Here is a 136,846-nt window from a genome sequence, read left to right as displayed (position 1 = left end):
GCCGCGCTACCCAATGCGGTTATCTCAGTGCGGTGTCAAGAACTCGATCTCTTTTTTTCTCTCCAGGTGACAGGCACAGACGAGAGATAAGATTGGAAAAGAATCCCACTCCACTGAGTAAATAAATAATCAATACTCATCTAAATGTAAATGAGAAAGTAGCCCCCTTTGATAGGAGGGTTTTTATCAACCAACCAATTTTCTACAGACACTCACTGGGCCTCAACCAAATCACCATCATTCAGCTCCCATGTAATGGATAAGAAAGGGGCTGGGGGGGGTGCATGGGTTTGGGGGAGGAAGGGTCATCTCGGATCACTTCAACAGCACCCAATCACCAAGTACTGTACGCATGTGCAACATTTCTTTGATCTGTTAAAAAATACACACTATTTGCTGCCACTCATCATTAGGACAGCAAATAATCGCATATTTACATGGAAACCTTTTAGAAAAGCTACATTCAGTTGTAAAGTTGCTTACACGTTATTTCTGCAAGGCGGGTTCTCATAGTTGAAATAACAACCAGAATTATTTGTACACGACAAAGCAAATGTGGCAAAATAGCAAATGCACTGAACAATTTATAGCTTACAGATTTCTTACAGAAATCTAAATGACAGGAACAGGTGAGTGCCGTATTGGGCCGAAACCAAGCCTTATCTCAATGTATGATACTTGCCAAGGTGGATGATGACACCAGTATCACTTTACGATCAGGAACTACAAATTACAAATAATAAGAATGGACAACTACCATTAATTTGATACAAACATTATTTTGGCATGTCAAAGGTCCTACTGTAAAATGATCTGGTCTTAATTTTATTTGATGTATCAAAAGTACTAGTGGTATGGATATTTGGTATCGGTGACTTCTCAAGTATTCGGTGCTGGTATCAGTCTGGAAAAAAAAAAAGCGGTATTGAACCTCCATATGATTTATTATGATGGAGTTCTCGACTTGAGGTTTTCTGGTTGCTTTTATTTTCTTATTGTTGTTCATTGTTCAAAATTGATCTTATTTTGCCTGATGCACAATTTCACTTTTTAATATGCATGATTTTTGTTTATTGTATTAAAACGGTGTATTAAATTACGGTCATTTGAGGATTCTGTCAGTTGCAAGAGATTTGCTACCGTTCAAACTTCACACTTGACCGTAATGTAAATTTGCCATTTTAAGACAAAAGCAATTATAAGGTTTGTTTTGTTGGAACAGAAGCAAAAAAAAATAAATAAAAAAAATAAGAGCACATCCAAGCAGAAATCCAATATTTCTTTTTCTCGTGTTCTGGTTTTACCATTTTTTGATAGCTCTGCACTTTCCTAACCATTTTTGATGTTGTATATCAGACAAGATTAGCATTTTATTGTCATCAAAATGCACCGCTCGGACTTGAAATTGATCCAATGGAAGCCCTCAAATACTATTTTCCTCATCCTCATTGCATTAGCTTTTATTTCATAACTCATCGATGTCAATAATGGAAAGCATTATATAGCAGTATGCTCAATAACAGAATTTTCCTGCTTGAAATGCATGCAGTATTGATTTCCAGTTTTCTGGGTCCATAAGGGCAAAAAGCGAGGCGGGGGCCGCTTTTGCTCGACTCACTCAGCAACACACAGACTCAAAATGATTAGTATTAAATATTTCCAGTATTATAACTTGTTGAATAATCAAAATAAGAACTTACTACCACCAGAAATTGCAAAAACTTTCAAATACAACGATGTGAGCCCAAGTGGAACGTTTCTCAACATTTCGAGGTAGGCTTGAATTGTATTTTAATATCTCAGTGAAAAAATTTGTCACGCACACGAGCCGTTTATTCACAAAGTCAATTTTCTGGGGAATCAAATGCTGATTGTTTTGCATTACTGGTGGTTTGCACTCTACCAGGCGGTCTTTCCTGGCGCACAAGGGGGCAAAAATGAAGTCAGGCGACAGCTGGATTGCAACATCTGCATCGTGTACCACGCAAGGCTGCAGGTGATTCTGCAGTCTGCGGCCAAGTTGTGCTTGATTTTTACACTGCTGAATCGGAGTGACAGAACAAAGCATCGTCTTCCATTTCTCTCCCCCGGATCCCTCCAAGCGAGCCTCGCATGTCCCGTGGGAAACAAAGCCATCCAGCTAATATGCCATAAGCTGACAGCCCTCGTCTGAAATGTGTGTTAAGGAGCCAGCGTTGGAGACATTCGGACGCAATTCCTTCACACAATCAAACCTCTTTGGACCTGCAAGATGCCCGCTTGCTCTGTTTGCACAATTGCAATTGGGAGCATATGGAAAAGAAAAACACATTCCCCTTTCAACGTGCAATTTATACTTGTAAAGATAAACTTCTTAAGTCACACTAATGCTGCAGCAACAACCGGAAAAACTTCTCACAGATATGCATGCAATTTAGCAAGCACATGAAATTATGAAATTGCTCCCGGTTCTTCAAGCTCGGTTGTAAATCGGCTCAAGGAGAATTTGCAGGCTGTTCTTCTAAACCGTTTCAAATCAAACAGTGCTGCAAGGGTGAGGATACTTGAAATAGGGGCAATGGAATGCTAATGTTACACCACCAGCTGCTTCTGCTGAAATCCACTGCATTCATATTTCTTAAACACGTTGCCTCAGCCTCACTCAATTTTAGTCCTTGATTAGACTTGACACAACATTTTGTGGAAAATTAACTCCAACATTTCAAACTAAACAAATTGCATGGCTACATTCATTCAGTAATCCTCTCCTTTAACTTATCATATCAATCATATTATTTATAACAAATATTTATATGTATATATATATATTCAGGGTAGAACACAGTTATACAGTTCTTGTATAAGTTAAATTAAAAGTGAAAGAATAAACCCATGAAGCATTCTCACAAAATGATCCTGAATTATTATTACTGTTATCAAGTGTATTATTCAATCATTTATTAATCAGAAATATATCTTTGTCTATCTGTCAATTAAGCTCACACATCTATGCCAGCGATACGGAGTGATAGAGAGGAAAATTAAATGCTCTTGCATTGTCAGTTAGTCACGTGTGCAAGTCTCGAGTCTTCAAAGTTTCAAGCAAGTCCCAAGTAACTATGTTAAAAAAAAAAAAAAAAAAAAGTCACCATATCAGCACAAAAAAGAACATTTATATATCTAACAATTAAATGAACACACAAATTTACACACAAATTCATTTTTTAAATGTTTTTGAAAATCTTATACTGAATGCAATACAGTCATTTTGAACACTAATTGCATGAGTATTTAAAGTCACCACTGTCTCTAATGTCTTGGCACTGTGATGATAAATATTGACAGTATAGTGTAATCATTACACTCCTAAAAAGAGGTCAAGTTAAATAAATCTTGTATGATCGGCGCATCGGCTGACAAACTTGCACTTTCCATCGAGTTGTAATTTCTCAAAACGAGATCTCTGATCCATAAAAGCAACGAATAAGAAATCCGTTTGATGCACGCACGGACCCTCGTCTGCTGTTGTCGGGTTTGTTATGCAATGAATGAAAGTCATTGGGAACAGGTACATTATCTGGTGCCATTTGCCAGTCTCGTTAGATTCCTGTTGGGTGGAACAAATGTTCGCACAAACGCATCTTGGCTAATTTGACAGTTCAAACTGGTCAAAATGGAGGCCACGTGCCTCACTGTGATGGGTCCACTGTCAACAAATATATACTGTGACAATATTTATTTTTGATTTTCTCACCATTATCATGATTGGTATTGGAGTAATTAAAAGTTACAGTACTTTAATATTATGATACTTGGATTATTTGTATTATATTACTAACTACATTTTTTTTTACAGTTACCTAGTAGCTGTATCAGAAAAAAGAAAAGATGTTCTACAACATAGGGATGGCCCAAGCTATTAGGATTAGCAAAACCCTGAAATTGCATCCGAAGCCAGTGACGATAATGCAAGTTTGTTTTGATAGTTTTCGGTTTCATTATTTTACATTCACGTGAAAGTAGATACGTGAAATGTATAAGATTATTATGAACACAGTCCACAATTGAGTTGAGTATAAACTTCCAAGTAGACCCACATGATTATTGTATTCTCTGCTACGGTGTTGCTCTTATGTTCCCATTGGGATACTGAGACAATATACAATACAGTATATTTTTACATTTAATACTCATTGGTTATTTGTTTTTTTGTGCAGCCCTAAAATCCAGGTAAGTGTTCTCCTGGTGTGAATTGCAGACCTTGTGTTGAACATTGATGCACTGCCTCCATTACCGCCCTGCCTCCTTTCCAGGAGTCGACGCTATTGTTTATGACACTGACACATGCAGTAATGGGTATTTCACTTCTGCTCCCGTACTGAGTGCTGAACATGGAAACATAGATAAATATGGTGCATACCCACAACATCAGTAAATTTCTATTTCATCTACACAAATATTCAAGTGATGACAAGGAAGCTGGTAACGTCATGTCGGCACGCAGAAACTGAAAATATCATCACATTGTTTTAGAACAAGTAATTGAACTCTAAAATAGTGAATAAGTAACAAGGAACATACCTTATTTATCTTTGCCAAAGCAAACTCCGATCACCTTATAGCAAACTATGATATTGCATTTCCTGTATAAGAACGCACATTTTTTTGTGTGTGTGTGCTGTTAGATTGCCAGGGCAAATAAATAAACATATAATTTCTCCAGGTACAGCAGCCTCCTCCCACAATCCAAAATGCATATATGGTGAACATATTTTGATTTCCAAAAAACAGAACACTCTGACCTCACGATACTTAGATGATACTCCAAATTTACTCAACGATGTCATACATTAGAACTACTTTGAAGTATGCCTCCTCCGGATTGGTTGTATAAAAAAAAAAAAAAAAAAAAAAAACATAACTGTCTTTTGAAATCTTACTTTGCAAATAAATAAATAATGACCAGATGTTCTAAGGCCAACAATGTTTGCCTCTAGATCTACTTTTCAAGCAGATTTTTTTTTTTTTTAAGAGAGAGGAGTGGTGGGTGGGACGGTGTATGATGGTGTATTCATCCGCTATTGCTATAACTCAAGGATCAAACCCACACCGCAAACACATCACCAGTTTTGGAGCGCAGGGCGATCCCAGTGAGCAAATATTCTGGGCCACCATCATAGCTCGGCATCTTCTTTGAACACTCCGGAAGTGAGGTTTAATGGAGAAATAGCTGATCTATATTTTCTTGGAAAAAAACAAAACAAAAACAAACTTTTTAAATATACAGCAACAATTACACAAATGTTCCTTGACTTGAAGAAACAAACGTTTCTGTTGTGAACGTGCTCAGCAAAATGTAAAGCAAAGTGGACAAGAATTCCACCATCGCAATTATACCGTTTAAAGTTAATGTCGACCTCTGAAGCAACGGTTCTCCTCTTTATTTATTTATTTATTTAATCATTTTTAAAGTGACAGTAGAATTTTTTTTACATTTTTTTAATTTATTTTTTTAAATCAAGCCTGCTCAATTGGAGATTTGTTCTAAAAAGTTAGGCTGTAGTGTATGCCAGGGAGCTGTAAGTAAATACATCAAATCCTTATTATTGCTACTTTAAAATGGGGGTGGGGAGAACAAATCCGGTTGTTAAAAGTATGTCCGCTGCAGTCAGACTTTTTTAATATCTGTTATTTCGGGGACTTGAAAGTTTGGAGAATTAAAGGAAGAAAAAGCTTTGGGAAGAAAAAAAAAAAATGGGCATGGAAGCGTCTCTAAAGGAAAATTATCAAACATTTAAAGATGCGTCCCTGAGGATGTGAGCAACTTCAGAGATAGTGTACACGTCAGATGAATGCCGCGCTACACTGTGTCCCTGCAGACGGGGGAACATGGCAGCTGTCACTAACAAGGAAAGTCACATGCCACTCTTCTCCTTTATGTTCAAATACAAACACAGACTCTGGTGTATTAGCGCCAGATATTTTCAATTATCTGGTGTCAACCTTTATCTGCTCACATTTACGGCTGTGCAGCTGGAGTGACACTTTCCTTTTTCATATTTCAAGCACTACTGTACTTCAGAGGGGAAGGAGAAGAAGATCACAACAGTTTCATCCAACTTTTATGTCGGTGTTTTAGATTCGGGTAGCCTGGGGCTATATGGCGCACGCTGTTAAATTTTTTAACAACGCTTTTAGCAACACAATGATTGTAAATAAAAACGAAGGCTCCCGGGGAATGTTTGTCTCTGGGAAGACTCGTTTGCCAAACGGCTCGTTCATTTCAAACGCACGGAGGAATTATCAGCGGAGATGAAAGATGGTTCGGCTCGCAGATAAACAGGAATCGAGCGCGTTCTTGCCGTTGACGCTATACGCTTGTTTTAGGGCGTAACTCTGCAGCCCAGCAGGCTTTTACAGCTCATCACTACTCTCCTATTACAGTCAAACAAAAAGGCTTTTTTTCCCCCCTTCCTCTCTATTTACATTGCAAACTTGCATCAACTGGAAGCTTGTGCACATAAAATTACCATAATAGGCGGTACCGAGATGGCTAATGTGCTTCTCTGCAGGGTAACACATGCCGAGACGTACTGAGGTGGAGACGATGGGGGAGAAAACAGAAAGCTCCTCTCCATCTCCTCATTTTTCCAGGCCCTATTTAGTACACGGGTGTGTTGCCACCTCAGGAGCAGCGAGGTTAGCCCGCATCTGGAGAAATGAGTTTGACCCTCTCAAAGGGCGCAGGAAGTTGCCCCCGAAAGCCGCAAACAAAAGCAGCAGTGGCGAGCGGGAACCCAGAGCGCCATTCATCGCGGCTAATGACTTGTTCATTAAGAGTGATGATGGATAAAGACTTCTCACGCTGAGATGAAATCAAGATTTATATTCGTTGTTTCCTCACCCAACTTGCGGGAAGATCATCATCATTTAATTCTATCTCTGCGGCCGGTGATGGGCATCCAGAGAGCGGGCTATCAAACGGTGCAGTCAGCTGGCAAAATCCAAAACGTGCCGTTGGCGCATCTGGAGCTTGCCGTCGCAGCTGAGGGTGAGCAATGGCTGCTGGCGGGTGGCCAAATTACAGGCAGAGACGCTTCAGGACTCCGGCGCCTTCTCCTCATTTAGATCATCATCATTATTTATTTGCTTATTTATTATTTTTTTCCCATTACGTGTGCTGCGTTGCATTTCAACTGCACTTTTTTTTATTTTTCCCTCAGCATCGGCGCATTATCGCGCTGCACTAGACCCTCGACCCACCTCTCTGTAGGTTCTTATCTCGAGCTGGAAATAGGCCCCAAGACACTTCATCAGTGTCCTTCACCCTGCTATCTGCTGCTCCCAACTTTTATTAAAACTTCAGCCTTTATCAGCTCCCGGGTAATTCAGGCATGACAAATTGGGCACCAGATGCCACCTCCATTTGAGGCCGCTGTACATCTCTTGCTCCCCTATCAAGACAATGAGAGGTGGCGGGCTGCCGCATTGTGGGATATTCACCTTTAGCCCATCACATCAGGTTTCCTCAACAAACTTACTATACTTGCATTCTCTTTCCACCAATTAACTAAATACATAAATAAATAAATAAATACATAAATACATCTTCCACCTTGATGGAAAACCCTAGAAAGACAAGTGACTTTTTTATTTTTAATTTTTTTTATTTACATTACTCGCTCTGAACAAATATTTGTGGATGTGCGCTTCCTTGGGACAGTGCAATAACTAAAAAACCAAAATAAATTCTTCAGCAGCTAAAACATATTTATGGGGGCTTGTATTTCCTGGGAAAGCGCAATTAGCTTTTCATGACGCTCTTGAATGCACTCATCTTGATGACACAGACAAGGAGAGCTTGGGCTTGCTTGTATTTACTGCCTGCTGCTCCTGCATGCTTGGAGATGCAACCTAATTTATGATGCATTTAAACAGAGTGAATGTAAAGCAGAGTCATATGCTCTGTTTAATAAAACCATAGGCTATAGAGAAAGAGTCCACGTCAACCATTAGTTCATGTGCACGCACGCATATATATATATATATATATATATATATATATATATATATATATATATATATATATATATATATATATATATATATATATATATGTCAAGCAACTACATTTTTTTTATTGGATTAATCGCATCCTAAAATTGTCATTAATCACAATTAATAGCTTAATTTAAAATACTTTTTATCAACATTTTTTTTCCTGCCAAAGTTAAGAGCACCTGTTATGTGTTAATTGATTTGACATTTAATGTTATAAGGACGTATTCAACATTTTTTGATCCACTGCACACCACTCCTCTTTTTCTAATCAGTTAATTATTTGCATAACTTAAAACAGAAAAAAAGACGCCTATAGTCTGATATGTGCAAATATTCTTAATGTCATACGCAAACATTTATTAAATGTTTTACTTGAATGCATGTAGTTATGTTTACTGGTCAAACACAACCTGTGCTACCTTTAACGAAACCATCCGCTGACAGCTAAAGAGTCATCTCCGGTCAAAATTAATACTGTGATTAATCTGCATTAATACATGACTAATGCGATAATTTTTTGATGATTAATTAATTCATAAATACTTTAACTTTGACAGCACGAATATACTTGTAGATATATATGAGAGAGAGAGAGAGAGAGAGAGAGAGAGAGAGAGAGAGAGAGAGAGAGAGAGAGAGAGAGACTTTGGGTACATCCTGGATTGGTTTCTACTCAGTCGCTATCGTCTTGAATGGTCTTCAGGTGATAGGTAGCGATAGTATTCATGGGAGCTGGTCCCTACCTGGATGAGCGCATCACATGGCTCCTGAGGGGATTCATGGAGGATCCTGCCTGTAAATAAGAATTCATGATGGAGGAGCAGCAGGCGTGAAGCATGAGATTGGAAAGCAAAGATATCATAGTGGGCGGTTGGATCTTAGTGATGTTTAGCAGTACATAACTCCACACATAGACCCTGAATGTGTCAAGAGCTTGTACACACACTCGCACAAGCGCAGCCATGTGTGAGTTTCCACTTACACAAAACCAAGTACATAACGTCTTTAAAATAGCTCGCCGTGATCAAAGTGTGTTCTTGCAAAGCAACGATGCTTCCAAAGCGAGCGATCTTTGCAAGAGAAGAAAGCACGGCGTAGATACAGACGCGTTACGTCAACAGGGTTTTGTTTTCATTCCCGAACTCCCGCTTTTATCTCCGTTTGGTCTTTGTAAGCTCAACATCGCAGTGCTGGCCAAGACGCCAGCTGTGTTTCTGGGTTCAAATGTGTTTTAAGAGCTGCTGCTGCAGGATGCTAATGTGTAGTGCAACCTGCCAACGCACGAGTATCCCGAGGCAAATGGGAGAAGCAGTGGTTAAAAAGCAGGCTTTTCTGGGCCACAGCCAGAGCGTAATCTACCACATAAAGGCACGTTCTAACTGGGGGCTACCCTTTGCAATAATCTCGCCCAAAGAAACCATTTTCAGCAGACCTCCCATTATGTGATGCCAGTGGAATTTGGCAAAGAGAGCCTTGTTTTGTCAATGAACATTTATTATTTAAAAGGAGTTTACATGGCCATATTTAGGAAATTAGCCAACAATAGAGTCATTTGGTAGGTATTTCCCTCAGCCCTTAGGCTTGGGGCTATGGAGCTTAAACAATAGTTGCCAAAACATATACAATTGCAATGCAAATAGTGAAGTCTGTATAACATAATCCAATTATTTGAAAGGCAAATGAATAAGAAGACTATTTTAATGTGTCTGCTATTGTAGTTCGTTGCATTCAGGAGATGTTTAGTTCCAGACAACTTCATGTCACATACATACATACATACATTACATACGTACATTTAGTGATTTGGTTTCTTTAGCCTGTTGCAACCTATTTATTAGCTTAAAAAAAAAAAAAAGCATGTTCATTGATCACACACATCAATACAAAGAACAGCAAACCAACTAGTGAGAAGTAAATGGAGACTGACCTCAGACTACACAGCACATAGGTAGCTACTGATTTGAAAAATATACCAATTCCCCGCTTGGAATGGCTTTCATTTTGGCTATTTGTTATGTCAAATAAGTTTGTTAGCGAAACTGGACTTGGATCCACAAGTCTGTGATGGATAGTGTCCATTAAGCTGGACTCTTACAGACCTTAAAAGTGAAAACATACCTAAAACAAGAGCATCATTAGGAAAATGAGCAAAGACCTGAGCCCAGTGTGTTTGTGAGCAGAGATGAATGATGGCATCACACCTCAGTCCATTATCAGCTCTATTTATACACCAGGACACAGAGGAGCAACACTAGTTAGAGCCTACACTCCAATTAGGTTAGAACTGGACTGGGAGCATTTGCTTCTCAAAGAAATTTTACAATAAAGCCCGCGTCTTAAATCAAACAATTGACATGCAAAAGTTCTTTTTAATTGCTGTTTCATTCGGACGGAGATGAAAGTTTTCTACTTTGAATACGTTTTTCAATTTTTAAAATACATTTCTGTCTTACTCTCTCCCTATCTCTATCGGGCCGATACGGTATTGGTACTCGCGTGGCCCTTTTACGATCACCAACTATCCATCCATTTTCCCGACCGCTTATTCCTCACAAGGGTCGCGGGGGGTGTGGCGCCTATCTCAGCTGGCTCTGGGCAGTAGACGGGGGACACCCTGGACTGGTTGCCAGCCAATCGCAGGGCACACAGAGACCAACAACCATCCACACTCACAAGCACACCTGGGGACAATTCGGAGCGCCCAATGAACCTGCCATGCATGTCTTTGGAATGTGGGAGGAGACCGGAGTACCCGGAGAAGACACACGCGGGCACGGGGAGAACATGCAAACTCCACCCAGGAAGGCTGGAGCCTGGACTCGAACCGGAGTCCTCAGAACTGGGAGGCGGACGTGCTAACCACTCGACCGCCGTGCCGGCTATTGAAATAATTTATAATTTAAATAGATTTATGCACTCACAGCTGTTTGGAATCAATATTTTTGTACATTTTAACAATGAATTAAAGTAAGTTTCCTGTCATTTCTTTTTAGCATATGCAAATCTTTCTTATTTACCAGTAATTATGTGTCTACCTAAATGCATCATACTGAGAGTTATATTTGATATTTTGCCTCTCTCATATACAGTAGTTAAATAAGGTAATAGATCATTTGGAACTGTGTGTTCTACACCGCTGCAAACTGCATTTACGAATGCACAGTTGTACACAACCGCAGTTCCGCTCACCAAAACAGCTGAGTTGATGAAAGCACAATTAATGTACCCATTTATTTTACTGAGCCAAATTCAAGTTTCACCGTGTAAAAAAATTGGGATTGACCATTTTTGCCCATTTCAAGAGCATGACAACATGATTTGATTTGGATCTCATTTGATTGTGATGGTGTGTCACATGATGGGTCCAGTGAATTTTGATGCCTGTGGAGACAAATGTGGGGAAAAATAAACGGAAAAAATCAGTTGCTCTAAACAGCATTACAAGCATTTATAATTAATGGTAATAGGTTAAATTAACTACATGATTTTTGTCTTTTAATGCTGTCAAAACAGCAAAGTGTAATTTTGGGATTTCGCTCGCGAAGGGCTACGTTACAAAACACACCGTTTTGTCTGAATGACAGGTCAGCGAATAGGCCCGGAATTCCCTCTACTCCTCTTCATCACAGGACACAGCGGCCTCACTTGAAGTCGAGCGGAATAAAGGATTGTCTTCTGTATTTTTTCATTAGACTGTCCTTTTGTTACTGAATACATAAATCCATTGTGGCAAGACGCAATATGTATCGTGGCGCTCCACCTGCGGACGTCTCATAATGGCCGCCATGTCCCTGCAGTCAGGGATGATAAGTGAACCCCCCATGAATGTTAATGATAGTGATCATTTTGAAGCAGCCCGCCTCTCTGTCTTTGCTCACAGCCCGGGTGTCACACACAGGGTGGCAAAGTTCAAGGGACGAAAATGAAAACAAACACACAAAGCGACATATAAATCTATGAGAAAGCCGATGCCTGAATGCAAGATGGAGCAGGCGCTAAATGTATGGATGCACCTGAATCAGACCTTGACCAATAAGTCAAATACTTTGGAAGCTGACATTTTCAGTTTGGAGTTTTCAAAAGCACCTTGTATTAGAGTTCATGCCACTCGGCTGCGTTAAAAAAAAAAGTGAACAATTTGAAAAAAAAAAGCATCTTAAAAGCATCTCTTCAAGCTGCATTGAAGCAAACAGTACAAACTGTACTGTAAAATAAATAAAGAAAAAAATGGTCACACTTTCCTATATGTTATTTAGTTAATAGTTAATAACAAAATGGATTTTTGTGCGACTTAATCTTTCCTTTAAATAAGGGTCAAATTCCCGATGATATGACGTCAGGAGTGTTCCATTAGTATGCAATATATACTGTAAATACATTTTGTTATTTTGTGTCATTATCCGCCTTTATGGAAATATGATAATGCACAAGCCAAGCTCTGTTTTTCCATGCAGTAGTAATGCGCTGCACTTATTTAATTATTTTGGCTGGTAAACACTGGGGAGCAGGTGGGTTTGAACAGATGTGGCCATTTACATGACTTCAATAGTCTGGCCTTCATATCTGCTCATTGCTCGTGAACACCTTTGACAACATGCACGCTCGCTGGAGCACACAAAGCCTCCACTCGGCTAATCAAAACTGACAACAGTGAGATCGCAATGACCCCGTTTCTATTTAGCCAAATTGAAGATGAGCCTAAGCATCACCGTAATCTTGAACAGCTCAACCAGGAAACTGGGACAATTTGACTTCCTGTTAAAGCATAAATAACCATCGTGAAATTTGATCACATTTAAAGCCCATCATTGCAACCGTCTGGGCCAATAGCGACATGACCAGCTCGAGAATTGTTGCCAAGTCATCCGCATCCGTCTCTCCACTTGCTATGGGTCCAACTTTGCCAAAGTCCTTGGAACTTGCCAAATTCGGTCATGCCTGCTTAGCTTCCTGGCCTAATTTGGCCAGAAAAGAAAATAAGACACAGATGTATACAAACTTGGTGGTGCCAGTGAAGAGACAGCTAATAGCTTCATCTTGACCTCACGCTCATAGCAGGGCACAGGTGGGGATAATTAGAGCTCCCTCACCGCTCGGTCTGTTCTTTTTCACTCTTGATCAACGGAAGGATGCTGCGAGATGAGCGATGCCCCTCCCAATATCATCATCACCTTCGTGATTGCAACCATACATCTGCTCCTCCACACGCTGCCAACCAGTGGTTTGCGTTAGCAACAATCAACATTTGGAGACACACACCAAGCCAAGCCAAGCGATGTCTCACCGGAAAAAGAGCAGATCATATTTTGTGAGTGACAGCAGTGGAATAAATGCACGGAACCCACAATAGAGGCAGTGAACGGAGAGTTCATCTCTTATGACAGGTTCTTTTTGTTTTTTTGGTAACTAAATAGCTGAAAAGAAACTATGAGGTGTCTCATTCCAGACTTCTGGCACATTTCATTGAAAAAGTATGCTTCCGAACTCCAGATGTTTGCAAGAGCTATGGAAATCGACCTCTTGTCCTCTCCCTGGGAGATGCATGAGCAATTTTTGATGCTTAGCGCAATGCTATCATGCAGCCAGGGTGCTTGAAAAGGCTGCAACGCTCTTTTTCCTCCGTTAGCCTGAGTGACAGCGGAGAGACATGTGTCTTCAGATGAGCGGAGGCGAGTCTCATTACAGCGTATTTGCTTGACATTGAGTGATTCAAGTGTTCCCGGACAATTCAGACACACTGATATAAAACACATTAAATGTCTTTCACAGCACTTTACCTGACACTGTTCATCTGCACTCATCTGTTATCCCTGACGAGGCCGCTTTTGTTGCTGCTTCAGGGCTACAGTGAACACAAAATAAGAAAGTCAAAGAAACGTCCAACTGGAATCAAATATAGGAATTAGAAATTAGACTATTCTTTTGTCCTTATAGTCCGACAGATATTCAACATTTTACATAAGCAAAGAGCAAGTAAGAATTATCAAGACATTAATATGAGTGCAATTTATCTGGATATAGAAGTGGTTCTTAAGATGGAAAACAGGTGCAGCAGGTACAATGAAAACAGGAGAGGCCGCAGAATTGAACCCTGCGGAACACCATACATTCTGTTGTACGTGAATTCATATTGCACATATTTGTCTGACCTCTTTCTTATTTTGCTCGACATAGTGGCAGCCGTGGCTACGGTTGTCCAGTAACCCAAAGGTTGGCTGTTCGATCCCAGCTCTCCCCAAAAGTCATGTGTCATTGCATCCTTGGGCAAGACACTTGACACACATTGCCTCCAGTGTCACACGCACTGGTGTCTGAAAGATGCGAATGTTTGGTGGTGGTCGGAGGGGCCGCAGGCGCACACTGGCAGCCGCGCTTCCGCCAGACTGCAGCTGTGGCTACTTAAGTAGCTTACTGCCACCAGAGTGTGAATGTGTGAGTGAATGAATAATGTATCCATTGTAAAGCGTCTTTGAGTGTCCAGAAAAGTGCTATAGAAATCTGATGCATTATACTTTGTATGAAGAGATTACAATAATAAAGAAATCTCACGACGTACCATCATAACAGTCACAAGTCGACTAATGAGTATAGAATATATTTACTTTGCCCGCGACCCTTGTGAGGAATAAGTGGTCAAGAAAATGGATGGATGGATGTTTAACTTTGTTAAACATTGTGTTGTTCATTGCACAGAACTTTGCTTCATACTTTGTTTTTGTTATTAATGTATGTGTATTAATTCTACTTCAGTAATTGTAAAATGTTATACCTTTATTTTGACTATTCCTCTCTGGCTCATTAGTTTAAAATTTTTAATCTTCGTTATTTGGTAAGTTTTATATATTAAAAAGTAATTGTTAAATTGATTAAAAAAAAATAAAATTGTTAAATTGATTTAAAAAAAGATTTTACTTACATAAACAATGATGGACATTTATTGTTTGGCTCATAAATTTCTGACTGCAATGTCAGTGCCTCACCAGCCATGATCCTCACCACACACCACTGGTGCACAGTGCAAAGCGCTCTCCTTTTTAAAAAGACAAGTTCAAACTCAAATGTGCTCATAAATATGATATGCTAAAATAAGCGATCCTTGTCCATATGCCTTATGTTTGGAGACATCCTCATTAATATATGCAGCAGCCAATGGGACTGCTTTCATCTCATTTGACATGAGCAGATCAAACACCCGTATTGTAATTTAATCGGACACATATGTTTGTTTGACAAGGGAAACTGTCCCCAAAATAATACTTCATGTTTTACACAAAACACACAATAATATTATTGTTACCCTGCAGAGAGAAAAAAAAAATGCTAGTGTATGATGTTGCAACAGCTCACCGCGTGACAGGCAGAGACACAAGTGAACCAAGCAAGCTGAAAGACAGCATTAGGCTCCACCCACTCAATCCATATTCATAGTAGAAAAGGCGACAAGGCGACTATGCTTTATATTATACAATTTAATTCATAAGCAGTACAAAGTGACGGTTAGTCAAAATGGGACTGTTGTTGGGGAAAAAACAAAACAAAACAACAACAAGTCAATACGTGGAATGACCTAATTCAACAGTCCAAAAGTGTCAGACTACAACCCTTCTACTTTCACACCAAGACGCTGGTACTCATTCTTTCTGCAAAGACTTTGAGAATGGAGATATGGTGGAGGTTCTGCTCGGACAGGTGAGTAGAGGTGATGCCAAGCCTCGTGGTCGGTGGGCAGAAGAGAGAGGGCGGCTGTCACATCCTGCTGACTTAGCCGAGACAGATGAGACAATCAGCAAAGTGAGGCCTGGACAGCTCCTCAACACCGCCTGCATCCGACGTTCAGCTTCTCACAACATCTCACAGTGAGCTTCAGCTGCAATGGGGGCTGTTTGGATGGGTGGCCAGCTAATCGCAGCTGACGTCGGGTGAGACGTGGGATACGTCCTGTACAAGGATTCCCCCAGAATTTCTCAGCACAAATTGCACAATTCAAAAGACAGGCTAATGTAACCCACTTCAGAGTATGTACGCCTCACTTCTAGGTTCGTAGGAGCTGAGAGTTTAAGTAATAACGGAGTGACACAGGATTAACATTGCAAAATTTGAACCTTTAGTTTGAACAGCATATGCAACAATTTACAGCACGTGCACAAGAGTAGGCCCAATAACTAAAGCAATCAAATAAAAATAAAATGTCCTTTTCAAAATGTTCCTTGCGGAAATTGTTCCATGTGGATCCAATTTTGTCCAAGTCAAAAGTCATATAATGTCTCCAAAGGTGATCTTGTTGTCGGTCAATACGATTATCACGATCCTACCACAAGCCGCTGGTTAGGAGGTGTGACAATCGTTCCTTGCTCGTGGGTAGCTCGCCATCAAATCGGATCACTGATGCAACTTGTCGGAAGACTGGAGCTTCACCAATCTTTCTGGCATCACAAAAACCTGACCTGTTTAAAGAACAGGCTTATTGTTCAGGATCTAAGGTTTCTAGGTGTTGTACAACATAAAATTCTTTTCAGTAAGGAAAATAAAATAGCATGGTTGCAGGAAGGCGACAACCAATATTTCCCATCAACAATTCAATACTGTCAAAATATAGCATTTTAACCTTTTGTAATTACAATCAATTTAATGATGTAACCACATTTCAATTATGAACTCTCAAATTCCCAAAGGACATATTACCTTTAAGGTAATAAACAACTCACATTCTCAATGTGGAGTATTGTTTTAGCCATTGTAAATAATAGGGGTGTGAATTGCCTAGTACCTGACGATTCGATTCGTATCACGATTCACAGGTCACGATTCGATTCGATACCGATTAATCCCGATACGAATGGTCACGATTCGATACCGATTAATCCCGATACGAATTTATAAGTCGATTGTTGCGATTTTTTTTCATTCACATTTAGAAAATACTAATCAGTAAGCTTGTAGAGTGTAAGATTTATATGAAAATGTATTATTTATTTATCTGAAATTTCAGTCTTATAGAGGTTGTAATCTGTTTCATGTTTGAACAGCATTAAAATAAAAATATTAAGGCTTAATGTGCCGTTCATATAACATTCTTCCATGCTCAAGGTGTGAATCCTAAAAAAAATAAAAATAAATAAAAAATAAAAAATTGATCGATTCTGCCGATTATTGAATCGATTCGAGAATCGCGCGATGTAGTATCGCGATATATCGCCGAATCGATTTTTTTTTAACACCCCTAGTAAATAAAATAATAAAATGAAATTACTTCCTTCTATTGTGAGTAGCTTTAACCTCAAATCACAATGAGGACACAAAAGTGAGTACTTCACTGTCAAAATCTCACAAGTAATTATTTTTGTGAACAATAAATTTCCCTTTTAGGTCATAAAATAAAAATACATCCTCCAGAAACAAAATAAAAGTACAAAAATATATTTAGAAAACCACTAGATTTAGCTCCATTCACTTCGTTGTGTTCTCCACACAGACACACACGTACACAATCACGGAGAACTTTCTAGAGCTAGCTTACCAAGGAAGACGTTTTTCACCCAAAAAGCGTGGCAGTAAAAGGTCTCCTTCTGAATTTCCAAACTTCTAAAATCACATTTAGACGGGTTTACAATCGCGGACTATTCAATGTTAAATACCAAAGAAATTAACTAAGTTTCCATACCGTTTTTCTTGGTTTACATCCAAAATACACGGAAGAAATCAGAAGCCAGTGCTCGTTTGCATTTGCGAAGTTAAGCTTCAGTGAATATTTCAGAACACTACTTCCGGTTTCTTTACAAAATAAACTTCCGGTTCTCAAAATAAAATTGCATACGACTCAAAAATAAAATACATTAAGTGCAAATAATGATTGTAAATTATATAAAGATGATTTGTTAACCCATTTTAGGTGGGTTACACTAGATTTAAAAAAAGTTCAGTGTTGTTAGCCTACCTGATTTAAAATTATTCTCTCCAGACACTGACCTCTCCAGACCAGAATTTGTGGTACATTTTATTTTATTTTTTTTTCAAACAGCCAATAGACAATTTCTTATCGCATAAAAGTTTTGGATCAGGCTGTCCTCGACAATCACATACGCACAACTAGGGGTGCACCAACCACAGTTTTCTGGTTGATCATAATGCCCGGTCATTGCTAATCTGATTTTTTTTTTCATAACCAACAACATAAACCTTTCAGTGTTCCAATGCCGTTTCACTGTTATTTTGATGTTTTCATTGAATATGAAGTAGTTCTCTCAAATAAAAGTGAAAAGCCTGTTCGTCATCTGACAGCTTAAGACAAGCTTAAAGGGATCGTTTGGCTTTTTTAACATGAATCTCAATTTGATCCTCACCTCCCGTGTGTGCGATCAGCACTGACTTACCCCCGACAGCGTTCTGTGACACGCGTTCTGGTTCGGCGTTGGACGAGAGGAAAATAGTCCAGCAAGCTGGCTGGGGTCTCCGAAATCAAGCGTTTTTCTTCTAAAAACTATTTGTTTTCAAAAGCGTGATACATTTCCATCACAATACTCTTTTCTGAATAAAGTCAGACGCCATTACCGCCAGCCACTACTTTTCTGTTCGTTCGTTCGTTCGTTCGTATCAATGCGCGGCGCCCTGTAGAACGCTAACCGACGCACTGCAGCCAGCTAGCTGATACTTCCGCCTGAAGTTGTTTGCCTTTTCGGCGGAAGTATTTATTTCAAATTGATCAAATTGAGATTCATGTTAAAAAAGCCGAACGATCCCTTTAAGATCCGCTAATCATCGGACCAAAAACAATGTTTTGGGTCTCCTCTTGGATATATATAACCACACAGTAGCAGTGGCATAGCTCATGTGGTAGAGTGACAGGTCCCCAAGATGAGTCGTGAGTTTGTTCCTCAAACCTTGAGTGACTTTTTTCTTTCATTTATTTTAGTGTTTAAGTGTAAACTAAAAGTCTAATTGGTCCCACTCTGAATAGAGTAAAATTTATTCTACACAATTTAGCGTGCAGCATAAAAATCAAACTCAGACCCCCAAAAATAAATAAATAAATAAATAAATTGTTCACCAGTGCAGTTATTGTCCAATTATACTTAAATATTGAGGTATACTGAAGATTAACAGTGATCTACCATGAAGAAAAACCCGATTTATTGTATCCTAAAGTTATGAAAAGTTAAAGTTTTGAAACTACAGGAAAACAATGTACTATAGCAGTCATATTTGAAGAAACCATTTCACATGACTTTCTCAAATTCTCAGCTGCCTGTAGAGATGCGTGTGCTAAATTGTACTGACAGCGGGCAGGCTGCCGCCGCACTCGTGTTCCACTTTGTGTTTCTGATTGTAAACAAAGATGCAGTTCCACATCAGAGGAAGACTGTGTGTGTCAGTGGCAGAGATTTTTGGGAGCACATGCAGGACCTTTTTGCAGGTCCATCGAACAGCAAAGTGACATTTGCGAGTCTGGTGACATGCTGTTTAATGTGCTGCACCTAAGCAGCTAATGAGCGACGTAACCGGCACACCGATGTGATGTTCGCTGTGCACTTTTCTCCATTAATGTTTGGTGGCTTGTTAAACAAGCTAAGGTGCAGTACCAAACAGGTGTTCATGTTTGTAAGCCAAGTAAGAGATTTGAGGAAGGCGGAAAGTGCCTGTGGCTCAGTGCAGTCATTCACTTTGCCCTTGAAAAAAGGCATTTCGTTGCATCGCGTGTCTAAAATGTGTATAGCAAGTAGAGCGACAGAGCACAATTTTTGCTGTCGATTTTAGCAATCTTGAAGCTATATGTGAGCAACGTATTTCAAAAATAATGACTGGCAGAAGGTTGGTCATATTTGAGGCGTACCTAATAACGTGTTGACCATGACTACTTTGCGAACGTACAGTAATCCTGCTGCTCATTGATTCGAGCAGAGAATCCCTCTCTCCACTTGGCGTCTATTAACTGTAACAATTTTCTCGAGACCACAGTGTACCCCAGGCCAGCTTCCAACCTCTTCCCTAATTGCATTGATTTTTAGAACAGTAAATCTCACTGTGTCACAGTCTGCTCTCCGAGGGCATGATGTACTGCTGCAGCCTGCGTGGCTGCTCCCAAATTTGCAGGCTGAAAAATTGAAAAAACGGTTTTGGCCTGATTAATGGTTAAATTAATGAATGGCTAAATGTATGCTAATTGTTTAATTGGTTGCCTGATCCATATAAGATCATTTATAAATGAAATGAGTTGATTTACAAAGTATATTGATTAAATGTGACAATGAGTTATATGGCTGACTACCTGATTTGCAATTTTGCCAATTAAATTCACTAAGCTCCTTAAAGTGCAGGTTTTGAAAAGTGTGCGCTACATTAAGTGATTCACAACAGACACAACTCTGTGTTATTTCTGGATCCTGACAGCTAATAACGAAGCATTAATATTAATGTTCACTGTGTGTTTTCATATTTTCTGAAACCAGGCAGAGAATGTCATATGCTTCTGCAAGTCACATTCTTTATGCATATTAGAATGGGGGTAAATTACTAAAACAACACAATTGTAGATTATTATTATTATTATTATTATTATTATTATTATCATATGCAGCACTTGTGACTTTATTCTTGTAATATTATTAGTTAATTTCTCCTTGTTTTTTTTCCCCTTCCCCCTTTTCATTTCAGTATGGTTAATCGGTTTGATTGCATATGCACCAATACATTTTTATTTTTTTTTAATGAGTACTTGTACTTATTTTTCAATACTCACTAATAGCAAATATCAATACGTTGATATTGCCATTATTTGGTGAAAATGTGTTTCATCTTATCAAATATTGTTCAAAAATGCAATCATTAAAATAGCATGTGTGAACAAAATCAAAACAAAACAAATGTTAATTCCCCCTTGTAATCCATTTTATGATACTGTACAAAAGCAAGAACACATTAACTTTCATTTACAATAGTGTCATTATGTAACAGCTAATGTAAATAAATGGTGGCTGCAAGTCAGCATTAATTGCACGACCAAATGTGTGATAAGTAACAATGTAGAAACAAATAAAATGCAACAAAACTGACGCCGAGATGAAAGGAGTTACCTGCAACACAATTTTATCTGGACACAAATAAAATACGGCAAAGAATTACTTTAAAGTGTATACGTCGACAAAAGATAATTTTTTTGAAGTGATCGTTTGCAGTCTGAGCTCATAACAAAGAACAAAAGTTTGGTCATTTGGTCACATCATTGAAAAGAGGTGGCTTGGCGCCTGGGTGGTTCCATGGTGACGTTTTCCAGGCATGAGGAGGCCAAGGGGAAGATCCAGGACACGTTGGAGTCTCTTGGCTGGCCTCGTAGCACCTCGCGGTCCCTGTGGAGGAACTGGATGAAGTGACTGCGGAGTGAGAAGTCTTGGCTTCCCTGCTTAGGTCGCCCCTGTAACCCAAACTTGGATAAGCGGAAGAAATTGAAGGATATTGATTCATAGACCCATCACAATCAGTGTGGCGTTTTTGCCACATGAGTGTGTCATCCACATCATTTTACCGTTTCACCTTCCTTATTAAAACTGCTTTCTTTTCCAGTCTAATTAACTTCCTGAGCACCTCGGGAATGACTTTTACAATCAGAGCTCATCTGGAACAGAATGCAGCTGTTTGGAAACTTTTTTTTTTTTTTTTTTTTTAATAAAATATACAGTGCCCCCAACTTTGCTTTTGACACATATGAAAATATTTAATTGAAAAATGTTTCAAGTGACAGCAAATCTTTTTTTGTATTGCTTAAAAGCCTCATTATCCGTGTAAGCAAATGAGGAGCAAAAGTACCTTCAAAAGGCCATTGTGGCAATAAAGTGGAACGATTGCACAGGTGGCAAACATCCCCTCGTCTTCAGAGAGGAATGCACCTTTGCTAATGTTGGTGGTGTCAGTCCAGAGGTTACACGCGTAGCTCGTGGAGACATTTTCTTGCAGGTTTTTCGACTTCCTTGGAGGTGATGAATTGCAATGGCTCGAGTGCCAGTAGCAATGTCTCCAGAAGTAGCTTATTCTCAGCTGCCAAGCATGATTTATGACGAGGAATGGGAGGTGGAGTTGAGGGGGAGATCTCTGACACCGTTTGCCCTCTTGCACTTTTCCATATCATTTAAGAAGAGTTGGAGGACGGACACTGCAACTGCACACATCTGGGTCGAAGACGTAGCCAAGGCAAGTTTTCTTGCCAAGCAAACCATTTGACAGAAATGGGAAGTAGTCAAAGAATGACATATTTGCATGCTATTTTAAACATTGTTGACTTTTACAATTCTGACTTTTAGAAGTCTTCCATAATTTGGGAAAAGAAAAGAGAGATTTAAAGTCATACTTTATATTGGTAACTTGGTAACTCATCAGTATGGAGACTTTTACCCCTTGTTGGATCAAAATTTTAACCCCAACATGCTGGATCAAATTCTCAACCCAACGCGCTGGGTATTAAAAATCCAGGATTAGCTCGGTCTCTTTCAACCCAACTTGAGTTAGTTTTAAGAGAATAGGTCTGGAACATTTGGCATTTCCATTCATTCATAATTTGTTGTGGTTTGAAAGGTAATAAAATGTGTTCCTGTATAGTGCACTGCAATATTCAACTCATTTGATGTCATTCTACACAAAAAAAAAAAAAAAAAAATCACATCCCCGCCCCAATTAACATTTCTCATACAGTATATTGTGCTGATGTGCTTTTAAGACCTGAAGCCTTCCCAAACATTACTCATGTAATGTAAAATCAATATAAGGTAAATTCATGAAAAACTATATTAGTTTGAACAGTATGCAGCATCAAATTTGGATGTAATAGAACAATTTGAATGAGGAATCTTCGAGTAGTGGCATGTGCCTCCATTAGCAGTTAATGGATTATGTCGAATGGTTACCGGTTGCTCATTAACTATCACTCAAATTAATTAAGCACTCATGGCTTATTCCTATTCTGCTTTTAATTTTACCTTCAAAGGGATGTAATGATTGTAAAGACAAAGCAAAGTACAAATTCTACCGGAATGTTTGTATCAATTGAAAATCATGTATGGCACCAATTTTATGGTGACGCAAATATTGAGCCATAATGTTGCACGCTTAATTGCAATTATTCATGTCACCATGAGATTTTGAATGGTTTGTTTATTGCAATTTTGTAGGAACAATTTAGGGAAAACAAGTCTTTGACTCAATGCAAAAAGCAACATTTAATGAAGGCAAACTAGGATGAGTTTCTGGGATGAGAGTCCTTAACCTCAGTCTCATCTAATATGCAAACATCTTTGGGATCAACTAGAGCAGTCATTGTCAAACGGGCTATTTGACCACACCAATGTTGTTCTGGATGAATGGACCAAAAAAATAAAATCAAACAAAAATAGATATATCGTAAATAGATATCACATTAAATTTATCCATATCATCGCTGCTATGTGGAAAAACACGTCCATTTTTTTTTTAAATAACTTTTTAAAATTTCTACGTTTTGGGGATGTCTGCATTCAGTTTCATCCCAAAAACATAACAATGTAAAAAATGGACATAAGCGTTTTTCCACATAGCAGCGACGATATATTGAATGCGTCAATCCATAGAGCAGTTATGACGATTTCTATTAGCCAAAAGGATTATTGCATTCTAACATGTCCGTACTGTGCGCTGGAAAGTCAACTTTTGTTTTTCTCTCTATTTCCTTTATCCTCTTGGTAAAAAGCGTGCTTTAATGCTTCATGGACTCAATGACTTCAATTTGTACCTGTCAAATTGATTCCCATGCCAGGTTAAGAATAAGAGCTGCAACGGAAGTAACGGAGCATCTGATCAAAATTGAGGTCATAAGGTATTCTTCATTTCGCTGAGTACCGCAGAAGCGCAGCCGCTCGGGACGTCGCGACTCGCTTACATAGGACAGCCGCTGCTAAAACACAGAAAGCGCCACCGTAATTATGACTTGATCCTTCCCGCGCTGAAAGCTCCTGCTGGCGGAAATCAAGTACCCCGAGGCTTACAGCACGCAGCTCAAGGCCTAAGAGGTAATAGCATGAAATATAGATACAGAGGTGACAGATGTTTACATGCCTTGTGAGATGGCATTGAGACACGACACAGTGGTTCCCTCCAATGGAGAGGAACCTGATGAGGAATGGAGGAAGAAGATGGAGTGATAAAGGAGGTGCTTTGCCAGTGTTTGCTGGCAGATCATTAGGGCCCCTCTTTAACTCAACCCCCAGTGACAATCTATTGCTCTCCTCCCCTGTCAGCGAGTCATTATGGTCTGATCATTAGTGACGTCGCCACATGCCCATCATTCAGGTCGCTGCCATATTGGCAGATGAACGGCCTCTGCCCCAGACCCACCCACTCATCTCCGCTCTTCAGACAGGAATCTTCTGTGAGCATCAGAAACACTCGCTCGTTACAGTCAACATATCCGTTCATTAAGATATGACAACATATCACCATTGCTTCTTTAAACTATTGGCGAGTGTGCGGCTTTTACACGTTATCAAACAAACGTGAAAACTGGTATTGCAAATTCTGGGATTGTTGCTAAAGATCAAATATTACTATCTGCGTATGAAGGTACACAAATTGCATAAAATGGAATGTCATGAAATGTATTACAAGAACTGTATTGGAGTGTAGTTCGGCACCAATACAAATGACCAGAGATGCTCGCGTCAATGAATATTGAGCGTCCGTCTTTGGTCAACAGTCAGGAGACTCACTCGTCCATCATCGGAAATCCGTCAATATTTCTAATTGAACCACATTGTAATCGGCAACTCGTCATTCGTCGTTCCTCAGCAAAATTCGTATCCGTCAATATTTCCCTCATTGACAGATTGACGATTTCATTGACGGGCGAAAACTCACTCTAGCAATGATAAGTCCTTCAATTTTTCAAAGTTTCCCGTTCTTCTTCAGTTGTCAACAAAACAGCAGGCCGTCACTGACATCTGATTGACAGACCTTCCGTCAATATTGACAGAATGCTCGCCTCGGCAAAATACGATCACAATAATAAACAAATTGTTCAAGGAAAGTGTCGATCCGAACAGAGCTGCTGTATTTTGGATACGGATGCTAATGTTGCTAATGTTGGCTGGTGAATCTCATAACAGGTGTTCTTCAAATTTGGCGGGCAAAAAAAAGTTGCCTTTTTAATGGAGTGATTAATCATGATTACTCAAAATTCTAAGATGGGATGAATCTGATTTTTAAAAAACAATAATCGTTTGACAGCTTTACTTATGATATATTAATGTTACAATACTATATTGTGTCTGAATGTACTGTTCATACTCACAAGTTCAATGCTGCCAAATGGCAGCTGAGTAAATTTTCATTTGCTGCATCTTGAATTCACAATTTCACATTTAACATTGATTATAATTCAACGGTACATGAGTAGGGAAGCAATAACCCATGCATACTTGGGTACCCTGCCATACCACAAGCAGCATAAGAAGTAATTAGTTTGAACATAATATTCGTGTTATGATTGATTTCATGCAAGGGAACGTCGCGGATCCGCTGAGCTGCTTTGAGATGACGTCGCAACAAGAACAGCAACGAACGCTTGGCTTCTGCTCCGTGACCTGTAAATAATGGATACATCCATTTTCGTGACTACAACACCAAATAATGAAGCAATGCAATTTCTATCAATTACGTTGTTGTTTTTTTGGTTTTGTCTTAATTGTTGACTTCACTTAGTAGAAATCAGCACCAGGCCATTTTTCAATTAAAAGCTCCAGATGTTTTTGGAGGCTTCAGTACACACAGGCAAGTTGTGAGGAATGCTTTATCTGCATTGTAATAATCAGTAGAACATCAGCTCCAGGCTGCATTTGTATACTCATGTTTTATTCCATCCCCCTTTCTAATGCACGGCTTAATGATAGCGAGCGCAGACAATTCCAGACCCCCGCAGCTCGGAATGTATTAGTGCACTGTGTGAAGCTGCAGCCATCAAAGCCTGCATTTCCCCCACCACGACATCACACGCTCATCTCTCTTCTTGCACAATAAAATGATCACGCATAATAACATCACAGATATACTGTACGGAATACAGTGTGTAAGCCCTCCATTTTATGGAACACATTGAAAGTCCACTTATAAGACAAACAGTCAACAAAAAGTTCTTCTTTTGTCTTTCAATACAGAAGAATTTACAAAGGAATATATCAATATTTAATGAAACCTTATTGGCTGTACGCTTCATTGACTTTGGCATACTGGTGATCAGTTGTGTCTTAACTTTACAGCATGAAAACATCAACTAAATAAGTAAACAAGAGATACTGCACAAACTGTATGTACTAACTAGAACAAAAAAAAAAAGGGACAGACAAGGAACAAAACAGGTGACAGGCCCGAAAATGGACCGACCTGTCAGGAAAATCGCAAAATTCCCTATGGCCAATACACTTGTGCTAAAAAAAAAATAAAAAATGAAAATGAATTGTGTTAGCTTAGCGACAATCATGGGATTTATCATTAGGTAAAACACAATAAGAACAATGACTATGTTTACATGGAGTCCATATTTGAATTAAAGTCAAAATTCCAATGTTGGAATCATTCAACATGACAAACCGTTTACATGTGGAAGCGGGCAAACTTACTCCTGCATATGCGGTCATTGTGATCAATTGGAATATCCCAATAGAAACAGCAATGCGCCTCATTACGCAAATTAATTTAACTTTCGATGATCAATCAAAACACATTATATTCATGATATTCGCCACGTTAATGAGGTAGTCGCTTTCTTGCTCGCTGCGAAAAAAGAAAACATGCGTCGTCGTCATGCTGGTGTATTTCTCGTGGGTTAAATGGCAGAAGCACGGACATGTGTACACGCATATACTGTATGTGTGCATGTATACATACTGTGGCATTTTTGACAGAGATAGAAAATAACATGAAAACACCGCAAGGAAACAAAAATCAAACTCAAACACAAAAATTCAATACAGAAAAGAAACCAATGCTTCGTTCTATCAAGGTGCAGTATTCCGATGGTGTTTATATGTACAAATATTTGCGTTAAAAAGTGATCAACCAGGGGCCTTGAACCCCCCCCCCAAAAAGAGCATCTTTGGATGTTTGGTTTATGTCTCCTATTTGAAAGGGTTATTGACTGCATGTCAATGGTTGTAGTCAATGTCAATAGTCAATGAGTTATCTCAAGTTGTCATCAAATGTTAGTTGATCACTTTCACTGTACATTTACATAGACAGACAAAATACATCTGAAAACATCTGACACGCATTACTGTATTATTTGACATCAAATACACATGCCAAGAGCACACGACATAAATATCCCGCTTTTAATAACAAACCATTTTGACATCTACTTGGTGAGGTCACAAGCTCCTTTCTAAAAAAAAACGATGCATCCCCACTCAGCCCACTTAGATCTAACACCTCCAGTCCGCTACACAACAATGATTGTGAAAACTGCCAAGCGTGGAAGAAATATTCTTATTTAGATGACGGCTCTGTGAGCGCCGCAGAAGTCGAAAAATACAATGTGGTGCGGAGTGCGTTGAGATGGACTCCAATGCGGACCGGGCCGCTTTGCAGAAAGGCAATCAGATCGTGTGGAAAGATACTCATCTGCCTGGAGAGGATTTCAACAGCATATTTCTGGGAGAAATGGAAATCAATGCTGACAGCAGCGTGTCAGTGTTGTATATTCACAACATCTGATCTCAATGGAGCGAGTTTGCTTCAAAAATGAAGAGATATTCCAAAGCAAAAGGTCATTGTGTGTGAGTTGCGTCTAAACTTTCAACCCCGTGCAGCTCCCCGCATTAGGAGCCGATTCTCTGCTTTCCTTTGCAATTTGGTGGATAAGGTTGTTTGGCAAATGCTCGACCATATTTCTAAATCCCCAAATAAATACGCCTCTTGTGTTTACTTCCCTTGACATCTATAAATCCGGTGTCAAAACTAACTAGCACGTCACCTCCTGGGGATTCATGAAATATGGCAATACTCCACTAAAGAGATATTTTGGCAGCGACAAAAGCACTCTAGGAGCCGCTATTCCTGCAAATGTAGAATTATTACCCAAGCAGTGAAATGACTTGAGAATTTCCGCATGTAGTGTTAATCAGATTTTCCCACTGGAGCTGTAGTTCATTGTCATTGCTAATGGAGCTTCCTCTGCAGGTTGTTGCTCTTCACTAAATGAGTGTGAAGTCTTATCCCCAAAACATTGACTAATACTGCACTTAATCTTGGAAACTCTCAACTCCCATGAAAAATCCCATCCGGAATGACACTGATGCATCGGAGCTTCCCCGACGATTGCATTCATCACGCGGCTGACAAAATTAATCTGGACAGACTCCAACAAAATTACACCTGAGATCACACTAACCACAACGTCTGAATAATATATAGTATTTAATAATGAGATGAAAACATTTTAACATGTGATTTCATCATGTCCATGTGCAAGATAAAATATTAAACTTGATGAAGCCATTTCTAGAGATGCGGAATGAATAAGTTATATAAAGTAGAAACGTGGAATCAAAATGAATGAGGTGGAATGTTGTGGAAAGGTATGAAATTATATGTGTCAAATGGTATTGAATGATTTGGAATGAAAATAGAATTATCTTGAATAGTAGTTGTGAATATGCATGCATGATATTTAATTACATGAAATTCGGTGGGTGAAGAATATTGGTGAAAAACTGCTATCTGTGAGTGAAACAAAAAAATGTACATTTTTTTGTTTGTGGAAATTATAGGAATGTTGAAAATTGTTCCCAAGCTGAACTGAATCGGCTGACAATTTTGGATGTAGAAATGGACCGAATGGTTGAATGCATCATTGGAAATGAATGGGGAATTTTTTGGGTTAAAAATGTGGAATTATGTGGAAAGCTTTGGCATGGCTGAAAGATATATTTGATTGAGTGGAATGATGAATTGAGTGAGGGTAATGTTTTTAATAGAAGCAATACTGGATTTCTCATAGCAACGATACGAAACTCCGCCTCAACCATACGCCAACTTCTAGAAATGTTGTTGGTTAAAAATGTATTGGGAAAATGTGGAATTTTTGCTGTGTGGGAATTGGTGCTGAAAAATGATCCCAAGTTGAATTGAATGAGCTCAAGAGTTTGTATTTTGAATGGGAGTGGATTATTGAATGACTCATTCAAAATGAATGCAGATATTGGGGGTGGGAAGCACAACATATGGCAGAAAATATATAGAATTATAATATATATATGTATATGGGGAATATGAGAAATAAAATAACTATATGTTATTTGAAATATGTTTGGAGAGGGCAAAATGTAGAAAATTGCTAAGTGCAATCCTCTTCTAAGTGGATCACATGAAAGATGATGAAAACACGTTACATTTAAAAATGTACGGTAAATATTTCATCGAGTCAGTATGAAACTTTGATTTCCGAAAAATATTGCCCTTCCTGTAACTACACTGACACTCCCTGACATATTTACACTTGCTCACAACAGCATAAATACATGGAAATATTCTGCCATATTCTACAACACGTATAATTTGCACTTACGAAGGATTCATAAGCTTGCTGCAATGTTGTTTAAGTAGCTGTGTAAGAAATGTAAATGTTTGTGTTTCCTTTAAATGCTAATGCAGTGAAAAATACCCATCTTTAGTCCTGCCAAGCCAAAACAGACACGCACTATTTATCTTCCAAATGAACTCATTTTTCACCAGTAATTAAAAGACATTGCGATGAGAAGAACATCGAAGAAGGAGAGCAATTGTTTAGGATTTGCGCAGTCGTTCATTTGGCCATGTTGCGAGTTTGGCTTCCGTGTCGTACGAACGCCGTGCAAGTGTTGTCGCTGAACACACACTTGGGATCATTCGGATTGTGTGTGATTGACATGGAAACAGCTATGATGTGTGCACAATTTGAAATGTGTATTTTGTTGTTGGATTCACACACAAAAATATGATTTTTGGATGACAGTTTTGGAGTGTGTGTGTCAAACTAATTAATAATAGGATAGCATTTCACAAATCATCCCTTTAATGAGTTGGAATGAGACGGAGCTCCAGCGGGGGCCCAGGGGCCATGGTATGTTTGTGAAGGCTGGCGCGAGGGGGCCGAGGCAGTCGGCGCCGCCCCGGGCAGCCGGCCGGCAGGCGCTGCACACTCGGGTGCCGCTGTCAGCTGGAGTCCTTCTGCAGCTGCTTGCCACACATTCAATTCATTGTATTCATTCGTCTTCATTCCCCCTTTTTGTTTTTCTTGTCTTTCATCGATGCCTGCATGATGGTGATTGGACATCATATCCAGTAGATGGTGCTGTATTTATCATAGCTACTCCACTTAGTTTATCTCACTGCTTTGGCTCATTTCTACGCGAATAGCTCTTGTTGAATTAAACTGATCAGTGATTCTCAGTCTAATGGTTCTCTCCAAAACATGTCAGCATCATTTTGTTGTATGCACAATAGTCAAAATAGTTGAACACCATATGTGCCCCAAAAAAATGATACATTGATATATTCAAATTCTGTACTCAATTCCCTTTCAAATGATATATAACACATGGATATAGCTGCAAAAAATGGCAAAGTTACAGCAGTTTTAATGTTCGAAAGTTGAAATTCATAGTTTTGAGAAAAAGGGCTTTAAAGTTTTGCTACTTGCATCTTTCAAATGTCCATAGCAACCAGTACCTTAGGAAAGAGATATGAACCTGAAATTTTCAGCAACTGTTGAAATATCAGTGGAAAGTCAATTCCAATAGCAGGCAAGGCCATTGTCTGAGATTTGAACCATTTAAATGTTTTGGAAGTTTGAATTGCACCACATTGCACCCTAATATAAAGCTGCGCGAAATGCACATATTACAAAACATACAGAAGGTCTATATGTGGCAAATTCCATTTTCAGTTTTTTTCTGTATGTGATTTATTCTATCCACATTTCAAAGCGGCACAACACTCACTAAGAATTTAGCCGTCGTCTATTGCCAGCAGGCCAGAAATATGCGTCTACGTCTGACATTATACATGTCCGAAGAACTTCCACATCCAAACCAGCGACAATTGAAAAGCACCCTTTCTAAGTCAAATCTGGACACTTCTAATCTGGAAGCGACCACTTCTCTTTCCATTTTCTGACACAATGAGACGGATTTGTTCCATAATTGCAGATGTAGCGCATTGTTACAGTTCACATTCCCGCTCGGCTTTTCCGAGTCTGAGGTCATATGACTCGTGTTATCAATTCTCAATGATTTAAATGGCCAAAGTTCTTTTTCCTCTTATCTGATCTTTGAAAGGGCAATGAAAAGGCCCATCTTTTCATTGAGACCCGTCCTCAATCACTGTTAATGTTGGCTCCATGTACACATAAGAGGGCTGATAAAGAATCATTAGTCTCGTTAATGGAATCACGGCCCGATCCCGCCGTCCTTTTCCATTGAAAAGCGCTCTTTATTTCAAAGTTGTTCTGCTTTATTAAAGCTCATTACCATTTCCCTTTTAATAAGCACTCTTTAAAGTCATTACCTGCAGTGGAGTTAAAGGCTCAGCTATTAAAAGGTTACTTTCATGTGAAAAATGGCCTCGCGATATACTCAAGTTAATTACTATTGGATACTGGTTCTGCTCTAATCTAATGCCTAAACCTTAATGAAAGATATGTTGCTGTAGAATGAGAGGCAAAAAAAAAAAAAAAATGGTTCCTGATCCACAAGACTTTTTGTGTTATCTCTTGTCATACATCGCAGTCACCAAAGCACATTCCCGATTCTTTTCATGTAGTGCGGAATAATAATGGCCACATGGTTAACATGGTTACATGGCAATCTTTTGTCATCAATCTTTAATGCTATCACTCTTTTGCACTCAGTAACCATACCTTCATTTTCAAGCCAGAGCTATTTAATATTTCATCTTTCAGAAAACTGTAATATTGCTTATTTTCCAAAGTAGCATGTAATAAGTCATTGATTTTGTTTTACCAACCACTCAAAAATACAGAATAGTTGACTCTGTTTTGCCATGAAGAATCTCCAATAAATCATAATTTTGCAGACAATAATTTTTACATAACTATGTTTCTAACTATAAATTATTAATAAACATTATGTGTGACTTGTAATATCTCAATAAAAATGTGTGTTTTTTTTGTTTCCCCCCCCCCCAGGTATGGTAAGTCCAAAAATATCTTGCGCTAAAGCACCATTACTACCTGTACATAAGCAGAAAATATGGACTGTACTAAATCCTCTAGCACAAATAATGATGATGAATCAAGAAAAAAAACAAGCAGTACCATTCCTGCGACACTTTAAGTGTAGTAAAATGACACATTTTTATGTGACATGACCATTTCAGGTCATATAAATGAATGTTTTGCAAGTTCCAAACTTACCTTGAACTCTTGAACTCTAATCTGCTGTAATGAAGCACTTTTGAGCTCTTATTCCACTTGAGGTCACGGGGTCAGATGATGAAAGCTGACCTTTTGTTTCAAACACTTCAAATTCACATGTGGAAAGCATAATTGCTGTGATCTGCGCAGTGGGCCAGAGGTAAAGGCTCTCCAGGGGCATGAACCTTGAGAGCTTACTTACAAGAGCTTACACATGCTAGAGAAATATGTACCGCACAAGTCAAATTTACAATTGAGATCAATCATTTGAAACGAACAATTGTCTAACAGAGGAATTTTTTTCACTTCCGTATACATCTGTTACAATTACTGTTTTTTTTTTACATCCTCTTGATTGAATACTGAAACCTGTCACATCAGCAATTTCCACTATTCACAAATCATCACACAAAAAACCCTCCGATCATTTAACAAATGAAATTCATCGCTAATTGCTAAAGAGCAAAATCACGTTCCGGACAGAGAAAATAACAAATCGCCACAATGCTTCATTTTAATTTTTCCAGCTGTGAAGTATGTCGTCTCCATCCCCAGAATGAATGTGAAGCACATTAGCATTTATCAGTGATACGTTTGACTGTCTCTTAAGGTCATGTGGCTTTAACGGGAGTCTTAAGTAAGACTCATGTGCGAGTAAATGAGCCATTTGATAAATTCCGCAGCCTCGTCAGGGAAACGGTGGCCACGAAATGTCACAAACCAGCAGGTCATCTCATCCTTTTGTCTCGGCAAAATGCTGCAAAATGGGAGCCAGCGAATGCGAATGCGGTTCAAATGCTTTGAAGGCTATCCAAATATATAGCAAAGGCCCGAATGGGACTGAAGACGGCGTGGAGCGACGCAGGAGCATTCGTTGGACTCCATTCTTGACAGTTTATTTGCACAACTTCAATGTATCTTTGAAGCCAGAGGTCGCCCACTGTCACAGAACGGATGGACAGGCGACTCCCGGCAAGGCGTGTCATGATGAAAAGATGCAACGATTGTTTCTTGATCAAGAGCGCGGAGCCGCCATTGAGCAACCACTTTTAAGATCAAATATCTGCGCTGAAAATTGGCTGCAGCCGGCACGCTTCATAAATATCGGACTGTATGCTTCATATTCACCTGAAGGGGTTTGAAGGAAGCTGACAATTAAGTGGTGACTTCATTGAAGCTAAAAATAAAGACATTTCTTTTTGCATTTATTCAAATGCCGACATGACTACATGTACAAGTGTGACTGTTGAGACACACGTGATCTTTCTTTTTCTTTTCAGCCTTCTTTTCTGCTCAGGACCTGAAGGAGAAGAAGACAGGAAGTCGCATTCGCACCAACACTTGTCACCACTGCAACATTCAGGAATTCTTTGAGTCTTACATTTAATGTCGTTGATCTGACGCAAGTCCATGCCAAAGGGATTGATCAGCACTAAAAAAAAAAAAAAAAATCATGAACATGGTTAAAAAAATCTCAACTGCTGCTGCTTGCAATGTGATGTCACGATGTGTCGCTGCACTGCTGCTCGAAAACAAAAAAAGGACAGAAAAAAAAATATATATATACATTCTAATATACATAGTCATTTATCTACTTAGCTCGCTACTTACATACTCAAAAACTAAAAAACGTTTGCTGAAACATTTGGGATGATTTATAGTGCATAGTTGAAGTAAAGGTGTTTGTTTCCATTTACCTTACTTGATCCTCCCCTGCAATTTTGTGACTACAATATATACACGTGTGACAGAATATCCAGTCAAAACGGCTGATGTGGTACTTCCTGTCATCGCTTATTTGCGAAATCTCTTTCCATAGCCAACATTTGCGTTTTCCCTTTACTGATACTCTGAAAAATTCATCCCCTCCAAGCATTTTTCCAAATGTACGCCTTTTTTTTCAAATTTTTAATGCTTCCATCCTGATTTATCTTTGCAATTCTTACAACTTAAAAAAAACAAGTGGATGGAAACAAGGCTTTCCAGGATCAGGATTTTTCAGCTGATCATCAATCAGTTGTCAATGAGTTTGAAAAAAAAAAAAGACGATAACCGATCACCGATTCAATCAGACAATGAAGTAACATATCTATTTAAAAACCCCGCTCATATTTACTTTGCAGTCAACCACCGATATTTGTGGGGGGCAGGACGTGCCCTGCCCATGAATTGCAAAATAAAAATTAAAAATGCATAGGAAAAAATGAACCCCAAAAATTATTGAAAAAAAATGCTGATTAACATTTAATATAACATGTAATTGGGTAAATTACAGACGTTAGAGCCTCTCACCAACTTTTCATGAAAAAAAAAAAAAAATGCAAAATTTCATCCAATCCTGATCCAGCAGATTTGATTTGTGGATACAAATCTGACACATATCAGCCAATCCGAGTGCAATGCAAAGACACAAATTGGATGCTTGACGTTATCAAAATGAACCCAGTTTTGACGGATATACAGAACCATCACACCAAAGAACACAAATACGTTTCAAAAACACCCGTTGTAATTCCAAACTCCTGCAAAAGCATGAAAAATGATGTGGTCTAAATATGGTACAATGACGGTGTCAATAAATAAGTCGAATAAATTCTGATGCTGGTTTGTGGAGTACGTTACTCTCATTTAAACCAGGTCAATTACAAACAATGCGAATTCATATCCATATTATCGCTTACTTCTGTGTTGTTACTGCCACATGTTGACCAATGTGGAGTTACTGTGAGAAAGATTTTATCCGGGCATTAAATTGTCCTATGGACATGCATAAGATCCGAGAAATACGCGTTTGTTGACTGACTTTCATGTCGGGTAAACTTCTGCCGCGCGTGCTCGTGTCTCCCGCCTGCAGCCGCACTGCGTTGGAAAGCAACAAAGTCGTCACCATCCTCGCAGCGCGCTGGCCTTATGCTGATGAATGGAAAGCCCTGGCAGAATACTTGATTTGATAAGCAGTACAAGCCATCGGAAACATAATACATCACAAATTGTTTTGTCAACAATTTATGATAGCGTTTATCAAATGACCATCGCAGCGGGCTGAGTTATGGTGTCATAGCTGGCATAATGTCAATACTGGAGCGGAAAGCGGGGCAGCTTGGCCGCAGTGATTTAGACAGCGAACGCCGTGACCTCTTCGCAGGTTTCTTTCTTCATTAGTTGGTCGGAAAGTCCTTTGGGAGCAAACAGATGAATACGTTTAAGTCTTAATTGTTTCATCTACATTCATATATGCACAACACTAATGCATGTATTTGATGTTTTTTTTTTTTTTTTTAATCAGGCAGCGGTATTGTTTTTTTTTCTTGCATCTTACTCGTCATTACACACATCTGCAGCATGTTAGAGAACCCAAAAACAAAACAGAGGGAGAAGAAATTGATTGCATGTGTTTAATGTACAAATTGCAATCGAATAAGAATCCAATTATTTCATTGAATTAATTACAAAGCAGTGTAGTCCAGGTTATTTATTTTGTCCACTTTTCTAATCATATCATTGCAACATTACAACAGTTTAAAGATGTTTTATGAAGTTTAGAATGTAGTTAAAGTATATCATGTTGAGCAGTTGTTCTTTTCTTCCTAACAAACTGAACAGAAATTGTCAGCCTCCTCTGCAGTTTAGTTGTACAGGCTGAATCAGAGCTTTCAGATCATTCCCAAGGACGGCTGCATTATGCCACCTGACAAGAAACACACAGAAAATACAGAAAAAAAAATACAATAAAATAACAAATAAATAAATGAATACAGATGTGATTTCTAGTTACATTTCTTCGTCTGTTGGGTAACAAGTGCAGTGTGATTGATCGTGATTGATGGCGGTGAGCAGTGAAGCCTTTTTTAGCCCCCAATTCCAGTTTACTGGTTACTCGTGATCACTCACATCTGTCTTGACACCTGCTAAGAAAAAGAAAAGAAAAGAAAAAAAGTCTCCTTAATGTTACGTTGTAAGTTTTTCCAATTGAAAATTGCAGTGGAAAGACTGAATTTGCTTTCAAGATGGACAGTGAGGATTGCTGACTTCTGGCTAGAGATCAGGTGCACCCTGCAAAACCATATAAAACAATTCATCTTCTCATTCCAGACGACAGTTTTGAGTGTTGTTAATCGATGAATGTAAGAAACACGGTATTGAGTATCTGCAGAAAACTGACCTAAGCGCAGGGAGAACATGCAAACTCCCGACACGGGGCTGGCCACTGGATTTGAACCTCCAACCTCTGTGAATTGGGATGTGATGTATTCACACGCACATACGTTGCACGCATCATCATTGCTGAGCTTCGTCTTCAAATACAAAAGCAAATCTTAATTTGCGAGCCCTTTGTGGACAGTAAAAGTGTGTGAAATGATGCAGCCTTAACTTCTCACTTAATCTGCATTACTCTCATCACAACAGAGCAAGCCACTCCATCACTAAATGCTAATCTTCTCATTAACAAGCTAATTAGGCAATTACAGCTTTGCTGAAGGACGCCTAAATGAAATATGACAACACAGTCACTTTGTACGGCACCTGTGGGTCTTTTCAGACGTCACGATGAGAATGAGAGCATGTTGACAAAGTGTCGTCTCCACATTCCTGCATGCCGGCTCATCCACTTCCGTTTCATGAACAGTCGCTGCGGATACAGCGCGTCAAATTACCTTCAAGGTAAATATGACCTGCTGCATGTCAACGACCTCATGTGGATTTAAAAGAAGCGATGCGCAGTGAAAGGCGTCCCAGGCCGACGCCAGCATTTGAACTACCGGTGCCAGACTCCTGCAGTCTGGAGCTGTCACATCCAGAAATGAATTATGTTGACACGGGGCTGAAAACAATCGTGAGCAGGCCGGCGATGCAATCCAATGAAGAATCATGCACTGCAACAGAAGAGAGGAGCTGGCTTGTACCTTTGAGCCCTCCGTGACAGGTATGTGGTGTGACTCGACAGCTCAGCATTTCAATGATAAATGCAGCAAGCAGTCTTGGGACTCCCGTTCACTCAACTCACGAGCGCTTTGCTCTCGCACTTCAAGGGCAAACAAATGAACCATGCTAACTGCTGAAGACTTTTCTTTTGTCTTTTGTCTTGTTTCCCAGGCAGCGGAATTTCATCTCTATATTTCAATGATTGAAGTTACACAATTCCGAATCTGTCTTTCGCGCGCAAGAAGGAGTCGGCTTGGGCATCTGATTGGGATGCGTCCTGGTGAGGTGTTCCGGGTACGTCCCGCATGGAGGAGGCCTTGCAAACGAGCTGAACGAAGTGGCTGGGGAGGGGGAAGTCTGGGCTTCTTTGCTAAAGCTGGTGGCCCCTCGACCTGACCCCGGATAAGCAGAAGAAAGTCAATGGATGGATATTAAATGAGCAAGCGGACACGACTTTGTGCTGGTGCTTATGTTGACAGTTATGATGGCGATGTCAGTTACAACAACACTTGATGCCGTGCTTGGTACCTCAAGAAAGTCAGCTTTTCTTTTCGTTTTGTTTTGTTGCAGTGATGATATGTTGTTGCTGAATCTTTACTAACTTGGTCTGATATTCATTGTAAATAAAAATGTCAACATTCTCGCAAATTCGCACTCTCGTCAAAAGATGGAAAATTGGTGCGATAGGATCCTTCAAACTTATATTTTTGTAGGGTAAGTAAATATCTGATTTTTTAGCAAAAAATGAACACAAGCTGGCAAAAAGAGTGTCAGCGTAAGACGGTTGCCGTCTGGCTTCAGCCGTCAGGGGCCAATTGTTAAGATCGTATGCGACTGACGTTTGCATGTGTTGGTGACGGTTGCTAACGCATGCAAACGTCAGATTGGAAAAAATGTTGGCCAAACATTTGCCTCGGCCAGACAGTTTTCTTTTTTCTTTGAGATTTCAAATTTCCTTACCAAACAGAAAAATGAACCCTGAGAAGAAATCAACATTCGCTCGAGTTGCAAATGTTGGCCACTCAGCTTGAGTTGATCATCGTAGCAGCAATTGCAATGAATTGTGGAACTTATATGGCACACTCGTCATTTTCTACGTACGTTTTGCAGTCTTATGCAAAATGTTTTTGTCTTTGTGTGATTCTCATGATTAAAAATGAATTTGAATTCCACTTTCTCCACTGCATTTTATGTGTGCATTGATTGAATTTGGGTCAAGTAAAGTAAAGAAATGAACATATTTGTCGGAGTGTTCTGGCTTTGCTCTTGTATCGAGTCTCATTTGATTGTGCAGTGGATTGTCGATATGAATCAAATCATCGTCCCGTTGAGGGTCGGCGGATCCGGATCGGACTTCAGACAAAAGGCAGACTGCAACATCATTTCAGGGCACCAAATTCCAAAGTTTCTTTGGCACGTTACTTTGCCATCAGTGACTTGAATGCAACATGTTAAGTTTATTGACATTTTGTTTGTTTGGTTTTATTTCCTTAGAAATGCCACGCAAGAAACATTTGTTACGGTGACGGAAGCTCTCCTATGTGTGCTCAACTTGTAGTCTTGAATGTTTCTCTGCAAAAAGCCTCCTCAATGAACGCAGAGTACAGTATAGTTGCCGCCTTGCATCCTGCAGCCCAACAACGTGTCTGCTGCCATAGCAACTGCGGAGGAGCTCACAGCAGCGCCGCCTGCTTTGTGCAATGGATGTCGCTCTTAGCAACGACCAATCACAAGTTGCCATTCTTTTCTCTCCCTTTTTTTTCTTTTTCTCTTCTTGTGCAGGGCCAGTGTGAAGATGGAGGGATCGAGTGGGTGGGCTTTGGCCATCATGCATTTGCCGAGCAATAGGACGCGCGCGTCGTCACTCTTGCTCCTTCTCGACGTGGATTGGTGGAAGCGGCTTCATTTTGCAATCATATAAAAACATGTCTGCCGTGAGCGAGCCAAAGCCCGAGCAGGACATCAAACTGCATCAAAGTCTCCTGATGTATTTGCCCGGCTCGCTTGCAGGAGCAAATCTTGATGAGCGCGCGCGGGAGTTTTGCGCCGGGACGCGAAGATTGTGTTTTCATCGCGATAATCGGCTCGTCACATTTTGGGCTTTTTCGCTGCTCGGCTGAGAAGTGACAGGAGCGGAAGACTCCTCCTCTGCTGGGCGGGGCGTGCATTTCATTTGCCATTTTGTCGGTGTATTTTATTTGTCTTTTTTCTCTTTTTTTTCCTTCTCCTCTCCCCCCTCGTGTCGCCTGCTCTGACACGTCTGCACTGAGTGAGTGGCATCGGCACACTGTCAATCGCTCACTATCAAACATCAGAAAACACACACAGGCACACAGGCTGCACCTCATAAATTTGAGCAAGGAAGGTCTTTTTTTTGGGATTTGATTTTTGGCGCATCGCTTTAGAACACGGCGCTGCTTCATTATTCATTTGCAATCAACTTTTTTGTATTTTTGCTTTTCAATTAAAACAATTGGGACGCCACCATATTTTATTTTTTTAAATACGTGGACTTCCTTCATTTCAAGGTTTTGAATTTTACACTTTGCAGCCTTGGATATTTTTGCCTCCCGATGAGGATCTTTTTTGTGAGGAGATGCCGCGGAAATCCCAGCAATAAATGAGAGCTCACCAATTGTGTCCAAAATCGCCGTCAAATCAAAGATCGATTCGCGGTGGATAAGATGGACAACCTTGGACAATTTTGACAGTGAAAAGAAAGACATTTTTCGGCAGCATTCTGCAAACGCCGCCTGCCGTTTTGCCACCGCGCGTAAACAAGCAACTTGGACACAATTTTTCTTTTTTTTTTGTTTGTTTTTGTTTTGGGGCCAGGCCGCCTCGCACCCTCGTCGTCTCCGGCACATGTTGTAGCCCATTTCGTATATGAGTTTTTCAATTTGCGTGGCTCAGTGCGCGGACTCTTTAGCGGCTCCGATGGACGACCAAGCCCGGATCATGCAGTCGATCGGCGGCGTCAGTCTGGCCGGCCACTCGCTGCAAGGGGGCTTGACTCTCCCTCCTCCTCACGGACACGACGGCACGGACGGGGACGGACGCAAGCAAGACATCGGCGACATCCTTCATCAAATCATGACCATCACCGATCAAAGTCTGGACGAGGCGCAAGCAAAGTTGGTTGTTTTTTCATGCTTTTGCAACTACTTGTATACTTTTCGCGCCCCCCCCCCCCCCGACAACAGACATTATTATGGCACAAGTGACAATGATCAGGTGCATTTAGCGCCTCATAAAGCTTAAGCACGTGAGAGGCTCGTCACTGTGGAGAAAACACTTTTCAATTGAATTGAAATGAAAATGATTGTCTGGCAACGCAAACATGTTCAAAAAGTTGATGCGCACACAAACACTCGTTCAACAACTGGAAATATCGCAGAAGAACAAGAACAAATTGCCTATCGAGTTTATTGACACGTTTTGTTTTGGTCATTTTTTTTTTAATGAATGACGATTAATAGTGTAGGCATATAACTTATCAGTGAACTTATATCAATATTTTCTCTTGTCTTATACTGAAACAGGAAACATGGACTGAACTGTCACAGAATGAAACCAGCACTCTTCAGCGTTCTCTGTGAAATCAAAGAAAAGACAGGTAAGCTTTTTTTTTTCTCCAAATTTATTGAAGCAAATAGTGAAATATTTTGTGCTGCAGAGCAATCAGACTCTTTTTTTTTTTTTTTTTTTCCCTCACCAATGACAGTCTGCCATGCAGGTTACACGGGACCTTTTGTCCATTGTGATCAATCAGCCAACAAAATATGCATGGAGCTATATAGCCGACATGTTATTTTATTTTTTATTTTTTTGTAAACATCCTCATACCTGCTTTATCTATCCAAACCTCGGCTGCTTGTAAAGAAAAATCACACACACTGTTGAAGGTTTAAAAGCCCGACACAGCTAACTGTATGTTCTCTATTATGTTGATTCTTATACACATCACGACAACATTGTACATTTGTAACTTCATGCAAAAATCCATTTTAATTCGTTTTGGAAAAAATATTTGAGAAATTCACTGTAGTCTACATGTTCATTATTCAATGTAAATTTTACTAGCTTTTGATGAACATGTCTGCATTTTAGTCAGACGCTTAATATTTATGCAACAAACATTTGTCACTGAAATTATCACTGATTATTATTCACAGTGTCATTTTGCACAACAAAAGTTCAAAGCTGACACACTGAACATTAGTAAAGCATCTTTTCCATTTGCACATTACATTTTTCAACACACACTTGCTAAAAAATATCCCAGAATGCACACTGTAAAAATAACCAAAATACTTTGTAATAAATATGTAATATGCATGTAATAGCAAAACTATACGGAAACAAATTGGAATCGCAAGAAAACAATGTTGTGTGTTCGCAGTCATTTTTGCACCTCCGATAACTTGCCAGATTGTGTGAATTATGAGGAAATTGATTCAGGTGATATATTCATATTGTGACTAATTATTCGCATGCAAAACAAAAGTTTATTAAACTGCACTGTATTTTTCGTAGAGTACATATATTGTACATTTTTGAACAAACACACTTACTGAAAATTTCCAGAAAGCGCAAAGTCAAATAAAATAAAACACTTTGTAATAAATATGTAATATATATGTAATAGCACAAACAAATTGTAATTGCAAGAAAACAATGTCATGGCTTTGGAGTCATTTTAGCAGCCCCGATAACTTGCCAGATTTGTGACCTTTGTGCGGTTTATGAGGAAATTGGCTCGGGGGAGATCATAAAAGTTTATGAACTCGCCCCCCCCACTCAGGTGCCGGTCACGGAGGCAGACGCATTCGAGCCGAGGTGCTTGTTTTTTCTTGTTGCTTTTTTTTTGTCGCCTGTTAAGACACAGAAGGAGAAAAAAAAAAAAGAAAAAAAGAGGATGTGAATGTGTATTTTGTAACAAGCTTGCTAGTGAATTGTTGACTTTTTGGGATTATGTGCATGGTTTTCTATTTTTATATTCACTGACCTGTTTGTTGAAAACACACGTGATGAGCTTATTGGGAATTTTCCTGCTTTCAAAAAGCAGCCATAATTCTAAGAATAGGCCAAAAGAAAAAGAGGAATCGAAAGACGGATCGACGTGTGTGCGTACGTGCAGCCGGCGTGCCACAGATGCCGATTGCGCTTTGGACTTTCTGCCGGAGCTCAGCTGGCGCGGCGGCCTTGTTGACCGCCCGCCTTGTTATTGCGGCACACGGTGCACCTTTCGCTGGCCCGTGCACGGATGCCTCGGCCCTTTTCATGTCTCCTCAAATGGCACGCGGGGGGGCAGGCTTGTACGGTTGCTATGGAAATGAGCGCTAATACTGAAAACAAAAGGGAAATTGTTTGCTCCAAGTATTTGCTGTAAAGTTGTTCATGACGTGGTCAAGCAAAAGTGAAATGTTTTCAGGACTTTTCACAAGTTTTGTCGCTTGCCAGCATATTTCTGCATTACTGATGGCTGGCCTGGAAGTATTCATTCACTTTGATATGCTAATCAAGCATTATGCAAGAAATGAGATTAAGTGGCAGCGTGAAGTCATTTGCCTGTCACGAAATTTCGGCTTTTTAGCAGGAATTTCGCCCCCTCCCTCCTCATCACGCTCTTTTCTTTTCCCTTCTGTACTCGAAACATCAAAGTGAAATCATTGCTTCTCAATCATGTTGGAAGAAACAGAAAATTCATGTTGGCCGCAAGCTGTAGACAGAAAATTGAGACGAGTTTTGCAGTTATTCCCGCGGCGGGTTTATTTCAACCTGCCGGCGACTCCCGTCTTGCTTTCATGCTTGGGCGAATGTCTCGCAGCGGCGGCGGCGGCGGCGGCGGCGAGAAGCACAAAGGTGAAAGATGAGCTCCAGATGGTATTTTAGCGCTCGTCTCCGAAGTGAGCTTTAATCGATAGCGAGCGATTACACAGGCTAAATGACGGAGCGCCACCGAGAGGCTCAAGTCCTCTCCGCAGCTCTCTCGGCTTCGTATTGACTCGTTGTCGTGCTGACCTTTGACCGCTCGGGTTCCCAAAACAAGGGGGCGGGGTCTGTAAAAAGCGTTCATATGTTTGCAAAGCTCAAGATGCTTGTCGGGCGTCGCACGTTCGGCGCGATGCTGAGCAGGGGCGACGCCGTTAACTAAATCCGGGCCAAGATGAGGCTGTAATTAACCACGAGCAAGGCAGACTAAAAGCATTAGCTGCAGTCAATCGAGTTAGACGCAAAGCGTTTCTCCAATCATTTGGGAACCTTCATTTCAATGTTACCCGGACGACCTAATGAGGCGGCTCCTTTCAATTGCTTTGTCGTCATGATCAATACGCGCTCGCCTATTATTTGATCATATATTAGGGCTGTCACTATCCCATATTTTTACAATTGATTATTCCGTCGATTCATCGGATAACATTTCTAAAATGGTTGATTTAGTATTGTTTAGCGATGGAAATAAAAAGCAGCCCTTGAGCAATATGACACGAGAGGGATTGAACCTTTTCCAAAGTGATTCAGTCACTGGTTTCAAATGTCAAATTTTGATGAAATCACAGAATTATTACTATTGAGAGGCAGAAATTGGACGACTTAGAAGTTACATAATGGCTTTAAATGACTAAATAATAAAATAGTTGTCGATTAATTTGATGTCAATTATTTAATTAATTTGGACACTTCTATTAAATATAGAGTGCTTGAAGCATTTATTATAGTGCTTTAATGCGGACTATTTCATTTTCAGTGAAGTCATGTTTACGTTTTGAAATTCACACACATTTGAGTTTCTTAATTCAATTCTCAGAAATGAATCAGTAATAATATTCGACCACTCAAATCCAGCAACGATTTCAATTTTTTAATATAACTCTTCTGATCTTAAAAACGTGATCTTGAATAAAAAGTATCACTTTAAAGCAAAACAGAAACGTGATTGACATTTCGGGCAGAGTTTTTCTGTTTCCATCCACAGCGCAAAATGCACATTTTCTATTGAGTTGACTTTGCCCTTTTAATTGGACCGCTGTTGAAAAAGCTCCAGCGCGCTCACAGGAGAGAACAGCGAGCTATTCAGCGGCAAGCAGCAAGACAATTGACTTTGGCTGCTTTTTGTCTCCGGCAGCCCCAGCGATGCGGCTGCACTGACGAGATAGCGTCGTGGCCAATGGCTGCCTTCCTGACCGCCTTCAATGGCCGGCTGCAATGGCGCGCTTCCTCTGCGAAAGCACGACGGGGACGAGCGGCGGCAAGATATAGCTATTATCTACGCAGCGGCTCCCAAACACGCTCCCGTTCCCAATCGGGGCACCAAAAACACAACACAACAGAACAAAACAAAACAAAGAATATGCATTTGGAAGGCCGTCGATGTCTTTGCGCTGCTTTTCGAACAAGACGATCCGATCCGCCGGTTTCTCTCCATCTGCGCCCGTCTCCCTCTTCTCCTCTTCCTCTTCCTCTTCCTCTTCCTCTTCCTCTTCCTCTTCCTCCTCCTCTGTCGCTGCCGGAAGCGTTTTTCGCCGGCTCCTGCGCCATCAACAGCTCGTAATTGTTTTTTGCACATACGTTATGCAAATGAGCCTTTATGGCAACTGGCATAACAATTAGCATCCTCCAACAATATTTTAGTAGGTTAATTGCAAAATTTCTGAATTGTACGTCTGAGCTGTTAATTAGGCATGACAGAGGTGGCGAAATCGTTATCTTCAGGCGCTGGCAGCCAGCAGAGGCTGCTTGGGATGCAAAAGGGAAGGATTGATTGAAAACACTTTACGGCTTTTTCACTCCTTGCGCTCGTGCGCCAAAGTAAAAAAAATAATAAAAAAAAATGTCAACAAGAAATAGAACAAAAGAGGCGCTCAAAAGTTGACCCTCGTAGAAACTGACTTGATACCAAATAATACTGCAAAGTCACAATTGCATTGTTCATAGTTTATAATAAATGACACAAAAAAAAGTACATTTGGGCCTGCAAATATACTTCTTTACTTTGTAAAAATAAATACATAAATAAATCAATGTTTCAATGAAAAAGGGAAAACAAACTGATGGGTATTTTGTTTAAAGCCAATGCCAAGTTATGGTAAAATAAGTCAATAAATAAATAAATAAATATTACTGATTGCCGATTAATCAACCGATTTTCCTCCCTTCATGCTTTTCAATGGGTGTCCCTACACTGATTTTTTTTTACGATTTGTGAACTGGCATATTTCAACGGTATATAGGTTTAAAAAACAAAACAAAAACTTTTCAGTTATCGAAAAAAAAAATACTGATTAATCAGCCACTTAATTTAAAAAACACATAATACACAATAAATATATATATATATATAAACAAAACAAAACAAAAGAAAAATGTTCATTTCCCAGAATGCATTGCATGTTGTCCTGCACTTAATTAATGAAATTCCAAGGACAATGTTTGTGTTACCAGGAGTTGAATATTTGTTGCATTTAACACATTTATGTTTGATTGACCTTGCACTGTTTTCCTTGTATTATTTTCTCAATTGTGTGCAAAATAGTGACATAAAGCTCAATTACTCGCACCGATTTCATTACGCAACAAATCGTTGTTTGTAAAAATGGTCATTTGTTTTTGAATGACGCATACATGGAATGAGCAAATCAACACATTTCATATGTATTTATATTAGCATACAAGGTTACTGGATTGATAGCATACCGATGTTGAGGCAAATCAATAAATAGATGTAAATATAATATATCGATGTTTGTTTATTTGGCCCTAATGTGCCGATTTAATCAGCCTACTGATGAATCGGTCAGGCCCTATTAACTAATACAGCTTGCTGATGTTCCACGTGCCGAGCTTTCTAACTTGAGATGGTTTTTCCTCATGTCCCTCAATGGGCCGGCCACGATAATGCAGCACATGTAACGCCGCAGAAGCAGTTTGTTCTTCGGATCCTGGACAAGAGCGAGACTGGTGCAAAGCAAGTCCTCCCTCCGTAATCACTCTGCTATTTATAGGTCGCCATTTCATTAGCTGGAGTGTTTTTCCTCCTGGGACGATAGACACCGAGATGTTCATTTACTCTCGACACATTACATGCGGACAACTCAATGAGCCGTCATTTGTGAGTGCGGCCACGTTGGAAAGATGTTGGCCGGCTGTCCTTCGCCGTCATGTCGCAAACTCGCATTGTCGGCGTGTTGCTTTCTTCACGTTTTGTACGCTGAGCGAAGAAAGTTTGGATCGCACACATTCGGATGAAAATACATTCTTACACTTTCTCAAAACAAAACAAAACACAGCAAAAAAAAAAAGAAGGAGAAATATACGCTGTCTCATTTGCAAGCACCGATGATGTATGGAAGGCTGAAATAGAAAAAAATGCGATGAAATTTTAATCAGCGTCTTCTGCCGCTTTAATAAGGCAAATAATTCTTATTGGCTGCTGTGTTAAGAGTTCGAATATTTAATTCATAACAAAGCTTGCATTATTCTGCCTCAGCCTTGAGTTCAGCTCCTCGCTGCTGCCTTGCAGGAGGCAACTGTGGGCAAAATCAAGCGTTTTTTGATACGAGTTGAGGCGCACTACGATTAAATTGTGTTGATGTTGATGTCTCTGAAATCAAATATGCATGAATTAACGATTGTAGTGGGAGACGGCAATGACCCCAGCGCATAAACACGGACTCTCCTGCCTTTGTAATTTAGCCAGCTGTCAGTAAGCTATGACCATTGGCCGAACAGAGTTTTTTTTTTTTTTTAATTATAGTCCTTGAAGTGCATTTTTGCGTGTGCGGTAACGGAACGATGGCAAGCGGCCAGCAGGCTCGTTGCTGGCTCATGTTACTGAAACCCCGTTTTGGGTCTGTGGGTGAAACGGCCTAATTGGTGTCAGGGCCCCGGGGATAAAGTTCTTGTTGCTCTGAAACGCAGCCGCAGAGTCTTGGTCTTGGTCTTGGTCTTCGGTGTCTGCTGGCGACGCAGCGCTAAGCCGTGGCTTAACAATACCGAAGGATGTTTGGGATGACAGAAATGAATATGCGCTCGCTCCCAGAAAGCTGTGATTAATGAGGGCGAGCGGGGGAACGCTGTTCCTCTCTTTGCTCCTCTTTGAAAAAGAAAAACAAAAGAGCCAGATACGAGGGTCTCCTCTCATTCCAAAGCGGAGGTCATCAAGAGTACACAAATGGACGAAAGCTCAACCTGCTTTTGCTTACTTCATGACAACTGAGAGCATTTGAAATTTCCTGCCGCTGTTTCTCCGAGCGGAACGCGCGATGATTTCAAGTGATAATATTGGCAACACCAAACAATCCTAATTTGGATCCGCACCAAATTGTAAGCCTTCATAGAGATCCGCATCGTGCATATGTCTGCGTTTTGTCATTAGGCTTCATGCGTCATTCACTGAGAAATGAAGCTAAACAAAATCAACATTTTGTGATCAGCAATTAGACAAGCCGGGTGTATGAAAAATCAATGATTGTTTTTTAGCCATGGGCAAGCACCGATATCTTGTATTGATGCGCGGAATGTAACGATATCCAAACATCACAATACGATATTATATCACAATATGAAGGTAACGTTGCGATAATTGTCACGATATTGTGGGGAGGTTGGCGATACAAAAAAGGTCACAATATTGTAAAAAAAAGAAATATATATATATATATATGCGTATAAAGAACCTACAATCTCTAATAACATTTCATTTTGATGCACTAATGCTAATGCAAGCACGCATTGAGTTCCTCCACATATTGAGTCAGCATATTATAATATTATATGATTGATTGATATTATATTCCCCTTCATCTGAGCTTTAGCATGAATTTCAAACAGAGAAGGGCCAAAACATGCTTTGTGAATATTAAACTGCACTACAAAACTAGCCACCAGAGGGTGCTAGAATTGCACAAATGGAAATTAACTTGACTTTTTTTTTTTTTTTTTTACATATGTGCTGCTTTTAATATTGCGACATATTGTGACAGTTTTTCTATCGCGATATCACGATATCGTTGGTATCGTTACAGCCCTAATCGATGCTTGGCTTTACTTCAAGGTATCGGTACTCGTGATGGCAGCGATGATCCGGAACTATAAAGTAGAAATTGTAAGAAGAGAAAATTGCCTTTAATAACTTGAAATGTTCAGAAAGATACTATATTGGGATATACAGAATTTTTTGGAGGCTGATATCAGCGGTATTTTGCATCCGTATTGGTGATTGTATTGGTCTTTGTTTTTGGGGGGAAATGTAAAAAGTAAGGCTGTTATGGTTTCTTGCTAACTACTGGTACTGATATTGGTCTGAAAAAAGTGCTATCAAACATCTGCATTTAAAAATCGAGTCATTCCATTGCAATTGGTCGCGGTGATTACTCAAGAAGTATTGGGCCAATACCTGAGCGTATTTCAAAGTATGGGTACTCGTGGGTCGCCCTCTTATGACTTCCTTTTACAAATTAGAGGAAAAGAAAATTGGCCGTTCATTGAATGCAATGTTCACTACAAAACTTTCTTTCAAATGATTTCTCATTCTTTCTTTTGGGGAACATGTATGTATGAAAAATACGAATGGTATTGGCGCTTTGGCATCAACTACTACAAATACTGAAGAGTGTCGTACTTGTACTTGTACTGATATCGGTCGAAAAAACAAAAGGTGATATCAAACATCCTTATGAAAAATGGAGTCATATCAAAATGGTGGTGCGCTGCTGGCGTGATGACGATCTGTATCTGTTGTGTCCGAGGTGGAGCCGCATGAATATTTAGTATTTAGACTTGTGTTCATTTCTTACTTTCTCTCCCGTAATGTGGCCGCCTTCGCTCCCAGCTCGTCCCTCGCGTGAATTCAAACCATCCAAATGGCAACGTCGGCCCTTTTGATGCCGGCAAAAGGCAGTTTGAAATTCAAATGGCAACTTTGGTCCAGCGCCGTTTTGCTGACTCGATTCTTGAAACCATTGTCAAAATGACCGATGCGCTTTTTGCATGCGGAAGATGACGATTCGAGTTCAACAGCGAACGAGTCTCCCGCTTTATTGATCCATTTCGAGGTCGGGCGAAGACGCTCGTCGGCTTTGAGCCGCCCGCGTCCGCCGCCACTTCGGCTCCCGTCCTCATTGCGGGTGCGTTTGCTTGATCAAAGAACCGCGACGTCGTTCTCGTCATCTCGCATTTGCCACCCTCGTCCTTACGTTACTTTTTGTGCCCCGAATGCAATGAAGTCAAATGAAGGAGGTGTTGAGGGGCAGGAAGTGGAAATATTCAGCATTGGCTGTTCAGTTGTGCGCATGCGTCGGCAGGCCCGCGGCGAAGGCGAAGTGCGCGCCGCTCGCGTCAGTATGCCGAGCACGGCGAGCGTCTCTCGGGTGCTGAAGGAGCGCGTGGAGTGGCAGAGTTAATTTATTTAATGACTGAGCGTCTTATATCTCCCAAGCCCTGATTAGAATCGGCGCTTGATGAGGGAAGCGATAGAAGGCTTTGCACTGCCCCCGGGCCCTCGCACGTACATTCCTGCCTTGCTTCTTTCTTTTTTTCTTTTTTATACCCAAGCACACCACTCCCTTGGTAGCCTTTTTTTTTTTTTTTATACGTATATAAAAAGAAGAAAGAAAGCAAGACTATTCCAACTTTGGGGCTTTGATCAGGATTAGGGCTGCGAAAAAAACAAACCAACATTATTTCAAATTCCTATTTGCAATTTTGTCTTGATTTGTATGGCTGTATCACTTATGATACAGTTGTTTTTGTTTTGCTGACAGAAATGCGAATGTCATCAGTTGACATTTGTTGACATGATTTGTTGACGCTACATTTACACAGTCTGGCCTGCGGTTGGAATTGATTTCAATTATTACTGATTGTTTTGATCAGGTCATTTTCAATAAAACATATCTGATTAATATAATAGCATTGGTTTCAAAAATCTCAATAATCATATTTTTAGGAATGCGCCAAGGTGAAAGCAACAAGTTTCTACTATTTGCAGCATTCCTTTTTCTGAGAATATGATCCATATTCAAGTCAAATGGGTCATTTTTCAAATCTTTTTCTAAATTGAAAATCAAGGATTCATCAAGTTGATTTTGGCAATTTGAATCATAATCCATCCCGAAATGTGACAATATAAAGGGGTACCTTTAAAATTGCTTTATTTTTTATTTTTATGAACTTATCTAAACTACATCCCTGCAAAACATTGTGAAACATTTCAAAATATATATATCTAACTTTATTTTTGTTGTTTGTATGAATTTTTCTAATGTGATCTTTTTTATGTAGTGCAACATGGATGTCATTTGGCTGATCTAAGATAAGACACTGAAAGAAGACAAGTTTAGGCTTATTTACTTACAAAATATCAATGACAACAACTACACAAATTTCCAGCATCATTCATGACAATTTACAACACATTCATATCACATGTGCTAAATTACAGTTGAACTGTTTGTTTGAGAGGAACAACAATAATTTGACATTTGACGTGTTTCGGCATCCAAATGTCACAAATGTGCGCAATCCAAATTCAATCCTTCAATTTAATCGCTGGATTATGTGCATTTCTCCGGAACAGCAAAAATGACCCCGAGGCAATACTTCATTAGCCAAAAGTGCCAGAAACTTTTTTGTGTGTGTGTGGACACACACTTAACTAATAACAAAGACAATACAATACTTCATTTCATTTTCATTCAATTTATCTGGATTAGTAAGAGCATCATGGGTCAATTTGACCCGGGGTCATGTGTACATTTTTATCAATTTATTATATGCAATTTATTATCTGAATATATTTATCGATTTATTTATGTGTTTAATCCTGCTTAACTAACAATACAATACCAATACTCCATTTGCACTCTTGTGATTATTATTATATTTTTCTGGGAACAGCTATAATAATCTGGGGTCATTTTGACCCAGGTTTTGCAGAACTGCCAAAAAGCTTCAGGAAAAATAAATAAATAAATAAAAATAAAATCAACATTTTTTTTTCTCTCTCTATGACTAACAGTGTCAGTCAATTTCCTCTCACATCCTTCAGGGATCTTTTTTTTTTTTTTTTAAATAACACAAATCTTTAACAAAAATGCGTTAATTGTTATTGGATATATTGATTATACGCAATAAGCCAAGCAGAAGTCTATGCTGGCAAACTACTTTCAACATTTAGTAATATTTTGAAAATACTGTGCTTATTCTGCTTAACTGTTATGTCAAACTAAAGTTATGATTCCTCAACTTATTAAAACCAGGTATATGAATGTGCCTTGAGTGAAAACATAATCAATAATGTTCATCAATTCATTCTGTAAACTTTTGGGCTTAACTGTTTTGTTAATGTAATATTAACTGTGAGAGTTTTGCCACGCTTTCAATTTGAACCCTCAACTATAATTCTCATTTTGCCAACATGACTTTCTTAGACTTGGTCTTGTTAGGGCTTATTTATAGATGTGGACAAGTCATTATTATTTTTTATTTCCATCTGTGTGGACTTTTTGTGTGTGTGTGTGAGCATAGAAGAAATGTGCAATTTGTTTGTGTGCAAGTGTGAATTTGAGTTTGCGTGCGTCAGGCTCTGCGATCAAGACAAAGTGCTGGTGCACTCGATGAATGTGGGAAAGCCAAACAGAGTGTGTCACTTTGGCAGCACGGCCTGTCAGCTATGGGGAGCCGCACTTGTAAAAATCATGACCTTCCTCTTTGCCAGCATGTCTCTCGCTCAGCCAACGCTCTGCCCTGTCGATCTGCGCTGGCAGTGGGAGGGAATACAAACAGCAGGGAAGAAAAAACAGAATTGGGAGTGGCTGCGGGTGGCGAAATAATGAAATACTTGTTGGAGCGATCATGAGAACGAAGGTGAGGCAGAGGAAGCGAATGGACGGGGGAAGACGGAGGAAAAAAACAAAAACAAAAAAAAAAGCAAAAACTTCCCAGTTTGTTCTTTTCCCACCATCAGCAGCCTCACAAAGCAGAAACGATTTCTTCAGGCGTCGCTGTCAAGTGTTATTCCAAGAACGCGGGCCTCACATTTGAATAACAGGCGACATTTTGAATTCATTCATCAGACAAGATAGTCGGGGCCTTTTCTCATTAGTCTACAGGTCAGGCCGGGGAAGATATATGCGCCGCTGATGATATACTTGTCTTTAATCGTGATTTATGGAGATTTTGGATTGTACTCGATTTATCAGAGGGTCTGCGAGCAGAAAAATAGGACCATGCATATTTCATGACCGAATCTCTGATAACGTTCTGCGATGCTGAAAGATATCGTCCTGTTGTTTAGATGCCTTTTTATAGTCACTCTCTGGATTCAGGTGTGTGCGCAGACAAAGACACACACACACACACACACACACTTTTAATCTCCTTTCATAGATCTTCCCCATTTGACTTTTCCGATGCAATTAAGCTCAAGCTGTAAATTATAACTGTGTCGTACTTTAATTATCACGGTGTAAAAATAGACTTCCTGTCTTTGATAGGATTTCATTAACTCACTCAGTACTCACGTGACAAAGTCAAACTTTTTTTTTTTTTTTTTATAAAAATAGGGGCAACAGTCATTGTGCCACAGTTGCGCCCATTATACAATTCTTCAAACATGTGCGGGTGAAAAATATGGCATCGTTAAGTAGTTGAAGCGTGTTTTTCTCAAATAAATAAAATCATTGTGGTGTTTGCAATGAAAATGTTCCAAATGAAGATCCTGAAGTTCACTTGCAGCTTGTTTAAACTGTCTTGAAAACTGGAAATACAAAAATAGCGCCAGTCTCTGCCAGCGCTATTGCAAGCAAAAATTCAAATTTTCATAATAACATTTTGTCAAAAAAGTATCAATATTTATACTCATATAAAGTATAATAAAACGAAACTTATGGCAGTCCTGCCTGAAGATTCAAAGTTCCGATCGTCGCCAAAGCTGGCAAACCAGAAGTAGTTCAGCGAAAACCGGAAATTCATAATTGATAACCTTAGGTACGTTTAACAACAATGATTCTCCTTTAAACATGAATAAAATCACCCAAATATAATGAGTTAACCTTTTTTTTTTTTATATGACATATAAATATTTTGAACATTATTATTTCAAGCCATGAACGTATTCATATGGAAATCACCCTGAAGTCAAGACAGCCGTGCGTGTGAATGATTGGCAAGTATATTTTCAAACGAATGCAAGTGTTAATGATCAAGTGACGCTCGCCATTCAGGTGTTAGAAAATAATCAACACATTCCATTTGCAACAGATTTTGACACATTCGTGTAGTTGACACACGATGGGAAGAATACCGCGAGCCGCCGCGAGCCGTCGCGAGCCGCAGCGAGCCGCCGCGAGCCGCCGCGAGCCGTCGCGAGCCGTTGCAAAACGGCGTGACAAAACATTGAAACAAATTGCTGTCAGGCTGCCGTAACAGCAAGTGCAGCGATTTTGATCTGACGTGCGCAACGCTGACATCTGACATGGATTGTCCAAACACCTTTGAAAGACGGCTGATAAAAATCAGGATATGTTCAATCCTCCTCATCATTCCGTGATATTAGCACTCCTTCCTTCAAGAGTCAGGCCAAGATGGAAAGATATGCACGTGCGTGTTTTAAGTCTTGATAATAAATGATTGCGGGTTCTTATTAGCATAGCTCCAGTACAGACGCACGTTCAACGGAATTATCAAACAGTGTTTTATATTCATACGGAATTATTTATCGCGAGGAGCAAAGGGCCTTGTTTTGTTTGCATGCTAACTGTAAGCTGATTCCGAGGTTAGGAGGATTATCCATGATGATTATCCACAGGTGGATACAGTCAGGATGTACGTGGCGTTTTTCAGTCAACATTGCATATCTCCACTTTGAAATTTCCGCTGATGCACACCGTTTGGTAATAGGTGAGCCAGATTCTCCATTTTTTTACTTACTCAAGGATGGAGAAGCCCTGGCCCACCCTCCTCCGCCTCTAATTGGCTGGTCTTCTATGATTAGATTTTGGCATGAGGACTGATGAGCCAATCCGAGTGTTGGATGTGTCACAGCGGGAAAAATAAATCGGTCCTGAGGTGTAACGGCGGCACGGAGTCGGAGCTCAATGCTCGAGCTTTGTGCGCATACGCCGGAGACTTGCTTCCCGTGCGGGTTCAATGCGCCGCCGGTTACACAATAAACGACTAGTTTAGGTCTTATAGTAGCGGTAGCTAGGCTGGTAACTGATTTTAAAATAAGTCAAAAAACAAGAATGGGGACAAATACTTTAAGATCGGGCCTAAAACAATACTCAGGTCTAACAGTGAGTGTTTGTCACTATTTTTGTTCATTGTTCACTGAATATTATTTTACAACATTATTTATACTGTATATTTGTCTCACGATAAAAGCATTTGACATGAATTCAGGCTGCTTGTGTTTCCAGTGATAACGACAAACTGCTGCTTGTCAAGTCCTGATAATTTTATTATGGTGAGCAAATACAAATGCTAGATTTTTCTCATGTCACTCTTTCTAAAACAGGATCCTTTTCTGGACTACTTGGGAAGAAAAAGAAAGAATGAAAATTTCGAGTACTGACTTCTCTAGGGGCCGTTACGCCACTGGATCCAGTACAAGTACATCGCAGCGAGTTCTTTTGTTTGATTCGTAACACCAAGTGTTGTTCACTTTATTAGTTTTCCACATGCAACTAATGGATAATGATATCCGCTGAGTAAACACTTTGAATGAAAATGATGCTCATTGCTTCAAATTGTTTCAAATCGTGCAATCGAAAGGAGTCACTGCAGGATGCAGCATCTATTCTCTGCTGTATTGTTATTTTCTCCCTTATAGGTTCCTAATGAGGAATCGGCCCTCATTATGATTTTAAGGATGAGAGAGGAAAGCTTTTAATTAATGATATGTAAATGCTTCTGAATTGATTATGTTACAATATCAAGAGAGATGGGTAGAAGCTGTGGTGTAATATATTTTAATTAAGAATTAATTAAAAATGATGGCAATTTTATAGAGCTCACAGAAAATAGAAAAAAAAAAAAGATATTCTCTGTCACAATTAAATCAGCCCCTGATTAAATAAACAGACACGTGCAGGTAGTATTCATTGAGGAGTTATAAATTCCAGGAAGAATTATTCTGAATAATAATAATAATAATAATAATTTAAAAAAAAGATGCTTACGGTGTGTCGCGGTGGACCGCAAGCTGCGTTGTCTGGGGTTAATGCTGATTTATCTCATTCTTTATTCATGAGATCCTCCTGGTTGGTTGGATCAATGGCGCCGCGTTTGCCTTTTCACATTCAGCATCTACAATTTGATGATATGAAATGATGACACGAAGGCGCGTTTTTATCGCTCGCGGCCCGCGAATGAACGCGTGCCGCAAACAATATCGGCCTGTTTATGAGCTTCAAAGATTTGTGTGAAGAAGATGATCCTCGTTAACCTTTTTAATTGCTGTCTGCTTTTCTTTCATTCGTTCTTCGGGGCACAAGCAAACACAAGACATTAGCTGCATTAATGGCGTGAGGCGCTATTAAAGGCAGCGAGGTCTTTGTTTTCTGCTAACGCCGGCGTGCGCCAAACTCGGCGATCAATGGCAGGGAGGCTGCTATCACAGCACTCGGAGTCGGCGGAGCTCAGGGGGGAGGGAAAAGGGGGTCCCTGGTGGTTCATTTTGATTGGAGCGCCGAGTTTGGCGTTGAAAGGCGAGGGGGAGAGACAGGCTGTTGGAAGCAAATCCCGCCGGATCAGTTAGAGCTTTGCAACAAAAACACCTTGATTCCCGGGAACATTTGCTTTGGAAAAGGCGGAATTTAAATAAACAGGCAACCAGAGAGCGCGATGATCTAAAGCATTTCCGAAGGTTTATGTGTTCACCGAGAGATATTCAAGCTCAAGCTTGGAATTCATGTTTCATATAACAGTAAATAGCTGCAATGTGAAAGGGAAAATTCAACTCCGAGTTCTCCAACCAGAGTTTGCTGCAAAGCGCTCTTAAAAGCGAAAATAACATAACAGGAGGTTTCGAGATGGAACTCATGCTGTAGGTTTGTGTGTGCGTGTACGCACGTGTACGTGTCATCTGAGGGATTTTACGAGCTAAGAAATCTGTCCTGGGCGTCATGGAAGATGTGCCGAATGGATTATTAGTCCTGCTCATCCAACGTCACATGTAACGGCTTGGAGGTAACAGAAGCATCCGCATGCACACGCAGCCACGATCTGCAGAGAAACATGCTCACATGGGGGGCTCGTTGCAATACATCACTTTTTTCTCACCCGTCCGCAATTGACCGTTTGTCAAAAAAGGAAGTCGTCTGGGCTGGCATCTTGAGTGAAAACAGAAGTTTTGTTTTGCTGTGTTGTGTGTCACACTCTCGTCATCCTACACTGATACACGCACACAACAGATGACACCGCTCATTATTTGTGAGACTCAAGACTTCAAATAACGGGACTGTCACCATTAAACCAATCTTTGGACTGTGGTGAGCGATCAGTACATATCAAAGATCATAGATGATCTGTTGCACCACTACTCAGTATAGCTGCAAACACGTTTCACTTTTTATTTGGATTGCAAAAACAAACAAACAAAAAGATCACAAGATATCACTGGAACTCGGAATGTAAATGCCCGTTTTGGTGACGTCTGTCATTTTAATGTTTGCTAAAGAAGTCATGTCCTCGGAGATCCGTCCTGTCACTGGTAGCGACTTGCAAGCCGTAAGATGGCGAGGGGGAGGGTGGGTCAGCATCTGAACCGGATGATGGGAGCCAGAACATGAAACAATGCTGGGGGAACGTCTGGTGGCTTCGCTGCACAGAATTACAAGCGAGGGAGCAGGCCTGCTGAGGCAATTACAGCTTAATGGGGTCATTTGGAAGGCAATTGCCAGGGGTTAATGTAGTATGGAGAGATGAGGTGAGATTGAAGTCAAATTTGGGGTTCCAAAATGCGTTCAAATGAAAAGGGAGCAGGCGCGCCGATCACACGATGCTGGACTGGACTGGGGGGAACTTCAACGCGGAGAGATTCCGGTGTTTGCTCTTATGCACTACATACGCCACTTGTGTGCTTTTACACCAAAAAATGACTTTGTTTTACTTCTCCCTCCTACTCACAATATATTCCAGCTATTGTTTACTCTCTGCAAATATGATAAGAGACAGTGTTCAAATTGATAAAGGCTGGAGAAGCTATAAGAGACACCTTGGAGAATGCTTTAAAAGGTTCAGTATACACTGTTGCGTTATCCAGTTCATTACCTTAATTGCCCAACATAATCTGGTGCTGGAAGGCTACACTTGAGCTTTGGGAAGGATTCCTTGCCAGGGCCCCCCGGCCCCGGTCTCATCTCCCTGATCCCCTGATTTGTAGCAAGCAGGCCAATCATGCTAAAGCCAAACTTTGATCAAAGCCAAGTTTACTTCAGTTGAGCCATGCGAAATCCCCTGAGAGCTGCCATGTGTGCTGAAGCAGAGGAAGTCGCAGTGCCGCTGCCTGCGACCGTGTTGGATCAACGCAAAAGAGTCGATTTATCATCAACCTCCTGCTTTCAAATCTCAAGCGTTTTTACACCACCGTGTCCAAGAATCAAATTTCCCATCACGGATGAGTGTCGATTATTCGATAGTCCAATGGCTCTATTCCTCCGATCTCCTTCTGTGAGTGTTGCCGAGTGTTGTCTCCCCTCCCCGCCCCTCTGCGCAGGCTTTCGGCCACTACACTGAGGCAAATGTTCCCATTTGACCAGAATTCCCATTTAGTCTTTATCCATTAGTAATGTTCCAAATCATTTGCAGAAGAATCTATTTGCTTTATATGATCATGGATTCATGACTTGCTTTACTGGAACCCAACTGCCGACATCCGCAGGTCAAACGTTTCTCTTTACTTTGACTATGTTGGCTTTATTTTTATTGGTTGCTTATTTCAATGCAACTCGACCCGTGCTTCTTAACCTGGCTTTGATCGAACCCCAAGAGATTCGGTGAGTCAGTCTCAGGGGTTCAACTCAAATGATTCAAGACGATACACCCTGCTTGTGATCATGCGACATTGCTTGGAATTTGGTGCAATATGAAGTCACATGTAAAACGGACGGAACGTATGGTGTTCCACAGGGTTCAATTCTGGGGCCGCTAATGTTTTCATTGTATCTGCCACTCCTGGGTTATACCTTAAGAAAAAAAAAGTCGTTGTTTTAAAGTGCTGTATAAATATAAATATGGGTGATTTTATACCTCCAAAAAGGCTAAGTATCGCTGTTCTGGACATTCTTTTAGACTGCAACACCTTCAAATATAGAGGTGGTAGAACATTGTCAGCGCTGCAGGGAGGAAAAAGGATGATGCAGCTCTGTTGTCATTTTAGAGTGACAAATAGACAGTGGCAGACCATCAGAAAGGGGGAAGAGTGAAATGGTGTCACTGACAAACTGCTTTGTCCTTTGGGCCCTTTGGCCTCCAGAGTATAACGGCACATGCAGTGTTTACCTCCGGTCAGCTGCAGTTGTGAACATGCTGTCCGCTGAGCCCCTTTCCCCTTTGGAGAAAACCTTCGATTATGACGCTTGTTTACTAAACATTGAAATCACATCATTTGCTCAAATGAGATAAGTGAGAGATTTGGGTCCTTCACATCCAAAAACGAGAAGCGCTGCTCCTCGAGCTCGTGAGCATTTTTGCGACCCCTCATCCATGTCACCAAAGCATCCCATCAAATCCGACCCCCTTCCTGTTGGAAGGTATAAAAAGAAAATCAATGCCGCAATCTTTTCTTTTCTTTTTGCCTCCTCCAATCCGTAATTGAAATGGAAAATCAAATGAACGGCGAGCAGATAATTGTTTTATCAATATTCCCTGCCTGCCCTACAAGGGTCAGTGCAGAATGATCACGAGTCGGGGATATGACGAGGACAAAATGTGAAATTGAACAGCTAGGAGGCAATAAATCAGCCTTGACAACTAAGAGTGACCAGCATGTAACTGCGCACACTTCTCCCTTCAGAATATGTCCCGAAGCTGCCACGCTAAATAGGGAATATTCATCTCATTATTGTTGCACTTAATATTATTGATATCAAATTTCGTTCTTGGAGTCCAGACAGGAAGTCAAGGTCACTTGTGCTATAATTGTTGTCGCTCTTGGTACGTGATCTCCAGAGTATAATGGAGGGCAAACAATGTGGTCTGCGGGGAGCTTCGAAACGAGGAACAATTTTTTTCCCCCATAAAAACAATTTGATCCAGAGTCACATCATTGCCATCATAAAAAGCCGTTATTAAGTATGCAGGAAATGTTTCAGCAACCATTCTTAAGCGTCATATAATTACAAAATTGCATTATTAAGATGCTTCAAGTTCCAAGTTTATGTGTGGCTTTTAAGTCGGGATGGGCGAGTACCAGAACCGGGTATCGGTATCGGCCCGATATCGGCCCTTATTTTAAGGCAAGTTTATTTGTAAAGCACATTTCATACACAAGGAAAGAAGCATCAACAAAGACAATAGTTAACAATACTACAGAAGAGAAAACAAAAGTAGGTTACAAAATTGACGAAAAGAACATCCATTGACAATTTGAAGGAATTTTTACTCGCAACAGCAGCCGATCGATCAACTGGCTGTTTTACCATCAGGAACTCATAATGAGAAGAATAGAAAAATTTCAATTAATTTCATGTCATTTTAAGGGGGGGAAAGTTATTTATTTATAATTGTCTGTCATTGTTTTCTGGGGAAAATTGTATTTATCCAAAGTACAAGAGGTATCAGTACTTGGCATCGGTATCGGTGAGGACGAAAGAGTTGAGTGCTCACGTTAAAAATAAACCCACGAGGGTGTTCAAAATTAGACTTCTTATGAGTCATTTATTCCAAAGAAAGGGAAAGGGACACATTGTTGTTTAAAAATTCTGAAAAATCCAGAAAAAAACAACACAAAAAAGAAATCTATACATGTAAATGCATCAAGACAGAATTTGCCAGAATGTTGCCAGACAATTAACAAATCCTTCAAGATGTGACGCCCATTTCTACCGTCCTGCTGCAGTCACAAGCCATTGACCAAAATATGCGATTGATTTAGTTGAAGGGTGTTAAGGAGACGGCAGGAGAATGTCACAAACAATGAATGGTCGCAGCTCTGAGGAAAATCAATGAGAGAGGTTGAAGACGCTCTCGTGTGCTACTTGGCAATGTTACGCCGCTTGTGGAAAAAGAGCCGTCTGTCTTCTGTCTTCTGTCTTCTGTCTTCTGTCTTCTGTCTTCTGGGCTCGCCGACCAAAAGCAAAACTTGATCGCTTTCATGAAGGAGGAGACAAGAGAAATTTGGACACTGCAGCACGCAAGGAACGCTTGTGTGGTTTTATGACATTCTTGCATACACACATGTACAATTTAAGTGCATTATTTCCATAAATTCATATTTACTCTTCCATGAGTGGGGGGATAATTGGCGAGGGTCTTGCAAATGGCCAAAGTGATGAAAATCCTCTCCATACACACACACACACGCGCACGTGCACACACTTTGTTGGGATTGCAGTTGTAAGCTTTGCACCATATGCTACTTTCCTCTTTAGCTGGGATTATGCCATCATTATTGCTGATAAAAGCTGTTTACTGCCTTGGCTCCAAATCGATGCTCGGGGCGCTCTGGAACTGGCATTCCCTCTCCAGAAGAGTTCATTCTTTGCCAGCTGCTCAGGATTCAAGCCCTTTGTTTCACATTTCACACTTTTTCCAATGTTTATTTTCAATTGATGACACACAGGTTTCTTCTGCATTAGCATGCGTTTGCAACAATTTGACATTTACATTTGATTTGCTGGCAGAAGATTGAGGGTGCTGGTCATAAAATATTCGGACTCCAGTGAGAGAACGCATTCACAAACAATAATGCTCCTTTTCTTAAGTGACAAAACGCAATCATGGAATTGAAAAAGCGTTGAATCGAGAACGATTGCAAAAGGCTCCCTTCTCACGAGGGCACCGATCAATGGTGTAATCAGTCAATCCCGATCCAGCTCGACAGCTGTGTTAAGATAACAACTGGTTCGCACGACCACAGCAGCCTCGTGACCTTCCGCGTGTCATATTAATCATGTAAAACCAACACACGACAAGCACTCGCCTGGTTCTCATGCAAGCGAGGATAAACTACCTTTTCGCTTTACCATCAAAGGCCACTCAGACTAAGCCGTGTTTCAAGGAATGATCCATAATGACACTTTCCCCCCCTTCCTGTTTTTAAGCAAGGCTCCAGGTCCCTTAAATAATGTCTCTCACTCTTCCTGTAGCTCTCTACTACCCAGGGAAATCATGCTGATCAATATTTCCCATCTTAGAGGAACTGCAGCAAACGTTGGCGTTAGATTTACTGTAGCCCTCTCTTAGATTTTAATCAAGCTGTAATTTAGATACAACCAAACAAAACCATTCATCTACGTTTGTCTTTGTCTGCCGCCGTCCGTCCGTCCATCCATCCCAGCTATGTGTTGTCATATGGATGTGCTCTCCTAATGTCTTCACAGCACATAAATCTCAGCATGCTATCTCACTACTTCTGAATATTGGTCAAGGGCCATTGAACAAAACAGCTTAATGCACCCTTAACCATTTCGGTCGTGGTAGAAAATGGAGACTGCTGACTGGCTGACGTCGAGGATTAAACCCTTTGTGCTTCATTCGTTGGCAAATGTTTCATTCGTTTCCAAAAATGGTGAATGTACTGTGTTCACCTTGTTGACTGCAGTTCTGCTCAGAAGTTTACATATGTATGGAGGCCCAGAGCACAACTGTGGATGTGTACTAAAGCCCACATTTGTAGCAATATCAGCTTGTAAGAGTTCTGTTTATACATATACGGAGGTGACTTTCTTCAGTGAGCACGCTTGTCACACGCAGTCTCAATACATCTTTTCCCATGGAAATGAATGGGGATAATTCATCTGTTCCAGCCTACAAAAAAAAAAAAAACAAACACTACAAATGTTCTAAATATGCTTTTAATGAGGAAAATCGCATTTTATGATATTGTTGCCTGCTGACCGCAATGACACAATTATTTTATTTTATTTTATTTTATTTTATTACACTTTGTTCAATATTTGCGGGAGTGCTACTTGTTTGGAAGTGTGTTGACTTGAGTTCACTGCCACCATACATGTTAGTTGCTATTCAATGCAAAAAAATTGTCTGAACAATTGCTCGCATCTCGAAAAACTCGTAAGTTGAGTCGCTCATTTCTCAAGGTATCATTGTGCCTGTATATTAAACACGCCAGGTGTGTCGTGTAGTTGTTCCTAATAAATATATGGCAACAGAGATGATTTTCCTAAATTCACTGAATGTATTCAATTGCTCCAGTTATCGCAACAAAAGTAATGTTCGAGTCCTGGAAACGATATTGCTTACAAATCAAATAACCTGAAACAACCCAATGACTGAAGATGCGTCTGATCATCCAAGTTTTTTCAAGTGTGCAGACCACTTCACCACCCAAACAACATGGCAGATGACAACGTTGTTTCTGCTGGTCTTGTGTTTCCTGAAAAAGTGACAACTCAGGCAAGTCTGTGTGATCGGGAAAATCTTTTGCACGTGAAAAGCAAACAAACAAAAACTTGGATTTGCTTTTCCCCGGTTGCTGTGCAAACTGTTGAAATGCTGAGAGCTGCTGGAATTCAGGGAGTTGTGGACTCTTGATGGCAGGTGGTGACGCAGCGTGTGTGGTCCCCATCGCAGGTGTGTGCAATTAGCCTGACAGCTAGTCCTGGACTTGGATGAAATAGAAGTCTCCAGTGTTTATGCGTGCGCGTTGAAGCATCTGCACGAGTGCCGACGTATGTGCGCCACCCGTGTGTATAATCTGCTTTGTGGCCTCACAATTGTTTGATGTAAGTGCAGCAGGACGGTCGACACTACGTGGGCTGGACGCAAAGTGTCTGTGTGTTGTTACGAGGCTGGAGAATCTGTTTGTCATTTATTTCGCACGCTGCAGCAGGAAATGGACTTGGAAGAAAGGAGAGGGTAACGTATTGGAAAATATCCCTTTCGGCACCTCAGCATTACTTGTCATAGGGCAGGCTTAAAACGTAGCTTGATAGTTATTAACCATAATCCAGGCATAAACACAAATCCTCAAGCACCAGCCCAATTAATAATTAGCGTAATTAACATGCATTTTAAACAGGGGCTGGTCTTGTCATTGCCAAAGCAAGGATGGAGGTAATTAGGGCTAACGGAGCAGCGCCTCGGGCCCGTGCCGCAGACATTTCCCGGCGTAGGAATTGACAAGTGCAAGACAAGCTCGCTCTGCTTCGAGCCAAACCCGCTTTGACAGAATTAATAGTTGACAAAGCGCTCCTAAAGCCTCGGCATTGTTTCTGTCACTGCTTAGGTTTGATGTCACTGTGAGACATTATAAATCAATAGTGTCGGGATTTAGCCATGTTTATAGCCAGCAATGGTTTATTATTTCATGTGACTGTCATGGACAAATAGTATTTATCGTAGCGCTCTATCAATTACTGCAGACACGTTGTTGGTTTACCCAAACCCAGAGACCGTTCCAATGTCCGCTTACATATTTAGAGTCATTTATTTTCCCACATTAACGCTCTGCTTTCCCACACTCCTCGGAGACGTATCAGCTCTTGATTGCTCAGTCTCCTCTGACACATCAACATGAAGATGAGAGTAAGTTTTCCAGATGCTTGTCCCTTTTCTTTTTGCCGCTCAACGTTTCAGACGCTAAACCAAAAAATAATGACAGACGTCTGCTGTCTTTTATCAGTCAGTTTCTCTTTGGGTGGAATGCATTCATGTCAAATAACAATTTCAGTGAGATGAGAAGCAGGAGCCTCTGTACCACTCTCGTCTATTTGAAAACTTGAACAACAGGGCTGCTTTCAATGAAAACAACTTTACTCTTTAGTGCCACACTCAAATTCGCACTTCAAATTAGCCAGTCACTACCTGTAACGTTCTGTAAACACAACAACACAATCAATGTATGAATAATGATTTTAGCCTGCAAGATTTCGCATAATAATAAGTACCTGACAGTTTGACTGTGTTTCTTTATTACCCGAGCTGACCAAACCAACTATACTACACACAATACTCGCATTGTTAGTAGCATTACAATGGGATTGTGAGAAAATCACCCCCGAACATTTAATACGAGTGACTTGCTGTGGTGACCGTGACAGGACAAGTTGAAAGTTCCATGTCAATACATGTTTGTCACCAAAAAATATTTTCTCTATTCAACAGTACTAAAACTCTTTTTGCATTTACTTGCATCCACTTGCACAAAGTTCAAGAAGGCAAATGTATTGTAAAAAAAAAATGCCAAATCAAACTTTTTACTCACCTGAAATATTCTACTACACATGCTACTATAGTGGGAAAAAGGATGGGAAGATGGGAAAAAAGAGAAACCTGAGAAGGAGGGAGGAGAAAAATAGGCCCAATTGTGCACGTCCACAGTGAATGTTGAAGTCTCGCACGTGAGGGAGGGGCCAACGAAACCGACCCACTGACCAGCAGCTGTGGCCATAGAAAAGAGTTTTCTTCACTCATGTTGCCAAAAAGAATGTCCAAGTGGGATTTTGCTGCTTCATATTCAGTTGTACTGTAATTTGCAATTCTAGAAATATTGTGTTACAATTTTCATAATACAAACGAGAACGTGAAGCGATCCAAAAAACAATGCTATTGATCAAGCGTGCCATGGGCAATGAGGGCAGCCATTAGTTGCTCCCGTGTGCTAATTCATCCCCGTGTGGAGGCGTCGCCGTTAGAATGCTAATTCTCCACTGTGATCTGACAGCTGCGGTAAAGAAAGGGCCCAGCGTCGGGGAGCCTGGCGGCCCGAGCGCTGCGGGCTTCTGTTTTTTGGTAATGAGGGGGATTTCAGGGTGGCGGGTGCACAGAGAAAAAGAGGGGGTGCGCAACTGACCCCATGCTGTCTTTGCCCCCCCTAGCAGAAATGATGTCAAAGAAAGATGACATTTGGTGTCCACATTTAACTTGCATTTGCAGTCCACTTGAGAGGTCCAGTATGCGTGGCCTACCTTGATTAAGCCCGGGGCTGCGAGGGCCGGACCCTTTGGACTGAAACAAAAAGTGGAGGCTCAGAGGAGAAAGCGGAGCCTGTATAATTGGGCCAAGTAAAGCTGCGGGAGGCAGCCAGTCTCCGCTTTGCCTTTTGTATATTCATGACCCCCCCGACTTGATTGATGGAAGGATAGCATTTGGTGACACTGTCATTTGCAAGTTGAAAAGGTAGCGCAGTGGCTGAAGCGGTGCCTTGGAAGGAGCATCGAGAGGAGGCTCATTTCTATGCTGATGATATCCAGCCCCCGCTCATTTTCTTTGTCTCCGTGAGAAGGACATCTGCTGACAGCACATAGTTGAAAAAGAACCAAGTTGAAAATGAAAAGGGAAGATCAAAACACACATTGCCGCGTTTTGCGTGATTTTAATCCGTGCAAAAGTGCGCTATTTCATATCTGCATAATTGTGTCTCGTATTTCAGAGAAATGAAGCCATTTGCAGCAGATAAGAAACATTGCACAAAATAGGAGTCATCCAGACAAATAACTAATCAATCAATAGGGCTTTACCAACAGATCAAAATAACACCATTCGTTTCCTTACAACAGGTCATTCTCTCATACGTTAATGTCAACTTATCTGCAAATCGGCCGCATGCATTTATATTATAGTTGAATATAATATTTGAACATATACAGGATGGATGAAAAGTAACTAGGCAATAAAAATTGATAACGGCTATATTCATCTTACAAATTCGAAAGAAATTGAAACAAACAATACATGCTTTTAACGGAAAGTCAATATTTCAACATAGGCACAATAGTAATAAACAGTTTAGTGATGGACCATCTGGAAAATAAGAAACAAGAGAAAAAGTCAATAAGAAATCCCCATTAATGTTGTCGGTCTAAAAAATAAAAACAGTTTTTCTAATGACTTCCTTGATACAAAAACATTTCTAAGCAATTTCTAATGCCTATCTTTAGTGAATCAATAGCTTTTCATGTAATAATCATAATCATAACTTTCATTTAGACAGACACTATACAATGTTACTTTAATCAAATTATTTCATACATTACTTCTTTTAAATATGGCATTCACATAAATATTCTATCCGGCTTCAGTATATTGTTTGCACTTTGTTTCGATTTATAGCACTAGAGTGACATTAGCAACTAGCAAAAAGTTGCGATTGTGAATACATTATTATGCAGTAATCCAGACTATTGACATTGTCATTTCCTAACAAGATGATTCAAACTTTAAATGTTGATATCTAAAAGAAATTCAGACCATGCAAATATGTTTAAAATATTTTCAAGATGTTGTGGAGTTTGACATTGTTTTCCGGTCATATTGTTGCCACTGCTGCACAAAAACGCACTCATCGCAGTCACAATTTACAGCTGCAGTGTGAAAGTGGGTGTCTGCAACTCCCGGCTTTGTATTTACACCAATTAGCAGGATCAAGCTGTTGGGGAGTCTATAAACGCAACACCACATAGAGTATGGATGCTAGGACAATAAATATGGAAGTGTCAATTAGACGTCAGTGATGCAATGATGCATTGCATGCTGGGGTATAAAATGTGCAGAGGTTGCAGCTTGTACCCAGTTACAAATGATTACAAATACTCACATGCTGACATGACATGACATGACATGGTCCCAGTACAATTCAGGTCTTTTGCAAAAACAAAGCACAATCGGGCATTTTTTTTGGTGATACAATGTAAAACGCCAACTCTAAATGGAGGACATATTTGATGCTTTCAACCCGAGGACTGAAACTCAATAAGATAGAGATTCCTTGTCATAACTTGAACTCAAATCTCAAGTTAATCCCAATAAACCAAACATGATCTAAGACCACAGCAATAAAATCAAATATTGCTCTGCTCATTAATCTAGCAAACGTGTAAAACGGTTCTTGCTCAGCTCAGTAAATTAAATGGCAACGAGAACGCTGATCTGGGCAAATTCTGCCTGCACTGTCGAAAGGTCTGAATTCTTGTTATTCCACTGTCTTCATCTAGAATGTGTTGCCCCATGCTGGTGCAGATGCATTTAGCAGCATGGCCCAATGATGAACTTGTAAAAAGACATCGAGTGAAAAGATGTGCAGTATTAAAAGGCTCGCGAACATTTGGCCCAAATGTGACCAAAGGTTTTTTTTTTTTTTTAATGAGCCTAAAGTTGCTGCAGAGTACTTAATTAAAACTAGATTTTAGCATGTTAACTACACTTGATAGTCTTCCATATATCATGACTAAGCAGAATTGATGATGCGGGAGTGGTCGAATAAATATGTGCAATATCAATTCACATTCAATGCATGGTGTTCCACAGGGGTCAATTCTGGGGCCTGTCATTTTTTTGGCAACTGTGGGTTCAGCCCCTCCAACAAGGTTGATAACCACTGACACTGTAAAGTTCTGCTTTCACATTTGACAAATATAGTTTGACAGTGTGTCTGCTTGATGTCTGTGAGATTAAGCAACAGAAAGTAAAAGTGGGTAACCAGATATGAGGTGATATTTGAAAACGATCCCACTAGCACCAGGAAATGTTTTTGAAATGAAGGAATTGAAAGCTGTTTTCCTAACTGTGGCGTCGATATTTGCCACAGCTGCGGCTGACTGATCGATCCGGCAGCTTGGAGGATGCTAGCGTGTTTATACATGGCTTGTATGGCAGCTTTCATAAGACATTTACCCCATGATTTGCGATGAGCTTATGTGTGAATAATTAATGGCAATTAATCCTTAATTACAGTAATTAGGCAAGTCACAGGAAATTAGGCTGCAGCTGGAGAAGCCCACGTCTCGGAAACTGGGGACGCATTTAGTGACAGTGGACCCGCCGTACTGTTGCATGGCGGCCCTGCGCTGTTGCAGGCAAACAGAAAAGCACACGCCGAGCAACAGCACACCGCTGATAAAAGGCGCATTAATCTGACCTCCGACCTTATCGGCGCTTCAAGTTCTTCCAAATGTTAAGAAGATCCGATTCAAGAGGTTGTGACTGATGAGCTAACAGTAATTGGTTAATGTTACGCATCCAGCTCGGCTTTTCGCTCTTTTATAAATCTCCTTCCACTGTTTATTGAGTCCCTGCGGCTGTACACGTTAACACCCGGTGCGCTTTTAACACTAACTTTATGAATCTGCAGTGCCTGGAAGGAGGGACGGTCCGGGAGATATTTATGTGTACCTCTAATAAAACAATTAGCCTCTTTAGAATTATTCAAGGAAACTCTAGTCAGCAGAGTTGTTTGCTTACCGATTTCATTGTTTGGTAATGGCCGGAGAGATGAGGTGTGTCTGCGAGGCAAAGAATGAGAAGAAGAAGAAGAAGAAGAAGAAGAAGAAGAATAGGGAAGAGCCGAAGAGGCCGTGTGCGTCTCGCTCGGAGCTCATTTGCGCTTCGCCATGCTTGCCTTGATGAATTTCCGCTTCTTTCTGCTCCTGTTGCTTTCAATTACACTCTTATTCACATTCCTAATTGATATGCCAGTCTCAGTAGATGAACCATGGACTTTGTACACTCCATATTTCTATTCTTAGACCAACGTTTTGGCCTTGACGAAATGGAACGATGGGAATCACAGATGTGACATTTTGAGAGTTAATGCAAAGCTTGTGTGAAATCATTTTATACATTCAGCACACTCCAAACAGGTCAACAGTAAGACGAAAAGAATGATGCTCAGTTTTCTTTTCATTTGTTTATGTTTTATATTCAATTGAATATGTTTATTAGGGATGTTCAATCCCACTTTTTCCCCCAGACTGATACCAGTACAAGTACTCCACCCAAGAGCAGTCACCAATACAAAGTACCGATACCACTACTACTCAAAAATATAGGTGATTATAAAGAAAAAGTAAAAAAAAAGAAAAGAAGACATATATCCCAATATAGCATTTTCCCTTCAAATTGCAATACTTCTCAATTTATTTTCTTACGTCTCCCCGCCTTTGCTGTGTATTAATAGTATCATTTGTCCATATGATTGCTTTAAGTATGCTTATACAGAAGAGCTTGTGCAATCACTGACAATGAGAGCACCACTGCCACCTACTGCCGCGGTTGTGCAATTACACATTATTGTAGTACGGCAAATAGAAGCAAACAAAAAAAAAAAAAAAAACATGTTACCTGGGGTCACCCAGAATCACACCCTTGACTTTACGCCCCCCCCCCCTCGTTGAGAAGGACTCAATTGACGGCAATATTTTCTAGGTCCTCATCGTAAAACGGCCACAAGAGGATGGCCGATAGTGTTATTGGCCACTGTCGCGAGCACGGAAACCTTGGAATATGGCCAAGTATCAGCCTAGTATCGGTACTCGCACATCCGTAATGTTTAATGAAATGAGTGGGATGACGTAATAAATTATTCAATTATTACCAATAATGATTCAGTACAATTTTCTCCCATAGCCACACACAAAATTAATGATTGTCTGTCAGTGATAAAGACAATTAAGCATTACTACTTTGTGAAGCAGATTTTTTTCTTCAATATAGTTCAACTGGAACATGCTTGAGTTTTATTTTTTTGGGTGATTTTCTAGCTGTGTAGCTTCTATGACTATACACAAAGTGATTCCATTCGCTATACCACCTTTCATACGATGCATTTTCTCCCTCCCACGGAAAATCTCTGCAGCTAACAGGGAATGTAGGTGAGTTGAGGAGGCATCCAACTGTGATATTACATTAACCCATAGTGCTCGGCCATGTCTGTTAGTGACTGCAGTATAAAGAGAACATGCTCCGCTCAACTCTTTAGCGTTCACGAGTGCTATTAGAAATAATGAGGATTTATAGGAAGAAGAAAAAAGGCTGCGGAATTCTGAATCGCTGCTCACATGCGCATCCTCGACAACAACCTATAGAAGACTTATGCATGATGCATAAACAGGAAGATTTGATTGTTCATGTTATTGTAGCTTACCATTTTGTCCAAAAAACAGATTTAAACGTTTTAATTTCACATACATGGAATGAAACATTTGAATCAGACCTCAATAAGCTCGGACATTAAGGAAGCAATGTCTCCCCTCGTTTTTCTTTTCTGTCTAACATGAGCAGAGCGCCGTTTGGTACCTGAGCACCAGCAGGCTCCTCACTAGCGGGGCTGGATGCTGCTACAATGACAAGGTCAGCATGTTCTGCAGGCCCGGCAAATACATTCCTCACCATAAGTAATATAAATGAGCTTGTGTTAGTCGTAAACTCACAGTGTGTTGCCTGCAAGCTAAAGGGTAACTACACCTCCAAATCTCCTCTTGAGCAGGTCCGACTAAATATGGGCGTCTGCGGCATGAAAGATGGAGTGGCCGGCTTAAATCGTGTCTCGACATCAAAACTCCACACCATCCAAATACAAGGCACAGGAACAGCCAAATATATTCTCGCATCCCTCGAAACGCAGCTTGAAGTCGGTAGCCGGCAGAGTTCAAGTTGATTGGAGCGCTCTTATATTTACACTGGTGTTTACTTGCACTGACAATTAATTATTAATGCGCATGCACTGCGAGGTTATAGTGATATGGCGCTTAAGCTTTCCAAGCACAGTCCATAAATGAACAGTCAACATAGTGAGAGCTTCAAAGGAGCCCTCTGAAATGTTTCAGGCGCTCATGGAGGAGGCTTATTACAGTTGAAATGTTTTTCTCGCGGCCCCCAGATTCTTTGTGAATGCTATCGCCTGGAAAATTCAGGTTTTTTTTTTTTTTTTTGTAGTCTATATCAAGAGACATGTAAACAAAGAGACAGTCAGCACTTGCTTTAAGTATTGCAGCGCTCACTAAACTTTCAAAAATTGTTTGCAAAAGGCTGGAATATGCCCCCCCCACCATCACTGAGACATATTTTATCATTGATGTTGATCACGCATCGAGAGGTGAATCAACTCTTTGTCTCGTCCTCCCGGTGACGAATCCATGGATGGGCTAATGGAGGAGGACCTGCAAGGTTATCCCCTGGCCTTTGTCTGACCCCTTTTGTGGAGCTGAATTCTTCAGATGTTTGTAGGATCAAGTCACTTAATCTGCAGCACAGACTGGAGCTCCCAAAAAAAAAAAAAAAAAGAGGACAGGGAGGGCGAGGGAGGAGGGGAACGGACAGCAGACGAGTGCGAGTGCTTCTGCCTGCCTGTCTGCGTGCACGGGAAAGACGCGCACGTCTGCCTGCCTGCTCTGTTATGCGCCATTGTTTCAGACAAAGCTCAAAATAGACGGAAACAGTGCAGCAGGCTGTGTGTTTTATTACCACTAGAGACTGTAAAATTAGACATTAGTGAGAATGGTTCATTAAATGGCTAGGAATGTTACAATTCGACATAACTCTCCATGTATTGTCATGGTAAATGAATCCTGTTTCTGCACCCCAGTCTCCATTACGGCTGGCCCGTCAGTGCTCTTTAAAAGCGTTTATGTATAATTGTCAGATACAAAATTCATTCTTTGTTTGGCTTGGCTGTTGATGAAAAATTGTATGTCAAAATCTAATATTAAGATGTTGGAATGTTCTTTGCTGCTATTTGTTCTCAATCACCTTGATGAAACAATCGTGAAGGCTGCGTGAATGAGACCACTGACAAGATGATTTTCCACCCCTGGCATGAGGCCGCTTTCTCCACTTAATGTCCTCCGATAAAATGTTCCACGCAAGTAAACTAGAAGAGTCTCCACTCTTGACACATGTGACAGTATTTGCATCAATTATGCAGTTTGCGGCTGCAGCAGCACCAAGTGGGTGAGAGAAGGGGGGGCATAGTAAAGGAAAGGGTTTGTGACAAGATGCAGTGGCAGAATTTGAGATTTTCTCTTTAAAATGCAGTCTTTCGAAAATAACATTCAAGACCATTTGCATGAAAGCGGCTGCGGCAGTCAACCCGACAGAGGCAGCAACAAAGTCTGTGGAGCGTTTTGACACTAAAGACTTTGCCAAATCGAGTACAGTATATTCAACACTTCCTTGTCTCCTCTGTATTCAACGACGGTATATGCTGCATAATGAACATTCAAAACTGGTCTAACAGACGGGTTTTTTTTTTATGTTATAAATGAACTACAGCGAATGCAATTTCTACAGAAATTACGTGTGAAGGCTGAGAGGCCGAATGAAAAATTGTGGAATGACATGAAATGAAATGAATGATATACAATGACCATGTTGAAATTGGAATGGTTTGAATCAGAGGAGAGAAAAACAGACAAAAAAGTCATCGGCTTTTATTCTGGAAAAAAAAAATGCAATTGAGAAGGTGAAAAGTTTAAAGTTGCAAACATTTGAATCAGTAGAAAAATGTAAAAAAAAATAGAGGAGAAAAACATAATAGTTGGCTCTTTTTAAATAAATGTTTGAATGGTTTTAATCGGTCAAAAAAATATAGAAATAAGAGAAGAAAACAAAACATATTGTAGTTTTGGATTTTTTGTGTGTGGATAATTTAATGGTAAAACAAGTTGAATTTTGGCATTTTGCAAATTGTTCCCAATGCCATTTGAACGAGCTCAAAGATTTCAATTTCACATAAGAATGACTGGAATCTGTTAAGTTGAATATGTCATTGGGAATTCATAGTGACATTTAGTGTAAAAATGCTGAATTTTGGGCATACATGCACCTGACATATTACATATTAGCTATTTATTACACCTCTTTTAGATACTGCATATTGTTGACATTGTTTGACTTGTGCCACCTGTGCTTAACAATAGCTCAGCGACGAAGCACCTTACACCTTAGTTATTTTTATATTCCTGTTCATTTTTGTTATTTTTATATTCCTGTTCATCGTGTGCCTATAAACTTTCTTTACTGCTGACTATGTTGCGTTTTGTTTTTGTTGGTGTCTCCCAACGCACGTGTATGCGAGGAACGTAACTTCGATTGCTTTGTATGTCCGGCACATGTCAAGAAATTCACAATAAAGTTGACTTGGATTTTGATAAAGGAGAATTTTTGGAATGAGTAAAATAGTAGCGCCGAAGAACATTGTGAACAGTGAATGAATGTGGGGAAAAAAAAAACAGAAGTGATCAATGCAGACTACATCAGTGTGAACGTTTTGGGTGAAAATTCAGGAATATTAATATTTGTCCATTTTCAGAATGTTAAAAATCATTCTCAAATTGAATGTGCTGAATGTTTTGAAATTCAAACGAGAATGGTGTAAATTTGCAATGTTGAATGTGCTGTTGGAAATGAATGGTAATGTTTTTGGAAAAATACATACATACATACATACAATAAACAAATAAATAATCAAAAACAAAGTAAAGCTGGCCTAAATGTACCCTTCCTGAGTTGCCTTCGAGTTCAAATGTGCAAATAGATTGACATGTTTGTCAGCGGGTGCACTGGGAAGGCAGCTGAAGATGTTTTTTTTTTTCTTCTTCGATCCGACGACCATTTGCTGAAGTGTGTGTGACAAACACAATTTGTGATGTGCCTTAAAACCGGAGCAGCGCGGCACAATGGCCGCTCTTTGGCAGAGAGAATAACTCTGAAACAGTGTCCCACTTTCGACAGCGTTTCATTTCAGCGTGCCCAACCCTATTTCACGTCCTCGTTAAGTGTAACTTCCAAATCTGCTGCGCCGTGCTTTCTGGGCTCGCGTACGCGCTTAATGCCCAAACACACATCAGCTGGCCTGTCACTGCCTTTTAGCCAATGTCAACCATCAGCTGTATGCTTTATCTGTAGTGACACTATAGCAAGGTGCTTGACTGCTTTTTGCCAACAGACTGCAACACTTTAACTGTACTTAGTCATGCATCATTATGGCGGTGCCTGGGAACGCCTGCAGATGGTCGAGGCTGAACCCTTTGGAAGGGGACGTTCGGAGACAACGGCGCTTATTGCGTGAGGATGAGTGCAGCGACGACAGCATCTTGTATTTGTGCACAGAACATCAAAAATGAAAGGAGAATTCTCGCGTGATTCTGATTCCTTGTTTTTATTTGTCATCTTCTCGCCTTTTGTCCTCATTCAACTCCCACGTAATACATCCGACTTACACCGTAGCAACGTCAACATGCATTCACACCACCGGGGCTTACGTACAGTTCTCCCAGGATGTAACGTTTAATCTCCCATTCTTTTTCAAAGGGACAGACATTGACATTTTTAAGACAGAATTCCGCTCCCAAACATACCACACATCATTATGATTGATGTTGCAGTTGGTCAAAGGCTTTTCAGTCCACATGCGTTCAAGTATTAGCATTCCGCTAGCTTGCATTTGCATGCAAGTTCTCCAGCGTCGAGTTGAAAAGGTGTACTCCAGGTATACTTGGCATTTGTTAGACAAAATGTTCGTATGACTTGTACGTCTTTGCTAAAGAGAAGCTTTCACGTGCGTATTGATCGGTGATTGTTTACGACTATGTGAAACGCAGCCTCCTTATCGAGGGTTGACCCGGTTGCTTTGCCTTTGGTCGCTTTGTTCTCCACTTCAAACCTCCTTGTGTCGAAAATGTGATAACATTACTGTCACTTGTCACTTTCTCTTTATTTCAACACGCAACAAAGCGTTTGGATTCCGCATGCTGCGCCGCACGGGCATTTCCAACAGATCTCGTCTGCTATTGAAAGATAAACGCTACCTTCATTCAATAGAAGCTCATCTGAGGTTCACATAAAGCCGATTTCTTCATGCTTTAAGGAAATGAAGAAACCATTAGCACAATATTCACTGGCTGAGAAAGAGAATCTTATCTTTGTTCCGCATGACCATGCAGAGCCATATTCCTTTTGACATCATTATGTAAAACCAATTTCTCTTTCATATTTCCACTGGGCTGCATTACCACATCTATATCCTCACTATTCCTTATTACAAAGTAGGTGGCCTGGAGGAATAATATATGCATTTGTTCCCGATGGCATTAAATATGCATATAGGTGCCTCATTTCATCAGCGATCTGTGTTATTCCTTTCAAAATTCCACACAGCCTGCAGCCTCTTTTTAATATTTAATCTGACAACTTTTAAATCTGTCTTAATGTGATGATGAAGTCACCATAATGATTGAATTATACAATGCCACCAAAGTGTCTCACATGTTGTAGGCTGTATTACATACAGTATTTGTTTCGCTTGAGCCAGAATGCGAACTCCAGGAAAAGCAATTTCCTTTCGGATGCAAAGCCATCCGCCATCTTCTTTTCGTCTCTTCTCCCGCCGATGTTGTTGGTCTGCGCAGCTTCCACATTTGATCTTCATTGACGTGAACCACGCCAGAGTTTACTTGCTAGTAGACCAAGATTACCTCTTCAAGTATCCATTATTGTTTCATAACAATATGTCATTCCCAACTTTTCTGTTCTTTAATGATTTCATACAATCATCAGAAAACATCCACTTTAGAGCAGCATAAATATATCAAAAAGATTGCTTAACGTTTGTCTTGTCACTCTTCTTTTGTAGTTGTGATGCAGTTACTATGGTCCTGTTTTAGTCGCACTTAGTTTGTCTAGTCAGTCATAATTTGTAGTTGCTATGCAGAGACTATGTCCCTAATGATGACATTAGTAGCTATGCAGTTGCCTATATATATATATATATATATATATATATATATATATGTGTGTGTATTAGTCACATTAGTTTGTCTCGTCACTATATTAATAATAATGATGTGTGGTATGTATGTAGTTGCTACGCAGTTCCTACCCACCGTATGATGATGATGTTGCTAATAGCTATGCTATTGCTACTGTCCTGCATCAGTTTGTCTAGTGACTCTTATTTCATCATATAGGCCTTTGTAATGTAGTAGCATGCATTGCGCTAGCGAGATTTACCCAACGACACGTTTGGCAGTACGTCAAGGCCTCTTAGCTGAGTTTTTTTTCTCTCAGCACGTCGAGCTTTCCTATTCCTGCTCTTGCCTGCAAGCTTTCTTCCGTGTGTTTGAGGTGGCTTACATGCGTCAAGCTCTCTCAGTTGATCTTTCTTAGTCAAGGTTTTCTATTGTTACTTTGTATTTTTGTTTATATAGCGAGTCTCCGTTTCCCAACTCCTGTGCCTTTTCTGCATCCGTCATCACTTTTAAATACGGTATGTCCATCCCTACTGTATTTGTTGCCACTGCTCGCAGAGCCCAGGGAAGTCACGCATATAGAATTGGTAACCTCGGAAGTATATATCAATTTTGTAGATCGTGTTTCCTATCAAGTTGAGCGCTCCAGCTGTTATATTTCAACAGCAGACCTTTAAATCGCTCCGCCGCTGTAATACTCTTTGAAAGTAGCAGGGGTAAATGATTTGAATCGTGTTGCCGGGAAGATCTTTCGCTGACATTCATTTAGAAGCCACTCGGAGCACTTGCGATTCCGAGTAACAACGTGCCTGCTGAGCTCTACACTGAATATACCTCTGACCCAGACAGAGAGAAGGGAGATTTATGAAATCCACATGTTTAATACATTTCATTTTGTCCGAGGGATTTGTATTGCTTACCACACTATTTTAGGTGGGAAACATTCGGTAGAGTCACAGCTTGTATTGTCTGAGGAGAATAAACCCTGCCCTGCCCTGCTCTCGCTCCTGAAGATTTCTTTGCTACCGCCTCCCTCCCTTTCTGCACACACATCGGCCACGTATTTGCTCACATATTGTGTTTTGTTGCGCTGAGGTTTCGGGCATACACACCCTTAATCTTTAATGCATAATCCCCAGAAAATCCGCTGCATAAATGAAAAAGATAACCCCCCTATCAATGTGCTGACAGAATATAAGATAGCTAGGTAATTTAATAAAGGATTGGCGCTGGCCCCGGTGTGATATGGTGTGTGACCTCTGTCTATTCATCGTGTAATACAGATCCCAAGCATGGAGACGAGGAGCTCTTCCTAGTCCGCAAAGCCATGCGGTGTCAAACAGAATGCAGCATATGGATTAAAGAGCAGCGAGAGTAGTCTGTGAAATATTTGCTTTCCCAAAGTGTTGACACAGTAAAAAAAAAAAAAAAAAAACAGGAACCAAGCCTGCACTTTCCCGTGGTAATCAGGTACAAGTTATCACGGTGAAGTGTTTGCCTTCCTAATGGTGTTTCCATTTAGCCTCAGTCTGTGTCATCGGCTTCCCATTTGGAGCGCAGGCAGAAAGAAGCCGCTAACTGCCGGCCTACTGCGTAATCCATCTGTGTTTGTTCTGCTTGTGAGAATCAACGAAAAGACAAACCCATGAAGTGAGCGAGTCCCGTATAAACATCGCAAGCGTGGTCACATGAAGCATTCAGCAGCTGACCGCAACGCTCATAAATACACCTTCCGAGGTGCGCTTGTTTTGCATCTCAAATGCACTTGAGTGTAATGCTGACAGATATAGCTTGTGACGAGCGATAGTCAGAATGTATGAGCGCACATTAATGCTGCTGTCAAGCTCTGATGCCGGAGTGAAAATAAGCGCTTCACCTCTGTTTTCATTCAGGAGAGAGCACAAGACAGCGGCGGCTTCTCCGCTCTATTTATTGACTTGTTTTACTAGGCTGAAACAGGGCGCTTTTAAACGGGCCTGCTCGCTCTTAAGACTCTCCAGACATTTACATTATTCCTGACTGAGTTACACGCACTTATAAAGGAGCGCTTCCGTTGGCCCGCTTTTAGATATATGCTCCACTTCCACCTCTCTTACATTCATACACGCTCATGCAGTTTATTGCCCCGTGCGCCGTTGCAGATATTGTTACACTATACGATTGCCCTTCTTACGGCCGTGCATTGCCAACCTTGAAGGATTTTTCATTTTGCATGTAATTAAACAGCTTGCCTGATTTAAGTTCAAGCATAAACAGCAGTTTGTTTTCACTGCTTTATAAATTGAGATTTTTTTTTTTTTTTTTTTACCACAGTGACAAAAGAAGAAGACTTTTCTCTGTTTGCGCAAACGCTGATTCAGTGCAATAAAGCTTTGATTTCACGAGGCTGTAAAAATCATCTTTCGTTGACTAATCTGCACGACTGCAGTAGGAGATAATGAATGGCAACACCAAAGTCACAGGCAAAAGTGTGATTCCCCCCCCTCCCACCCAGCCTAAACCTCCAGTTGTATTTACAAGGCATTTCATTTTGGAATAAACCTCTTTTCTCTCACACTGTGAAGATATTGAGATGTCTTCTTAAGCAAAGCTTATTAAAAAGATGGACATCAAAGTTGTGGCTTCCCATTCATCTCATGGCATTTTAATTGGCCACCACAGGCAAGGTACAAGTCGGTACAAAACAGGAGGTGTTGAGTGCTTGGGCCGATGTCTGAAGACCTCTCACTGGCGTTCTTTGCCAATACATCCCTACAAAGAAAGCACAGCATTTTTTTTTCTTTTTTTTCTGAGGGTTATGGAATTTCACAGAAACATTATGAAACATAATACACTGAATTATCTGAACACTTGGGGCCACGGGGCTTGTTTACGTTTTCTGGTGTATTTTCATGGTTACCATGTCCTAATGCTGACCTCCAACTTCACTTGAGCTTGACATCTTCAGAGCTTGACATGAGGCAATACAGTCTGAAAAGGTCGTGCAGTGCGATCACCACGAGCCAACCGAGATTACATTTTGCTAACTCCTACTGCATTAACGCTTTGTGAGGACATTCGCTGAAATACTTGGAAAATCGACAAAAAATGAGTATGTCAGATGACCCCTTTTCAGATTTATTAAAATTAAAAATAAGAGCAATGTAATTAATGACACTGATGGTACGTCAGATTTTTTTTCACATTTATTTTATTTTTATTGTAAAGTGTCATGATTACACAAATTACACTTGACTAAATGCCGTAAAACTGGTTGGGCTCAGAAAGAACCCATAAATGCTGAGTTGGATTTATGTTTTTCATCCTGTAGCAGTGGTTCTTGACGTGGGTCCGATCGAAACCCGGAGGTCCAGTGGAGGGCAAGCTCGCTTGGCCATCAGTAGTCGACTTGTGACTGTTGTGATGGTACTTTGTGTGATTACTTTATTATTGTAATCTCATCACATTATGTAAAAAGCAAAAAAAAAAGTGGTCGGACGAATACGTGAAATATACAGTCAAACAGTTTCGATGCCACTGAAACACAACTCGGGCATCTGGTGAATAATTGATTGTTTTCCACTCAAGTGAACAATAAAAACATCAAAACAAAGCAGTGAATTGCCGACATACAGTAACCGAATGGCGTTCTCATTAACCTGTCACCTAATTATCTGGCTCCAATCTGCGTCCTGACAAGCCCCGCCATCTGAACCCTCCACAAGGTTGCGTTGTGTCGTGTCAGCACTTGCCAAGCGCAGTCAAAGCGCCATTAGGTGCCCGGGAAGACAAAGGCGTCTTGCGGCAGAGGTTCCCCCTGCAAGCACGTCCGCAGTGTTCGCCCTGTTAATGCCTTCCCTTCCAATTAAATCTGCAACTGTTAATTATTGTAATTATGGGCACGGGCTCCCGGCTGCCCCCCCCCCCTCCAGCCCCCCCTCCAGCCCCTCCTTCGCCTCGTGCAGAGACGCAACGGGAGCTGTTGTGTTGCTTCAGCGGCGCCTCGTCTCTGCTCCACTGAAGTCCAAGCAGGGGATTTGATGCAGAGGGGGATTGGGTAACAGATGACAAGGGTGACACCGGCGGGATTGTGCAGTTCATCTTGGATAACGTGAACAACACGTCACAGTCAATGGCCTCACCTCCGCTCTCACTCATGACATAGTCGCTAAAATAGAATTTTGGAAATATTTTGCAGTTTGTAGAGATCGTTTTGTTTCCAGGATTGGATGGTAAATGGTAAACGGAATGCTTCCAATATAGCGCTTTTTTTTGTTATTTTTTTTAAACTACACCATATGCTCTTTACAATACATTCACACAACAATGGCCGACAATGGTCCATTGGGAGAAAATTGGGGTTCAGTGTCTTGCTCAAGGAAACTTCGACATGGTCACCAGGCGGGTGAGGATCAAACCCACAACCTCACAGATGGGAGACGACCACTCTACCACTGAGCCATGCCGCCCAGTTGAATCGATACTCATTTAATATACCACAAATATAAGTGGGGTGCGATACTGCAAATTTTGGTATTGATCCAATACCAAGTAAATACAGGTCCAGCTTCGCTGATACCGATTGATACTTTTCGAAAATTATGATATATATATATATATTTTTTTTTAATAAGCAGTTGTATCATCAAATTGCTTAATCACAATGTCCAACATTTAAGTGTTTTTGTTGTTGTTTCCTTTTTAAACAAAGGACAAAATTAGGACACAGTTTGTTGATGAATAAAAAATACTTTATCAATGCCCCCCCCATTTTTTGTTGATAAAATACAATGCAGAAATCCTTGATTTTAATTGGCAGAGTAATTGATTTGTAGATTCCAATGTTTTTTTTAAAGCTTTATTCAAATGTTGACTGTTTTGGTCATCGCACTACGAGGTGCTCAAAATGCTTTGGTGAGTTGAAAACAGATTTGTATTAGTTTTGACTCTTATGGTAATTCCAAACTCTATTTTGTCCATCGGAGAGACGCTTGCAATGAATGCGAAGTGATGTGTTGAGTTTAAGGCGAGCTGAAAACGAGTGGATGGCAGGCCGGCTGCCTGTTAAGTCTGTGCGTGTCTCAGCATCCTCTTTGGCCTGCTTCTGTCACAAGCTGTTGTTGGCGCGGACCTGATCTGCCCACCCACTCCTCGCACTGCACTCTGCAGACCTACTTGTAACCTGCAACATCAGGCTCCGGATGATTCCCCAAACAAGTCTGTTGCGAAGGTGCGTGCGGGGCCCAAGACACAAGAAGTGGATGTGTTTTTGTTTTTTTTTGGTTTTGTGAGCTTTAGCAGTTCTCCCTGAGAATCAAGCTCAGCCGTAACCTGGCTTGCCTCACAGCAGAGTCCTTAACACGCCAAGCAAAGGATTGGGGCTTTACAATTTGGAGCTGAATTGGTTCGTACAAAAGACACTGGGGGAAAGAGCAGCTCCTTCTGCTTCGGGCAATGCAGCCTTTTCGTGAATACACTGCAAAATCTAAATGATGGACTGTCAACTCTCTTGTAGGAATGCCACTGCAAAGAATAATCTCTCTGGCAGTGGATCATGCTTGGCTGTATGCTACCAATGCCGTTTCTTTGTTTATGCGTCCGTGCAGCCTTCACACGCGCGCGGGCCGTCGTTTGTATGCGTGCGCACAAAACTAAAAGATTTTCAAGAGATCTTGAAAGTAAATGTAATGGATTAGTTGTATTTGTTTTTGTCCACCTCTAGTGTTTAAAATAATGAATCAGTCTTGGCGTGACAAAGTTTTTCTTGCAAATCTTGTATGTTTATCTGTGTGTACAAGACCTGCTGTGTGACCTGGTTTCATGCAATCTCCATCCTCTAATTAGGAGGCTACAGAAAGGCTGCAACCAGAGGAGGACTGATTAGTTGCCTTGGGGTGTTTCAGAAGTGGCTTTCAGTGCCACATTTGCATTATTTGCTCGGGGTCTGAATAACAAATCAGTCTACCTTTGCACAAAATCGAGGAAAGCAGCTCAAGACCATCAATACATGAAATATGCAATATAGAAGGAAGCGATTTCAAAGCGTGATGAAATGCAATGTTGTCATACAAGATGTCTGACCGTCGACATTTGAGTACACGGCACTCGATGTTGTGTTGCGCTCTCCAAAATCGGGGCGATTGCCGCTCATTCATGTGACAAGCAGACCTCGTGAACCGCGTCAGCCCCATGTTGACGGCCTGCACCGTCGTCCTGGTGTGTTTTGTGATCTGTAGCAAAGGTCCCGTCCGCTTACTTGGCCCGGTCAGCCATCACTGTACCACTTGGCCGTTTGCCCACATGGAGTCTTCGAGAGCTGGAAACAAAGCGGCCACTCACATGTCCAAATATAAACACGCACGCACGCGCATGCGCGCCTGATCACTGAGAGTGACAGTGGCTCTTGTTTCGGCAGCCCTCCGCCCCCCTCCTCACATCCTAGTTTGTCATGTGGGGTGTCACTTCACACAAATGTCAATGCCACTGCAGGACAGTGATTAATTTTAGTGTGCTTGGCAAAATGTCTTCAAGATATTCATTGGGGTTGTTGTTGTTCCCCGTGCTGTGCCCACGTCGTTGTCTTTACTCGGCGGTCACGAGTGGCATCTTACCCCGCCCTCATTTGTTGGCTGGTTAAAGGCGGGGAATTCTCATCAAGGCGACCTGACCTGACCTGACCTGACCTGACCTGACGGAGATGGTCTTTTGCGACTCATCGTTTGCTGCCTGTTTTCTGTGTTCTGTGGGCGTGTGACGGGGGAAGTCTTGACCCAGCTCTGGCACCGAGCGGCTCCAACATTTCACTGTCAGCACAGCTGATGAGCTTATCACTCACTGCGGTGGGAAATACATCATCATTCTCGACAGGGATTCCCCCGTTTAGGTGGTGCTCTTCCTTGAATCGTTTGACTCCGCGACCACCCAACACGCAAAATGTACTCATCGATTTTTAAACGTTATGGTGTGCATTATGATGCCAGAGAGGCCTTCTGAAAGCTGTACACGAGGATTGAGACACACCTCTCAATGAATGAATCATTCCTTTGGCTTGGGTAAGGTGACTTGGGTTCACATGAATCTTATTTTGTGAAATTTCCAAGGCTCTGGATTGGCCCGTAAAGTCCACAAAGACATACTTGCATGCATTTTGTATATGCACCCTTAAAACTGCTGGGTAAAAAAAAAACAAAAAAAACAACAACAACAACAACAACAACCCAAATTTGGTTAAGAACTGGACCGACACACACTATGTAGGTCAATTTTACCCAGCTTTGGGTTGTTTACTTTGAAAACATCCCAGGTTTTGGGGATATTTTAGACACACAAAAATAATAAAAATAAAAATACAAATTGGAAATTTGGGTTAAATTGATACAAATAGCATGTTGGTCCAATTTGTAACCAAAATTCTTTGTTATTGTTTCATTTACAAAACAATGTCAAAGTTGGTTCAAACTTTTTGAGTTATTTTTAACCCGGCTGGTGACCTCAACTCCATCAAGCAACTTTTATTTGCGTTGAAGAGAGACTGTCAGTCATGCAACGTGACTTCAGGTCTGACAAATGTTCAATCATTCTACGACGTGTACGAAAGCTCCACAAAATTGTATTTTTCTGTCAATGTTTGCCCAATTGCTTATTTCTGGGGTAGACAAAGGCTATGAGCAATGTTCAAATGGCTCCATTTGAGCTCACTCAGCCGAGACAGTGACACACAAAGTTGCTAATGTGCTTTGCCTCCCCACAGTGTGGTATCAGGTATGGTAATTACTCTGCCATTAACATTGGGAATAGTTAACGTGTATTAATGTGTTAATGGAATGTTAATTACTGTACATGCAATAGAGAGCCCGCAGGCAGTCTCAGTTTCTTTGTGCCATGTAGATGTAGGCCAAGGTTTAAAAAAAAAAAAAAAAAAGTCTTTTCAGAACATCAGTGAAAGCGGATCCTTATGTTTCATTTGTCAGAACAAAAGATTTTCAGTGGTAATTTGATCCTGCTCGCAGCTTCTGGAGCTGAAAGTCACTGATGCAGGCGTCTCAACAAAGACGATGATGTAAAGTCAGAGGAGACGTGGAACGCGGCAGTGGTGACACTGGCCCCTTTGTGAAATAAATACTGTAAGCTCTCTGTATTCTCGAGTGTGTTGCTTTGGCAGCCAGTTTTAATAACACGGTGGATTAGAAGCCTTGGATCTCGACTGCCAACCTGGAGTTCAAGCTCACCTTGGCCCAGACCCAGTCACAGGCTTCTTCCTCTTCCTCTTCATCTTCATCCCCCTCGCTCACACTGTCTACTGCGCACCTTTAAGAGAGATGACCTTTGCGAATATTGACAGAAAATAAATTCTCTTTCGATTAGTTAGTTTTGGGAGACCTTTCCGGATCAATGCAATGAGATGAACAGGGTGTCGATATGTGGCTGGAGCCGTGCACTAGCTGGGCGCAGGCTGCATGAGGTCAGGGTTACGTGGAACGAGAAGGATGTCCTGTGGTGGACACAATCGCATCGTGTGGCATCAAACAGCAACGCGCCGGTAAAAACAGTTTTGGGGGGTCATAAATCCGCAAATGTGGACTATATCTCCATGCAGCAGTATATCTTCCCATATGTTGTCTGGTGTTTGACGGTGCAGTCATTGCAGCAGAATGAGGTGGAGGACCCCGACGCTGCCCCTTCCCTCCCGAGCAGGCCGCATTAACCCAGCAGGGCTCTGCCTTTACGGCTCTCCCGCTCGCACTTCGCTGATGAGAGTAAACAAGCAGCGGGCCAAAGGTCATCTAAGCCCACAGAATAACGGACGGCGCAAGGGAAGGGGAAGTGGGAGGAAAGGAAAGCGGCCCGAGGCAGCCCGTGGATCACTGTCACTGATTCAAGCAGGGAGTGATGAACGAGACAACAACATTTCTTATATGGCATTCAAAGCTACATTGACTAGCAAATGTTTACTCGTATCAAACTGCAAAAGCTGTATCAACGAAAAAGAACCAGCTGTTGGAAACCCCACATTGTTTATTAATAACTATTCAGAGTTGTTGGCCTTTAACCTGTCTATGTTTGAGATGTCCTACACTGTGAGCGGTCAATGAACGCTCCTCGAATATAGAGCTGAATGCGAGTGACATAAAACTTCACAGTTATGTATCACACATTTATTAATAAGAGTTAGTTTAATCACTATAATGCCCTTGTCAAGTGTTTATTGTACATTTTATATTTGTGTGTGATGATGTGTCAGTTAATACTAGTTAGTAGTTTGGCAGAGTACTGTATGCTAACTAGCCCAATATGAATGTGAATTGTTTATATGATGCATTTGGTCATATTTGATGACCTAATCCAGTGATTTGTGAAGCTTAAATAAGGACAATTTCGTCTGGTGTCACATTTACATCACAGGTCAAAAGCTCCGTGTATTGAAAAGCACTGGACTTTGGATCGATGCAATTTGATTTGGGAGGGTTATTTTGATTTCAAAATGTAAACCAGCAAAATGGTGTGGCAAAAACGTGTCATATTAACAGAAATTGGACCCAAATGCAGGGGGCAACAAAAACAGGGCAAGGCAGGGATGCAAGTAAAATGGGGGATTTCATTCAGAAAAAAAGGTAAACAAGGTACTATGAAAAAATACAAATTAACAAGGTCAAAAACAAACTATAGCGACAAAAACACGAGGGCAACAAGGCATGGCATGGACAACATGGGATGACTTGACAGCAACAATGACTCAACAAGAAGTGAAAGGAAAGCAGGCTAACTAAATACATATGGTAACGAGAAAACAACAGACACCTGGGCGAGATACAAGAAGCTGATTGGTCAACACGCTGGGAAGGGAAGACGCACTCAGGTGGACGTGCTTCGACATAACGAGACAAGAGACAAGGAATACGTGACAAATAACCAAAAGAAAACAAAATCCCACCCCCACACAACCAAAACATGACAAAAATGTTTAATGTGTGAGCTTAAACATGTCAAAAGACTAGCATATAGCACGTTAGCTTTGGTTTATCTCTGGTTGAACAGACCACAAAAAAATAAAAATAAAAAATCAATCGGAAAACGAGTACCTTGCCACTCTAAAATATAACTAGCCAGAAAACATCATACGATCCTCCATTTTACCATCACTGACTGATAGAGATGGAAGATCATAGTTTCTCCTTTTGCCTCATCCCACAGAGAGGAAATACACCAGCTTTATTGTTTCAATGACAAACGACGCTGATTTCGTTCTTTTTTTCTTTTTACATCATTAAATGAGTTCTGGTAATTAAAAGAGCCATCGTCATTGGATCTGTGAAGTAACGAGAGCAGTTATGGATTTTTCATTCTCAAGTTGCGCCGGCAAAGGAGGTGCGCCAAGGTGACACGGCTCATGCACCGGATAAATCCCACTTTGACTGTGGAGCTGGATTAACCCAAACTTGTTTTAATACCCATATCGTCAGACCCAAAAAAGATTTGTGCAGGCAAGCAGCATTTCAAAAAGTGACTATGGCTTTGCAAGTTACTATAGAGATTTGTCAACCACACCGCAAATTAAAGATATTATCTGGCTGGAGTCTATTTGGAGAGATGATGCCGAGTTGCGACAGTGATTCTGCAAATGCAAGCGTCCCCAACAAAGATGCAGAGACACACATTGCACTGTTGTTATTCCTTCATATTTGCTATTTTCCCGCCATATTTTTCTAATCTCGACTTCAATGGAAGACAGACGCATGAAACGTGTGCGTGTGTGTTATGAATGAGCTGCCGGAGCCGATTGCGGCTCAAATCCACCGTCGGCGGACTCCTGCGGGGCGGTCGGCTTCACGGGCTAGCAGAGTAATCATTTTTATCCTGCTGATTTCCCAAATAGAAATGGACATGTATGATAAAAATGTCACGGCCACTACGCATGTCAGCGGACTAACAGGATTACATGTCACTTACGAATGTCGCGCTCGGTTTTCCTTTGCCGTGAATGGCCACGTTATTGCACGCACGGACTTTGCGCTAATATACGGTGAGAGACGAGTAGCTCTTTATGGTGTGTGATTATTTAGTTTGAATGAAACTAGTGATTTATGCCCATTTAGTTGAAAAATTCCCTCAGCTGCATTTCCCCTGGACACAGAGTGAGTAGAGTAAAAGTGACAACTGGGTTTGCTGTGGAAATGTACACCGCGTCCCAGAGTTATATTTAATATACCTGACATGAAAAACGTGCCGAGCTACCTGCAACAGCCAGGAAAAGTGCAGCCTGGGAAGCTTGACTTGAATCTGAGAGCGAGTAGGTACCGAATTAGGAAAATAGGAACCGCGGCGGCAGACAAACCACCAGCTATTAGAGCATGCTGAAATATATCAACATTTGAATCGTGTGCCATTTTTGTGTGTGCGTAACCTGGAACGGTTCCCCCTCCACAATGAGAGCTTTGGGTGTGAGGGTTGTGCAGCTGCTGTATGATGTGGACGGGGTTTAGCGGCGCAAGCGGCATATTGTCCACATGCTTGGCTTGGCTGTGCGAGCCTGATGGAGCCTTGTCCCGCATCTCAATGTCTCCAACACAAATAGCCACATTCATCCACTCCTCTCACACCATTACACCTCAAAGACTCGAAGCCGGCCAATCCATAAATAGAGGCAAATTTGTTTTTCACTGACATTGCCGCTCAGCAAAATGTGGAATCAACGCTGGAGTGGATACAGATGCTCTTTTTTAGTTTGTTGTTTACTTTGCATTTGGTTATTGAGAAGGCCAAATTGAAAACACACCTTTTCTTTCTAGTGCTCAGATACACGGGCTCAGTCAGCCAGTCAGTCAAAGGCGTCTGTGATTGCGTGCTTGCCAGCTGACATAATTACTCTTCGTATTTAGAATCCAGAGGCCAGTCGTATCTTAATGTAGCTGTAATGAGCTGTTTCAAATCCTCCAATTGTGAGAGGGATTATTGAATTGAAACAACTTTGGCAATCAGAATGTTTGAGTAGACGCTCATTGTACTATTGAGTCCCATTTTATAGAATTATATGCTGTCATATAGCGATGTAACGATATCCAAACATCACGATGTGAAATATACGATAATTCTCACAATTTTGTGGGGAGGTTGGCGATACAAAAAAATTGTAAATATTATTATATATAAAAATATATGAAAAAACAAACAATGTTGTGATTTTTGTACATTACAGCAATGCATATAAACAACCTACGATCTTTAATAAGTAATATTGAGGCATTTGCTAATCGAATCACGCATTGAGTTCGTCCACATATTGACTCACTTCACAAGCATATTACGTGCGTCTTCATCTGACCATTAGCGTAGATTTTAAACATATAAGGGTCAAAACATGTCTTGCACAAATGGAAACCAACCCGACTTTTAACAGATGTGCTGCTTTTAATATTGTGATATGACGACGACGATATATTGTGGCAGTTTGAATATTTCGATATCACGATATTGCCGGTATCGTTACACAGTGTTACGCTGACTAGGGCTGGGTTAAAATAAATCGACTAATCAAATCAAATCGATTTTTCTTTTCATAGCTCAATATGAATTCATTAAAACCTTAAATTCATCCTTTTAATACATATTTTCCCCTACAAATTCATGTGAAAATATAATTTTACATACAGTGAAAAATAATTTTACTGAAATTTAACTTTTTTTTGTATCTTGCTGTTGTCTAGAAATTTTAAAGTATTTTTTATACTTACAAAAAAAAAAACGAGTACTCGTACTCATTGTGTTGTTTGATTTTATATAAAAATTCCTGGCATCAAAGCTGCACAGCCAGTTTGTGCAGCTGTGCATGCATGCTAGCTACTGGGTGATTACAACCTACTGACAGACCGGTGAGACAGAGAACAGCAGGGTCTGATTGCATGAGCAGAATTAATGAACGGACACTTCACATAAAATTTATTGGGCACTCATTGTCCTCCTAAAAAAAAAAAAACAACGCTGAAGAATCAGTTCTGCACTTTCAAATCTTAATAGCAAAGTAAAAGTAGAAAAACAAGCAGATATATTGCCAAGTTCCTGACATCCACTGTGTCAAAAATGAGACACGGGAGTTCTAGTTTTCTGTTTCGGATCTCTTCACAAAGTAGGAGTGCCACTTCACAATTGAGCATTTGTCAGTTTGTGGATGTTGCTGTCATGTCAAGCTCACCGTACACCGTGTGCACTGCCGTGTGTAAATAAAAGAACAGGCTTCGACACGGGCGACAGCAACACTCCGCATTCTCGGAAAGCGCTGACTGCATACCTGCGGGGTAAACATCACACTGGGGCAGACCACGTCGACGTTATACTTTTAATTGTTCTTAACAGCTACGTCGGCTTGAATCAGCTTCACATGCAAATATGCTGTACATACATGTGCAGTATGGATGTACTCGTTTTTCCAGCTCGGGCTACTTCTGTCACAACATTAACACCCCGATATCATCGCAGCTGTAATTTTTCATGCAAAACAAGCCTTTCCCATATTTGGTTTGTTTATGTTGTTCGGCTCCGCCTAAAGGGCACCTCTCAGCAGGGTTCCTAAACAAGTGTTTGTTATACGCATGTCACCGCATCGCTTCTCCCTTGTCTGTGTGCTGCTGCAGGGCTCAGCATCCGGGGCGCCCAGGAGGAGGACCCGCCAGACCCCCAGCTCATGCGTTTAGACAACATGCTGCTGGCGGAGGGCGTGGCGGGACCAGAAAAGGGCGGCGGATCGGCAGCCGCCGCAGCTGCAGCCGCTGCCTCGGGCGGGGCGGCTGACAATTCCATTGAACATTCCGACTACAGAGCCAAGCTCACCCAGATCAGACAGATCTACCACACGGAGCTGGAGAAATATGAACAGGTAAAGGATGGTCGCTATTGTCTGGCCCTGGCATCAAGGTGACGGTGGATGCCGTTTTACATTTAAGGATAAAAAAGGAAATGTTGCTCTATTTTCGAAACATTCAAAACAACCACCATTACACACAATGAAAACAGAAGAAGCCCCAGAATTCAACCTTGTGGAACACCGTACGTTACAATCATTTGAGTCGTGTCTTGACCTCCGCCGAACCTGTGAGACTGACTAACGGAACCGCTGGTCAACAGTCCCTCAAAGCAGGAAGACTCTCAGCTTGAAGCACCCTCAATGTAATTTCCAACACCTTCTCTTGACCAAGGTGCTGACTCAAGATCAGGATTTGGGTGCTACACGGTCGCGACTGAAGCTACATCCAGCGCTTATGATACTTTTTGATTCCCTGAAGATGATTCAATGGAAAGTAATCAATTTCCATTGCACAAGCCTTTATTTTTAAACCAAAAGCAACATCTAAAACATTAAAAAAAAAAAAAGAATACATTTTTTAAAACGTGCTTCATGAAGCTTCATTTTCTCAGAAATTTGAAGAAAGCAAACCGGAAAGGACCAAGCAAGATCGATTCAATGATTATCAACTGTTTTGGTCAGGAAAAGGTCTCAGTCATGCTAGTTCTCTTCATGTGCATGCATTTATTTATTTTTTGTTAATAATTTAAACCATATCAGTTTTGAAGTAAACATGGACCAGGGCAACAAAAACATGCACTGACGTGATCAAAATAATGTCGTTTTGCAATCCTTTGTCCGCAAATGCACCAAATTGTTCTCCAGATTTGTCACGACGCCACACCAATTGATTTTGGCGATGTGAAATTGCTGTTCCCGGGTAATTAGCAATTAGTAATTAAACAAATTGATATTATCGGAAATGACTGCCAGTTTCGTTTTCCTGAGCAAAAAAAAGAGGATGTGTTAGTGCAATATAGACCATCCGAACACTGAACAGGTTCTTAAATGCATTCCAAAGCTAATTAGCAAGTAATTTTCAAGAAACAGAAAATGAATGAATGACTGTATATGTAACTGTAAGTGAACTTTGTCTGGTAAAAGTATGATTATGCCACCTGGTGTTTTGATCCTTTCATTAAAAAGAAACATTATGGTTCAAAAAAAAAAAAAAAATAGATGATGTCACAGTAATGCTTCATCTTGCCAGAGAGGTAAATTGGACTTAATTTACTGTCAGTGAGTGGAGGTGAGTTTACAGGGGCATGTACCACTTTGCCTGGAGTGAATGCATCTTTCTTAGGGGTCTTTCCAGGTTTTAATTATCTAAATGTAAATACTTAAGCAATTTTACTCAGAGTAATGAGCTAAAGTGTGCACTGCATAAATGGGTTATTCTAATTAATCATGTATGAATTACTGATTTAACGGAAAGCTGTTTGAATTCACTCTGCGTTCGGCCAAAGCCAAATTGCAAATTGACATTTATATTCATACACGACTTCACCTATGATGTCAAAGTAATATATAAACACTGGACTCACTTTAAAAGACGAGCTTTCATCTAATCAACTCCTTTCCTATATGAAAAATGTGTACAATTGTGGAGGAGCAATCAAAGGGCTTTTTGGAGTTGGAAAGAGCTCACGAGTGTGACGTTTACAAAAGCGACCGGCTTCCTTTGTCTGTGTTTTTACTCGGCAGGCGTGTAACGAATTCACGACCCACGTGATGAACCTGCTGCGGGAACAATCTCGCACGCGGCCCATCTCGCCCAAAGAGATCGAGCGCATGGTGGGAATCATCCACCGGAAGTTCAGCTCCATCCAAATGCAACTCAAACAGAGCACCTGCGAGGCCGTCATGATCCTGCGCTCCAGATTCCTCGACGCAAGGTTATTGCCATTCATCTTATTCAACTTTCACGTTGACCCATAGAGACAAAACGTTGGGCCGCAGTTCTTACGTTTACCGTACAATTCTGTCAATAACACCGCCCCAAAATCATATTTAAAGTAACTCTGTGTGGAATTTTTGGGGTTTTTCAATCTTCATTCATTTTAAAAACCCACTATTAATAATTTCAATAATATGAAAAAAATACCCATATACGTATAGCAAACATAGTACTTGATGGTCGGCTTGTGAAGTGGTCTCTCTGAGGCACCGTAGTGCGCGTGCTTCAAAATGCACCTGCTTCGAACTAAGTTGTTGCATTCTATTAGTTCACCACCAGATGGCAAAATAATAATACTACACAATGTCCCTTTAAGGTCTTTCAAATATTCAAGTTAGTTTTGAAAGTTTTGCTCTTCGCTGTACACTCTTTTAGTAATTTTCTTAAGCTATTTTTTTTAATACTTTTGAACCTTGTTAACTCTGTAACTGTTTTTAAATGTCGCACTTCTAATTACAGTATGTGAAGCATATTGTGTAAATGTGTGTGAAATGTCCTAGAAATCACTAATCCTATTTTCATTATTTTACAACCCTTTGGCACTATTAAAATGTTCAGAATCCGCCTAGGTACTGCTAAATATCTAAACAATGTGGAAAATGTTCAATTCTTATGAAACCCCTTTTACAATACCCCCCCTCCTTTCCATATGGGATTTATTTTAAAGTGTGTTAATGATGTGATTTTATAGTCGGGTTTTTTTTCCTCACAAAAAAAGTGGAAAATCCTACAAAACGTTTTGAAATATTATTACCTTCTAACTGAACTACTGTCCAAGGGGGTGGGGAGGTGTGATATTTGTTTTTGCACAACTCACAGTGGCAATTCAGAACATTTGGGACTGAAAACACATTGCAACTGCAAATAAATACATAAATACTATAATAATAATAATAATAATAATAATAATAATAATAATATTTTTCACACGCTTAGCTCCAAAATGGAATTGATGCTTTGTCTGTTTTTCTAGCAATCTACAAAATTGGTGTTTCATACAGTAGACACATCCACAAAACGTCACCTTGCCCGAGTTAAGACATTGTAGGATTGTGAATTTCCCAAAAAGAATTCGACAAATGTTTTGCCTGACTTTTTTTCCCAAAGTCATTCTTTGTACAATCTGGACAAATTGGGCCGTTATAGCGGAGATGCATGATTTGAAGAATCTTTGCTCCCTGCATGATGATTTTTCCAGACAATTACTGTATGTCCCCTCCCACCTGAGAACAAAGTGGACTGAGGGTCAGGTCATGTGTAAAGCAAACGTCGAGCAGGGAAATGTGCAATTTTGCAAGGCTCGACACAAGTTTGGGCCAAAACAAGCCGAGCGGAAGCACATTTGCTGCCCGCCGCCTGCGCCGGGTGCAGCAAACACGGCAACAAATAAGCAAATGCTGAAGAACGTGATAAGTAGTGCCCTTGGGAGGGAAGCGGACCCAGATCTAGTTAGAGTTTGCTTGTTTCTGCTGGAGATCCCTGGGGCTGTGGCACTTAAGGAACAATGCTCAACCGCGCATGCCGTGATTTCTATAATGTACCGAGATGCACTCCGACTGGGCTTTGCGCTCCATCACGAAGCCCACCCAACCACTGCGCTAAACTCCGCACATTACACGCTTGGACTGGAAATTGCAGAGCAACCGACCAAATGAAACCTTGGATGTGTTTGGTGCCGGCGTGCGCGTTTGTTTGTGTGCCTGCTTGTCAGCGTGTGGGTGGGAAGCCGCTCTTCCAGTACAGTATCCCGCTCTGCTCCTCGGGGCCCTTAGGGCCCGCCCATTCCTCGTCATTTTCACCATTTATGCGCGAGATTGATTGCGCAATTTGCGTGATCCAAATGGATGAGTTAATGCCGGTGGCGCTAATAGGCTGGCCCCGGCCTCTCTCTCGTTTTGCTCCCCACTCAGGCGGAAAAGGAGAAACTTCAGCAAGCAGGCGACGGAAATTTTGAACGAGTACTTCTACTCGCACCTCAGCAACCCTTACCCCAGCGAGGAGGCCAAAGAGGAGCTGGCCAAGAAGTGCAGCATCACAGTTTCCCAGGTGGGTAGCGCGCATCCCACATCGGGAAGCCTAGAGGGACCCTTACCGCGGGTTACACCAGCGAGACACGGCGTCCTCAGCTAACCTTGACATTGTGACTGCCTAATGATGCTTCAGTCAAGGCAGCCTGAGCAGGGCCGCAGGGAGGGGAGGGCCATCATCTTGGCCTCAATCAAAGCACTATGCTGTCCTTCCTTAACTGGCCTTCTCCCCTGCCATCCAACTGCCCCTCCACACTCATTGCCATCCGCTACATGTGCTCTCTTTCCTGCCTGTCACTCACATATATATCATTCTCGCTGCTAAACACCGTAAGGGGATATTTTAAGACCCTTATCTTTTTCAAGTTTACAAAATCCTTGTTGGGTGTAAACCGGAAGGCAATACCTCTCACACCTAACATGGAAATGATTATTGCGCACACTCGCCTGCTATTTCCTGCTGACTAGCATCTCCACGCTTAACACAAACAGACTTTATTGTTCTATGCTCGTCCTCGTGAGGCACGATATCAGCGAGACATGAATCTATAACGTAACGATTCATCTGCAGTGTTTTGTTCTGTGTGGGGAGGGGAGTGTTAAGGGGTATATTGAGTGTAGTCATGAAGAGTCAGATACTGTAAAAGCCCATTCTTTTTTGCCTTCAGGGGGTGGGAAGCACCATCACAGTATCTCAGGTATGTCATAACTTCTCCTGATCCACTGTTTTCATTTCTTTGTTACCTCTTTTGTTTATGTATGTAATAGCCACCTCACTGCACAGACTCCCTCCCTCTCACACAACTAGATCATTGCTAATGTTATTATTAATTCAAAGAGGATTTTTAAAACTGTACAATTCACATCCCACCTTTAAATTGCACACTTCCATTGACTATTTTGGTCAGCTCATATTTTACAAGCACACTAATTTTCTCATCATATTTTGTGTGTACAGACTATACTATAGTATGTGTCACATGCTATTTTGCATTTACTCTTGTTTTCTTGTTGTTTGGCATCAACAGGATGTGTGGTGTTCCGAATATCCACCTTTTGTCCCCTTACACAATCACGCCGCAACACTTAAAGAAATGGCCACCGGTGGAACTTAGCTTCCTTTTCCGAGACCGCCGTGCCCGTCCTCATGAGAACAAATCAGTCCTTGCAAGAATTAGAGTGCCTTTAAAAATTCACTTGAACTCATCGCAGGCCCCATTAGTGGCGCGCTCCTCCACAAACAGAGGCCGCGGCAGACATTACTATTGACTTATTCTTAATGCTTTAGCTCATTTTAAGTGAGTAGCAAAATGCGAGGCTCACCCTAATGCCTCGTGCACCCTAAGTGTGTTATCCCTCACGGCACGGCGCCGCAGCTTTGCACGCTCACAATCCAATCGCGGTGGCGACTGCGTGGGCTTAGTTAAGTCATTCATCAAAATCCGGTATTCTTTTTGCTGGCTTTGCTGATTATTCAAACGGTTCATCAAGTAAAAACCATCCATCGTGAGCGGTCTGCCAATATCAGTCGGAAGCTTTGCTCGATACATCACTGCTGACGAAACACCCTGCGTTCATGTTGACATTTAAATGCTTTCATCTTTTCTTTGCCACAATGCACCTTTGTTTTAGGATAATATTAATAATCTGAAAATTAACAATCATTTCATTTTTTCTCTCTCCTGAGCCAGACCCAGTGCATTACATGATTACATTTAGAGCAATGGCTCTTCAGCTTGTTGGACTTATTAAACCTCACCGGGTTCCTATACACATTCACCGAACCCTTCTTTCCTGAAAAATAAAGTTCAATGTTTGTTTGTTTTTTTGTTTAAATTCAAGACAAATGTAAAGGTTTTAGTTGCGCTGGACTGGAATTGCTAAACTTGGCATGCACATTATGAAGTTAGGATGCTAACTCCCATCACTCAAGTCCATATTTATACAGCATTTTACGAACTTTGCAAGGCCCACAGAATAGTGTGTTCTATTGCTTTAAAAGAATACAACCTACCAAAAGAAAGATTAGAGCCTCTTCTTTCATCAGGAAAAAAAAAAAAGTATATTTATATCTGTTTACGTTTTGCAGCAATTAGCATTAGAATATAGCTAAGTTTAATCAATATTCACATTCCTGGTGAAAACACTGGCAAAAAGAGCTTGTTGCAACATGGCCCTGGCTGATCTCTTATACTCTACTGCCACCTTCTGGCCACTTCTGTAATTACTACCATTGCTTTAAGCCACCTCATCATGTCAGAAGCTGCATCAAAGCTTTCTCTATGTTCTTGTACAACAAATACAAATAAAAAACAATAAAAACGTGTAAATACGTTTTTTGGAGTGAAGGACAAAGTGATAAAAACGTGTTTACACGTTTCTGGGTTTGAATGAGTGGAACCAAAGGGCAGCAGATACAATAAAAACAGTAGAGGCCCCAGATTTAAACACTGTCGAACACCAGATGTTCCGTGAATACCCGTGAATTCAAATTGCACATATTCCAACTTTTTTTTTTGGTTAGTATGTAGGATAATAAAGAAATCACACAATATACCATCACAACAGTCACAAGTTGACGACTGAGTGCACCAACGTCCCTGATAGGCAAAGCAATTCAGCGTGATCACCTGCAGCCAATGACGGCCAAGAGGGGCGCATCGTCACAAATCGTTTGAGTCGTCGGGTTTGTGTCTTGACTTGACCGAACCCCTGAGAAAAACCGACTCACTGAACCCCTGCGGTTCAATCCAGCCCAGGTTAGGAACCACTGATTTAGAGAAATAAAGATGTGTGCTTATGAATTTCACTGATGGAAATACGAGTCATATGTATTTGTATCGAAAATTCAAGGTCGTCCAAAGTGTCACAGACTGATCATGTGCTGTCATTGATTCGTGAGGATTATTGATTCAATTAGAGCATAACAGCTTCTCGGCCTCTCAAAATGTGGATCAACTCTATTGTGCTCTTGCAAACAGCCCACATGCTCATTACACCATCGCTGGCTTCAAGGCTGCTGATGTCAGGAATTCTCCTGTTCACGCCCTTACTTAGCAGTCCACTGGATGCGTGGCCTTCTCCAAGATGGAAGCGAATTAGTTCTATAGATTAGGTTGTGATCCACACCTTGCGTTGCTCGATAGCAGGCTGACCCGGAGAACCACTCAAGCCGGTGTTCAATGGGCAGGAGAAGAAAATATGTGACATTTAAGGCTTTGCCTCACGATGTGCCTCTTCAGGTTCAAATAATCCTATTATACGTTATCACAAAGGAGAGGCACAATTCAGAAATGGATTAAACCTGAACTGTAAATACTTAATATTCACATTTGACCGGCAAACTGATTAACATGTTCGCTATTCCAAGGTAAAGTTTTAGTGAGACAAGAACGATAATTTTAGTAAAATATGCGATTTCCAATTTGCGTAGATGACATCATTGCAAGCCACTGGAAGCAGGTTAAGCCAAAAGGATGAGAGCCAGCGCTTTCATTGCTTCCAATTAAACCTTGCTTGTTAGTTTAACCTCTAGGTAAAGCCATCAAACAATTGATGTCAAGCTGCCGACAGTGGGTCTCGCCTGAATGGTCATTAATTTTAATTGCTTAGATATTAAAGATTTAGAGCGTAGAGACGCGCAGGATCGAAATGATCTGTTGTCCTGCAAATCCAGTCACTTTTTATGCCACAACATTGGCTGGCTGCTGGGGATATTAAAATTTAAGCGCATGGGTGGAAATGAAATAAAGCGTCATTAGGGGCAGCTGCTCTTTGGCTGGTCCAGCGCTGGGCTGCAAGGCCAGCGAGATGAAGTGGAGTGGATGGGCTGGAGGGGTGCAGCAGCGGCACAGCAATGAGACACTCTCATTTATAGAAGCATGCATCATCTCATCATTATTCTGCTCTTATCACAGAAGATTCGTACGACTTTTTAGGCTCTCGCTAATGTTACATTTAACATTTTACTTGTTGAAATTTGCATTTCAAACTACTCTGCTTGCACAGCCCATCCTTGTCCCATTCTGTAGACTTTCATTTCTCCAGAATGATCTATTTTTTCAGCACATCATTTTAACACGACTCAGAGCTTTTTTTGCCCAGTATTTATGACACGTAGTTGCTTTTGTATTACTGAAATACTGACATATAGATGAGTAATATTCAAATAATTTCACGATAGCATGGCTGGTATGCAAGCTTCATAATAAGAACCTAGTAAATTAGGGGACAAATATGAACTTGTGTGCCAGTTATGTATGGATTACAGGAAAATTGGAGAGAAGTAGCCCCCAGTTCACTTTGACCAGGGGTCACCAACATGATCCTCGCGGGCACCAGGGAGCCTCCAAGGACCACTTGGCCACTGACATTTACTGTACGGCAAAGAAAATCGGACATGTAGTTAGTCCTCCTTGGCAGTAGTTGGCGCTATAGTGCAGCAGTTTGAAATCGGCACCTGTGTCACAAAGAAACTTTTGTTAAAGGAAATTGTATTTTGCGAAAGTACTAGATTACACGGTACTCCCTATCAGTGATTGAGTACTTGTACTTGTATCAGACTGAAAAAAGATCCCAATATTATTATTAATTAATGCATTAAAATAATAACATGATCGGCACCTTCACATACATTGATATCATTAGTAATTATTGATAACTTAAAATTGAAAAAAAATATAATAAAGCATTTATGTCATAAGTGAATCAAACTGGGAGCTCTTCAAAAAGTAGTTCTCAGTTTCAAAAAGGTTGGGGACTCCTGACTTAAATGCAAGTCGAAAGAAAGTAGCTTACCGTTTTCAAAGATTATTTGTTGTGATGGGAAATGTAATGCATTGTAACTTTTCAACTTCAAAAGACAAACCACTAAACATTTGATTTCTTCTTCACTCGCTCGTCTGTGTATTTCACTGAGGGGAGGGGCGTATCCTCCACAGCCAGCCACGCAATAACGGACATGTCGAGAGCAGCGGGGGCCCCTCGTGTTTGGGTTTTGTCAGGAGACAGAGCTGAAAGCATGTCAGGCTCCCATCCATGAGAAGACACAAGTGGCTCCTTATTATGGCTTAATTAGCTTGTGTACCCAGTGGACATTGCCGCAGGCGCTGGGAATTGGGTACTTGATGGACCCAAACATGACATCTTGAAACAGTCACACTGCTCAGTGCACGCTGCTGTGGCTGCTTGACATCTGACTCCTCTGCTCCTCCCCTCTGTGCTCTTCCACGCAGGTATCCAACTGGTTCGGCAACAAACGCATCCGCTACAAGAAAAATATTGGCAAGTTTCAGGAGGAGGCCAACCTGTACGCCGCCAAGACTGCTGTAAACGCGGCGCACGCCGCGGCCGCCGCCGTGCAGAACAGCCAGGCCAACTCCCCAACTACACCCAACTCCGGTAGGCACTCCTGCATAATGAAGAAGAGAGATGAAAAAATAGAGCTACAGGCCTTAACCTGCCGCCTCCCTCCCTCGTGCACCATTCAGCCAGGCAAGAGTGACAGGCTCAGCTCCCAGCTTGGGGATCACAGTGTCTTCCGTCTGTAAGACACTTGGTGCCAAGCAAACTCATGCATAAAGAGAGCCTTCCTGACTTGTGAACCGAGAATACATGTATTTTTGGAGAAGAACAATGAAAAAAACAACAACATCTGAATATTACCATGGGATTTGTTTCCTCTTGACTTTTCTGTCAACCTGCTGTCATTTGAAATGTAACGGTATGGAGACACATGGAATGCGGCATTTTATTTGCCTATATAAGTGTAAACATAGGAGCATTGTGATTTTTGTGTATATTATCAGTATTTGCAATTGATTCAAATGGGAAGTCAAAAAAAGCTGAATAAAAAAATTCTTTACAATATTTTGTTTGTGCCCCCACTAGTCTAAAAAGCGCAGTACTGTTTTATGTTTGAGGAATGTGAGCTAAGCAACCGTTTTTATCCATCTTAGTGGGCGGCCGTGTTGTGACATCACAATGATGACCAATCACGGCTCACCTTCAGGAAACTGGAGACCCGCGATTGAGCATCATTGTGACATCATTTTCAGTGACAAAATGAGATCGATTATGCTACTTAAGTCGTATTCCACAAATACAATATGAATGGGAATGTGACGTTGAGACCGGTGGGGCTGCATAGAAGATATTATTCGAATGAAAATGTTTGCGTTGACTTCCCCTCGCATACCAAAGGCCCCGTTTAAGTGTGATCAATAAACTGTAGAATGTGATCGGTTTGGACTGGGATGAAGTGCACCGGGAATTTGGTAAGCTTATGAAGTGGTCCCTTTTTCTTGCACCCAGGATTCCAGATGAAAGATGAGGAGTTTCAGCTGGATTCTGCAGAGAGCAAAAACACTCTTTTAACCAACATGTTTACTGGTACTGGTCTTTTCATAAGCTTCTTATTGTCCGTGTCATTTGCCATGTGATGATACCTTCCGCCAGTGTTGGATTGAGAGTCGATGTGGTGTGGAGCAATTGGGAGCTTAAGCCAGCAAGCACATGTCGAGCCCCTTGTGTCGTGTGATTCTCACTTCATTTGTGTCCATCATGTCGCTCCAAATGTAAAGCCTTCTTCAGTCCTCCTGCATATCGTCCCCATCCGTTTGTTGATTTGCTTCCTTTGATTTGGTCCTTCACTCCGGTAGTTGCTTGCTTTCTAGGCATTCTCTCTCGCATATTTGTATGTGTCTCTTTGAGTTGGGTCTCATTTATTCAGACATGTGCGCGTGTGCTGCGTCTACATGACTTGTGCGTGAATGTGCAGTCCTATTATGGCCCGTTCATGTTATTCAGCTGCTTACATTTTCCCTCTCTAGGTTCTTCAGGTTCTTTTAACCTCCCAAACTCTGGGGACATGTACTTGAGCATGCAGAGTCTGAATGGGGATTCTTACCAAGGGGCACAAGTCGGAGCCAATGTACAGTCACAGGTAGGATGAACAATCAGGGACAGTTGCTCACTGCCGGTGCAGAGAGCTGTCCTTGTCTTGCCTGTGTACTGAGCCATCCTCAGTGCAGTCTGAAGCACGCTAAAGCAAACATACAAAAACACGTCTTGTGAGCGAAGACCACGGTTGCTTCGGCTGATGACATCATTTGGCTGACAAACTCTAATATCGCAATACATGTAAGATTCCACAGTGAACATTTGGCAAATGCATTTGGCTTTGACTTGACCTCTCGGGTTGGTATTGGGTTTTTGGTCACGTGTTCCCCCTTTGTTGCTGTCCTCTTATCCTCTTTTGTCTCATTGTGTTATTTCTTGTTGTTGCCGTCTACCATTTTGTAAAGTTAATGCGCGGTGGTCACAAGTGTGCACTTACAACCCCAAGTTATAACAATTCAAAAGCATTAAAAGTCATAAATGTATTTTTCTGAAATTAAGGCCTTAAATATCATTTTAAAAAGCATTAAATATGATGTCAAGAGGCATTAAAGATTTAAATACTGTTGATGTAAAAAAAACAAACAAACTATTTTACATCCAACGTTCTGCAAAGGAGTCTGTAACACAATTTAGCAATAACAAATGTGATCCAAATAGTATTTACAGTGAACAAAAGGTGCTTCATGTTCCAAATACCAATTGCTCATAATTTGAAAAGAAAAACATACAGTTTCTGTCACCGACATCCAACATGAAACACGAATGCCAACTAATGGCAGAAAATTACTTCAACATAAATCTGACTCAATCTTTCACAATTCCTTCTAACTGTTTCATGTAACAACGTGATTGCCTTGCGATTAATCGTGAGTTAACTATGGAAATCATGTGATTAATTATGATTAAAAATTGTAATCAACTGATAGCCCTAATATATAGTCTGTCTATGCATATATGTATGTATGTATGTATGTACATGTGCATGTGTGTACAGTATATATGCAGTACGATGTAGGCATGAAATTAGTTTGAAGTTGCATTAAAATCAGTATTAATAGCATTCATTTACAGAAAGCATATATATGCTCAATTAAAGCAGTTCTAGTGTTACTGATTTGGAATGAATGACAGTAATCAAACTAGTAATCTGTTTTGTGTATGAGAAAATCTTTATGATCATGTCTGGTCATGTTAGCACGCTTTCTAGAAAGTCTTCGAATTGCGATGCTCGTTCGTGCCTGTTCCTGAGCATGTGTACAGTGAAATGTTGCCCAGCCGCCACACACCAAGTTAAACAATTTGTCCACCTTGTCTTTTCCTTCAGGTGGATACCCTGCGCCATGTTATCAGTCAGACGGCAGGATACAGTGATGCTCTTGGCCGAAACTCCATGTACAGTCCACACAGTTTAAATGTGAGTACAGGGGCCAAAACACAGCCAACAAAAACACACACATATGCGTAGTGATGCCTTCAAATACAAGTTGAATTTGTTCTGTGCGCATGCTCATAACTCAAAGCACCTGTAGCTCAAATTGTATGCCCCGTTGATGTTGAAATTAATTTAAAGGCCATTAATCTATTCCAAAACACACACAAAAAAATGTTGTTTTTAAATAAAGACAATTCTTAAAGTACAATAGCAATATTATCCATCCATCCATCCATGCATCCATTTTCTTGACCGCTTATTCCTCACAAGGGTCGCGGAGGTGCTGGAGCCTATCCCAGCTGGCTTCGGGCAGTTAGCTATCCATGCTCAAAGGGGGCTATCGATGCTAACCGTTGATTTTCTATTATATATTAACATTAAGTTAGCAGGCCATTCTTCAGGCAATGATGTTTAAAATGAAATTTGTAATTCTCTCATAAGACATATTTGAGTCATAACTTACATGTGTGGAAAATAGTCTCGATGGGAGAAAATGCGCTCGTCTGTACCGGCAGCTTCCGGTGTCATTTGGTCTCTGCTGAAGCCTTATTACTTTAAGCTTTTCCGACATGTCAGCCCCCAGCTAGATCAAGTGTTTTTCACTTTCTCACAAGCTTTCTCACTTCCATGTGCGCCGTAGACCCGCGTGCCTAGTGGCTCACTGGAGCTTTGCACAATCCTGACAAAAATAGCAACGGGCACTACTGACTCATCCTCACCTTCTCCCAAAAAAAAGAAATGAAATGGAAATGGAAAGAAAAAATGAGAATCGAGAGTCACACGCAGAAAACAAAAGAATGTTTTTGGGTAAGTCGCCGTTGCACTGCATCTGTTTTCATCCCGAAAGTGCTTTGTCGACATATTAGCATCGACTAACCTTTCGCGTTGTTGATGGTGACGTGGACGGATCCAGTAAAGGCTAGGTCATGCCTAGAGCGAGGCAAAGTCAGGCTGGCTAAGACTGGCTCTCTTGGCGAGGCCCTGCCTTGTCACTTCCACTCAGCTCTCCTCACCTCAGCCAGGCCGAGCCCTCCCTCCTCCTGACTGGCAGGAGAATATGGAGCCACAGGATGCCGGATGGACGCTGCTGAGACACTCATTTGAGACATCTCGCCCATTGGTTGGGAAGCGACGCAATTTAGCCCATATATGTTGACGACTTTATGTTTATGTTACGGACAATAATTCCTATGGCCTAAAATCACAATTGTTCATATGATCTTGATTAGAATGACTCATAGTATGTTATGAGTTTGCAGTGTTGACAAATTTGGTCCATTTTGGGATTCAAACTGTTCTGTAATCATATTGCAGAGAATGTGACAGTAATCTCAACCTTCCCCTGTTTGTGTCTCAGACTAATGGCGGGTGGCACGATGCAACGACTCCATCTTCAGTAATATCTGCGACAGAAGGACCCGGCAGTGTGCACTCGGATACCTCCAATTGATCCACTCTCCATGCATTTAAGCCTCAAGATTAACTGGCTGCATAACTGCAGAGGACCTCCAAAACCGTCTCATGCCACATTTTTATTATTATTATTATTATTATTATTATTTTTGTGCATTTGTAACATCCCAACGACTACATGCCACGCGTAAGAATGGACCTTTTTATGATGAAGAGTCAACTTTTTCATGATTGCCTCAGTGCTGTCTTTGTAAATCAGATGTTTGTTGAAGGATATTTGCACATGATGCATGTGCAAATATCAAACAGCCCTCTGGCATTCGTCAAATCTTCATTTTGTCTTCTGTATTGAAAATACAGGATGGGTATTTACGTGACATTTAAAATGTCAAATGTATGCGATGACTCTTTTTTTTTTTCCCCCTCCTATTTTGAAAATACTTTTTTTTTTCTTTGCATTTGTTCCAATACGTGGATTAAAGCGGCTGTTAATGTGACTGTAACAATGCTACTGTTGACAGCTTTGTGGTTACTTCCAAGATTTAATTTACATTACAGCTGCACACACGAGTACAAGCCAATGATTATTCATCGTCCAGAACATAAAGAAGTGTAATTGATTGCGTTACCACAACATGACACCATCCCATATTTTATCATGTGATGATGTATGTATATGTATGTATGAGGTATGTACATATGTAAACATTTTGTACTGCTTTGTGGAAGTCCACAAATCCCTCACAGTTGATCATAACACGAAAGGCCCTGTACGAAACAGAACTTCAGAGTACTTCCCAACAATCAATACACAGCTTTATTGCCTCATTACAACTCATACCAACAAATTCCACCATTCATGTAGCTTAGAGTGCTCACATACTACCTCTAAACATCATCACCATGTTTTGTTTTTTTTATTCTTTGACTTGTTTTGATAACATCTTGCAACACTGTAAACTTCCTCATTCTCCATGTAATGTAATGTATATTTTAATCTTTTAATAAAACTCTGTTGCTATACTGCAGCTTAAAATGACAAAAAACAAAAAACAAGACGTGAATCTGATAACGTTAATACCATGAAAAATAGCAGAGCGAGTGCATTGTTGGTCTGTTGCTTTTATGAAGGGGTTGCGATAAAATTGTGATGAATTAACAGTAAAACTGTTGTAAATACTAAAAAAAAAAAACATTTTGAATGTTGCTCATCTTATTACTAAATCATACCCCAAAAAATGAAGGAAAAAAAAAAACACTATTAAGACTGTAATGCATCGAAGTTTCAGTATTCAGAACTGTACATTTCCAGCTCTGTTCAACAGGGTTCAAACTTCTTTTCTCTTTTTTCTATTGTATGTGATTCTGAAACTGAAAAGTCATGACAAATGATTTGTGGCAGTGATTCAAATGTAATAAACATGTTTAGTGTTGCTTTCTAACCGGACGACACCCTGGACTGAAAAGTCTTCCTTGTGGTAGTTGTGTAATTCAAAACATAAATAAAACTTTTGCTTTGATGACAGCATGTAGTTTTGTGTGTTTCTTTTCTTCTTGCCATCTCGTGTGTGTTGACTCGGTAGACACAAGAACTGTCTGGTGGTTTGTCACGTCGGCCTAGTTGAGGTCTCATGAAGCAATCCAAAGTCGAAGTCGAGCATGTAAGTTGGTTTGCAGTCAATAACGGAGCTGACATTGGAGTGAAATCTAGTTATGGTCGCTGTAGAGTTAATGGATCATCGGGTACCAATTTCACATGGAAACTGGCATCCATTTATTCTCATTTTCTCGAGTTCCCTCACTGCGATTGTGCCCAGCTCAATTCACCTGGACACTTTCGTCATCAATTTTGCTTTCAGCGTATTTTACACTGACACCTCAAATATTTTCTTTGGTCTTAGATGGGCAGGAAAGAGACAAGTGAGATGTAACAGCTTGAGTCTAATTCAAGTGCAATGTACAGACAGCTTCCCAAGAGAGCGTATTTGTCCATTCGAGCGGTGCGGAACTTCGTTGAACACCTTTCTGTGAAAATCATTTCCTTGCAGTCGGTACCATGCAACCTCCGCATATTGACAAAGAGTTGTGTCATAATTATGAACAGTTAGCAAGGAATTAGGTCAGTACAACTCAATAATAGTAATAATGATAATAATAATAGTAAATTTGACTTGTAAAGCACCTTACATTTGAAATCATATCTGAAAGTGCTATAATGGCTACAGCATAAAACACAACAATAAAACCAATACATTCAAAAGCAGCATACAATTAGAAACACAATAAATGTAAAAAAATCATGCAAATCAAAGTTGATATGCCTTTCTGAAAAGGAATGTTGTAGTCCTTTCATAAATAAATCCACCGTGGCACTTTATCCCTTTCTTCTGCACAGGCCAACCATTGGAGTAAAGGTAAGGATTTTTTTTTATATAGCACCTTTCATACATTCAAAATGCAACTCAAAGTGCTGCACATCCATAATACAATAAAAAAAAAAAAAAAAAAAAAACACCCCATCCCCATGATCGTACCCACAGACACAAAAACCACAACATGGCAGGGCACAGAAGTACCCTGTAAGGAAAGGCACCCAGGAGGAGTTCATTCACAGTGAGATGGATGAAGAGCAGCCATCACTCTCATTGCTGAGGCTCCACCATAACTACAATATACAATATACAATAACTACCAAATAAAAACATTTAAACACTAAAAGAAAACAGTTAAACACTATAGAATAAATAAATAAATAAATAAATAAATAAATACATAAATAAATAAATAAAAACCAAGCTCCAAAACAATATAGATTAAAATAGTTAAATAAATAAAAGGGGATAAAAAGAAAGAAAAAAAAAAAGATCAATCAAATGCCAAACTAAAAGTAAATCTTAAGGCAGCTTCACCATGTGTCTTCGTCCTCACCTTAGGAACAGTTCAAAGGCCACTGCCACAAGGAGCCGTGAGGGGTGATAGGGTAAAAGCAAGTCAGATAAATAACAAATATATAAGTCATATATATATATATATATATATATATATATATATATATATATATATATATATATATATATATATATATATATATATATATATATATATATAAGTCATAAATAAATAAGTCATGCCGGAGGTGGGAACTCCTGATACAATTTAATATATAAGAACAATTGCCCTTTTTTGTTTTTTGTCCTTGTACCATCCTCTGCTAACGTTCCTCTTTTTGTCTTTATGTGGACCACTAAACTGGTACGCACAAGCTAAATACTGATTTCTTCGAACACGTTCATAAAGCAGAATAGAATATGAAATCGAATATGAAAGCATTTGGAGTTTAAGGTCCATTACTGCTCTTCTCTTCCATTTGCATTAGAACCCATTAGCTCAATATACTTTTACAAATTTACTTCCTCAACTTCAAGTATCGCATTTTAAGCATTGTACTCAGCAAAATTAGCCCCACAATCATTTCCATAAAGACAATACGTTTTCCGTGATTATACCTATTAGAGAATTCTCATAAGTTCATTAAAGATGACAAAATAAGTAAGTAAAATGCACTTGGAAAAGCATGGCCCATTAAATATGGAAATGCAGAATTACATTAGCAATATGCACCGAGCAAGTGTCGATTAAATTAGACAAAGATATCGTTTACTGTATAGTGTTGGAGTCCTTATTAAATGAGATCAAATGTGTAGTTTTCATAATTTGATGTATTGCTCAATGTGTATTGTTCACAGACCCGTGTTACAATAGATTACACTAGAGTGCTTGCGAATATTGAAATGATAAACATATAATTGCATCATATGACTGCTGCAGTCGTGAGGGGAGTTCAAACAGATGCGGGAAATAAGCTATATGGGCATAAACATACAGAAGATATCAAAACCACAATATAGTCACGTGCTTGTTTCAGTCCACCAAAAGTAGTTGCTTTATTAATTCATTTCTAATGTCTCAGTAGTGTGCTCACTGTTTTCAAAAAGCTACCATTTTTCATACAGCTTGTGTGTGTGTGTGTTAGTGGTGGGTGGGATCTTTCCAAATTTTGATGATATCAATATTAAGTCAGAATCTGATTGATATTGATCAGTAGTTTCAGTTTTGCTCTTGTATGCACTGCTGCAGTTTCAACCAGTGCGCCGGACTTGTCTTAGCACCAAGCTGTGTGCATCTGCAGAAATACCAAAGCCGAGTCCAGCCCGCCTCTGTGCAGATTCACGCGACCATAGACATGCACTGCACATGAAAATAGACCCCATTGAGCGAATACATTATAACATTACAAAAATTGGGTTTAACTTTTAAAGAGGCTTAGTACATTTTTCCAAGTTATTGTATTCATATTTGTTTTTCCATCTGTTTGTTAGTTAGCAGGCTACTTCTTGGATGATGGAGGTTTATGATCAGGTGGGAGGGGCCATTAAGTGGGTCAACACAAATGGTAAAAATGCATCAGTGTTAGTTAAGCTACAAAGAACAAAGTCATTTACTTGTTAGTTTTTTGCGCAATAACTTGTTTCACATATTTAATGTAACCTATGCATATGGGTGCAGTCGGGGGTTTTATACCATGCACACAATAGCATTTTCTCAGACCCTGATCCTGTGATATCATCCTGAATGTCATAACTGGATGCCTTGAATTGTTATTATTATTTGTAGCTTTTTGGTCATAACAATCAATAAGTAAAAAAGAAAAAAAATATACACACAAGAACAAAGACCAAAAGGTGTAAACTGAAGCCAGGCTTATACTGACTACCTTTTTACATAATACTACATGAGGGTAACAGAACTATCACAAGTTCATACATTCACATACTGCATCTACGCACAAGTCCAACAATATACTACATATACAAAAATATGTTATTGTTACTGATATATAGATAAGAAACCATTTCTGTCCATATTTGTGCAATAACTCTAAACATTGCCATTTCATAACTATTAATAATTTGAGATTATTAATTAAGTTATACTTTCAATTCACAATCAAAATCATTGCACAAGTTGACTCCTTTCACTGATGTTGTCAGGGTTTGTGGGGGATTGAGGACCAAAGTGGAGGGAGGCAAGGCAAGGTGTGCTCAGAAGTAATCTTTAATTGAAGTACAAGAAAACACAAACCAAGGCTGGCAACTAAACTCACTAGTCTCAAACTAAACGGGCAGGACACAGGAAACAGGCTGTTATGACGACAAAGACTCATCAAGGACTGAAAGAAAGCAGGGAACTAAATACACATAGTAACGAGACAACAAGAGACACCTGGACAGGACACAAGTGGCTTGGGATGCTGATTGGATAACACGAGGGAACAGGAAAACCAGCACAGGAGGACATGATAAGACATTGACAGAACAAGAGACACAAGGAAATCATGACCAAAAAAAAAAAAAAACCCAAACCAAAAGCCTGTTTTACATTTGTTCTGGTTTTTATTTTCCTGAATATCAACGTTCCTCTTAGCTTATAGTTGCTAACTCAGCGTTGGAAGAGCTTCTGAACACAGCAAGGGAGCATATTATTATTTATTTTAACCATAACCAAAGCTTTTTAAAGTCCACCAGATTGTTCAATATAAGTAGGCTAATATATGATTTTACAGATTATTAGTAGGTGCACTATAATCAGCAAGGTTAATTATTCTCATCAGAATGATCAGAATATATTGACATTTGAAGGAGTTTTTTCACAGAAATGGACCCAAATCTGTAATGTATCAATTATTGATTGGGGTTTCCACAGAAACAAGAAGATAATCTGGACAAGATGTGGAGTGCAGTGTCGTTATCGACTTGCTAAGTGTAACAACAAGTCATTGGATTAGTGCGTGATGCAGTTTGCTCACAGTCCCAGGCTACGTATTTATATTTCATATTTTGTGTTCCACACTGTATTAACAGCTGTGCCTTGTTTTCGCCATCTGCAGACAATTTACAGTACAGAGATGTGTAATAATAGCGTGTTTTCTTCTCGCAAGTCTCTCGATAGACAGCGCGGTGCAGATTGTTGACAGGTGCGCAGACGTTTGCTGGCGAGACAGGGCGAGGAGGATTATTACTGCATTATTTAGTTTTGCTGAAATAAACACGCACACATTGCCTGCCTGCAATGACGTGTGACTATAAAGTCAGCATTGTGCTGTGCTGCGCATGCACCGGCGGCCAATTATGATTTACGCCGGCGCTTCTTCCCCCCTCCGACAAGAGCCACTTAGTAGCGAGGATTTTCCGTCCGTAGCCTCTCATTTGCTCTGTATCTCCCCCTTTTATGACCTTTTTACATTCACCTTGGCTTGTTCTCCCACTTGCTATCACCACAGCGGCTCCGGTTGCACTCCACAGTCTCCTTTCAGTATAATAACTTGACACTTCACATTGCATTAGTCTTAGTCCTGACAACAAGGTTATGTGACCTATAGTGTCAGGGAGCATACACCATACTTGCTTGGAGAAGCTATTTATCAAGACAGCTTTGGGCCACCTATGATTCACAGCAGAACAAATACAGATCAGTCCTATGGAGGACATATTGGAGGAGTATTTGTCCACAACCTTAGCTAGCGAGCACCTTCACAATGTTTTGTCTCGCCTTAAACAAGCCACCCAGACGGGTCATTAAATTACATTTGGAATTTAATGGTGCAGTATTTACATTCTATGCATTCTCCACATGATCCTTTGACACACTATTATCAAAACCCTGATTGGTAATTGAAAGCATAACAATAACATCAGAATTCAATAGTGTGAGAAGACTGCTGGACTTCTGCTGGACTTCACATGTACATGTTATGTTTTGCTTCATAATGTGCTTCACGATGTGTTGGAATGATATATTTGAAATTTGAAGTTCTTGTCAAGTCTAAAAGAAAAAAAAAATGCTGGCTTTATCTACTTTTCAACATCACAGCAGCAATACATCAAGTACAAAGTACAACAATAACAGAAAATGAAATTTCAGATTCTAAAATTTTATATATGGCACATAAATTAGCATCTGGAAAACAAATGTGTCCATTAGTTGATGGGATTTGATTAAGAATTGGTCATCACAGTGGAACATTTGGTTGGCCGGTCTGCCATGTTCATGTTTGAGTTTCCATTGGATTCCTCCTACAGAAAAAAGTCAAACAAAAACAAAAAAAACAACAACACAAAAAACATGTGTGTGTGTGTGTGTGTGTGTGTGTGTCTATGTGTCCCCACTGATTGACTGGTGAACAATTCATGTATAATTTGCGTCTTGCCCAAAGTCAGGTGGCTATGAAAATGGATGGATGGACGGACGGACGGACAGGTCACAATAACTATAGGAGAATTGCAATATTGTGCTTCACTTTTCACTTTAAAAAAATAATAATAATAATAACCCTGACAACATCGGATTTGTTTTTCTTTCCTGGGCACTCATATTAACAACATATTAGACAAGTCACGATAAAACCAGGTATAAATAAGTCGGTGTTCTAAATTGAACCAACATCACATATTACAAATATTATACATATAATAAAATGTCCTGTTCTTCCAAACTTCCACATTATAATGACAAATTAAACAGCATTTAAGTTTTAAAAAAGAAATCTTATTTGACAGAATTCAATTATCCATTTAAAATGCCCTTGAAATGGGAAGATAAATGCCTGTTGTTGTTGTTTTTGTTTTTTATATTCACTTTATCGAAAATGCAAACACCCACACACAGACAAACACAACAAACTATTTTACATTTTACAGTTACTACAAGAAAGAAATCACGTGAGTTACGGTAACATAAATATACTATATTAATGTCAGTATTGAATAGTAATGTACTTGTAGTATAGGCCCACTTTATGTATTCGTTTCACATTTCTCTGTGGAGTGCGGTAGTAAACAGAGCAAACTATTTTGATCCATTTTTGGAAGAGATCTGATTCCGATCTGGGCAGATCCAATGATGCATATCTGAATTGAACCTTCTGACCTACATTCATTTGAATGTTTGGTTTTGCAGTCACATGACATCCAATTGGTTTGTTGTTGTAATATTTAAGAGGGGAATGGCTGCTTTCAGTTCAACTACAAATGCAAATATACTGATATGCTGCACTTACATTCATCGGCGATATATCTTTCTGTGCCTCAGAAAGAAAATGTCCGATCACCGTGCACTATGTAGGACCGCCCTCTTTCATTTTGTAGCATGCGAGCAAACCTCAGTCAGCGTTTCCCAATTGCAGCCTTAGTGAAGGTGTTTATCTTATTCACGTCTGCCTCCACTTCCCTTGGGGTCCAGTGGCCCCTGTCTGCTTCCTGAGTCCAAGTCTTTACGGCACCAGGATCATTTTCCCCTCTGTAGCTGTTGTCACTAGCACGGAGCCGGCTAATTCATCTTGCTAATGGCAGGTGGGTCAGCGGGGTGCGGTAATTGTGATTTCCATGTCCTTCTCCCAGTTTTTTTTTTTTTTTTTCCTATAGCTCCTTGATCTAATTCAAAACAATACGTACATGACAACATCTCCATCATAAGTGTGCACCTTAATTTTTACAAATGCAACCATTTTAGTTTTATGCTGCCATTTACGTGATTTGGTCATTAGCGTTGATGTTTTCCATGTTCATATGAGTCAGTAGACGAACATTTAAATGCCCATATTTCCTCATCTTGCAAAAAGAAATAGAACGGTCTGTATAGAGCTAACAGGTATTTTAAGAGCAAGAGTTAGCCGAATGAAGTGAGCTCTCGGAGCAGCGAGAGTCGCTGGGGCATGAATCTCCCGAGAAATGAGCCCGGCCTGATTTGAGTCAGGAGGAAGGTCGTCACCACACAAATGAAAAACATGAGAAGTGGTTCAAGGTCTAATCAAGTCCTCAGACTGCACTCACTGGGAGCAATTAAGTTCCTCCCCCTCGCTCAACATAGGTAACCAGATCCTCCTATTGACATTCTCAATAAAAGGTCATTTATTGTACATGGACAAAATGATCGAGCTCCATTGCCTCACAACCTCATAACAAAATACAACTCGGCAATCAGGCGCTATCCGGGGGATTGCGTTTGAGCTGGGATGCCGTTTACAAAATTGACAAGGACATGATTTTAAGAAAAATTTGATTTAGCAATCGTTCAATATGCAATAAGTGTGTTGTGCACTGTATTTGTCGTGTGTCCGCAATCAACACGCACAGCTCTTCACTGCATGAAAATCAAGACCTTGGCAGAGAGTCCTCCCAAACCGCTGGAATTCATTACTATCATTGCTTGTCTGACACTAACGAAGTCCTGCTACGTTCTGCAGTCTTGTCTCTCCAACCACAATATTAGAAGAAGTCAACCAAGAGTTGTGGATGCATCCTGCAGCTGCTTTGGACAAAGACTGTCAGCAGAATACAGTCTCAAATGGGTGTTTGGTTTTCATGTGTCCAGCCTAAAAAAAAAAAAAAAAAAGAGTCAAATACCGCAAGATTGAATATTCTCTTAGTTGTTCTGTGTTTTCAACATTTTAGATACATCAACACATTTTACATAATTAGGAAGTCTAGCAACTGTTGTAATTATTGTACAACAAATCTGGAGTTGGAAAGGTCACATACATGCAATTGAAATTAAATAAGGATTTCAAAGTTAGATTATAAATGATAGCTACACAATAAAAAAAAAAAAAAAAAATATATATATATATATATATATGGTTCAAGGTAGTTGTGTTTCGAGTTAAATACATTTTCATTTAATCTTCAAAAGCTCTTTGTTTTTACACCTTTATTTAGGTAGAATGTTTGTTTTTTATACACAAAACATATTGAAGTTGCAATTGTTTTTCCAGATATGTTTAAAGGCAGTGTTAATTTTCAAACTGTGCATAATAAAAATGAAGAAAAATAGCCTTATACTATTCTTTGCTTTTTACTACATTTCAACGTGCAATCAGAATTAGACTTGTGATGAAAAACAAGCTGGAATCAGTTTGACCAATGATAGCACACGATGGGGTAAACCAGGAAACCGTTAACCTGATTGTGTTGGAAAATCACAATATCCGGTTGACTAATTAAGGTGTAAAATCAAGTTTCTTCAATCCATACAAAACTGTTTAAAAGGGAGAATGTGAGCTTTTGCAGGTGGCTATTTGTCACCCGACAGCTTGCTCGAAGGCTGCCATCCTCAAATTGGTGCCGTACACAGCCAAGAAATGCTACAAATATAGAACATGACCCTGTTAAAACACTTTTTTTTTTTTAACACACTTCTCATCTGCATGGATTAGGCTGTTGTTGATTTTCTTACTTTTCTTCAGGGACTGCAGCACACAATAATGTAATCATTTCCTGAAAATGTAATAAAAGTAACACAGTGAAACAAAAATCCTGACTGATATTGTAATAAGATTTGTACTGATAATGTAGTGCTTATTGCATTTTTGGTGATTTACTATATTTTCAGGTGGGTCTTTTTTCCCCCTCTCAAAACTGATAATGTAAAATATGTGTTCATTTTCAGTCCAAAGTTCTCCATTTTGTGTTTTGTGTAATATAAATTCACAACAAATATTAGACAGTTCATATTTTTGGTGTTAAATGACACCCAAAGTGCATTTTTAACACTCTCGGATTTAAATGGAGGTCAGTGTTGGAGTTATTGGATAGGGGGGATTAACCCAACATTATTGGTGAAATTATTACATGATTGGTTATTAATTAGTGAAAATGTAGTTACCGGTATATTTTCAGGCATGACTACAACTACATTTTTATGGAATTATTAAATTATAGGGTGCTACAGAGACTTTCATTCTTTAACAGAGCCTAGTCATCACCTATGTAATTATGTTATCAGGGACTTTATTTACTTACTTACTTAAACCACATCTAATTTCTAATCCATAATGTAGCCTAATATTCCTGTAATGTCTATGGTGCTATGGGGGAACAATGAGACTTTTGAATAAGAGCCGCTCTCCCTAACACTTTCATTCTGGCACGATCAGCAATGAATCATGGATGTGGCATACAAGAGATGTATTTATCCGAGACCAGGACAAGGACTATCAAGCACTTTCACACGTCTATTGATTCCCATCAAAGTGAGATGTACCATAGACAAGTAAACATGTGAACAGCAACTGTCACAAAAGCTTGGCAACATTTTCATCCACTGATTATTTATAGAGAAGAGCATTTCAAGTAATTGCTGCGCGCCAGCCCGCATGCGAGCTCTTTCTACTTTTATTGGGCACATCAAGTGCTTTGTTCTGATGGCTGCTGCTGCAAAAAAAAGCTCATTTCAGCAAAAGGTGTCAAGGCCGTACAAGTGGTACACGTTCATCGCGCTTACTTGCAAAGTGCCATTCTTATTCATGTCTGAGTGGGCATATGCCACACAAAGGAGCGATTGCGCAATGAGCACGCACGGTCGGACCGTGGCAGAGATGCAGCGACGTGACATTTCAAGCAAAGCTCAACACTTCTCGGCTATCTTTGGAAAGTGATGATGATCTTTGCTGTGCCGCTCATCAACGGTGAGAAAGATTGCAACGTACAGCCGTCTGCGGGCCGCACTCATTTGACATGTTGACACGGTAGGTCCTTCAAAGTGCACGTGTCAGGAACTTGCAACGAATAGCGCAACGTGTAACTTGAGAAGATTAGCCGCGGCCGCTCTGGTGTTTAGAAGCAGTTTTTGAAAAATGTGCGCGGCGGTCGTACGTGAGGTGGGAGAAATGAAGGCGGCGCGCAAGAGTGGAAAACCAAGTGAAATATAAGATTGCAATATTTTGATAAAGTAACCATGCCGGGGGAGCAAGCCTCACGCTCGGATATCGGCCGAGCTCCTCTGCACGCGGCGGCATCACATTTACAAATTGAAAATCATTAATAATTCTAACCAGGATGTGATAAATCTGGAATCACTCCCGATGAACCTGGACACACTTTCATAAATCAAAAAGATTACTTGGAAATTTTTTAAAATCTGACGTCAGGCTGTCAGGCTTACTAATGGTTTTTGTAGATCTCTCACTGTGATATATCATTAATCTGTGATCCATTTGAAGGGTGTCACCGGGGCGATATGTGATTCCTCCGACATTAAGGAAATGCTGGCCTGTGTCAATACGGGGGCCGAAAGCTGGATGGGCCGTTAAGTTGCTGTCGCTTCAGCGCTTCACTGTTTGTTTATTGGGAAAAGATGAAATAAATGCTTCGCTTTTAGTTTGTGTGTCAGTTCCTTGATCAGAAACAATATTATGGCAATAATAGAATGCCCAATAAGAAGCATTTTCAGACACACCCAATCGAATTTGAATATATATATATATAGATAAGATATAGATATGATATAGATGAAACAAACCTGTTGAATGTAAGCGCATCAATTTCTCAATTGACATATTTGTTATTGTGAGCACAGCATGATTATTGCTGCAGCAATCATGGAATTTTGTGGATATACAAACATCAAAATAACGTATTGTGAGATCAATACCATCTAATAACCCAAATGGGAACTTTCGGTATTGTTCCATACGTTCAGTTTTGTTGTTAGTAAATGGTGGTAAGCTATTGAAATGAAAACTAACGGATGGAAGATCTCATATGACGTGATTTGATCAGAACATGTTGAACGGTTTCCTTCTTGCGTGTCCACAGTGCAACTTGTTGTGCCGCATATTCCAGCAATAATACAGCACAAGTCATCTCCACCTCGTTCCTGAGAATATCCACCAGTCTGAGAGTAGTGCCATTGTAAAGTAGGAGGTATTGACCGTGATGGCGAACAAGGCACCTCTGTAATCTAAATGTCATTCAGTGAAAAGCATCTCCCACATAGCCAATGGATTTCATCTAAACGCCTCTCCAAAAGATTCAATGACTTTTTCTCTCCGTCTGTTCCTTTCACCATCTCATCTCCGCCCTCCTTCCCATGCACTAGTTGCTTATCTGCTGTGATTATAGTCATTATGAAGCAGCCGTGTCTGTTGGCGCCGACAAGCTCAGCCGGATGCCTCCGCGACCAGATTCTGTTGAGCGGATGGGAAACTCTGCTAGACGTTTACTGAAGTTCGGCCCTTACAAAACAGAGATTTTAGTTCTAGTCATAGACGAACAAGCACAATGTCTACTGCTAATGCCACGAAAGAACAACATTTAAGAGAATCAGTTATCATAACGTCATTATTCCCGATTCCCAAATGTATCCCAGTGGGACGCAATTCAATATTTCTTGAGCTCATATACACGAAGATGGCGAGCTCAAGCCGGGCAGAGGCGACGTTCCGTCCTGACGGAGGCGCATCCAAGTCACGTGTCAGACAACACGGCTGCTCTTTTCATGTTCAAACCGTCTCTTGCACGGCACCGTCAAGGTTTCAGCCGAGGGGGGCGGAGTTTAAATACAAGCGAAGAAAACTCCATTTTTTGACAATGACATCAAAGGAGATGGCTGCTTTTGTGTTTGAAGTGGAGAATGATGAAAGTGTTGTGAAGACAGTCGAGTGGTAGGGCAAGTTCATTGGCGTCTCGCTGCGGGTATGATTATCGTCTGTTATTGGCGCCGAGCCCTGAAACAACTGTCAGCATGACATGGGAATAATGATCTCCTTTTTTCAACTGCTGACACCTAAGCAACTCTGACACCCAAATACCTACTGTACTACACTTTTCAACTTTTTCCTTTCTTTTGCTTTACTTCTTTCAGACATGGATCAGAAACTTGTGAATTGTTTCCAGGAATTGCTTTTACATGTATTATAAATTACTAACAAACAATACATACTTGCATTGCTAAACTATTATAGCGTTATTGAATTTTATTTTTTTTTGCATTATAATTGTCTAAATATAATGTGTAACTAGATATTGATATGTAATATTTCTACATGTGACAAATAAGCAGCTTTCCCTACCTGTAACTTGGGAAATACATTTTTTTGGATCGATTGCCAGGTTGAAAAAACGGGGGGGGGTGACCTTAAGCGGTTGCGCACAGGAGACGCCCTCCCAATCTGGCAGATTGAGAGTAGATGCAGAAATACTCCAATACTGACTTCTGTAATAAAATAAAATATTGATGATTTCACTTTTGATTTATACCCTCCAGTGATTTGTTGTAGAAACCCTTCTGAAATTCTTTATATTGGTCAAATAAAAAAATCAGCAGAAAAACCTGACATATATTTTAACAGGGGCGAGTGAACCATTCATATCCACTAGTCATTTTTCATTCATGACGATTCTTTGTGTGTCCTTAAATATCATGTCGTTTACATTTACCTAGTAAAAGAGACGTGTTAACAGTCCTCCCAATATGTCTTGCAAGCTCTACGTTGAGTCAGACCTCTAAAATACTCCTCTGCTAACTATTATTGTACATAGGTTGGCAGTCTATAGTCCAGCCTGTAAAATCTTTCAGGAAGGGTCATTAAGGATATTTCATTATCTCCATATTGCCAAGGTCAGGTTGTCCATATATCCACTTTACGGCTGCTGTGGGAATATGCTGCGACTGTAGTATAATAGACCAGAAAATGTCCACACCAGGAATGATGGCAAATCAATACTGGGCCCGGCTCATCAATACAAACCCCATTTTCACAAGCAGGAAGAAGGTACTCAGCTCAGGGGGAAAAAATGTTGAGGAAAATATATTGAATCAGAGCTGAAAAATAAAATAAACAATGTTGTTTTACTGTTAATAAAATGTTTGTTCTTAAATGTACTGGCGCTGGATGAGTTGTCACAGAAGTGCTTGAAACTGGTTGGGCTTGATTTAGTTTTAATCTGCCAGCACTGGATCAGACAGTCCATAAATGTCCCCGCACAGTCATGTAACCACGTTAAAGTAGAAAGAAACATGGCTGCATGGTGACAATGATTTGGCCCATTTGTTACAGCTCCGGCAGCCAGGGGCCTCAATCTGCCTTTGCTTTGTTAGAAGAATGTTGATGCCTTCACTTTATTGCACAGTAATGGCAGAAGAAATGTAGGATGCAGACAAACAAAGGCGCGTTTATATCGTTGCGACTTATGGAAGGAAGGGAAGCCAAAACCATGAAATCATTACAAAGACGATTACAGTAAACTCACATGATGCTTGACATGTGTTGTTTTGAGTATATAAACACCCACTTGCAAGGAGAAATAGTCGAAATAATATCGGTCCAAATCATGTATGCATCTAAGCTATTTGTTGAATCAACGTAGCAGAGAGTGTTGTGGTCCAACACGGAATTCACAATGTGATGTGATGGAGAAAAGAGAAAACAGCCTCTGGTTGTTTAAGCAGCCGCCGGTAGCCTTGGGTGTTGTTTGTTTATGCAGCGCAGCTTCCACCAAATGAATATCATACTGGCAAACGGATGCTGCTGCTGCTGCAAAAAATAAAAATATAAAAAAAATGCCTATTGAAGCATCTCCTAAAAATATACCTCAATTAGATGTTTATCAATGTCTTTCTTATATGATAAATGATGATAAGATGCTTGAAAGATGATAAAAAACACTTCCTCCTTGCCGTAAGTGTAGATACATTGTCTTTGTGTGAACATTACACATTGTGCGCTGCATGCTAATAGCTTATTGACCATGTATAGTGTAATGAGACCTTGTGTGCGGGGGCAGCCATGATATATGAGGGTGACAATTGGCCTCTGCTGCACTGATGACCTCATTTCAATATTGAGGGACTTGGGGATAGAAATGACACTTTTCACATTTCAAGCGCCTGTACTGTACGTACTGTATTAGCCCCTGGCTTGCTGTACCTCTGCCCAATCCCAGTCCACGCACAGCATGGACTGGAACAAACCCACCAAGTGGCAACCATTCATTGTCGACACAGCAAGCCGCACACCCGCCGACGAGCTTTTGACTCGTTCCGGGAGTCACCTTCATCTTTTCCGTTCAGCCGACTTGATGCATGCATTCGGGAAAAATAAAGCAGGGGCTGATTCCAAAAGGGCTCTGTCTTCACAGATAACCTTGAGGATGTATGGCATTTAGCATTCCGCTCAACCCCAGACGTGGCTTCCTGAATGCGGTCATGGCTTCCCTGAAGCACATATTTTGATCCCTGGCCTAATGCTGGCTGAGAAACGGTAATACCTTTCCATGCTAAATGGAGGCGGTCCATATCATTGTTCTTAGCAAGGTGGCTTCAAATCGGAATTTAAAAGCTGTCATTGCGTGTTAGAGCAAAATGGGAATGAGGCTCAATGGCCTGTTTGCGTTTGTGTCTTCGGAGGAGAGCAACACAAGTGGCACAAGTGCAGCGGAAGGTTATAAAAATGCCAACTCTCCTATCATTCATCCTTGATTTCCCTTGTATTACTGAGTGGAGATGTCATGTATTGGCAAAGAGATGTGACGCCAAGAGAACTATTCCTTGTTTTAACCTTGAGCAAATATGAATACATTACATGCGGCATCCATTACACGCGCAGCTGATGCGCTCTCACCGTGTTCTGGATACGCCACTCGATATTAAATGGAGCTTTTACTGCAGAAGGGAATACGGGATGTCAGGTGAGCCACAGGATGGCAGCTTTGCTCTCTTTCTTGACAACAGTCATGAGAAAGGCCCTCTATAAAGCATTTAACCCCAAAAATAAGACCAACAGATGCATATACATTGAGGACGCTATATAACAGTATGTTGTCCAAAGCAAACGCTTGGGATTAAAAAAGAAAAAGAAAAAAAGAAGTAGTTTGAAGGCGTGTTTGTGTGTGTGCGTCTTTGTGCCACAGCGACAGCGCAGTAGCTCACGGTGCTCCGACAGGTCCACTGTGTGTGGCGTTCTGCAGCATCAGCAGCCGGACAGGGGCCAGACGGTGGATTTATGATGCCAGGGAACGGAAATGACCTGCTTCTGTCATTGGGTGTGTGCCCCATCACGAGAGGCTCTAAACTATATTGGCACAGCGCTGACAGACATGTTTGTCATCCAGTCACTTTTGAAGATACCAAGCAAGGAGTATTACTCCTCTGACAAGCCCTTCCACTCAATTTGTGGGTGTGCGTGCATACGCGTGCGTGTGTGTTACCACTTCCCACCTCCATTTTTTTTTAGCCGCCAACCATGAAAGTGCAAAAGCCGGAAGAATAGTTTTCAGCCTCGTTGAAAGACAATTTCAATGAAACTTTGTGATTGACTGGAAATAATCCATTTTAAAAGAATGTTTGGATGACATTAAAATGTAGCAAGACAAATGTATGTTCCATTATCGAGCACCCCAAAACAAATTTGTTGAGCTCATGTATTTATTTATTTATTCTTTAATAAAAAATAACTACAGTATTTTTATATGATTGTTTTTTTTGAAGTTATTGACGTGAATCATTTTTTGTTGATATAAAGAATTTAAAGAGACAGTGTGTAGGATTTAGTGCCATCTAATGGTGAACTAATAGAATGCAACAGTTTTGAAGCATGTGCACTGTCGTGCCTCAGAGAGACCACACTTGACAAGCCCAACACCAATGACTCCAAATTGCAATTTGGAGTGAGCGAGTAAGCAGCCTGGCGAGCAGGAGCTGTGAACAAGAGTGGCTAGCAAAAACTCGCTGGAGCAGCTAACAAGAGTGGCTAGCGAGAGAGGCGAGCCCCAATCATGGGACTTGGCCACGACCAACAAGTGCGGTCGACCCAGTGCGTCCGACACTACTTGCAAGCACCACTAGAGGCTCACTATCTTTACGAAGTTCTTCTCCTTTGAGATGGCAGAGAAATATGTCAGCCTTCTTGTAAGGCACCCGACGACCTATACAATATAATTAGTGATTGCTAGACCTATATTATGTAAAAATGTACGTCAGTGTGATAATTGTTTTTTTTTTCTTGCATATTATTGAAATTACTAATGGGGTTTTTAAATGAATGACTTATTAGCTCATCGACAATAAAGCGCTAAAGTCTACACACTGTCCCTTTTAAGATATCTTTTGCGCTACAATTCACAAATTTGTTTCATGCAACAAATCAAATATTACGGACATGGAAAATCTTATTTCTGCATTGGCTCAATGCATTTTGGAATTATATTTTGTAGTAGCCATTCTTGTTTATTACATTTCAAGCTGTGTTGTGGGATACATTGAGTTCAATATACATTGAATACACATTTGAACAGTCTAGTATATAATGACATTAACTCCACAAAGTATAAAGGGTGCATTATAATGCAGGGAGTCCAAAAACCAATCTGGAAGTTGAAAAAGTCATTTTAAGATGTTCAATTAGCCTCGATCCTTATTGTTATTTTATGATTATTCACAGCTTGCTGAGCCACTTCTTCTGCCCTGCGGACAAAGTGACAAAGGAAGGTGAGTTGTATTTGACACTAAACTCACCATTTTGTTATCAGATATCTAATAAGTACTACACTCGTTTCCACAGTAATTAATGAGTTTATTTTTATGTTTTAAAAGTGAAGGAATGGGTCAGGAGGGAGCAGAATGTCAGACTGGCACCAGCGCACAGCAGAGGGTGTTGAAGAGGGAATTTTATAATTAACTGTCTCACCACATGCATGTAAAGGCAAGCGGATAATAATAATAAAGCATACCAAGCTTACGCGAGAAAAACCGAGCAGGGACTGCCAAGTGGATAATAAAAGACCCAGTACTAATTAAATCACAATCGTATCTTAAATCAATCTGTTGTCAGTGCAAAATGGATGAAAGATGCTGTAACAAAAGCAACCTTTGTGGCTGATTCACAACACGAAATCACTTGATCAGCTCATTTACTGTATGCAATATACCATTTATTAAAGATGAGGCAAAACCATAAACAAAGCTCATGATCAAAAAAGTGTTTCAGATGATTTAAAGCAGCTTTAGCATGAACTTACCTGGCCTACTTATAGCACGAGTTATGCTCTGCACGCCAGACACCAAAATTCGCTCTGCATCTGCTTGAGCTTCCAAAGATTTCTGCCATCACCCAGCAACCATCAACGCAGCCTTGCCTCACCCATCCACGCTGATGAATATTTTATAAAGATGCAAAGATTTCCTCCTTCTCAGAGTGTAATCAAATGCACACAGCGCTGCGGGGATTTAAAGAAAAGATATAAAGTCACATCTTCAGGAAGAAATCCATTTTTCTCCAGGCTTGCATTCATTTAGGAATCAATGCGGCTCTCTGGAGAACAGCCTCTTTGAATCGCACACATGGACACGCAACCTTTTTGTTATTATTCTGATCTTCTTTAGCAGCTTTAAATATGGATAGACAGTTGGCAGTATTTTACTGCGGGTACTTATTCATCAAAATGCTGCCGTATAGTTGGATATAAGTGACCGAAGGGTTATTTTGTCCCAAAAAATATATATAAATAAATAATAATAATAATAATAATAATAATAATAATAATAAATAAATAAATAATCTTGATCTTGCTCTCCACTAAAATGCTTTTTGAACGTAATATATTCAACTGGAGGGGGCTTGATTGATATATTACTTAGGTTTATTTTTACAGTCGTTTTCCCTGCCAAGATATGATTCTATTAGAATAGCTGATATCCTTGGAATCGCTGGCACAGTGTGCAATCCATCCTCTTGTTATTTTTATTGTCATGTTTGAAATGCTGTATTGCTGAACTGTTTTAATTAGTACTCGGCACTTCATGGAGATCATTGTTCACGCTTGCCTAATTATATTTAGATGGACCAAATCTCCATCAAAGGGAAGCATTTATTCTGCATAGATGGTGAAGCAATGGGCTTCTATCTTGGCCCCCGTGACAAGGCTATTTCTGGTCTACTTTGGCTTGGACACGCTAAATAAACACATCAATTTCAGAGGTCTGCAAAGTTAGCGATTGAGGGCAGCTGCACTTGGTGGATGATATTGTACTATATGTGCATCATAAGAGTCTTTGCATTGGCTGGATTAAGCAATTCTGTTTTCTTAACCTCTGGCAGAGCACAAAGCTACTTATTGTTGAAAAAGCAACAGGGAAAAAAAAAAACGACACTTCCAGTCTGCATTTGCCTTCCCAATGGTTATAATAGAGCGTGATGGGGGAGGGGCACATGATTGGTGATGTACTTTTTTTTTTTTCTTTTTTTTTTTTCGCATGCATCCTCGCCTGAGAGCCGAGTGAATGTGATGGTTTCAGATTTGATTAGGCAGCCCAGGGGCCTCAGTAGTCCAGTTTTGCAATGGGCCGGCAGGGGCCTTGTACAGGCGTCTCATTGCTCACCATGCCTCAGTGGTGATGTACACATCCAGTATGACCGCCCGCTTGATTTAAACGCAGTCCGCCGCGGCGCGGGACTGCGTTCACGCTGTGCAATATTGTGGCCCATTCATCCACTCACCACTGGACATCGGTCTCTGCCAAGTACGTTGGGCTTGCCATCATATTTATATATGGAGAGCTCATTTTGCATGACGAGTGCACATCACTCATTGAAATATAAACTATATAGAAACCTACAGCCACAAGCAGACTATTGGCAGTGCCTCAAAGTGTTGTTGAAATGGGATTTTTAGGAAAAAAACAAGTTTTTTACGCATATCAACTAAAATAAAGTATATATTCTCATAGTAAAGTGTCCTTGTTGTCACATTTATTGTAAAAGACACAAACATAGAATTTGTCATACATATATTATTAATTCAAAGCGTCAATAAGCGGAGGTGGACAATGACAGATGCCCATTTTTCCTGTAGCGTGATCAACGATTAAAGAAAAAAAAAATGAGGGACGAAGCATTGGCAGAAGTGGCTTTTCCTTCGTCAATGTAAATCATCAACCCCGCCGTCTGATGACGTCACATTATGGCAGATCCAATTAAATATCGTTTCTTTTTTTCACATTCACCTTGATCATTTATCTCCATATGAAACACAGCCAGTTACATTTTGATGATTGTGAGAAGGGGAGGATGTACTCAGGGTGCTTCATCACTTTCGGTCGGGTAAGCCCCGATATTTCATGTCCGCTGTCAGTACCGGATGCGATCGGGCTTTAAGATTTAATGTATGCATATAAGTGAAATGTTTCTTTATAAAATATGTCCATGTTTCCCTCTGAATAAACATCAACTTCAAACTGATTCCCAAAGCCACAAAACATTCCCACTTCCTGGAGCGTGACATCATCAGCATGCCTGCAAGCCACGGAAGAGGCGGGACTGTTTTTGCATATCAGTTTGGTTCTGCGACGTGTGGGCTGCGTCAAAATACTTGTGCTTCCGACTTTGTGCCCCTCGGTTGCGCGTTCGCAACCGGACCGGAACCAAACTGATGTGCAAAATCACGTCCCGCCTCTTCCGTGGCAGATACCTCATACAATCTTGCAGGCGCGATCATATCTGGTACCTACACCAGGTCAATGACGTTATGCCCATTTTGCTGATGAGTAACGGAAATATTGATTGCGAAGCTATGCCCGGGTTAGGCTGCGTTCGGGAGCTGGAAGCACTTGCGGACCGGGTTCCCCTTATTCGAGAAGAGGGAGTTAAGGGTTAGGCATTGGAAACGAATAGTGTGACAAGTAACCAACAGATTCAGCTGCCTTTTAAAGCAGCCTGTGCGGATCCACCTACCATCAATCAGCGAGCCTGAAACAAAGCACAGCAAGCCTGAGCACAGAACATGGCCAGAGATCTTTATTGGAAAACATTTCATTCGGAATGAGAAAAAAAAAATATCCATGTAAACTCATTTTATGGTGCACAACAAGGGGTAAAGCACATAAATTGCAGACTATTTACCGAGCCAGTCAGTAGATGGAAAAACGCCAACATCACTCTGAGGCTTGGCAAAGGTGCAGTGGAAAGTCCAAAATCTGATTGGTTCAAATAAGATACAACCGTTTAGTTCCCGTGTGTGTTCAGCACCAACACTCAGAATTCTGAAGGCCTTGAGAAGGCTTCATTTACATGGCTACACAATAAAGGCTTTTATCTGATTGGACAAAAAAAAAAGCCACAAATGTCTGGAAACTGACTAGGCCATAAAGATGAAAGACTGTTGGAAATGTTTGTTTTTGTTTTGTTTTTTTTACCATCCATTTTCTGAACCGCTTTTCCCTCACATTTCATGTTAATTTTGAATGTAGGTGTGTGCTTATGATGGTGTTTAGGCCAGCAGAGAAGTTCTTGAAGCCCCTAACTGCAAGCTGCTGCTAAATATCAACACACCAACAGATACGCACAGACAGTAAGGACCATTATTTTCTTGGGTGCAAATAAAATAAATAAAGGTAAGCCTTGAGGAGAGTTTATGGTTCATTAGTTTCCATACTTTGTTCTCCTTGTCGTACTCAGTGTGGGAATATGTTGAGAAATTGTGCATCCAGTCACTTCAACATTCCTGGTTGCCATTAAAAATCCAGTCTGAAATATAGTGCCACCTTCGAGATCCACTTGCTTCTATCTGTGTTTGTATTTATCTTACAAATAATCTGTACTATAACTTCAGGGATTTTATAGCTCCCAGACTACCAGGAATACAAACAGACTTTCTCGGTACTTTGAAGTTGCAAGGTAAAACTGGCTAAAATGATCGCAAATGAGCTGGTTGGGGATACCTTTCATACTGCCACACATCCAGTAAGTCATATATATTTTAGGTACCGTGATGTACAGTAGGTGTGCATCTCAGTGTTGGTTTTAACAAAGAAAATGGAGTCTAATTCAAGTCCAGCACATGAGTGTGCATTGATCACAGATAGAGAGATACATTTAATAGGTAAAGCAACAACTGGCGTTGCAAAAGAGATGAGGTCAGCAGGTGCATGATGCGATTTTCACAGATTTAGATTCATCACTGCGAAGCCATGATGAAGACTGACATCCCAAGTATGACATCATGCCACTGGGCAGCTTCTTTGAGCTCAGCACCAGTGAGGTCACTGGTCTCCTAATGAATTCCTCGGGCTTCGTAGCCGGCCTCCTTTTCTGCAGCCCATCGGCTCTCCTGCGTCCAGTGCCTTGGCAAAGCCAGCACGGGCTTGGTGGCACCATGCTAGCCTTTCTGCTCATTGTCCTTAATCAAGAGATGCAGCAATTCAGCTAATGCATGCCCACTGGGGTCATTTAGACGAAGCCGAGTGGAAACGGTTCCCTGTGCACATACACATATAGTGCAATTATGCGTGCTACTGTGTTGACTAGTTGGTTGTCAGTATTTGTACATGAACATGCAAGGCTCAATATATATATATATTGTTTTTCTTTGTGGAGTAGTTTTGCGAAAATCAATGACTTAATTTGAGGAGCAAATTTACAATTTTTTTTTTTTTTATCTAATCAACTGCTTTTATTTATGAAATGCATATGGTTGTAGCAGCAAAAGCTGTTTTCTCTTGTCCAAAATAATTTTCAGTGGGGCATTCTTCTTCTTCAAGCTTCAATTAAAAAATAAAAATCAGTGGGGCAACATTAAACACTAATATAAATTGTAGTTTGAACTTTTAATTTTTGAATGGGTTGTATGGTCTTTTGGCGAAGCTAAACTGATATTAAAGATATACATATTTTATACTATATTAATATATTTTCATGTGATTCCATCCACAATTATGTGAAAAGTAAAACTCAACCGCCGAAGCGCTTAACTTTGGTCTTCAATGATTACGTCCATCTATCCATCCTTCCATTTTCTTGACCACTTATTCCTCACAAGGGTCGCTGGAGCCTATCTCAGCTGGCTTTGGGCAGTAGGCGGGGTACACCGCCAGCCAATCGCAAGGCATCAAGGATTACATGTCAGTTGTAATATTCTTAAGTTAGCTTAGCAATTAGCATAACTTCTCCGTCTTTCGTTGTAACCTGTGAGAATGATACTTGTCCGAAGTGTATCTTATTCGTTGCCATGGAGGCGATGATTCCTGACTTAATAGTGACTCAGTAACACGTTTAGCCACGCTAACTAACTGCCAGCCAAAGCTTGTTCTCGCTAGCTGGTGTAGCATAAATAGCACACAGCTTGCCTCAACCTCCGACTACTTGTGTGCACGTGACGTGAGCTTGTCCAACCCAGCCAAGATTCTTGGGACCCGTTCAGCCAATCAGTGGACAAACTTGTGATTCTCATTTTTGTTATTCAATGTGTTTTCATGATGTGCAAAATGCTCATTTCGACTCACAAACGAAACCATTTTTTCGAGCCTTGACATCTAAGTTTGTGCACATAATCTTGTATTGGATACAGTTTGGTCTCATTAACAAACAGTATCTCATCATAACATTATATACTTTTTGAATTTTAAGTAATGGACCACAGGCCTAGAGTGGCTTTTTTTTTTTTTTTTCGTACTACATGCACATCCAAAGGCAGGATGAGAGGCATGTAAATCAGGCAGCCCATGTACTTCTTTAATATTTAACATAGGTTATTAGACAGGGCAAAGATTTGACCCCCGAGCGCTTCTGCACATCACATGAATAACTAATGTTGGCTGATTATGTTAATCAGCAGTACTAGGCAGGGAGGGACGAGCAGGATTGCAGCTCCACTGCTGCAGGAAAGGCTATAATCTCAAATGCATCACAAAAAAAAAAAAAGGAAAAACCCACAAGAGAACATAGAACCAGCCCATCATTAGCCAGGGAAACACAGCCAATAACTGTGTGCGGCACACGGTGATTTCGACTTCATTTGCTCAGCTGGATTTTCCTTTCATATGGACACTGGAGACAAACATGCTGCATTTGTGATGATGTGACTGGCTGTAACCTCTTTTAATAGATAATCACATATTTGCATAATGATAAGGGAAAAACGGTAGTGAGAACATAAATCTAAACAATTCATCTTATACATCATTTTGCAAGGCAAATAACCAAACATGGAAACCGATTGGGGGATCCAACAGTTCACTCACAACTTTATTTTCGAGATTTCTGATGCCTTTCTGAGCTTTCACCGGATTTATGTAACCTGTCAATTGCTTTCACATATTTCTGAGAGAGTTATATGGGTGATGTGAGCACTCAACAGCCTTTCAATCTGTGACATTTTTATCTTATGCGTGAGTGAACTTTAGATTCACAGAAAACAGTTATATATATATTATTTATTTTTTTTTCCAGAGACAACAGCGCTCATTTTCAAGGCTTATTGCTGTGTCACGAGGCCAGTGTCTGTCTTCTCTCATGTTTGTTTTGAGCCACAGATAAAAAGCCGCTCTTGAAAAACCATTTAGAGGGAAGAAGCGGGGTGAATGCAGCTTTATTCCGGCCCCATCAGTAGAGCTCTGTGGCCCCCCCACCATAAAGAATTCCAACGAGACAATTTTGCGCCATGTGGGGTGAGTTGACAGGGAGTGTTATTAAAGCACAGGGTGCTGACCGCTCTCAAAGTTATTAAAGTGCTGTGAGATTGTGTCTGTGATAGCCCCTCCGGTCGGAGTGTCCTTCACACACAGGTACATTACAGTGGGGATGTGGTCATCACTGGGAGAGGAGTGAGAAGGGAGGGGAAGGTGGAGAAGGGTGAGAATAGACACCGGGAAGCGCTATGGACCGCATTGTCACTCCTCTGTTATCCGCAAAAGTCATTGTTGACGCCTGACTGGATAGAATTCCTCAGCTTCCAAGAGCCTTGCAGGACTTCAAAATCACAAAGTAACCATAACGAGCTAACGCCGCTTTGTTTGTCCCGACAACCAGTGTTTCACTTTCAGGTGTGCAATGCTCTTCTGTAAAGACAACAGAACCAGTAGCAGTCGGCTATTCTGGTGTTCTAAGCGTTTCTGGCCTGAAAAGTTTTACGCCTTGATGTGAATCTCTGATGGCATTTCTTCTTCTTGTCTAATTCTGAAGTGATGCCCAGATTCTGCACATAAAATCAATTGATTGTAATCTATAGTATATCTTAACTGGTGATTAGCTGCTACTTTGTGGATCACAGGTCCTGGCAGCGAAATTAGCCTCACTCTTTAATAAGTGCTTGACCAGCCAGCGGCCAAGTATAATGGACAGCGCGGGGTTAGGCCAAGACTGTGAGAGCTCCTCACCGCATCCGCTCTTGACCTTGACTGGCAGGAGCCTTCTTTGAAAATGTAAGTACCCATCTAAGAGTATGCCTGAAGCAATTTATGAGTGCACCTTTCCAGAAGTCCGACTTATTGATTCTTTTTCACACAAAGTCGAGCAATGTGGCTACCCAATTATTACGACGTTGCTTGTCATAGTTTAGGGAAAATGTGATCTATTGGCAAGGAAAATGAAGTTCATCAGAATGATTTATCATTATTATTATTGTTATTACTTATCTTAGCAGATAATCATAACATAAAATGCTGCCAACACTAAGGCTAACTTCAAAATAAAAGCTTCTCAAATAATAAATTGATGCCAGGAGGGCTTTTATTTTGAAGTTGGCCTGGGTGGTGGAGTGATGGTCAGCATGCCTTTGTCTTTTCTCAGACGCATTTGACATCTCAGCTTGCCTTCTCGTATTTTATTTTGCCATTTTATAGTTGTGACCACCATCAACACATCATCCCGTAATCATATTCAATCCTTATTTTAGGAAGCTAAGATACCAAATTGCATGATGAAGCACAAGTCTCCAGCATAACATTGACGTCTTGCCATGCACACGAGACAAATGCAGTTACAAGATATATTTTTGTATTATATATTTATTTTGGATTATTTATGAATTAATGGTCTTAATAATTTGCTGTTCAGCACCGCCTATTTTACCTGGCGACAGTCAAATAAAGGGGCGTACTGGTACTTAATTAGCACCAACTTTCTGTTGCATCAACTTTTGTTTCCTTGAAGTCGTTCCTCGTGCGCGTGCGTGCACACTTTTAGTTGTGTACATTGTCCAAGTGCATTTTTCTTGAACAACCCCAGTTTTTGTACTTTGACCTGAGTCTACTTTTTGGGATCCGCATTAATGGCATGACAAAAGGCTAATGGAGGCCTGAGCCGATAATAAAATTGGACAAATGTGTTTGTCGACATACAGTATCGAAGAGTCAGAGCGCCAAACGCATACACCGTCTGCCGGGGTTGCTTATTTAGTCTGGCTTGACGGCTCCAGAGGCTGCTCTGTGGCTGTTTGTGGGGGGAGTCCTTTGGGGTGATAGTTGAGCTGAAAAGCCCAGTCAGAGCCAGTCAAAGGGATCGTGGCGCAGTCTTGACCCTGGCTCTCCGCTCATTGTGTAGTGCAGCGGTGTAATGAGGCCCTGTGTGGATATTGATATGACAGAACAAAAGGCCAAGGTGCAGTAAGGACAGCAATCCACACGTTTCACACCATTTGTTTTTCACACCGTATCCATCACATTAATGGGTCACCTTTCTGTGACAGCTCATGATTACCTGCTTACCCATGGAGAGAGAAAGGGTGAGCGAGAGAGAGATAGACAGAAAGAGAGCGAGAGAGAGCGAGAGAGAGCCAGGCCCAAAGATAAGGAGCAAAGGGTGCTCCACTAGCCAGGGGAAAGGGTGCATTGTGGTAGGAAAAGGGCTGAGGGAGAAGGTGGGGGATGGGATCCTCGTACCATTTTTTTTTATTTTTTATATTCTTTCATGAAGATTGGCTCTCTGGCCCTGTCATCATCCCCACACACAGAATTTATGACAGGTCAGCTCTCCATGTAGTCACCTGATGGATGGAGAACATCCTGGTTTATTTGGGGGCACAGTGGAAATGCACACACAATTCCCAAAACTCTATACTATATACAGTACAGCGTGTACTGTTTAAAAAAAAAAAAAAAAAAAAAAATATATATATATATATATATATATATATATATATATATATATATATATATATTCAATATCCAATGAACATAAGAACAATTTACAAAATGTTTTATGTAGAATATGCGCTTAACGCACAAGATGAAAGTAAGGTTGTAATAGAATGCATAATTACAAAACCTTCAGTTCAATCAAATTAACACAAAAAATTAATGCATCCCACAACAAAAACGACTACTTCTAGTATTTTCTATGACCTCCGTGACTTTTATTGATTGCAGCATGTCTGCGAGGCCTGGATTTAGTTTTCAGTCTTTTTCTCGGGGTTTACTTATTTGTGCAAAATGTACTTCCCATAGAAAATCTTAATTCTGATATATGTCAAAAAAATATATGTTTATTTTTAAGCTCCAAAAATATTCCAAAAATGATAATGAAAAATCTGTATACGTACACTATCTAATAAACCATATGTTAAAAATACTGAAAAAAAAAACAAAAAAAAAAACGAAAACAGCAAATCAATCAGCGGATATTCAAATCCAGGGGTGCCGATCTACAGGTATGCGCGGTCTATAAAGTGTATACCGCCAGTAGACATACATACTGACATACATTACATACATACAATTCTGCAAAAACAAATCATTTGATTTTGCATCATCAATATTATGCACTGATTTTGTTTCTCTCTTCACTGACTGCCCGTGAAATTTAGAGTCCACTTTAAGATTCTTCTGTTTGCTTTCAAATCTCTCAATGGTCTTGCCCCACCTTATCTCGCCGAGCTCTTGCATCCCTGCACACCTGCCCGGTGCCTCAGGTCAGCAGACCAGACTCAATTGGAGGTACCGAGGGCAGAGATGGAGCCTTTGCTGTTGCCGGTCCCTCCCTTTGGAACGACCTTCCACTTATCGTTATCCTCTTTTAAAGTGTTCTTGGTGTTTTGTGCTGTGTCTGAATTTGATGTTTAGTCTACTTATTTATTTCTTTATTCACGCAATTACTTCTTATTAATTTACTGATGTGAAATTTATCTACTTGTAAAAACAAAAACAAAAAACAAAACTTTTGTATGCACTTCAAAATGTTTGTTTTGTTCTTGTTTTGTTACCTTATTCTTTACTGCACAACCGATATTTATGTTTATGTACAGCACTTTGTATACAGCAATGCCTGTTCTTAAAGCGCTTTATAAATAAAGTTGAGTTGAAAATCTCTACTGTGTCGTATTCATTTCATGTGTTTCTTTCCCAGTGCTGAATTAGCCGTCATTCTTGAAATCTTGAGTCATTCAGGAGGAAATGTTAAATCTCTTGTCACTGCAAAACAACTGTCAGGATCTCAATTCATCATGTTAAAATCATGCTTCAGTTACATATTGTCGAAACAAACCGGAGCTCAGCAAATGTTTTCTTGGTGGTGAACAACGCAAGAGGATAAGGAAAGCACCTTGCTCTGAATGAGCTGTCAAAATTATCGGATCATTTAGACCCGCCAAAGAATGAAATCAAATAAAAACATGATTGATTATGCATTTATTTTACAATTCTTTAATGTAGAAATGGTATCATGCTCTGTACAAAGTCTTCTTTGACAGACAAGACAGTTGTTCAAATGTCACTGCAATGCAGCAGATGAGGTGACGATGTCAGTACATCTTGTCTTCCCAGTGAAGGCTTACGCTGCATTCCACTCCAACATGAATTATAGAAGTGGAACAACAGTGTTGGGACGGGACGTAAATCAGAAGCGAGAGACATTGCTGACAAGTTTTGCTATTAAAAGATAATTGCAATCAAGGTGCAAGACGAGCAATGAAGTGGTGATAGCAGATAGATAGACAGCTGCAAAAGATGGATTGTTTTAATTTGCACCAATTAAATTGAAGTTCACTGGATCATCTTCAATCTTCATGAATACTTGATTTTCTGGCCACTATAAAGCTATTAAAGAGAGTGATTGGACTCTAAGACTTGCTATACCAAATTTCATGCTGCTGTACTTTCATTAAGATTGGAAATAATACCCAGGTATTAAAAGCAAACCAATCACGAAAGCAGACAATATTAACGATATTTGTCGTCTCATTGTGAATGAAATATTTGGCTCAATTTCAAAGTGCATCACTGTGCATGTGTGTGTGTATTCATCATGTTATCTGGAAAATATATTTGTCTCCACGGTGACATCATGGGGACCTCCCGCAATATTGCCAAACAGCAATAGAAGCACTTCTCAGGGCTCATCATCAGAGGCAAATGTGGCCCGTCCCAATTCTCTTGACACTAGAAAAGTCCTCGTTCCATGTCAGGTTCTTGCGGTCAACCAAAGCGTCTTTGCAAGACCTGGGGTCCATTTCACAAAGCAGGTTGTGAGTGAGAACCCCTGAGTCTGTTATCCCTGAAATGCATTTTCCCTTTCAGAAAGCAAGGGAACTGAAACCAGAGAGAGAGAGGTAAAAAGACAAGCTCATTCAACTTAATATATGTTGCTTAAGGAGTGGTCGCTCATCTCGGATGAGAGGACACATATACAGAAAGATGCAGGTAATGTGCATGGTATTATAGAAACATGTATTTAATCAAAGCACACACACTGAACTCTCCCCAACCTTTGAAATAAATCAGCATGTCCATTTATTTGTTATCAATTTTATTATGGGTGAGCACACTTTGTTCATGCTCAATTTCAACTTGATTAACAAAGTATTCATGCAGATGTTCCCGTCTGCATCATTTCATTGGTATAAATGATGATGATGCTCTCTTGATGGTCAGCGATCGTCATGTTGATTTAAGTCGGATATCAGTCTATCATTGTGTTTTCAAAGCTGAGAAGTACAATATCGGATCAGAAATGCTCACACTTTGATGCGATGCTGTAAATCCCAATTCCGTAACGGAAGAAGGCATTGGGAGTGTCGCCAGACATTACGGTGGCGCCTGCGAGCAACGTTTGCTTCCGAGCCGCGCTTGCTCCCAGGCAGGGCTGATTAGTGCTCGTCTGTAATTTGGCAACCTTGACCACACAACCTTGCTAAAACTGGATTCACATTTTAGCCTTGTAAAGCTAAAGATGCCTTAAAACATTCTCCATTTTTCTGCTGCTTGATACAAGAAAACAGCCTACGGACGCTATTCAAATGAGTGCCTGTAGTGGGCTGCGTGAGCACTCAAGGAGAAACACTTATTAGACTTATGCATGCTAAGTGTCAAAGAAATGTTGACAAATCCATCTGGTCACTCGCTCATTAAAAAAAAAAAAAAAGATGAAATTAAAATCTACGACTGTATACTAACCTTTATATATTTTTGTTCTAGAATCCTGTCAAAGCTTTGTCATTAAATGCTGGATGAAACTTTATTTTCAGTATCGATGTCAGCTTTAATAGCTCTGTCAAATTATTCATTGCTGTTGTTAAATGTTTTCTGTTTCATAAGCAGTTTTTGATAACTTCTCATATTATAAGTATTTGTTGTCGTGTGTGTGTTTCAATATTTATGTGTGTATATTTATTTTCATTTTTTAGGGATTGGGCCAATACCAGAATTTATTGGTTTTTGTGATGGTATCAGCCAGAATAGAAAATTGCTCTTCATTGCATGCAATTTTAAGGAAAAATCATATATTGGGATATATAGGTCTTTGATGTATCAAACATGTCTGGTGGTATCAGTGCTTGGTATCGGTATCCGTGACTACTACAGTGACTTGAGTACTGTCTATACTAGCATTGGACTGGAAAAGAAGTGGTATTGAACATTACTATTTTTTTATTAAATGTTATTCATAATGCACAATATGGAGGCGATGAACAATATGGCACACATTCACTTTAGGACTGTTCAGTAGAGTTATGCACTCACTCTAGTGAGTCATTTTCTACTTTGTAATATATCTGATTTTCTTTTCTTTTTTTTAATTGTAGGTGTGATTTCTACTTAAAAGGTGGAAAGTGCTGAAATATGCTTACAAATGAAATAGTCTCGAGAGAGATATTTTTCAGTCATTAGTGACCCCCCCCCCCCCGACTTGCCCCCAAATTGAAACCCTGCTGTCTTTTTAATGTCACCTCATGCCTTACGTGTCCAGTTCCTTTCATGCTTGAAGGTTTCTATTTCGCCACTGGACAAGGTTGTTTCCTAATCTCTGAGTGGCCAAAGTGCTTTTGTGACATTGGCCTATCTGAGCTTACCACTGCATTGCTCCCCGTACAAAAGCTCGGCCTTATTATTGAGCCTCTTTATCTTTACTGAAGCTAAGTTGTTAATGAGCTGGACCTTGAATGAGATTATTTGCATGTCTGAACAAGGGCTGAGGTATTAATGCTCCCTCAGGACAGACTGTAATAACCTGTTTGGTGGCTGCGAGATCCCCGCGGAGGGGCTCCGTGGACGCCGGCCCCTGAAAGAGGGAAAGAGCGTCGCCATTTCATCCAATTAGCTGCGGATTGTAGCGCTGCTCTCCCCTTGAATCCTATTTGCCGTGATAAGGTGCTCTTCTGCAGGGACTGAGCTGAGCTCTACTATCGGGGAAAAATGATCAATTCACAAGCGAATATCAAAATGTAAGGCCGTCCATTTGGCACAGCCTGACACGGGAGGAAGGAACAGCTCAGAAATCAATAGAGGCACTAAAGAACGACACAGGAGAAGCAGCGCTCGGCCAAGTAAACACCCCTAAACGTTCTGGAGAATCTCAGCAGCGTGCCGCATTTCATTCCGCGCATCACACTTAGTAGTGCTCTCCGTGGTGGGGGTTTTCTTGAATTATTCAGGACCTGTTAAACTGAGGGGATGGTTTTAGACTAATGTAGCACAATATCACGGATGCTATTGTTATTGCATTGTACTGTGCAATGTTCCCGTTTATTTATCTCTTTTGGTCTGATCTTCCCAAGGGTATGAATTGTAATGTGACAATTTCACGCTGCTCTGTGCAGCGCTCTGAATTACCAACGTGGTCACAAGCGCGATGGATTCCAAGAGACATTTTTTTTTTTTTAAAATAAGATTTGTGTCTTCCTTGGCTATGAAGAATTCAGTGTCCAGCCAGCCACGTGTTTTCCGAGCTCTCAGACGCTTGCAAATGATGTTTAAACACCCAGCACCTCGGGTTTAATTAAGTCCCTCTAATCGTGTTCCAATCAGAAGCTTGGACTGATGGGCTGGAATTCCTGATGTGCATTTCTGTCAGTCTTAATTGGATAATTGATTGCCAATTTGAACCTGGCCACACACTGCATACACAATAAAGCTCCTGGCCAGGTTCCTGAGGATTCATTTTCCATCTGAATAAAGATGCCGCCTCGATAGGCTGAGCTCCAACTACAGGTCTCGCTGAAAAATAAAACACATACAATGAAAGTTCATGTCTGAATGCCCATGATTTTTTGGTTTGTTTTAATTATGCAATTTCATTTACAGATGGTTGGTTCTCACTCGGAAAGTATCGTGCAGAAGTGTGACATGAGAGCCCAAACATGAACTTGTTCAAAACCAGGTAAAAATGATACATGCTTTAAACCAAACCGTCCTGCAGCGTGCTATGAATAAATAAAGATAATTCACTCGACATTATTGTT

The 136,846-nt window shown here is 40.5% G+C and overlaps 1 protein-coding gene and 1 long non-coding RNA gene across 10 annotated transcripts; one reads left to right on the top strand and one right to left on the bottom strand.

The window, feature by feature from the left end:
* Positions 1–15,573: 15,573 nt before the first annotated feature.
* Positions 15,574–17,771, bottom strand: LOC144019577 (uncharacterized). Its single transcript, XR_013283716.1, has 3 exons — positions 17,702–17,771; positions 17,558–17,622; positions 15,574–16,484 (listed from the first exon to the last, which is right to left on the bottom strand). It is a non-coding gene; the product is annotated as an uncharacterized LOC144019577 (long non-coding RNA).
* A 21,416-nt stretch (positions 17,772–39,187) lies between these two features.
* pbx3b (pre-B-cell leukemia homeobox 3b) lies at positions 39,188–105,096 on the top strand. Of its 9 annotated transcripts, none has more exons than XM_077522079.1 (11): positions 39,188–40,515; positions 40,924–40,997; positions 89,634–89,875; positions 91,547–91,737; positions 93,710–93,845; positions 94,495–94,524; positions 99,061–99,226; positions 100,139–100,216; positions 100,657–100,769; positions 102,051–102,140; positions 103,516–105,096. In XM_077522079.1, the coding sequence occupies exons 1-11, from the start codon at positions 40,268–40,270 to the stop codon at positions 103,606–103,608; spliced, it is 1,461 nt and encodes a 486-aa protein (XP_077378205.1). In that variant the 5' UTR covers positions 39,188–40,267; the 3' UTR covers positions 103,609–105,096. The 9 variants fall into 9 exon arrangements, with proteins under 9 accessions (XP_077378205.1, XP_077378204.1, XP_077378207.1 ...); XM_077522078.1 differs by having other exon boundaries at positions 40,918–40,997; XM_077522081.1 differs by lacking the exon at positions 94,495–94,524.
* The last annotated feature ends 31,750 nt before the right edge of the window (positions 105,097–136,846 follow it).

This window comes from Festucalex cinctus, chromosome 5, assembly GCF_051991245.1.
Source record: "Festucalex cinctus isolate MCC-2025b chromosome 5, RoL_Fcin_1.0, whole genome shotgun sequence".
Taxonomy (NCBI): Eukaryota; Metazoa; Chordata; class Actinopteri; order Syngnathiformes; family Syngnathidae; genus Festucalex; species Festucalex cinctus.
The sequence above is the reverse complement of the archived record's forward strand: the minus strand, read 5'-3'. Positions and strand labels throughout refer to the sequence as shown.

What these genes read in the sequence shown, in the direction of transcription:
- pbx3b (XM_077522078.1), top strand. Translation starts at nt 40,268, where the DNA reads ATGAGTTTTTCAATTTGCGTGGCTCAGTGCGCGGACTCTTTAGCGGCT. An exon ending in AGCTGGAGAAATATGAACAG is followed by an intron (nt 89,876 to 91,546) that starts GTAAAGGATGGT and finishes TTTACTCGGCAG; the next exon opens with GCGTGTAACGAATTCACGAC. An exon ending in CCCAACTACACCCAACTCCG is followed by an intron (nt 99,227 to 100,138) that starts GTAGGCACTCCT and finishes TCTTGCACCCAG; the next exon opens with GATTCCAGATGAAAGATGAG.